This window comes from Paramisgurnus dabryanus, chromosome 4 (genome assembly GCF_030506205.2).
Source record: "Paramisgurnus dabryanus chromosome 4, PD_genome_1.1, whole genome shotgun sequence".
In the NCBI taxonomy this organism is placed as follows: domain Eukaryota; kingdom Metazoa; phylum Chordata; class Actinopteri; order Cypriniformes; family Cobitidae; genus Paramisgurnus; species Paramisgurnus dabryanus.
Genome location: NC_133340.1, coordinates 33,789,254 through 33,931,214, shown reverse-complemented (window position 1 = coordinate 33,931,214; position 141,961 = coordinate 33,789,254). Strand labels below are relative to the sequence as shown.

Here is a 141,961-nt window from a genome sequence, read left to right as displayed (position 1 = left end):
CCATATGCTACTGAGTCCATTAACGTTCAACAGCTTCCTGGTCAACCATTTTCATCACTTTCTCCCCAAAGCCCTAATCGAATAAATGCTGCACATGACTCCCAACTGCGACCAGTAGCATCGCCATACTATCATGAGATGGCATCCCCACTTCTGTCGGATGCCTTACAAAATCCTCAGCTTCAAGAAGCTTCTTATGCATCACCACTGCACAGACCAGGCTCATCTTATGCTCCTGAAGTGGCACAGTTTGGTGAGATCCCTGAACAACCATCTTTCTCTGCTCCACATTTGAATGAAATAGAAGCATATGAACAACTTCCAGGTCAGCCAGTTTCACCTTTGCTGTCCAATGCTATTCACAATCCCCAACTTCGTGATGCAACATACAAATCATCCCTTCAGAGACCATATTCATCATACTCTCAGTTGGTGGCAGGCTATGATTATATTGAAGAGCCAGTTCCTGGTCCAATGCTTTCCAATGCTCTTCAAAATTCGGATGTCCGCAATGCTTCTTACCGGACACATTTACGTCGTAGGAGATCCAGTGTTCCTCCTGGCTATGGTCCAAGGAGATCTCCAGTTCTTTCAACAGCTTTGCAGAACCAAAACATTCGTAATGCATCATATCGGTCCCCTGTCCAGAGAATGGTCTCCCCTTATTCTCCTATTTCGGGCTACGGACAGGACCCTAGAACATCTCCTCTTCTGTCTCATGCCTTGGACAACCCTCAACTTCAAAGTGCTACTTACCAGATGCCTGATGGTACATTGGTTTATGGAAATCAGGGACTAAATACAAACTCTTCCCCAATGCTCGCTGATGCTATGGGAAATTCACAGCTACGGAATGCTTCATATAGGCTTTCTTCTGGGTCTATAATAGGCATGGACCCACGACAACAGCGGCCTTTGTCACCAAACCTCTCAAATGCTTTACAGAACCAAAACCTAAGAGATGCCTCTTATAGACTTCCAGATGGAACAATAATATACCCAGACTCTCATCTACAGCAACCTTTATCTCCAAACCTATCCAATGCCTTGCAGAATCCAAATCTGAGGAATGCAACTTACAGACTTCCAGATGGAACAATAATGTACAGAGACTCTCGTGCACAACAACCTGCATCTCCAGACTTGTCCAATGCCTTGCGGAATCCAAATCTGAGAAATGCAACTTATAGACTGCCAGATGGAACTATTATAACTGCAGGACATCGCCAAACTTCACCAAACCTATCACGTGCACTTCAGAATCAAAGCATTAGAAAGGCATCATATAGACTACCAGATGGCACAATAATACTGGCTGATCAACAACCAACATCACCAAATCTGGGCAGGGCCCTCCAAAACCCAAACCTTCGAAATGCAAATTACAGACTGCCAGATGGCACATTAATAACACCAGACTATGGGCAGTCCAAATCTACTTCACCAAACTTAGCAGATGCACTTCAGAACCAACAAATGAGAGGTGCCCGTTACCGTTTGCCTGATGGGTCAATTTTGAATGCACCAGGTTACAATGAAGTTAGGTCCCCTAATTTGTCAAGAGCTCTGCAGAATCAGGATATTCGCAATGCTACCTACAGGTTACCTGATGGTTCCATAATTAGTGCTGATGCAAGTTATAAACCCACAAACCCAACTTTGCTCTCTGCTCTAAAAAATGAGGGTATGAGAAATGTCTCATATAGACTTCCAGATGGATCAGTAATTTCAGAAGCTCTATACAAACCAAGTAGTCCAAGCATTTTAAATGCCTTGCAGAATGAAAATCTTCGCAATGCTACTTACCAGCTACCAGATGGATCAGTAATAGCACAAGCTCTATACAAACCAAGCAGTCCAAACATTGCAAATGCCTTGCAGAATGAACATCTTCGCCATGCTACTTACCGGCTACCAGATGGATCTATTATATCTGCATATCCTCAAAGAAGTCCAAACCTCTCACAAGCACTTCTAAATCAAAACCTTCGCAGTGCTAGATACCGATTACCTGATGGGTCAGTCCTTACTCAGGGATTTCATGTCCCCACTTCACCATATTTACAGGATGCTTTAAATAATCCTCATCTGAGGAATGCCTCTTACCAGCTACCTACATCCATCTCCACATATCTGACATCATCTGGACAGGTGGTTATTGGACCAGATGGCCGATATGCTGTCGTTCCACCACAGCGAAAAGTGCCAGTTGGGCCAGAAGACCACTGGGCTCAGAATTCCAGAGAGGGGCAAACGGCAGAGGATTTGTGGGCTTCAGAAAAGGTCTTGCCTCATGATACAGTACAGAACCTCATCAAATGGTCTATGTACCGGGATGAAAAAATGATGGAATTTCTTGCCCCGCCACCCACTGGTTATAAACCAGGGGAGTCTGAGCTGCAGTGGCTACCAGATCGTGAAGGGGAGCCAAAAGGCCGGTGGTATGACAAGGTAAATCACTTTAGACAATCTATTTAATGCTGTGTTAACTATTTGATACTGCAAGTGTTGATGTCAAAGAAATGTTTCACTCAAATGTAATGTTAAAGAAACAGTATGTAGGATTGTGGCCAAAACTGGTATTGCAATCAAAAAACTTGTGGCTAAAACTGGGCTGCAACTTCACTTTTTAAATGACTATATCCTGGCCGGACCGCTGTTGTCAGTGATAAAAGGATTTGAAATGAAAATGATTTCTTAATGTCTAGTGACATATCGGGGCCATTTTATGATTAATTGATATAATTTTTTTACATACTGTTCCTTTAAGTGGTAGTAACAGAAGTTACAATTTCAGTATATATGATATACTGTCATAAACCTTAACTGCATTTAAAGGGATAGTTTGGCCAAAAATTATATTAAACCCATGATTTACTCACCCTCAAGCCATCCTAGAAGGCTATGTCCATAATTTTTAGATAAACACATTTTAAGTTATTTTAGAAAATGTTGTAGATTTTTCAGTTTACAAAATGCAAGGATGGTGGATTTGAAGGATTGTGAAGGATAGATGCACATTTTTTGGACTTGAAGGAGGTGGACCTCGTATCTTTATATTTTAACAACTTAAAGTTCAAGGACATTTTCTAAAATAACTGAAAATGTGTTCTTTTGAAAAATTATGGACAAATGCATCTCAAACGTCTTGAAAGTGAGTAAATCATGGGTTTAATATCATTTTTGGCCGAGCTATACATTTAAAATTGGTGTTAGACTAAATAATTCATCATCATTGTCCTTGTGTTTCATTTTTGCGTAATACCTTGTATTTCTTAGTTGTCAGGATTTATTGATAAGCAGTAGGTTGTATTTCCCAGGGCTAAAAATGGAGTTGACATTGATGCAGTAGTCAGATACAACACCATCTGTTAGGTTTTCATTTATAACAAAAGGCCCAGCCAAGCTAACCTATCTTCATCAGGTTTTAGCTGTAGTCTGCAACTACTTCGGATGTCCGGTGAGATTTACAAGGCCGATTATAACTATTCTCAGGTTACATTGCAGACCAGTGATATACAGAGATGTATAAAGTACTAGCGACCCAGACTTGAGTAAAAGTACAAGTGCTCTATCAAAAAAGTGACTTGAGTAGAAGTTGAAGTGCTCTTTAAGCACAGCACTTAAGTGGAAGTACTAAAGTATTAAACATGCTTTGTACTTAAGTATTGCAAGTAGTTTATATTAAAATATACTACTCAAGTACTGAAAGTAAAAGTACAAGTATTGTGTAATGTAGTTATTAAAGAAAACAGTCAAAAGTTTGAATATAATATTGTTTATATTATTTCAAATGTTTAAGCTAAAGGACACTTACAATTCCAATTGGCTGTAGTAGCAGGAGTACAAGGACATGAATGTTCAGATAATTCAGATTAATTTAACTGATATGGCGATAGAGAATTCAGAATTAATTAAATATTAGTCGATAAAATGGTAATAGGTAAAGGTACAAGGTGTTTCATTGAATTTAGGTTTCCTTCTTTCGCGCACACTCGCCCTTTCTTGCGCATTCTCTCTCTCTCTGTCTTTCTCGCGCACTTTGGTTCTCTCTTCGCTTCACATTTGTCAACAACCCTGGCTCATATTTGTGAGTGAGAGGTTGGGAGGGGTCGCCCTTTACTATCTCCAATTGGTTCAGACCACCATGTGACCATGATTCGTAACATTTGAGAGTAACGAGTAACTATGCAGCACATAAAAAATGTATTGGAGTAAAAGTATTAAACTCAAAGAAAAAATGTACTGAAGTAAAAGTGGAAGTAGGAGAAAAAAATAATACTTCAGTAGAGTACAGATACTGTCTTTTAGTACTTAAGTACAGTAGTGAAGTAGTTCTACTTCGTTACTATACATCTCTGGTGATATATGCTTGACCAATTTTACCAGAGAACATATCCCAGTAATCAAAAACAGAGACTGTTAACCATAGAAAAGCCAAATTCAACAGGTGTTTGCTTTCATTTTTTTTTACGTTTTAAACGTATACATATCATCTATTCTTGGGCTATGGTTAGACGTCTATTAGATTTTCACTGATAGCTCAAATTTTGCCTTGTTTTAGCCAAAATTGCTTGCTGGGCATTCTTCAGTGTACTCTAATTGATAAATCTTTCAAATTCTTTGCACAACTTTTCTCAGTTTGCATAAACATTCTTCATGAACTCAAATGCCATTTTTCAAACAGATGTATTCTATACGGAGCTTGCCAACGGTAAGATACAGGGAGAAAAGGGAAGGCGATGGAGCTGAGGACATGACACAAATGGAGTGAGTTCACACATAGTAATGTATAAGTATGTATACGTTGATAATTAGTTTCTATATTATAACTCATCCTCCATCTCTATCAGAGAGCTGACTGAAACAGCAGTATTGATAAACCTGAAGATTCGCTTTGACCAAGGCCTTGTCTATGTGAGTCATACCCCATGAAGCCTTTGTATTTCTAAGACAGTTGCCAAAGACATCATAATCACGATTATTTTCTCATCTAAACAGACATACATCGGCAGTATTCTGGTATCAGTGAATCCATATCAGCTGTTTAACATCTATGGCACAGACATGGTTCTTCAGTATGAAGGTCATGGGTTAGGAGACAACCCACCGTGAGTTTGAAAACATCTTATACTTATCTTAAACTTACCATTGGATTTTGCAGCAGGGTGTAAATTTGGTTGATGATTTTGATTAGTTTTTATTGTTTTAAAAATTTGTATATGATCAGTGTTACCTCCAAAAAATGGTTGGGGTTGCTGTGTTTGTTTTCAGTCATCTATTTGCCATAGCAAACATAGCGCACACGACAATGATGGACGTCAAGCGAAACCAGTGCATCATTATCAGGTAAGATTAAAGTAATGGGTTTGTCATTTGTTGGTGCCAGGTGTCCTTGTTTCAGAACTGATAGTCTGAGGGATATATTATTGTGCATCTGTGTTTAATTACTAAAGTGTTTGTATTGCAGTGGGGAAAGTGGTTCTGGTAAGACGGAGGCAACCAAACTGGTTTTAAGGTACCTCACGGCTATTCACCATAACAGGAATGTTACACAGCAGGTATGCATATAAAATAATAAAAGGCCATGACACACACACACACACACATTTATTAATGGTCATGTTGATTTCAACCCTCCTGTTAGGTCAAATTGACCCCAAATAGTTTAATATATGCCAAATAACTTCAAATTTAAAATAACATAACTTTTTTATTTTTTTATATACATAAATTGTTTATTTAAAAGATTGTTTATAGTTAAAGCAACACTAGGTAGTTATCTTGTAAAAATGACTTACAGCTCCCCCATGTGGTTGAAAAACGCAACAGTGCCTGGTATCAGACACTCTTCTGCAGGCAGGGGGAGGGGCGGGGCTGTGTGCTCTACCCTCCACCGCCACTTTCAGAGTGTGCTTGTAGCAGCTAGGAGGTTGCTCAGGTTGCAGCAACAGTACAATTTGTCCAGTTAAAAGTTGTTCTATCACTGAAATAATTTTAGAGACATTATTTAAAGGTAAAAAAAACTACATAGTGTTGCTTTAATATATCGTTTATATTAACCCATTAAAATGCCTAAAAAATGCCTTACAAATGCCTAAAAAATGACACAAATTGTGCCTTCTGTGTTAATTGTATCTTAAAACGGTTTACATCATACAAATCACAAGTATTTCAGCTTTCCAAAGATATGTGACATGTTAAGCTTTTTGTTTTTGAGTTGTTATATTTAAGTTTTCTGTCAAAAATGCAGTGTCCCTACCACGGTACACTGGAATTTTAAGGTTACTGCTTTATAGAAATAAAAACGTATCTTTTGTGCCACATAAATTCAGTTTATATTTATTTAGTAAAATAATAAAAGTAGTAATGAAAATAATATATAACATACATTTTATTTGAGAACATATTAATAGTAAAAAACTCATTAGATCAGTTTTATGGGCACGTACTGTATGTACATTTATATACTTGGCAGACACTTTCATTCAAAGTGACTAAAAGTAACTTCAAGTCAATAAAAGTATCAAAGAAAAGTCAAAAAGTATGTTTATGGGGTTAAAAATACAATTAGAGTATTTTTTAGAGATGTCAAAGTAGGTTTGGGGTCAATTTGATCCTAAACATAATAGGAGGCTTAATTCTTCCTACTGTAGGTGATGGCTATGCTTAGGGTTAGGACTATTTTTAAAACATGTACTGTGTAGAAAATGTGATGTTACTACACTAATGTTTATCAATTAATCTGTATTTGTTTTTCTTTTATGGCTTCATCCATACAGATTGAGGTAAATGTGCATAATTTTATGTTTTTAAACTTAACAATGTTAACTCTTTCGCCGCCAACATTTTTCATGATTTCCACAAAAGTTTAATGCCTTCCAGAAAATGCTCATTTTTAAATATATAAACATATATGAAATAAAAGAACAGACCCTCTGCTTTCAAACAAAAAAATCAGTTTCATCCTACCTTCATGTGTTCTGTTTTTATCACCTTTCAAATATGTGTAGGTTTCATCAAAAACACAAAATTTTGAGCAAAAAGCAGAGTTAATTCCATTTTTGTGAAGGACTTTTGATAGAGATCAGATGCAGAGCGATTTTTAAAACATACACGGACATACAGCTGTTTGCCCTAGGGCAATACTTCCGGGTTTTATAAGTTGCGGTAGAGCGGATTGACGAGATAACTTGTCAATGGCAGGGAAAAAGGTTAACCTATGAAATGTGACTAAATAAATGTGGGTGTACATTTTTCCTCAATAGATTCTGGAGGCAACTCCTCTGTTGGAATCATTTGGGAACGCTAAGACGGTCCGAAATGACAACTCTAGCCGCTTTGGAAAGTTTGTGGAGATCTTTATGGAGGAGTAAGTATGAATTATTATTTTAAAAGTAGAAATCAGATATCTCTCCTGTTAAATTACATCACAGGCTACATTAATAACGTATCTGCATAAAGTCTCCCAAGCCTAAATTTGTTGCTTTAGAGGCAGCACAGTAAGGGAATTAGATCCTGACCCTATGTGAAAGTAGGGCAGTAAAGGTTGTTACTTAACCTTAAGGTCAAAGAGAGAAAGACAGATGAGAAGACAGATAGGGCCAGGGAAAGTTCATGCACATGACTAATCTGTGTGTGTTGTTTGTTGCGTGTCAGAGGGGTAATCAGTGGTGCCATAACCTCACAGTATCTACTGGAGAAGTCCAGGATCGTTTTTCAGGTCTGTATTTTCTCGTGCTCTTAAGTTATGAAAGTCTAATGAGGATGTGATGTTTGGGACTTTGTATGTGTGTGCAGGCCAAAGATGAGAGAAACTACCACATCTTTTATGAGATGTTGGCTGGACTTCCTGCGCACATGAAGCGAGCGTTCTACTTACAGGAAGCTGAAACCTACTTCTACCTGAACCAGGTAAAAACATACAGTAAAGGACATAGTGGCAAATAAGAAATAGTTATAAAGAAAAACATTGATAAACGTATATACAACTAAAATATCTCTTTCGCCGCCAGCGTTTAAAAAAATTGACAGCCAGCGGCAATTTTTTTTATGATTTTCACAAAAGTTTAATGCTTTCCAGAAAATGTTCTTCTTTAAATATTTAAGCATTCAATATACCAAATTAAAGAACAGACCCTCTGCTTTCAAACAAAAACACTTTCATCCTACCTTCATTAGTTCTCTTGTAATCAGCTCTCAAATATGGGAAGGTTTCTTCAAAAACACCAAATTATGAGCAAAAAGCTAAGATAATTCAATTTTTGTGAAGGACTTTTGATAGAGATCCCATTCAGAGCGATCTTTAAAACATACACGGACATGCATTTGCTTGCCCTAGGGCGATTCTTCCTAGTTTTAAAAGTTGTGGACCGCCTGCGGATTGCCACCTGGTGGATAATAGCGGTATAGCGGAAAGCCGGAAATACTCGTCATTCGCAGGGAAGCGTTGTCTCATGATTGACGAGATAACTCGTCAATGGTGGCGAAAGAGTTAACAAATTACCAAAACGGATAACTCTATTTTTACATTTTTTTGATTGGGCATTCCAATTAACTTTTTCCCCACCATTGAAAAAACATTTGCATAAAAAAGTGTTTCTGATGAGGTTTTATGTAAATCTGCAATACCGCGATTATGATGTCGCACTTAACACAATTTATAAAAAAGCTGAAGCAACTTTTTTTACTAACTCTGTGTGTGTTTTGATAATTATTCTGATCTCTAACAGAATTCCTTCACAAAAATGCTATTATTAAAGCTTTTTTCTTTTATTATTTTTAAAGAAAAATACCCATATTTAAGAGTTTATAAGCAGAGAAAAATATTTTTTCCCTGTTTTGTTTGTTTGTTTATGGTTTGTTTGAACGCAGATGGTCTGTTCTTTCATTTGATATATTTGTATGTTTATGTATTTTTAAAAGAAACATTTTGTGGAATGCATTTTGTGAAAATTACAAAAAATGCTGGCAGGCAACTTTTCAAAAAAAAGGCTGGTGGCAAACGATTTAATATCAATCAAACTGCAGTTGGTTTGTTTTGTTTTAAGTCTTCATAACTAACAAAAATACAGCTAAGTGACACAATAAAACAATAAAAACATGATAATATAATAATAAACATGTTTGGACAAAAATTTAAAAAAGTTATCTCGTTTTGGAATATCTCTTCAAATATCCATAATGTTCCTGTAGCTCAATTGGTAGAACATTGCATTATAAGCCAAAGGTCCTGTGTTCGATTTCCTAAATTGTCAAAATGTAAATTCGAAATGTATAATGATACATTATGTGGTGTGCACACTTTAAGGCAGTGGTGCCCGCACGAAGTCTGTAAGTTGCCCGCAAAAGAACATTCAATTAATAGCCTTAATTTGAATATTTAGTTATTTATTACATATTTTTATATTAGCTTGGCTTTTTTATGTATGTTAAAATTTTAAACAATAAAATAAAATCAAGTAAAACAAAAAAATTATTATATCGAAAAGTAGACTACATGTATATCAAAAAAGTAGCCCTCCAGATCGTTTTTTCCATTGTGGTAGCCCTTGCTCACAAAAAGGTTGGAGACCCCTGTTTTAAAGAATGCCTATGAAATATCTAGAGCATTATTTCTTCTGTACTTTGTCATTGTAATGTAAAAAAAATTTTTAGGGTGGTAACTGTACGATCTTCGGAAAGGATGATGGAGATGACTTTAGAAGATTACAGAGTGCCATGGACATTCTCAACTTCAGTGCTGAAGACCAGAGCAGCATCTTCAGAGTGCTGTCGTCCGTTCTGCACCTGGGAAATGTGTTTTTCCATAGAGTCGAGGTATTATGCACAAACTCACTCGAGTAAGAAGTGAAGAATACTATGGTATATATAGACAATTGATCTGTAAGTGGAGTAAGTACATTTAACATTATTAAAGAGGAGATGATGATCGAAAAGGACACCAGCTACTTTTTGTACTTGATGGTCGCAAATAAAAATGCATGCTTTTCTTACACTGCATTCTAGCTCATCCTGTGTGTCACTAAGCACCTTTTATTGATAAAATATTCAAATAAATCACAAATACTGTAAATGCACAACATTCAAATGTTTGGTGTTCTTTCTCAGTCAGAAGTTCAGGAGATGGCTGGTGTAGTCAGCACTCAGGAGATTCGTGTGGTGGCTGATCTGCTGCTGATTTCTCCCGAGGGTCTACAGAAAGCCATCACCTTCAAAGTGACGGTAGGTAAACACACATGCACACAATCAAAAACACACTTGAGATCTGGACAACAGCATGTGGTACTTTTGGTGTTTTATACATTTAAGAGAGTGGACAGGTAATGAAGGAGGAACCGAATTCATACCTTTGCTCAGGTGCAATGTAAATACAAAAAATTGACTCCAACATTATGTATTGCACAATTGGCTCAGAAAAAGCATTAAAGATAAAGAGACATTGTAATGACGTGTAATAAGGTTAACAGTTAATGAGTTCCAGTAACCTTATTTAATTATTATGAGTTCAGCGCTAATGGAAACCACCGTAATTCAATCATGGCCTGCTTAGGCCTTGAGTCATCTTAACACCTAATAGCTTACTCACTGCCAGGATACTTTAACATTACATCACACACAAAAGATCAAAGGTTAACAAGGTCAACAAATTTGGTGGTTTTTTAACCTCTCTTGCATTACATACGAAATGTCCTTTTTTCTTCCACAATACACATTTTGCCTGGCGGTGTCTGTCCGCTGTGTGCTCAAATCTCAAATTGCATAGTTTAACATTAAATAACATCATATTTGTCCCAAATCATTAACAATTAACATTGGCTGCTAGCGTATAATGTGTTTTGAAGTAGACGCTATCTGACTAAGCTTGCGCTATTTAATGTGCATTTCCGGTGTACGATACCTCAGAGTTGTCCTAGACACGACGCGGTGCTGAGCTGCGCGTCTGGTGTGCAATCCCCCTTTACACGTTTTGTCCAAGAATGTAATCTTTATAGATGAACAAGGGTGTAAGTGTCATTAACTTTGGTTAAAAACAGAGCTTATTTTTTGCGACAAGTCTATAGGGAAAATGAAAGGGCTTAGCAGTGCCCCGCTAACTTCCAGGGTTGGCCTACAAAAATATGTCATCACTGTGGCAATGACAATTTGCCGGTAACTGTGAAGACATAACAATTCAAATGTAAGGGTCCAAAAATGGGCTTAATTTTCATTATGCAAAATCTTTAAAAAAAAACTTTTTTAAATTTCTTATTAGATTCTATAGATTTTTGGGTGAAAGGTGACTTGGACAGGCTATTGGGGATTGATTCACCCAGACACTTTTACCCGTTTGAACATCCTGTAAATATTCGAATGTATACATGTTTGTGTCATGTTCAGCATCTTGCTTATTTAATAAGTAAAGCTCTGTTATCCAGAGGCTACAGGTTTGTGTTTACACCGGCGCTTGCGTGGATCGGCTGTCTCATGTAACGCTGTATCAGGTGCATGCGTTGTCTGTGGCTGTGCTCGCCATGTAGCATGTGTGTGTGTGTGTGTCTGTAAGAAATCGATGTTTATCCAAGTCACCATTTGGGTGACGATGACTTGTGATCATCTATCCAAATATTTATGTTACATATAATATACCGTAATGTGCAAAGTCTTGTGCCACCATGCCACCATTAGATTTGTTGTTTTTACAATGTTATAGTGACCATATATGTGACCCTGCACCACAAAAGGGTCATAAGGGTCATTTTTTAAAAATGGATATTTATACATCGTCTGAAGGTTGTATAAATAAGCTTTTCAGTAATAAATGGTTTGTTAGGATAGGACAATATTTGAAAATCTGTAATCTGAGGGTGCAATCTAGTAAATTACAGTAAAGTCCAAATGAAGTCTTTAGCAAAACATATTACTAATGATAAATACAATTTTTATTTATTTATGTTAGGAAATTCACAAAATATCTTTATGAAACATGAACTTTACTTAATATCCTAATGATTTTTGGTATAAACAAAAAATCGAATATTTTGACCCATACAATGTATTGTTGGCTATTGCTTTAAATATACCCGTGCTACTTTGTGGTCCAATGTCACATGTTCTCATTTTTTAATTCTAATCTAATGATTTTAGGTCTTCAGCTTTTACTGTATGTGGAATTTTATCTTTACACAGAATTTGGATGTGTCTGAGTAGCATTTTTTTTATCACAGGAGGCAATGAGAGAGAAGATATACACACCCCTCACAGTGGAAGGTGCTGTGGATGCCAGGTATACATTACTCAAAATAACAGTGATCTTACAGTAAACTAATAAAGTCTCCTCTTTTGAACAGATCATTTACAGATTAATATGTAAATATGTCTTTCTCCATTTATAGAGACGCAGTTGCCAAGATCCTTTATTCCTTGCTCTTTCACTGGCTGACAGAGCGTATCAATGGACGGGTTTACCCAAGAAACGAAGCACTGTCCATATCTTTGCTGGATATATACGGGTTTGAGGTATACACTACACCCTTGTCCAGACTTACAAATACAGGAGCTAGTTTTACATACAACACATTTGTTACCTGTAAAGGTAACCAAACACAAATTCTGTGTTTTCCAGAATTTGACTTTCAACAGCTTCGAGCAACTCTGCATCAACTATGCCAATGAAACGCTCCAGTTCTTTTTTACCAAAGTCATTTTCAAACAGGAACAGGTTAGAATTATAACACATTGATAGTGTTAATTCTTTGGAAAAATGTATCAAGAGAAGATAAATTTCCATCTGCTCCCTTCCATCCGAAATACACAAACTCTGATTCTCTGTATACCCATAGGAGGAGTACATTCGAGAGCAAATTAGCTGGAGAGAATTGACCTTCACTGACAACCAGGCATGCATAGACCTTATTGCTGCAAAGCCTCATGGGATCCTTCGCATCCTTGATGACCAGAGTGGCTTTCCACAGGTTACACAATTTTGGTGTTTCATGAAAACCTTTTTCTTATACAGTAGACCTGGTATTTTAACAACAAATGCTTATATGTGACCCGTGCTTGCAAAATGAGTCGGAATGCACACAGACTAATTTTAAGCTACTGTCAAAAGAAAGTATAAATACAGATTTTGGTCAAAATTGAAGTTTTCATAAAAATAAGTATATTAAGCCCTCTTCTAGTGATCTCAATAACCTAAATAGTCTTTAATCATCTAAAATGATCTTTGTGTCACGGTGGGTTAACACCGAAAAAGGAAAAACTTAAAGATGAACCCAAACGCAAGAGATGTGTAAAACTAAACTATGTATTTAATGAAACAGAACATAAACACCCACGTGGGGGTAAAACAGAGGATAAATACAATACTGTGATGAACACAAACTTGAACAGGAACAACGGGAACAGATAAGTACACACAGGAAACATGCACACTGACTTCGACAACGCACGCGCACACGACGAGAACGAGAGGGCATTATAAAGACACCACATCAATGGGGAACAGGTGAACATAATTAATTACGTAAGACATGAGTACATAAGGGAGCAGGGTAAAAGTGACGAGACACTGGGAACACGTGACACAGATACATAATGTGAAAAACACGTGTTCCCACACAGACCACAGAACATAGACCTGAACCTATACTAAGGTCTTGCAAGATCACGACAGCGACAAGACACTGGGAACATGTGGAAGCCACACACACAATGTGAATCCACATGTCCCCACACAGAACAAAATACTGTCATGGTCCTGTCAGATGCACTCAGACCTAAATCTAACACAGATGTCTGACAAGACCATGACACTTTGTTAGTATGTTTTATGAGAGGTGTACCTAAATGCTTAAGCTAATACAAAGATGCGTGTCCATTTACATGCGCGTCAGACGTTTTGGTTTGGGTTTAAAAACATGCAGGAATTAGAAAATAAAGTGCAGGACTTGCTTGATGTTTAAAGAGTTAAGAGGGACAAGACTCGAAAACAATCCTCCTCGCGCCGTCTGACAGATCAGCGTGCACACAGATAAATAAATGTTTTGACAAGAATTCACGCCGATCTAATCTGTTATGTCTTTCTGTAAATTAATGTTTGGTTAACTGTTGAGGGAAAAATCTGATGTGTAACATTATGTTAGATCCTTGTATCACAGTAGATCTTAAAGGGCCCATGTCACAGGACTTTTTTAAGATGTCAAATTAATCTTTGGTGTCCCCAGAGCACATATGTGAAGTTTTAGCTCAAAATACCATATAAATAATTTATTATAGCATGTTAAAATTGACACTTTGTTGGTGTGTGCAAAAATGTGCCGTTTTGGGTGTGTCCTTTAAAATGCACATGAGCAGATGAAGTGCAAACATTGATCACAACGATGGTTGTTTGTTGAAATTGAAACTCAATTGTTCTGTGAATTATTTTCTCTCTGCAATAAATTGCAGTGCTGTGGTTGGATTAAGGGGTTGTATTATTATAATAAGAGCTCCTTATGACATCATAAGGAGAGCCAAATTTCAACGACCTATTTTTTCATGTGCTTGTAGAGAATGGTTTACCAAAACTAAGTTACTGGGTTGATCTTTTTCAAATTTTCTAGGATGATAGCAGCACTAGGGACCCAATCATAGCACTTAAACATGGAAAAAGTCAGATTTTCATGTCATGGCCCCTTTAAAGCTGTCTGACTTAATGTCAATCAAACAATAAAAGAATGAAAAAAATTGTCCTATAGATATTGTTTTTGACTGTGTGTGTGCTAAATCTATTAGTTTTAGGAGTGATTTTAAGGCATGGATGCGGTGATTGTGTTTTGAACCTTTAAAAATCTTTAACTCGATTTTTTTCAAAATTGACATTGCTGACTTCAACTTCAAACAGGTGTAGCTCTCTCCTTTTTTGTAAGATTCCAACAAATCACACATCGTTTTAAAGTTTTTAACTCATTTTTAAAAAATTGCCCTTTCCGACTTAGTTTGCCAGCAGAGGTCATATATATATGTATATATATATATATATATATATATTTACATTTGACATGCTTTTATGAATATTTTTTTGTTGGCAGGCCACTGACCACACCTTCCTTCAGAAGTGCCACTATCACCATGGAGAAAACCCCCTCTATTCAAGGCCAAAAATGCCACTTCCAGAATTCACTGTGAATCACTATGCTGGTCGTGTCACTTACCAGGTACTGGGAATTACATAACGTGCAGGCAATATGTGACCCTGAACAACAAAACCAGTCATGAGTTGCATGGGTATATTTGCAGGAGTAGCCAGCAATACACTGTTTAGGTGAAAATGATACATTTTTAATGCCAAAAATCATTAGGATATTAAGTAAAGATCATATTCCCTGAAGATATTTTGTAAAGTTCTCACTTTAAATATATCAAAACCGTATTTATCATTATTAATATGTGTTGCTAAGGACTTCATAGTTGTATCTCAGCCAAATATTGTCCTAACAAACCATACATCGATGGGAAGCTCAAGCTTATATTATTCATATGGTTTTGTGATCCAGGGTCAAATTTGTTTATTTTTGTATAATGCAAAATGTCAAAAAGTAGTTCTGCACTAATCCATGTATTAAATAAACTAAACCATTTGAGCAGTATCGGCTCGTGACTGCTCATCCAATGGGCGCTAATTCAAAATAAGAATAAATTCATGTGTGTTGCTTGCATTTTAAAAATATGTGTTTGTAGCGTCATGTGAACCATGTGCATCACGTGTTTTGTCAAAATAAGTGACTGCTGCACATGCGTCAAAACCGTTTATGATAAAAGAGACGCTGACGTTCACAAAATACACGCAAGACACTCCCTTAACACTAAATTCTGATTACGCATGAGATTATGTGAGTATCTGCCAAACGCAAGCGTCTCTTTTATCATAAACCCTTTAGATGCATCTCCAGCAGGCACTTATTAGGACAAGACACGTGATACACACAGGATCTCTCGATGCGCAGAACACATATTTTGAAAAAAGGAACCACACACATGACGAGCTATATACATGTTATGACGAACTTCGCATCGAGCGCCCTCGAAAAAAGAAGTCACCGGCCGCCACTGCGTTTGAGTAGTAAAAATCTTACAAGCTAGCTAGAAGACAAGAAAGTGAGACACTAACGGTGGGGTGTTCTTGTTGCAGGTGCAGAAATTCCTGGATAAGAATTACGATCAAGTCCGACAGGAAGTACTAGATCTGTTTATGCAGAGCCAGAACCGAGTGAGTCTATCTCTATCCCTGCATGCATCTGTATGTGTGTTTGTGTGCATGTGTGTTTATACTAAAAAACATGTTTATGGTAAGAACTGTAAATCTACATTCAATAGTACTGCATGCTCTTGTTGTCTTAGATAGAAATATGAATAAACATAGAAAATAGGTCACTTTTACCTCTTAGATAAAGATGCCAGTAATTTTTATGTAATCTCTGACTGAGTTATAGAAGAGATCTTTACATAATCTCAGATTGTGCTCAGGATTGCCAAAATTGCAGCCGGTTGTTATCCCAGAATTTAGCCCCGACAGTGTGATCAGGACCTGACAAGAAGCGGAGGATCTAGTATCACAGTGGTTTCCAACCAGGGGGCCGGGGCCCACAGGGGGGCCTCAGCAGATTTCCAAGGGGGCCTCAAGATAATTTAAACTTATTAAAAATTGGACAAAACAAGTATTAAAAGTAGCTAAAACAAGCAAAAACAAGATGTTTCTTTTTTTGGCCATTTTATTAGTGAATATACATCTGTCTATTCATTCCAAATTCTATTTAATTTTACGTGCAAAAAATTGAATATATATATATTCAATAAATATTGGTGTGGGCAACTATGGGCCCTTAAAGTGAAAAAGGTTGGGAACCATTGTTGTATCACACTGAAGGCTCTTATTTTGTGATACCAACTGGCTGCCTTTACATTATGCCCCTTATTACATGGCTATTTACCTCATAAGTAAGGTAAGAAACATTCAATATTGATGTGAAATATTTTATTTGCTCATTTTTAATGAATACAGACCTTCCATGAGGTAAACCTGTTTACTTTTGGTTTTAAGATAAGACAAGACGTTTAAATGTCATGAACACGCTATTTGGTTTAATCATTTTTAAATATAATTTTATGATGTTATTAAAAGACATATTTATGTTACATTTTTGTGTAATATTAAACTGTACCTGGGTCAATGACGTGACGTTAATTATTTTGTGTCCATATGGTTTATTTAAATGTAAAAGGGTTAAAATTTCAAAATAAAATTGCAGATTACTTGCATACATTCTTTTTGTTGAGGATCAAGTCTAAAATTTCTGGTTTTATTTCATTTTGACAGAATATTTAGGGGATAATTGCAAAAATTTTCAAAAAATGTCAATTGGTCTAACTTGTATTTTTTAAATGAAAATGAAAATATAAAAATATTTATAATTATATATTTATATATGTGGAATATAATATAATCATCTAGTTTAGTGTTTTTTTACATACATTTTACATCATTTGTCAAAGATTATTTAGAAAACAGAGTCCGGACAAATATTACAAAAACGCATAAAATTTACATTTAGAAATACTAATAAATTTTATATATATATATATATATATATATATATATATATATATATATATATATATATATATATATATATATATATATATATATATATATATATATATTTATATATTTATTATTATTATTATTATTATTTATTTTTTTTTATTTATTTTTTTTGATGATTACGCTTACATGCCATCAAGGTGAATAAAATATTTAATATTTCTCATTCTTTGGCGCAATTGGCAGTTACATCATTTTACATTTTTAGGTCCATTCAGTCTTAACTTTCATAAAAATGGTGCAAATGTAATTTCTTTTGCATAAAATCAACATAAATACATTATGTGCATTGAAATATACCCGATGCATGCTTTTAAAACAAGTGTTTTTAAAGATTTTTGAATGTCTCATGTTGCCAAACCTTTTTTGTCACTGACCCACCTGTCAAAATTATTTGCAGCATTTGGGTTACCGTGTGTTATAAGTTTTTTAGCTGTTGTTATCTTTAAATAACAAACCTGCAAATGTTGCAACTGGCCAATCAGAATCAAGCATTCCAACGAGCCGTGTAATAAGTCGCAATAAAATTGTCCTTTAGATTTGCATTATATGGATTATGACTGTAAACGTATTAATTGTGAATGTATTTTCTAGATGGTGTCTAATCTCTTCATAAAGCATGCTGAGATGCTGAACAAACAGAAAGGGGCAATGAACAGGAGCAGCACAATAACTCGAAGATATCAGCCATCAACTGTGTCTGCCAAGTTTCAACAATCGCTACAAGAGCTCTTGGACAAGATGGAGAGGTTTTACGCAGGCACACACGCACTTTCTGTCCTCTGCAGCTAAACTTTCTTTGAACCTTTCTGCGATTTTAGATTACCATTAAGACGCTGATTTAAATACAGTTTTCTGTTCATCTCTTTTCATTCAGGTGCAACCCATTTTTTGTGCGATGCATGAAGCCAAATAATAACAAGGTACAGTCATACATCAGTTCTTAGGTTTACATGCATTCCAGTCAAATTTCAGTATATAAAGTACATTGATAGGTATCCATGTTCAGGAACCCGGTATATTCGATCCCGAATTGGTTGCTACCCAGCTCAGATATTCAGGAATCCTGGACACAATCCGCATCAGGAAGGAGGGCTATCCAATCAGAATGCCTTTTCATAAATTCTTAAAGAGGTAATCTGTTCAACAGCTGGTGCTTATTACATATGGGTAAAGTGCATTTGGATACAGTGAGATGTGTATAGGGCAGTCTAGTATGTGACCCTATCTGTGGAGCCAGGATGAAGTCTTATGATCTAATGATGATTTAATGTGCATCAAAGTTTCGTTTTATTGATTTCAATCTTTGATATGACTTTACTCGTCAATTTTCAAGAGACAGTCCACTTTTTTTGAAAATATGCTCATTTTCCGTCTCCCCTAGAGTTAAACATTTGATTTTTACCGTTTTGGAATCAATTAGCCGATCTCTGGGTCTGGCGTTACCACTTTTAGCATAGCTTAGCATAATCCATTGAATCTGATTAGACCATTAGCATCGCGCTAAAAAATAACCAAATTCTGGCGTGATAATCAAGGACTTTTTTTCCGTAACATGGCTGCAGGAGTCGCAATCATATTACGCAGTGCCCGAAAATAGTCCCATGCCAGTGAAAGTTACTTAAGCCGCCTTTCCACTGCACAGGACATACGGAAATGACAGTCGGAGTTCTCCCCCTAGTGGCAGTCGTAATGAAGTTTCGGTTTAATCGTTTATGGGAGAGAAGCTCATTTCAGCGCAAGAGGCTTCATTCTAATATGTTTACCATGGTGGAATAAATAAATGAACGCAAATGAATGAAACAATAAACAGCTATGCATATATGACAAAGATTGACAATATTTTTTGGAGAGAACATATAAAGACACGATTAAAATAATAACGTACACGAATTAAATTAATATTGTATTACTTATCAGTAATCAAAAGTGTTTTTTTAAGAATTCAAGTGCTACTAATAAAGTTAAACCAAAAGGATTAATCATTTTCACCTCACACACAGTTTGTGATTGGAATACAATGAAAAACATAACTTCCGGTCGGCATATCAAATGCGGTTTAGTCGCACAAGTTCAAATTTTTTAACGGATCCAACGCTCAAAACGGATCCGATATTTCCGCAGATGGTCGGCACCTCACGCAACCCCTTTGCGACTCTCCATAGGAAATGAATGACTTCCGGCTTATCGGCCGTCCTTTGTCGTGTGCAGTGGAAAGGCGGCTTAAGGGGATTATTTCGGCTGCTGCGTAATATCATTGCACCTCCTGCAACCATGTTACAGCAGCAAAGTCCTCGATTATTACGCCAGATTGAGAGTATAGTTGCTAGCCATATCAGCCTAGAATATCGCTAATTTTTATTTTCCATCAGTCTTAGTACACGATGTAACTACAGAAGAGTCAAGTTTTAAATAGGAAAAATATCGAAACTCTTTGGTTATTTTTTAGGCGCAATGCTAATGGTCTAATCAGATTCAATGGATTATGCTACTGTAAGCTATGCTAAAAGTGGTACCGCCAGACCCAGAGATCAGCTGAATGGATTCCAAAACAATAAAAATCAAATGTTTAACTCTAGGGGAGCTGGAAAATGATTAAAGATATAAAGGTTATATTTTCACACAATGTTCTTTACATTATGTAAGATGATTTTATGCAGTAAAATCATAAAGTACATCATATATACAGGGTTACAGATATTTAGATATGAATTGGATGGTAGAATGAATTTGAAGCATTGAAGCACTGAGAAATCTGTGGTTCGCAGGTACAAAGCCCTACTGGGATTGAAGAATCCACCGCCTCCAGATGGGGATAACTGTGTGTTTATGCTAATGAAGCTGTGCCCAGTCAACAAAGGGGATTATCAGGTGGGCGTGTCAAAAGTAAGTATAGTTATAAACTTCCCATTGTAATATAAGGAATATGGTAAAACATTTGACTGTTTCATTCAGTGTCTTTCTTTAAATGTTGTTTTTACTCTCCAAGCTTTTCCTAAAGGAGAATGTGTATCAGTTATTGGAGAGTAAACATGATCGGATGATGCATGTGGCTGCGCTCACCCTTCAGCGCTTCGTACGGATGATTTTTACACGCAGAAAATTTCTCAAGTTTCGTCAGGACATGACATACCTGCAGGCCCGCTGCAAGGGCTACCTGATCAGGTGAGCAGTTAATATTTACATGCATCTTTTTTACAAAGCGACGTACAATGCATTTATAATATATACAGTACTGTTCAAAAGTCTTAAAGCCACCATGCCAGATTTAGATTTGTTGTTTTTGCAATGTTATAGCGATCATATATAATTGTTTCTCAGTCTCTTTATTAGAATACAACCAGAAAATACAGGAAATGTGTATACTGTATTAAAACTGTATAAAAATGTAAGCTGATGTGTCAAGTTTTTAGGGTAAACTCCCCTTCCACTTGAGCAATAGCAGGAAACTGCAGGATCTCTTAAACCTAAATAAAATTCCTAATTTCTAATTTTAAAGAAAGTCTTTTTACCTCATTCTGGTCAAAAACGCTCAAGTGTTTAGTGCCAAGAGAGGTCACACTAAACACTGACGATGCCTAAAGAAGACATTTAGTCCTGAAAATTATTTTTTTTACATATTTCCTGTATTTTCTGTTTGTATCTTAATAAAATAGATTGAAAAATAAATGGATGGACATTAAAACTTCTAAAACCACAAGTCTGGTGGTGGTGGCCTAAGACTTTTGCACAGTACTGTGTATATACATATGGATGGTGGGGATTTGGTTGAGCTGGTTAACGAAACATAGCTGATAAAGACTTGTCTTAGGTTGCTATGACCTGGTTTTCCAGCAGGAAAAATGTTTCTTACATGTTTCAAAAACTCTGTGGTGCCAAAAAAAAAACTGTATATCATTGAAACTGCAAGATCTTTATTGCTTTACAGACGGCGAGTTTTGCAAATGCGTCTTACCATGATCAAGTTACGCTCCCCGGTCCGAGTCATTGTCAATCGCAAAAGATACATCAGGGTAAGTTACCTAATTTGTGAGTCCAAGGATTAAATTTACATCTTATTTCCATAAAGACCATCACAATCTACCACGAGCAGTGCAAATTGGCGCAAAATGTTTTAGGATCACCTTGCTAACATTGATAACTTTTTATCAGTAGTGTATAAAGACTAAGGTACATAATGAACTATTGTGTTTATTACCTTAGAATGTGCCGGTTTTTTTTAATCTACATACATCATAGAGCATGGGTCACCAAACTAAGGCCCGCGGGCCGAATCAGGCCCGTCACCCCCCTTTGACCGGCCCCCTAGCCCCTCTACCCCCCACTATTTGAACCGGCCCTATGAGGCAATTTTATGTTTGTAATTGTTCTTTGGAAAGTAATCATATGTTCGCATCTGGTATTTGTTGATTTTTTAAAGTTAAAAAATGATATTTAGTTATAAAATTAAATAGATTTGCCACATTTTCGTCACCCGACATACTTGTGATCAAGCAGTAACAGACAACGCACGTGCAGATAACTGTCACAGAACTGGCAGTGTTCAGGACAGCAAAATGGCTAGCATTAAACAAAAAGTTGATAAGATAGAGTTTTAAAAGAACAGTGGACGAACGATAATTTTTTTGTTCAGTGTAAGGACCGTGCAGTTTGTATTATATGTAAAGAAAGTGTTGCAGTTTTCAAAGAATATAATCTGTGTCGTCATCACGAAACCCGCCACAAAGAGTATGCTAGCTAGCGAGGGCAAGCAAGAGGATTCAAAGGATGAAAGGCATACTGGCTGCACAAAATAATGTATTCCTTTGCCAAACTCAGGTAAACCAGGCTGCTGTCCGAGCTAGCTATAAGGTAGCTCACCTACTAGCTACCCATGGAAAGCCGTTTACTGATGGGGACTTTGGCTGTGCCAGGCTAGTAGTCTCGACTACACAATGAGGTGGTCATTTTGGTCTGGGTTATGCAATTCTATGTTATATAGCTGACCCGGCCCCCCATCACAGTCAGGAACGATAATGTGGCCCCAAGAGAAAAAAGTTTGGTGACCCCTGCCATAGAGGATGTATCTACAGTAGCCTTAAACGCATAAACTGTCATACAGAGTGTGTTTTTGCACTACATTGTCTCAGCTTCTTGTTGCGTTTTGAAATTGAGGTTGGTTGCAATTTCACAATCTCACCACTAGACATCGCAAAAAAACACATTACACCTTTAAATATTTTCCTCCCATAAATGTTGCATCTGAAAGGAAAACTCTTACAAATGCATATGCAATTAGGTCAGTCGCAAAAATAACAAAATGTTTCATTCATCAGCGTCTTTAGTAAAAGATGGTTTGTGCTGGCTCCAGATTGTTAAAGGACAAGTTCGGTATTTTACACTTAAAGCCCTGTTTTCAGATTGTTTATGATGAAATAGAACGGTTTTGACTGAAATTTGGACATATGCGGCTGCCCCGAGAATTTTTGGGTGTTAGTGTTTCACCTCCCACCTTTACAATGGGTTTAATGGTGCACTGGAACAATCCTTCCTAAAATGCATTAAACTTTCGTTTACAAAGACGTGAAACTCACCGAGTGGTCAGGGGTGTTCCCTGATATGCTCACACAAAAATCGCTGCAAAAGATGCTTTCCAACAGCTGTTTTAGCATTCGTTGTTAACTTGTGGACCTATTTTTCCAAACGCCTCACACCCGTATATTCTTCCGCTGTGAGCTTGAATAATAAACACTCCAGCCCAGGTGGTGGCGCTAATCCGCCATTGCCAATCGCAAGAATAGAAACAAAGTTCCCGGCGCGGAGTAATACCGTACCTCACAGCACATCTAATACATGTCAATGGAGTTGGCAAAAACTACGATAAAACCTGTTGGAATGCGTATTTTGCAGCGATTTTTGTGTGAGCATATCACCCCTGACCACTCGGTGAGTTTCACGTCTTTGTAAACGAAAATTTAATGCATTTTAGGAAGGATTGTTCCAGTGCACCATTAAACCCATTGTAAAGGTGGGAGGTGAAACACAAACACCCAAAAATTCTCGGAGCAGCCACATATGTCCAAATTTCAGTCAAAACCGTTCTATTTCACCATAAACAATCTGAAAACAGGGCTTTAAGTGTAAAATAATGAACTTGTCCTTTAACGCAACGTTACTAAAGAATAAGATAAAATTAATGATGATTTATCAATACAATATTCTGTTCAGATGTAGTTTGTTTTTTGTAAATTTGGCGTTTATTGCTTTACATTGACTGGTGGTTTTATTACAGGATCACCTCCTCATGGCAAGGATAGCAGAGGAGGAGAGGAGAAGAATTGAACTGGTAAGAGACGCTCCCCTGATGTCATTATTAGATAATAACGTGCTATATTCATTATCGTCACAGCTACAGACAGAAACGCTCTTGGCTTCTCAGCGAAATGAATTTATCACACTAATAGTGATTGAAGTTATCTGAAAGTTTCTCTTTGCAGGGTTCATGTGGTCTTGTATTAAACTTTCCAACTGATAAAACCCTGAACACTTTCAGATTTCAGTTACCCAGCTATAACATTTTCCATCATTCTTGATAAGACTTTTTATCGTGCGTTTCCTCTCTCTGTAGGAGCGAATAAGCAGGGAGGTGGTAAATGTATCACAGCTGGTGATTCCTGCAGAGTTGGGAGGATTGCTACAAGCCACAGCAGGTTATTCACAATGCACTAGTGTGTGGAAAAACGCTCTTTCTTAATATAAATGGCGTTTGCTTAAGCGAGCGTCACTATTATAATAAACAGCACTGTTTGTGCTAGAGTATTATACCTCCAAATGTGTGATTCATTGTGAAAACTAAAAATCTAAGCCTAAATTGAAGAAGAGACCACAATACTGTTATGTCTGCAAACTTGCATTTTGGACTCATTGAAGTCTTAGTATCTTCACAGATATATGCATGTATATTATTTCTGCACATCTGTCTTATTCTGTCATCATTTTAAAGGGGACAGAGAATGAAAAACTATTTTTACCTTGTCTTTGTTGAATAATGGTAGTCTACCCACATTCACAAACATACAAAAAGTGCTAAACATGCTAAACATCTCAGTCTCATAGAAATTCCTCTTTTAGAAATGTCAGCCAGAAAACGGCCCAATCTGAAAAACTGATGCTTATGACATCACAGGCATCTAACTGCCCCTCCACTTTAAAATAATTGGCTACATTTTTTGAGTGGCAGCAAAGTCAGCCAATCAGTAATGAGATTGCAAGTTAAGCCAGTAGGGGGAGCCAAATAGGTGCAAAACCACTTGTTTAAAATCCCCCACCCTAATAGAGCGATCTCAGAGAGGTTTTTAGGAAGCTTCTAAGGCATTACAGACCCAAACAAAAAAATTGTCTACATGTCACATCACAGAACAATGATAAATACTCCGTTCAAACATTCTATGTCACCTTTAAAACTCATTTGCAGAGCCGATGAAGTAGTGGATAGTGGTCCGATATATGGTGCAGACACACGTCTTGCGACCCGAGTTCAAATCTCGGTTCGACAGCTTTTTGCCGATCCCGTACTCCTCTCTCCAGCCTGTACTTTCCTGTCTCTCCTGAATGTTTAAACTACATATTAAAGATATTGAATGTGTGCCTTTATTTTTGCTTATAGCTGGTCGGGAGCGTCATTCAGATTGCTTGGCTCTTGTTCAGGCTCCTAGAATACAGTCAGACCATCAGCTCACTCTTCCATTGGACATCAACAACCACCTGATGACCAAATATATACGTACAAATTTTAGGGTAGGTGTTCTGCTTACTTATTGTACATGTGCTGTATGCCCAAAACATAATTGCATTATAAGGAATAATGGGTGATATGTGCGCAGGAGCTGCAGTTCGGGATGGTAACGGCACCAATGGAGAATTCGCTGACACGTCTAGAAGATGATCTGAATTTTGATGCTCTTGATGTGTTTATACTGGTAAATCACACAATTAACGCCATAAACTCAGTCAACTCTCTTTCATGTTGATGGTCATTTTAGCTTATTGTGGTCAAACGTTATTTTGGAAACATGGTTAACCAACCAGGCACCGGCTGGTAAAACAGACCAGCTGGCATCATAAGCTGTTTTTGTATGCATGACATATGTATGTTTGTTTCAAAGATCTTGCGTTTCATGGGAGATCCAAACCTGAACGGTGCTCAAGAAAACCTCTTCGGAAATTACATCATTCAGAGAGGCCTTGCAACTCCACCAATCAGAGACGAGATCCTAGCACAGATAGCCAATCAGGTGTGGCGGAATGAAAACATCAGAAACGCAGAGAGAGGCTGGTTGTTGATGGCCGCCTGCTTGAGTTCCTTTGCGCCGTCTGAGAAGATGGAGAAATATCTACTAAAGTGAGAATGCATGAACGCAAATGTACAGTCACATCTTTTCCGAAATAGCTTCATATAAGTACATTATCACTGTGCAATATTTAAAATATCAAAATACAATATTTCAAAGCAGTTCATTGATTGTATCCATTTCAGATTTGTGTCAGATTATGCTCTGAATGGCTTTAAGGCACTTTGCCAACACAAGCTCCTTCAGGCCATGCAGAAGTCTAAACTGGTGCCTGATGCATCACGTACATACCCTCCATCCCTGCTGGAATGGACTACCAACCGCAAGAAAGCGCACATGGTGCTTCAAGTCTACTGTTTTGATGGTAAGACACAGCTAAGCTACCTGTAACCAATGCAATACTTTTATAAGCATAAATGTGACTCTCGACCACAAAACCAGTTATAAGTCGCACGGTTGTATTTGTACTGTATCAATAGCAGGGTGACTTTATCAAAACTTTATTTATCATTATTAATATGTGTTGCTAAGGACTTTGGACAACTTAAAAGGCAATTTTTGTTCAATATAATTTTTGCAACCTAATCGTGGGTTCACACCAGCCGCGTTTGCGGCATCAAATTCGCGTCTACCACTTCTAGTTTGCCACTTGAACATTTTGAGTTTACTCGCTTTATTTGCATGTGAAAACTTGTCATCGTGTCATTCACGTGGAAATTCACGACATTGAAGGGACTTCTGCTACTCCCACTGCTTCCTGTGATCACGTCACTACTAGAGCAAGCTCCTGATTGGTTAACTTTTGGTTTCCACCAAAGTTAAAATTTTTCAACTCGTGCGTTTGCCCATTATCACATTAAACTCAGTCAATTCTCTTTCCTGTTGATGGTTATTCTAGCTTATTGTGGTCAAGCTGTTTTTTGGAAACATGGTTTTGGGTGCCTGGTTGGTTGCTGGTCCAACGTGGTTTAATTAAAGGGGACATTCGCGCGTGAAAACCGCATGTGAAATTCTAGTTATCGAAACATTCACGTGGAAATTCGCGTCATGAAAGAGGTTTCGGTGACTCTGCTTGGTTCCTGTAATCATGTCACTACTAGAGCAAGCTCCTAATTGGTTAATGCGGGGCGTTTTTCCGCCAAAGTTCGAATTTTTTAGCTCGCGTGTTTGCCGCGTCAACGCTCAATTCGTGCCATTCACGCGAACTAGACGAGCGCCACGAGGCGTCAACCCGTCTTCACATTGACTTAACATTGAAATTACTGGCGCTTGACGCCTCTACCGCGGCTGGTGTGAACGCAGCATAAGATTCAAGATTTTCAAAGAGTTGTATTTCACCCAAATATTGTTCTATCCTAACCAACCAAAGGAATGATAAAAAAATTGTTAAATAATGTAAAAAATATAGTAAAAAGGACATTCTTAACATTTAAATTGTGCAATGATGAGAAAATTTGCTAAATAATTAGGAAAATGAAAAATAAAATAAAAGTTTTTAATTTTATTTGACTTCTGCCAAGAAATTTCCTTTCGGTGCATCCCTACTTTCAACACAACTTACAGTTTCTGTCAATTAATACAAGTTAGTGTATGCAGTTGGTTCAGAATGGAAATCAGGACCGGTGTCATCTATCTCTTCTTTCATTTATTTAATCTCTTCCTCTGTCATTCTCTGTACCGTTCGTTCAACCTCTCCTCTTTCATCTAATCTCACTCACTGTCTCCGTCCCTCAGTTTTTTCACTCTCATCCAGTTACACTGTCTCTCTGTCTTCACTGTTTGAGTTGGAGCAGATTAGTCGATATGTGATAGTGTGTGTGTGCACGTTTGTGTGTGTGTGTGCTGGTACAGATGAGACAGTTCTCCTTCATCATCTCTTTTATAATTGCATAACCATCATGTTGTGTGTTGATCATGAAATGTTAAATAAAAACGTGAAGTATTAAAGTAATCAAGAAATTTTGGGGTGTATAGGAATTTGCATTTTTTCTTAAACTTTTCCTAGGTGTGTCCCTTCTGTGTCCTGTTCATTCTTGGACAAGTGGTGAGAACATTGCTGGAGACGTTTTACAACACAGGTGATGGGTCTCGCAACATTGAACTTTCAAAGATTAGCTTAAATCAATAACTGGATCAATAAGTGTGATTGTAATTCGGCAGGGGTGTGTCCTCGGAGAGCCAATGGGGTTGGTCGGTTCTGATGAAGGAGCCGGCGCAATGGGTGGAGTTAGAAGGTCACGATTATGTTCTGGATCTGGTGTGTGACCTTGAGCTGCTAGCAGACTTTCCCAAACAGAAAACCTACTTCATCATCTCTATTGAAGACCCCAACAAGGCTCGACCTAATGCAAGCATGTATGCATCCCCAAATACCTCTTTTCTACAAAGGGCATGTTTTTGAAAATGTTTTTATTTGTTTTACAGTTACATTTATTCATTTGGTAAGTGACTTACAAATAAAAAAGCATTTACCATTTTGTCTAAGGAGCCAAGAATAAGGGAAGATTTAACGGGAAAGTTTACTCAAAATGAAAATGTTGTCATTATTTATTCATTCTTATGTTGGTCTAAACTTGTATGAGTTTCTTTATTCTGTTGACACAAAGGATGATAATTTGGTTGACGGTTCCTATTGACTTTCATTTTAAGAAAAAAAATACTATAGAAGTCAATGTGTATTGTTTTCATTTTTTTGGGTGAAGTATCCCTTTAAAGCATGGAACTTCAACAGGGGGTCCGGGGACCCTTGGGGGTATAATCGGGGGTCCTCCAAATATTGTTTGAATGAAAAAAATTATGGAAATATAAAAGAATATAAATTCACGCAAAATAATGTTTTTCAGTTTTAAAAATTATTATTTTAGTCTCTTTGTAACACAACCATAATAACCAAGTATGTATGATATAATAATAAATATATGAAATAATAATAAAGACAGCCCTAGCCTAAAATCGGTTGAAAGCCACTGCTTTAAAGGAATATTTTCTTGCATGAAGTGAAAGAAATGATGTTTGTTTAATACATGTGTACATTTGTCTTTGTATATGCAGAAGTTTGTTTGGCAGTGGTTTCGATGAGGATGAGCCACTCTCATATGCAAATCGAACGAGTGCCGTTACGACCAACAGTCTACCGATTTCTGAAAACAATTACGTTCAAGGTAGGTTTCACGCATTTTCTCTGACATGTAGACCTTAGCCAAATATAAGTGTAGTGAAGCTTATTGGTGCATCGCAGAAAAAGTCACAAAAATGCGATATTTCCCCGCTTGTCAATGTATTACGAAAATGCCGCTCCATCTGAAATCAGCTGATGGCGATTTATTACTGGCTTTACTGATGAGATGCATGAGAATTGCATGTGATTTATCGTGCAGCCCTTTTTCATTGCTATTAGAAAATAAGAAACATGTTTATTTAAGATCCATGCTATATTTACTACACTCTAAAAAACAAACGGTGCTATATAGCACCAAAACAGTTGCTTTGGATCGTAACGATAGAAGAACCATTTTTAGTGCCATATAGCACCGGTGAAGAACCAGTGAAGCACCAGTGAAGCACCAGTGAAGCACCTGTGTAGAACCATATAGTGCTATGTAGAACCATATGTGGTGCTATATGGCCCCTATATGGTTCTACACTGGTGCTTCACTGGTGCTTCACTGGTGCTTCACTGGTTCTTCACCGGTGCTATATGGCACTAAAATGGTTCTTCTATCGTTACGATCCAAAGCAATTGTTTTGGTGCTATATAGCACCGTTTGTTTTTTTAGAGTGTAGTATCAATCAATACAATTGTTTAAGACTACTACTGTTTTAAGCACTAAGAAAGTTAGTGTATATGCCTAACTTTCTCTCTATCCTCTTTATTAGACTCAGATCTGTCCTTTGATCCATCTCACAAGGGAATGGACCGGTATTTGGACAGCCTCTTTGACCCAGTTCTGTCTGATGGAGCTGGGGTAAGGTGACATCTGCTTAACTCTATTAGGGCACACTCACATTATCCAAACCAAACCATTTCCCACACGATTGTCACCCCTCCCTACTCCCCCAGGTGCACGCACTCACACTGTACTTTTTATCGATCCGAGTCCGGGCGCGCTTTCGTCATTAAGATGCGATTGTTTTGAAAAAAGCAGGAAGTAAAGCTCTCTCTTAAAGGGATAGTTCGGCCAAAAATGATTGAAAACTTTATTAACTAAAATAACTACCTTCCGGTAGCGCCCCCATCTTAGTCGCGTCCGCATTCAGGATGAGAGCTTACGCAGCCTACGGAGGCTACTCTGCTGCTGCTCTGTGCCCCTGCCCTCCGAATTTGTTTTCATAAGTCACTAAAAAAAGTGCGTACACTACGCTAATACTCTCTCCTGATTACAGAGGAGTCTAAGATGGTGGCGCTACCGGAAGGTAGTTATTTTCGTTAATAAAGTTTTAAATATGGATATTTCTACAACAACACCGCGCGTATTATCATCCTTTGTTTATCATCCTGGAGCCGTTTGGATTTATTTTGTGAAGGATGGATGCACTTTTTTTGAACTTGAAGGTCATGGACCCCGTAACATTACATTAAATCAACTGAAAGATCTAAAACATTTTCTAAAATATCCAAAAAATGTGTTTGTCTGAAAAACGATGGACATATGCAACTCGGACAGCTTGGGGGTGAGTAAATCATGGGTTTAATATCATTTTTGGCCGAACTATCCCTTTAACACTGCAACTCACTGTAATGATAAGTCTGTGTTCTTTATTCGGAGTCGTTTGGTGCGCGATTACAGACAGCCCTCTCACATGTCATCACATTGCTTAGTTGATCTGTCACGTGTGCAGCTCGGACATTCACGTAACCCCGCTGCTCGCATTAAAAGGTTTTTACAGAGGCAGATGAAGGTGAGTGGTCGCGCAACTGACGTATTCACCTTTTGAATCGCGCTCAGGCGCGATTGCGCTCACACCACAGCCTTCGCGCCTGAGCTCAAGTGATCTGCGCTTCGGCCTACCTCTGCAACTTTGCTGCGGCGCGATTAGCAACCACACTAGTCAAACAAACCAGGCTTTGGGGGTCAAACACGCCCAAACGCGGTTTGGATAGTGTGAGTGCGCCCTTACACAGACACACAAATTGCTGTGAATTGACCCTGTGTGTGTGTGTGCGTGCGTGCGTGCGTGCGTGCGTGCGTGTGCATTTGTATGTCTGTGAGAGAGAGATTTTTACAAGATTCATGGCAGTTGTTTCCTCTGGAGTTTACATCCCAACCACAGGACAGCATTCTTCTTATCTCTGAACTTAACCAGTGACATGAAGTAGTACTAAGATAGGGGCAATTTTTTGCTATGGTTTGCATATAGTGCTGTGTTTTCAATATCTGGGTTTCCATCACACTGATTTTATGCTCAACTATTACATAAGAAACGGCTGATGGAAACACAAAATTTCTAATAAAAATACGCAAAAAAGTTTTTATGCTCGCTTAAGTTGGTTTTTGACTTGCGAACAAAGTAAATGCAAATAATAGGAGATCGAAACTCTTTTGCCGAATAAATTCTGACGTAGCGAACAATAAGGGGTTGTTTACACCAAAACTTTTAAACGCATCTGAAAACGCCTGGACAACGCGGAATGCCAGCTGTTTTTGAGCTGAGTGCCAGCTTTCTTCAGCTAAGCGCTTTGGTAGCTCTGATACGTCAGCTGTGAGACGGTAGGTTGCTGTGCTACTTGTCCCGCCCCTCCTCCACTGTGATTGGACGGCCGCGTAAGAACTGACATTGACGAGCGGAGCTTTTCATCCAAAGTTGAACATTTTTCAACTCTCGGTGCTCAGCGCTGAGCGCGGAAAAACCGCCGGGCGCCAGTTTTCAGCGCGGAAAAAACCGCTAGCTGTTGGCTTATTTGAAAAACTCAGAGCTTCCATTGGAAACAATTGAAAACATGCGCCGGCCGCGGGCGTAAAAGCTTTGGTGTGTCCAGCCCCTAAACCTATGTGACTGTTGGTCTGTATCAGCTGATGCTGTCTTTCCCATATATGGCAATTCCCTTTTGTTTTTCTTTCTTTTTTTGTGCAAATTTTGAAAAGATTCACTTAACGTTCCGAAGAAAACCCAATAAGTGACAGCTTTCCTAAATTCTATCCTATTATATTCCTGAAAGAGGAAATATCCCAATATATCGCCTTGTGTTACAGTAGCGCAATGTATGATGTATGATACATATCATATTGTGAGATTCTGGTCAATACTCAGCCCTACTCCTAACCAGCACAAACTATTAGTTAATCACCCTTATGAACAAGAAACCAGAGAGATTGTACTGGTTGACCAGCTTCACTATCACAGTATTGCCAAAAAGAGGTGAATTCGTCTGTACCACCATGGACACAATGCAAAGGTCATGGGTTTGATCCCAGGGCACATACTGATCAATTGTATAGACTGAATGCACTGTAAGTTGCTTTGGATTAAAGCATCTGCTAAATGAATAAATGTGGTTGCTAAAATGTTGCTGTAATAGTTTTACAGACATTTGAGAGTTTGCGGTCTTAATAAATGCATTATTCTTTCTCTTTTCTTCTCTATGTATGTATGTATGTATGTAGGACTTGGATGCATCAGTTCTGTCAGGCCGGATGAAAGGTGGAGGAGGTGTAGGTGGTGATGGAGCTCAATACCCTGACAGGGTCCCTTTCTCAGCCGCTCTACAGCCTGGAGGTAAAGACACATGTGTCCCATCTAAATAGGGACATTCCTAAATTTTTTATTGTTTTAATATGCAGCAAGCTATACATGGAAGGCCAAATGACGAACTGACATTTAGTTACGTGCCGTATGAAGCTCAGTGATGCCAGGACAAATTTTTCCCTCAAAATATGGTACACTCAACAAAAACAAATCCCTCCAAAAACCCATAGATGTTGATGTAAGGCAACAGTGCAAAACTCACATAAGCCAGCATGAAATGTTTATGATAGTCTATGCATTATTATCATCTCATTAAAATATTTATTTGGGTATACTCATGCACATGTGTGTAATGTCTGTTTGCGTGTGTTTTGTGTAGCAGTGAGAGTTCTTCCACCCATACCAGGCACTCCAGTCATGCCTGTGACACCAGCGCCACCCCCTGTGCAAGGTATTTACAAACACAATATACTACAGAGCTACTATAATAATTTATTTATCATTAATTTATCTCTCTTTTTCAGTCCCACAGCAAACGGTCTTGGCCCATCAGCAACAAACTATCATCAACCAGCAAGCTGTTATAATGGTACGCAAGTACACAGAGTTTATTATACCAATAAGCTGCTGTGGTAAAATCACTGTAATGCACCTCAGCTTTGTATCATAAATACTTAACATAACATAATAATGTAGTTTTGTCTTGACACATTGTCTTTGGGGTCACCTTTGAATCTCTCTCTCCATTATCAGGCTCAACAGATGACCATGCAGGCAATGGCAATGGCGACCAGCCCGGTCTCCAGTCCTCCATTCTCTCCTCTCACCAGCCCCCCAACCAGTCCTCCACCCACCCCCTACGGCACCCTGCCACCCAGCCCCTACCCCGCCATCCCACCCAGCCCCTACGCAAACATCCCCCCAAGTCCGTATGCCCCGCTTCCGCTGTCCACATATACGAGTCCTCCGATGAGCCCACACCCGGTTGTCGCCTCCACCTCGATCTACACCACCCCCGGGGGGTCACAGGGACAGCGTGAACCCCTGAAGAAGATCAGTGCTCAAACGCCCCAGCCTCAAAGCAACAAAACTACACAGGTATCACTTATTTAGTTTCTTTACTAAATAAGTCTTAAAGACGTCTGTCATTTTGTACTTTGGGAACATGGTTACATTTTTTTTTTCAGGGAAAATCATCAAATGGGTCTTTTGGAAAGAAACAAGCCCCTGCTCCACCAATAAAACTAGACAGCAGGCCTGTCAAGAAACATGGTGTGTCACATATCTGTATCATTATGTGTAATTCGTTAACTTCCTATCTACCCCTAATTCCTTTCTGCTCTCTTTCACCCAGCTCCTGTTGCGGTCACAGGTCCCATGCGTTCTACCCCGGCTCCTGGGACTGAGGTGGTCAAATACTCTGTCTCTAACTCCGAGCACATCGTTCCCAGTCACAACATCAAAGATATTATCAGGCAATACCAAACACCAGACCCAGAACCCATGCCACAGAAATACAGGTACTGTATGTGTGTGTGGTCTTTATGGTTTATGGTTCGTTTCATCGAACCATAGGTGATTTTATGATTGATTGATGACAGGAGAGAAGGTAAAGGATTTGCGAAGAAGCTGAATCCACATGATGAGGCCATGCAGATCTTAAAATCACAAATGGACAATCCTCCTCCTCCACAGGTGAGCTCTGTTTACCTGTCAGCCTGTGTCTTTCCCCTCTTATTGCTGCACTAACCAATTAAATGGTAGGAAAGCTTGGATGCAAATGTTGCCAAAATAATGTTTCCAATAGGAATCAAAAAATTGGTGACCGCTGGCCTCTTTACATATATTGACACATAAACATATCTTAAGTGTGTTTTCTTATTTGTGACACTGAGTACACTAGAAAGTATATTTATTAAAATCTTTTATTTGCATTTATTGATAAAAGTGGCACAGAGAAACATAGGATTTGGTGACCGTGTGGACAGCGAGGAGTAATTTTCACATCCTTGTGTTTCATGCGATTTGTTATCATGTTACCTGCTTATCCAGTTTTTATGGTTTGAATGTGTATCACAAGTTTATTTAACTGTGTGTAGAGAAAGGCTCCCACTCCAGCTGCTGTGCCCAGAGACGGAGGTCTCAAACCAACCAGAAGTAGCAAGAAGAAAGCCCCAGAGCCGCCACCGAGCTTACCACCACCCGGTAATTGACAAAAGTACTATGGTGTTATCATTTTTGGAGATATGGCATCATGCTTTTTGACACTTCTATGATGTACTTACAAAATAGTCAGACAGCATCAAGCTATTTTGTTTAGATGGACAATAAGGTAGGTTTATTACTACAAGTGACCCGGGACTATAAAACACCAAAATTTACATTAACACATGCGCATGATGTTACTGTTATCACAGATTTTACGTAATTTAGGCTGGCCACACACTTGAAGATTTTAAGCCCGATTTTCACCCTCGACGATGAAACACAGTGGGGGTTTTTTTGTCCTCGGGGTGTCATTGTGATTATTTTGCTGATCCTGATCACGTTTGAGCCTGCCCGGTTTTAAATCATCATATCTAATTAGAGCTGCAAATATTGGTTTTTTTTTCAATCGATTAATCTATCAATTTTTTTATTAGTCGAATAGTCCAATGATTTTTTTCTATATATAATTCACCAACAAATAATAAATGTAACATCTGCCATTAATGCCAACATTTTATTTAAGAATTTTCTCAATTAAATATATACACAAAAAAATTTCAACATAAAAAATAAAGTGGCACTGCCAAGGAAAATATAACACATCACATAAAAACGTCCAACATAAAGAGTGCAAAAGGGCCATTATTCACCTTGAACAATAAAACAGGCATATATTAATAATTGAAATTAAAAAAGTAAAATAAAAATAAATACAACTGAATAAGTAGACTTTTCTAAAGTTCCGAGTAAAAAAAAAAAGTTTAGCTAGAATGATTTTTTAATATATTTAATAAACAGTGTTTAATCTGCTGTTACTTGCCAGGAACATGCTGTGCATGCCAGGAAAACCTAACAAGACGAGCTTCTGTAATATCTGCGCATATATTCACAGTTAGTTGGGAAGTCTGCATTGCCAGCTTGCTTTCTGTGCACACCAGCACATGCCTTACAGCTCTTAGTGTGACATTAATAAGAAGTTATGAAATATTAAGTTACTATGAAACTTTATTTACCTTTTCAACATACTGCCCAAACACGACATGATGTCACGTCAGTCAGGCGCCTTGCAGCTCATATTAAACGTAGATGTAAACGCAGCTGACAGTCTGACAACAAAAATGTTTTTTCCAGTATAAGTTTGTGCACATTTATTATTAAATATTAGCTTACAACCTAAAGGGTTTCTGTAGGTATTAAATAGTGTTAATTCACCTTGACATCTGCTCAAATTTGGGTATTGACTTCAAAATCCAATGTTGGCCTGATGACAAAATCCAACATTGTCCTGACGCCAAAATCAGACACTGATCCGACATCAGGATCCAACGTTGATCCGATGTCAAGATTGATCCGACGTCAGGATACAGCAATCTGACAACATAAATGTTTTTCCAGTATAAGTCTGTGGACATTTATTATGAAATATTAGCTTACAACCTAAAGGGTTTCTGCAGGTCTTAAATAGTCTTAAATTTTAACATGTTTGATATTTACCACTCTTTTTTGCGCTTCCTCCGACATGACAGCTGCAAGAGCATGCAAGCTTCATCCAGATGTTGTGTACTTTTATAGTAGAAACAAGACACCCACAAACATGACATGAAAGAGACAGACATCAGCTGTACCATAACTTTTGTTTCTCTCACAAACACAAACTTTCACATCAGTGTCCAGAGATCTTCCAGTGGAGTCTGAGAGCATTCAAACACAGCTGCACAGGAGCAGCAGTGGGGAGCATTACACCTACACTAATGTTCCCTGGAGAATCTACCTCAGGAAGGAGGTGAGTAGCTTATATAGTGTTTACTACTTACTTTTTTAAGTAGATATTAGTGCATGATCAGTATTAACACACACTTCTGTAGGTCTTCTATCCCAAGGACAGCTGGAATCATCCTCTGGTGTTGGACCTCATATTTAAACAGGTAAGACACAGAACCTTACCTTCACCTTTCCCTCTTTTACCCAAGAATGACAGTGTGAATGACAGCTTCTGTTAAAATGGATTATGTTGAAATACAATAAAATTAAACAAAATATTCAATCGATGTAAACACACACATTTTTAAATATGAAGGTACTCATATTTTTATGAGCCACGTGGATTTTGCATGCAAGCTTAAAATCAATGAAGCATCTATTCATCTGCTACTTTATCAGCAAAATAGTCTAATTTCTTCACTTCTCTGAGATTATTGCCATTTTAATTTTGTTCTTCGTTCCGGATGAAATGAATTATTCATTAATTATACTACAAACCCAGACGAAACAGCACTGGCGTTATCATCTGTGCACGGCCGCAGGCTCATTGCTGCTTGCTGCGTTTTATTATCAGATCAAATTTAAAACGTCAACCAGAAGCGCTCACAAAACTTGCAAAACCCACCACCACAATGTTCAATTTATCCTAACTTTGACGGTTGAAAATATATTTTTAATGTATATATGTAGTTTTCTAGATTCACCACTAGAGGCAGCGCAGAAAAGCAGGCACTCTGAGGTCAAATGCCAAAATGCATTTCTTTAATAATTTAATCTAGAAATTCTTTATAGTGCAATGTCCTCATTAGGTACACTACATTTTATTGAATTTAAATGTCTATAGAAAAAAGGAAGAAATATTTAGACGTGTATTTTTGTTTATTTTTTATTTATTCTTTTGTTTTGTTTTGAATTTTATGCTTATTTTTTTCTTCCTATTCTTTTATTATTATTTTTAATTTTTTTTATTTTTGTCTATGATTTATTATTCTGTCTAAAGATCTGTGAGTTATGTCCTGTTGAAGCATTCTTATTATATGACTGATGTATGTTCTGAATCATTTGGTTCAATTTTTTTTTATCTTAATAGCTTTTACAATTGTATGCTTACAGTGCAATTAATGAAATGTGAAAATAAACATACGCAGTTATGTTTTAAAATGGTACAATTAAGCAGCATTAAACAGACAGTGTAAATAAATATAAATGCCATTTTAAAAGTTGCTCTTGCAAATATGCCAAATAATAAAATTTACTTTAAACATAATTTAACATAATTGATGTCTGTTAATCTCAAAATACAAAAAAATACATTTCATTTTGTTTTTATTTTAATTTATAGGTTTCATATTTTTTAATTTAACTTGACATTTTACAAGAAAATTTCACTTTCTCTGTAAATGTATCGTTTTTTAATGCCATTATCATTTCCATTAATTTAGTTTTCACTAAATGTATTTCTCACCTTTGTGTTGGTCAGATTGTTATTGACACATTTACAGAAGCCTGTGTTCGCATTAACAAAGATGAGCGACAGAAGATGAAATCCTTGTTTGGTGAGGAAAAACTTAACTTTACATCTAAATTTGTAAATGAAAATGATTTTACAAAAAAATTTAATCTGTTCATTAATCTGTAAATAATCAGTAATGTTAATGTCAATTGTTTTGTGTTTTTATAGCGCAATACAACATCGAGCCGAACACAAATGTTCAGGATGAAAGTGTGAAGAAGACCATAATATCAGCTGCTAGGGAATCATGGGAGATTTATTTTTCTCGCCTTTTCCCCGCCTCAGTGAGTTCCTTGCTCTTAGTCTTACAGACTGTATGAATTGCCAGTCATTGTGGTGATAAATCTGAGGTGTGTATTGCAGGGCAGTGTTGGTACAGGAGTGCAGGTGTTGGCCGTGTCTCACTCTGGTATTAAGCTTTTAAAGACGGTGAAGAGCAGCACCGTAGCTCCAGATTACTTCAGAGTCCTCCGGCCGTACAGGTGCATCATCCATTCATCATTCAACCATCTGTCAGACGCTGGTTCACCTTTGTGGCCACTGTATATCTACTAAAAAAATTGATTTTTCCTTCCCATAGCTACACAGACATCCTGTTTGTGACCATCCCGTCTCCGAACATGCTGGAATTTAATCTGATGAATGAACAGTTGATTCTCTTCTCTGCCAAAGCCCCTCAGATCAAACACTTGATTGATCTGTTCATCTCTCATCTTAAGAAGGTACAAAAACAGCTTTATTTTCCGGTCAACCACATTGTCACATAAGAACTTGAGGGTGAAGATTTTTCTTCTCTCTCCGACTTTATCCGCAGGATTCGGAGTATGTGGTAGCAGAAAGGAACTTCATCACAGATGACCGAGGTCTGCTTAGCTTCCATAAAGGAGATATTATTCGTCTGCAAGCTATGGATGGATTAGAAGAAGGTGAGACACACACACACACACAGATGTTCATGCACATGGGCAGTGGTGGGACAAATGGGACACCCTGTAAACCGTGAGACAACTGTTTAAAAATTTTTAGGTGTGTGGACTTGTGACCATAAGTAGCACCGATATATTTGTAGCAATAGCCACAGTTAGAGATCCACTGATATAAAATATTTCCACCGATGGCTGATTATTCAGACTGATTTGCTGATATCAATGTCAATACTGATAGTTTGGTGGTTAACTGATTTACTCTTTCCCAGCATTGATGAGTTATCTCGTCAATTAGGAGAAAACATTTTCCTGCCAATGACAAGTTTTTATGGCAAACCACATTTTGGCTATTATCCACTAGGTGGCACCCTTACCCAACTAAAGCATTTACAGATTCAAAAACAATTAAAACTGTGTATGTTTTATCACTCTGAATCTGATCTCTAACAAAAGTACTTTACAAAAATACAATAATCTCAGCTTTTCGTTCAAAATATAGTATATTTGAAGAAACCTACCCATGTTTGAGAGGTTTCTTTTAAGCAAGGGGTCTGTTCTTTAATTTGATATATTGTATGTTTATATATTTAAAGAAGAAACTTTTTTGGAAGGCATTAAACTTGTGAAAATCATATAAAATGCTGTCGCTGGCTGGCAACTTTTTAAAGATGCTGGTGGGGAAAGAGTTAACTTGCATTAACTAAATTCTGAAGATTAAATTTTCTGAATGTTATTCATTCATATAACCATTAATATTTAACATTAAACTATTTTCTATACACAGAGCTCAAATTTATTGCATTTTCCTGTCCTCTTTTGATTGACAGTTTATATCAGCCATGACTATGGCCGATGGTGTGTGAAAAATTGCTTTTATCGGCCGATAGCGATAAATACATTGTATGGATAAAAAAATTATGAAATAAATAATTAGGATATTAAGTAAAGATCATGTTCCATAAATATATTTTGTAAATTCCCTACCATAAATATATCAAAAATGTATTTTACATTAGTAATATGTGTTGCTAAGGACTATATTTGGACAACTTGAAAAAAGGGATTTTCTCAATATTTAGATTTTTTTTGCACCCTTAGATTCCAGATTTTCAAATAGTTGTATTGTGGCCAAATATTGTCCTAACAAACTATTCATGAATGCAAAGCTAATTTATTACATTTATTTAAGAAAAAAGACCATTATGACAGGTTTTGTGGTCAAGGGTCAAAAATGTCGGAAAGTCAAAGATAAAGTATATACTATTTTATTAGATTATAATTTTCTCTATTTTGTGTTTTTTTTTCTTCTTTCATGTAAAGCTGATTCGTGCGGACTTACAGCACTGGACATTTTATTTGACATATTCAGTTCAGCTCATGAATCTCTCTGCTATTGAGCTGATGATTTAATCAGGGTGTTAAATAAGAAATCATACATAGACAGTGCAGTGGGTCTCCACTGATTCATATTCAGGCTCATCTGTAATATTACTGCCATCTAGTGGAATTTTTAGGAATAAGTTTCAATTATAATACGTGACCCTGTCTGTGAACTCCAGGTTAATGTATTATAATCTAATTAAGTGGGATTAGGAGCAGCAAAGTTTGATTTCAATCTTTGACATGACCTTAATCACAGAATGTTCTTTACATTATATGAGGGATATATACGATAAACTGCTTGTTTTTTATCGTATTAATGGTTTGTGTGTTTGTTGGTGTTTCAGGTCAGAGTTACGGATGCGTGGTGAGGAAGAAAGTCGTGTACTTCGAGGAGCTAAAGCGAGACACATCAGATTTTGGTCAGACTGCATCATTATTTTAATACTATCTTAGTAAACTAAACCGCTATAAGGAGCACTATTCAACAGTTCATCTTTTCAGGTTGGAGGTTTGGGGCGGTGCAGGGCCGGAGTGGAGCCTTTCCAAAGGACTGCGTGTTTCCAGTAGCTGCTCCTGATTTCCTGAGCCTGCCAGCAGAGAGGAGAGATGAGCCGAGAGACAAACAGGGCCGGGTGGCGGCATCAGGAGCCGTCGCTCTCGCTGTTGGATCCGCCGCTGCTGCACATGAACTAGACCCATCACTGGAGGTTTACAATACATATACGTTACTTTACATCAACAGACATTTATGCTTATAGTGGTGGAAGGAACTATACAATGAACAATATTATTGATATGTAATGTTTCTGGGTAGTTTAATATGTAAGTGTTTTTATGACATGCAGAATCTTTAAAGTCGCCATGAAATCAAATTTTACAATTCTTATTTTTATATGTAATATTGTAGTGTTTATTATAAAAAATGTATCCGTGTATCCTCCTCGAAATGACCTCTCTTTACTTCCTGTCACGAGGGTGGGGCAATTGGAGACTTGTTTTTGCCAATATTGAAAATGTTGTGGACAAAAGGGAGACCTTAAAGTCAAAAAAGTTGAGATGAACTGATGTACACTATAAAAATGCATTAAAATCAATGTCTGTTTTGTGTATCATAGTTGGATTCTGGTGGATTTGGGGATTTTGATAGCTCTGAAGTTGAGGGAAACATTCTTCTGGACAGCCAGTACAACATGGTGGAGTTTGCCAAGAAATATTTCAGAACATCGAACGGAAGCAAGAGGTACTGAAAATTAGTGTTACAGTTTGTTTATGAATCACATTAGCGCAGAACTAAATCCAGATGTTTTTGTGCGAATAGCGACTCATTTAGAGATAAATCTACTAAAAGCAAAGGAACCAAAGACCCCGCAGAGATGGTGAAATTCAGCAAGGTGAGCATTTTCTTACTATATTATTCATATATGTGAACACCCCGGCTAAAGTTGCGTAATTTAATAATGACATTTTGGATATCAAAGTAGTCATTACCATAAACGTGTGATAATTGCTGGAATTGACAGATTAAAACCTAAAGGCCGAAATATGGTAAATGTTTTACACGTATGCAGGGGTCAGCATATTGTGCGCGTGACTCAATTTTTTGTCGTTGGTGTGTACTGAACGTGCACCGGCGCACATTGTATGCGTAGGTCACACATGCGCCTACAGGAGAATATAGTGCATGCTTCGAATGTCTGTGTACTTGTTTGAGTCAATTAAAATATGCTGTGTGTTCGACTGTGTGCATATGTTGTAAAAAAACAGACTATACTCTGGGCTTAAGCCTTCAATATACAGTACAACACTTAACCCTTAAACAGTCAAGAGTGGAAAACGATGAGCAAAAAATCATTTCATGACATTTTTTGCATCATCTGGACTTATGTAAAAGATATTCATTGTAATTTTTAAAATATTTTATATATTCAGGATTTTATGAGTTGTATCTCCCAGGATACATTGCCCTATTAAGGTATAAAAAAAAGGATAGTTATCAAAATTTATTTTTTATTTGCAGCAAATATTATGTGATTCTGACTTCCTCTCTTGCTCTAAAACATGCCATCAGATTTCTTCAACCTTTTACAGGCTAGGGACCCCTTAATGAATTGAGAGGAGGAACAGGGACCCCCAGTACATGTATCAAATTAGGACTGTATTTATTATTATTTATTATACATACTTTGTTATTATGGTGATGTTACAAAGAGACTAAAATAATAATTTTTGGCATACTACATTAATTCTGGGTACGTTATGCTTTTAATTTAAAGTTTTTTTATTTGTTATTAGCATATTAATTTATTTTGTTTGAATTGCAAGCGGGGACATGCACATGCACTTTATTTGGAGGACCCCCTATAATACCACCACGGACCCCCAAGGGTCCCCGGACCCCCAGTTGAAGACCCATGCCATACATATTTTTTCATCCATTTTAAACAGTGTAAACAACAGGTTTACTAGTAACATTGCATGTAAATAACCCAACTAAATGTAAGTAGGCCTAACTAAGAATGAGCAGTTTTTGAATGTCTTCATTGGCTTCATTGGTGCTCTTTCTCCTCCACCTGCAAAAAAAAATATTTTTTAGATAATAATAATTTGGTAAATTATTTAACAATTGATTAATTTTGCATACTACCTGAAACATACAAACAAGAAACTGAAGATAGCGTATCCCGGGGGTGCACGTTGCCTGTTTAAGGGTTAAACTTCACAAATACACAAAAACACGCACATGCTTACATGTGATTTCTCTCTCCTCAGAACCCTATTACAGAATCTCTCATAGACTTCACAGACCCCAACATGAACCGGGTTGCATCTGACATTTTCCTTGGTGAGATGAAACACTTTCATTTTATATACAGTACGATGGCTTTTATATAAGTTAACACTGATGTTTGTCTTTCTGGGTTTGGTTGGGGTTTAGCCATAATGAAGTTCATGGGAGATCATCCACTCAGGGGCCAATCAGAGCAGTTTGTGGTTTGCACCATACTGAAGGTAAAACACTGAAAAATACATCAGTTACAAAGCAAACACATAGTCCTGTTTCAGTAATGACAATATGCTCAATTATCTGGAAGTAGTTTTGCTTTTGCTTTGGCTTTACTTTTGCTTTCAGATTTAGATATCTTAATTTTTTTTCACTTTTACTTTGTTTTAATTCACTTTGGCTTTACTTTCAGTTTTTATTTGCTTTATCCTCACTAACCTTTACTTGTAGCTTTACTTTCACTTTCTTTTTTGGGTAGGTCATTGCTTGGGTTTTTTTACATCTTACAATAAGGTTGTCTTTGTTAACAATTAGTTAATTTGTTAGCTAACATGAACATGAACAATACTTCTACCCCATTTTTTTAATCTTAGTTCATGTTCATTTTGCCATTTGTTAATGCATTTATAAAATCAAGCATTGTAACTGTTAACATTAATTAATGCACCATGAACTAACATGAATAACTGTATTGATATTAACTAATATTAACATGTATAATTTTGCAATATGCATGAATCCTTTACTAATGTTTAAGCCTATTGCAATGTGTTACTGCAATTGTTTATGGACTAAAATACATGACATTGGTGTCTATTCTAGTTAACTGGGGAATTTGGACTGATGAAGGATGAGGCGTACTGTCAGGTCCTTAAACAAATTACAGCTAATACCAGCACTAAACCGTAAGTACACCAAAAGTAGACAGTAGTGATATATATACTTTACTCAAGTACATTTAGTTTGACAAACTTTTACTTTGCTAAATTGTGTATATATATATATATATATATATATGTAGATATATATATATCCAGGCACGTGCACACATAGACATCAAAGGGGGCTTGAGCACCTGCCCTTGTTTTTCCTGGAGAGAAAGTGCCCTTTTTTTCTGGGGTGCTTAAAAAAAAAAAAAGATCTTTATTCATATAACAACTGATGTCTGTCTGTGTCTTGTGTTTTTTACTTGTTGCTTATTTTAATTTAACATGAATTCATTCAGGAATAATTTAAATGAGATTTAAACTCTTATATAGAAAAATAGCGCTATTTGTGGCACACAAACGGTTAACAGATGAGTCCCTCTCCAAAATTCACATCGCTAATATGATTGGCTTTACCTTTCCTTAGTCCCGCCTCTCTAACTTACTGCGCTTTATGATTGGTTTGTCTACACTCGTGCTGCATCATTCGCGCTTCAAGCGCCAAAGCTCAGCCTGAACGAGACGCGATCATGTGCATGATTATGCAGGCAGGCTATCGGTAAGTGTTTGAGGATGAAAGCATTCTTATATTAACAGTTTTATGCACAAAATATGGGACACGTTGTTACACATAATGTTTCAGGGACATTGTTTTCCATGGCAATCCCATATTAAGCTGAAGAGTTGCAAACTTGTAACAGTGTAGTGTATGTAGTTTAAACAGACTGCTCAGAAAATAATAAAGCACAAACAATCAAATAATTGCTAACTGCAGTAGAAATCTGATGGTTCAGTATTTTACTTGCCCAGTCTGAATTTCACTGACATCACAAAAAAGTAAAATATAAAATACAAATAAAATAGGCCTAATCTATATTTGTTGTTTCTGACATGTGTAACCCTAATAAATATGAAACCTAAGATTAAAGGTGCCATAGGATGTGTTGTCATTATGTTAAATTGTTCTTTGACAATTACATAGAAGGTATGTGGCTTTATTAAGTGCAAAAATTATCCAGAAACGTTTTTACATGTCTATTTACAACCCTAGAATTTGTCATTTTAATTAAATGGTCTATTTTTGCCCTATTTGAAAGGGTCAAGAATAATAATGTTGAGCTCTGCTCTGAGGCTCATGTCAGAAGCTCAAATTAGTAAACAGACCTTGTATTTTGAGCCCTTATCAGACAAAAATACATTTTGAGTAACAACTAACATCAATACATAGTAAAATTTTCAGATGATACCATTATTCTTAGTTTGCTTACCACTGAAAGTAAAATGAACACTCACCAAGATGCTGTGGACAAGTTTGTCAAGTGGTGTGATTTACACCACCTACAGATTAACACAGGCAAAACTGTGAAAATGCTGGTTGACCCCAAATCAGGTGGAGATCAGAGACCAGTGGCCATTCATGGACATGATATCAGGCAGGTGACATCTTTTAAATACCTAGGAGTGTTTATTGACAATGACTTGAGTTGGCGTACACATGTTACATATATTTGTGCTAGAATCCATCAGCGCCTACATTTTCTGCGCAGACTTAGGTTGTTCGGAGTCAGTGAAAATATTATGTTAATTTTCTATAGAGCAACTATTGAATCCATTCTTCGGTATGGTATCACAAGCTGGTTTGGAAATCTGACAGTTAAATCAAAAACTCAGATTTTTAATTTGGTCAAGACAGCAGGCAAGATCATGGGTACCCCTGCACCTCTAAATCCGGGTGAACTTTTTGATCAGACAATAATCAGGCAGGCTAAGATCATTATATCAGATAACTCTCATGTACTTTCTTCAGAGTTTGAACTTTTAAACTCAGGAAAGAGGTATAGGGTCCCCCTGTGTAAATATAACAGGTTTAAGTGCTCACTGGTTCCTCTTTCAATTAATCTTATAAATAAGCAGCAATGTAGGTGAGACTAGTCATAATTTCCTATTATTTTAATCATTTTGATATCTGTGATTAAATGCTATTTAGGATCATGGTAATATTACTTGGATACTTGTGATTGAATGTTACTATGATCATGACACGATATTATTTTTGTACTAATTGTTTTTTAAGGTACAGTGGATTGCAAATTTGCACAGCTACTTGTGTAGCCCTAATGTTTTATGTACTTGTTTGTATTTTTTTTATCTGTTTTCATCTTTTTATCTGTGCTGTGTCTTTGTCTTAATTTGTCCTGTAGCAATTCCCTTATATCCCTCATTTAATGTGTTGTCCCTTTACTAACACACCTTGTGTGTTATTTTTCATTTTGCCGCTCACCACGGTCCTACGATGTTAAATCAGAAATGTCTTGTTTGCAAGTGTTCATTTATCACAAAATAGAGTAACACAAGTTACCAACTCATTTTAATTTCAGTCATTGTAACTGCGTTACTTGATTTAAAAAAAATACTTCGTTACAGGTTTATTACCGCTAAAAGTAGTGGAATTACAGTAACGGAATTACTTTGTAACCTGTTACTCCCATCACTGTTTTTAACACAATTTGTGTTGTCCCTTTCATTTATTTTCACATGAAATAACGCCTTAAATGGCATGACACACACAATGTGTTAAAAATTAACACATCATTTTTTGCAGTGTGGTCTGGTGTTTATGGTTCATTGTTTGTTTGTATGTGTGTTGTGTTCCAGAGAAAGCTGTCAGAAAGGCTGGCGTTTGCTTTACATACTGACAGCATTTTACCGCTGTTCTGAAGTACTGAAACCGTTCTTACTCAAATTCCTACGAGACGTCTGCAGAAGTCCAGAAGTGCTTTTTCATGGTAAATAAATATACTTTTATATTTACAACATACTGTATGTAAGTGCCTGAAAAGGTCATTTTATGCAATTTCATGTTTTCCTTTGTGGAGTGTTAAAGCAACACTATGTAGTTTTTTTACCTTTAAATAATGTCTCTAAAATTTTTTCAGTGATAGAACAACTTTTAACTGGACAAATTGTACTGTTGCTGCAACCTGAGCAGCCTCCTAGCTGCTACAAGCACACTCTGAAAGTGGCGGTGGAGGGTAGAGCACACAGCCCCGCCCCTCCCCCTGCCTGCAGAAGAGTGTCTGATACCAGGCACTGTTGCGCTTTTCAACCACATGGGGGAGCTGTAATTCATTTTTACATGGAAACTACATAGTGTTGCTTTAAAAGCTGCGTATATAGAAGATCCGTAAAGTGGCAAAGATTTAGGTCTCAAACCCAAAGAGATATTTTTAAAGTAATGGTTCCTCCACACCTTCCTAAAACGTCTCATCTAAACACATATATCACTGTGTGGGAAGATTTGCATAACACCGCCCAAATGTTAACGCAAAGAAATAAAGGGCATTACTTTAATTCTCACTGTACTAATGTTAAAACGTATATACTGTACACTTTAAACATTAAAATAATATATACAATAAACACTGTTTAATGTGTGATGTTTAATAGGAATTGCCAAAGCCTGTGAGCAGAACTTGAGAAAGACCTTTCAGTTTGGTGGCAGGAGTGTTTACCCCAGTAACATGGAGCTCAAAGCCATAATGGTCAATAAATGCATACATAAACACAAAATTATCACATATTGACACACAAAATTTTTTTTTATTAAAATAATATAAATGTATGTGTATTTCCAGGCTGGCCGTAGCTCAAAGCGACAGCTCTTTCTGTTTCCTGGAGGAATTGAAAGACACCTAAAGATCAAAACCTGCACTGTATGCCTCTCATTTAGTGCATATAGTCTGATATTTATTTGATTATAACAGTAGCAGATGAATGCATTTCTGTTTTGGGTGGACAGGTAGCGCTGGATGTAATTGAAGAGTTGTGTTACGAGATGGCGTTACAGAGAATCGAAGCCATGGACGAAAACACCATTTTCATAGTCACCAACAGAGGCACGGATCAATCTCATTACTATTCTGTGACTCTGTTCAGAATGTACTACTTGTGCATACTGCATACTACTAGTGTGCATACTTTAAAAAAATTGACATTACATTTATGCATTTTGTTTTCATCCAAAGCCATTTGCAGTGCCTTACAAGACATACATTTTATCTGTGTTTTCCCTTGGAATCGAACCCATAACCTTTGCACTGCTAAAGAAAATACTATGTAAAGCCACGTTAAATATTTCAAAGTATTTTATATATTATTGTCACATGACCTGATACACATCATATAAAATATTTAATATAAAAAAGTCTTGGCTGTCCAAGTAACAAATTGATGTTGCTCTCACCTCATCCTATATTAAGTATACTTACTGCATGCCACAAAAATAGTATGAAGTATGGCAGATCATCAGATCAAAATTCTATTTTCTGGATTTATCACAGTATGATTGTATTTAATAACACCGCAGACTTAGTTTTACTAATAAAGTTTTGATAACATCTTGCAGGTCAGAATGTGCGGCCGCTGAATAAGAGGGAGTACATTCTGGACATTGCGACGGAGGCGGAGCAAATAGACAGCAACTACAGCTTCTGGTTCAGACGAGTGATCTGGGCACATCCTCTCAAGTTTGACAACGAGCTCTGCGTCACCATGCACTATAACCAGGTATGACATTTCTGTCTTAAAGGGACAGTTCACCCAAAAATGAAAATTCTGTCATCATTTACTCGCTCTTATGTTGTTACAAACCTGTATACATTTCTTTGTTCTGATGACCACAAAGAAAGATATTTTGGGGAATGTTTGAAACCAAACCGATCATGAGCCCATTCACTTCCATGGTAGGAAACCAAATGAGATTGCAAGTTAAGCCAGTAGGGGGAGCCAAATCGGTGCAAAACCACTTGTTTAAAATCCCCCACCCTAATAGAGCTATCTGAGAGAGGTTTTTAGGAAGCTTCTAAGGCATTACAGACCCAAACAACAAAAATTTTTGTCTACATGTCACATCACAGAACAAGGATAAATACTCTGTTCAATCATTCTATGTCACCTTTTATTAATCCAATTTATTTAAAAAAAACTAAAGAAAAAATTATTTGTTAATTTTACACTCCATGTATGTTTTGATAATCGTTGCTGAAATGGCTTTAAGAATAAATAAACAAATAAATGTATCTGCAACTTTAATAACTTAGTCATGAATTTGGTATTTGTGTGGTTTCAGGTTCTGCCAGACTACCTGAAGGGTCTGTTGAATGTCGTTCCTCAGGGAAAGATCAGCGACCAGCAGTTTCACCAGTATGCCAAACTCGCTGCTCTTCAGCACAGAGCCAAAGACAGTCTCTACACACCTACTATGTATGTTTATATTTAATACAATAAACATTTACAATACATTTGATTTTTTCACTTTATAATTAAGATTTGGAAACCACATCTAAAGAAATGTACTGTGGTGTCTATCAAGTCCTGCAGGATTCCTTTGACATTCACTTAAGTCTTTTGCTCCTCTTTATCATCTCAGAAAAATGTTTATTAAAGCAATACTCCAGCCACATATCAAAATTACCCCATGATTTACTCCCCTTTAAGCAATCTGAGATACATATGTCCATCATTTTTCAGACGAACACATTTGGAGTTGTTTCATGTCCTTGCTTTTCCAAGCTTATAACTGTAGAAAACGGGGATCAGACTTCGAAGCCCAAAAAAGTGCATTCATCCTTGACAGAAGTAATCCACATGGACTAAGGGGTTAAAGGAATATTCAATTTTCTTAAAAGAAAAATCCAGATAATTTACTCACCACCATGTCATCCAAAATGTTGATGTCTTTCTTTGTTCAGTCGAGAAGAAATTATGTTTTTTGAGGAAAACATTCCAGGATTTTTCTCATTTTAATGGACTTTAATAGAGCCCAACATTTAATACTTAACTCAACACTTAACAGATTTTTTTCAACGGAGTTTCAAAGGACTCTAAACAAATCCCAAACGAGGCATAAGGGTCTTATCTAGCAAAACGATTGTCATTTTTGACAGTAAAAATAACAAATATACACTTTTAAAGCACAACTTCTCGTCTAAATCCGGTCCAGCGCGACCTAACGTAAATGCGTAGTGACGTAGGGAGGTCACGTGTTACATATATAAAACGCACATTTGCGGACCATTGTAAACAATAAACTGACACAAAGACATTAATTAGTTTCAGTTGACATACAACAACGTAGGAACGGTCCTCGTTCTCAACACTTGTAAACACTGGGGCGGAGTTTCGCGTTCGTCCTCTGTGACCTCTTGACGTCATGACGTATTGGGGTCACGTTGGCGCATCACGACCGGATTTAAAGTTGTGGTTTAAAAGTGTATATTTGTTATTTTTATTGTAAAAAATGACAATCGTTTTACTAGATAAGACCCTTATGCCTCGTTTGGGATCATTTAGAGTCCTTTGAAACTGCAATTTTAAACTGCATTAAACTGTTAAGTATTGGGGCCCATTAAAGTCCATTAAAATGAGAAAAATCCTGGATTTTTTCCCTCAAAAAAACATAATTTCTTCTCGACTGAACAAAGAAAGACATCAACATTTTGGACGACAATGTGGTGAGTAAATTATCTGGATTTTTTTAAAGAAAATTGATTAATCGTTTAACCCCTTGAAGCCATATGGATTACCTATGTGAAGGATGGATACACTTTTGGGGTTTAAAGTCCAAAGTTGTTCCCTGATCCCTGTTTTCTACCATTATAAAGCTTGGAAGATTGAGGACATTTACTAAAATAGCTCCAAATGTTCTCGTCTGAAAGATGATGGAGATATGTATCTCAGATTGCCTGAGGGTGAGTAAATCGTGTGGTAATTTTGTTATTTGGCTGGAGTATCATTTTAAATCAAAAGCTCAGTTTTTAATTTGATCTCAAACATTTTTCATTTCGTTCGACCCAATCCTATAATAATTGCTTTTCGAACTATTGATTCTCTCTCTTGTTGTTTCTCTCCCAGTCATGAGATTACAGAGTACATCTCTGTTGAGATTTTCGGCAGACAGAATCCCCAGCAGTGGATGCAACTGGTTGCCCAGCATGTACAGGCAGTCCAAAGCCTGAACCCTCACCAGGCCAGATCTCAGTTTCTGGGTTTGTTATTTTAATCAGTATTCATTGTATTTATACTATAATAAAAATTAAACCTTCTTAAATGGTGTTTCTTAATGTGTTTGTTTTGTGTGTGTGTTTTTCAGGATTGGTGTGTGCGTTTCCCATGTTTGGATCGTCTTTCTTTTACATTCAGAGCAGCAGCAATAACGCCATCTCTGCACCATGCGTCCTTGCTGTTAATCAGAATGGATTGCACTTCTTGCACAAAGACACCCATGTAACATTCACACAGATGTTTCTGTACACACTATAAAGTTTGTTCATTGAGATTCATCTCCTAACTTTTTCAAAACTGACGTTCTGTTTGCAGGAAGTACAGGTGAAGTTTCAGTTAAAACTGATTCAGTCGGCTTACACGCAGCGGCCCAGCGCTGGATCCAGTTACCCTTATGTAGACATCCTGATAGGAGACTTAACCAACCACAGAGTCACACAGTTACAGCTGGAACAGGTAATACACAGTCAACACATGACACGTTTATATGTAAATAAAGAATAAATGAATGATTTACTCTGTAATGTTGATTGTAGGGTCTGGAGCTTTGTCGGGTTATCGCCATGCACATTGAGAATATGCTGTCGGTTCGTGAGAAGAGGCTCACGCTGCCACCTAGTGAAATTACAATGCTGTAACAAACACACATGCAAATACACACAGTCTGTTTACATTTTACATAATTTCTTATTATAAGGACATTTTTCATTGTCTCATCTGAACTTAACTCCTTAAGGCAATGTTTGCACTAATTGTATGTATTTGTTATTATGCATTGATGATATTTGGATAAATTAATAGCATTATTTTTGTATTAACTGCATTATATTTATACAGTTGGATTGTGAATTGAATTAATTTTGCAGAAATCCTCCATGACGGGTGTTAAATAAATAGTTTTTGAAATGTTTTGATAAATACACAAAAGTTATTGTTATTCAGAGTAACATAAAATCAATGTAAAACCGTGCATACCTAAGGGATGTTAAAATGAATTTGTATTATTATTTTTTTACATTTTTTTCTTAATAAATATATTGATGAAACCACGTTGAAATTGTTTGTTACTCTCAATGTACTTTGTAGATATAGGCAACAAAAACCTCTGGCTTCATTATTTGTTAATAAATGTTTTATTTGGCTTGCATATAAAAAATTGCATATAAAGGAACCCTGCTCGGTATTTGGACTAGAAACATTAACTGATCAAACATAAGGGTTGATGGCTTACAAATTTTAGATTTTTATATTTAGTTTTTTTATTTTAAGATTATTTTTGGCATTTGATGAATCATTTTATCCTTAAGCACCACGCATGTTCAGTTAGAAAACATTTATTTAGCATTGTAAATGTTCACAAAAAAAAAACCATCACATAAAACAACATCATAGCATGCATCGTAATGCTAATAACAATATAATTTGTGCACATTGTAGGACAATATGCACACTATATACACACTGTCTGTCTATATATCTATTTATATTATATTATATTATATTATATTATATTATTTATTGTAGAAAGAAGTTAATTTGCATGCTGTTCTAGTCCTCTGCAATTGAAAATTATTTAAAGATAATTTAAAATTTATGTAATAAAATATATTTATTTATATTATATTATATTATTTATTGTAGAAATAAGTTGATTTGCATGCTGTTCTAGTCATCTGCAATTAAAAATTATTTAAAGATAATTTAATAAATATTTATTTAATAAAATATAATTATTTATATTACATTACATCACATTACATTATATTATATTATTGTAGAAATAAGTTGATTTGCACCCTGTTCTAGTCCCCTCCAATTGAAAATTATTTAAAGATGATTTAATATTTATGTAATAAAATATAATTATTTATATTATATTATTTATTGTAGAAATAAGTTGATTTGCATGCTGTTCTAGTCATCTGCAATTAAATATTATTTAAAGATAATTTAATAATTATTTATGTAATAAAATATAATTATTTATATTACATTATATTATATTATATTATATTATTGTAGAAATAAGTTGATTTGCACCCTGTTTTAGTGCCCTGCAATTGCAAATTATTTAAAGATAATTTAATAAATATTTATGTAATGAAATATAATTATGTATATTACATTATTTAATTTTGGCTGGTTTTATAAAATTGAAAAAGTGCTTTTTATAGCCTTGAGCTTTTGTTAAGAGTCTGTCAGCATCCATTGGCTGTCACTCGACCGGAGCCTCGTGCCAACGCGCAGACGCATGCGCAGTTCATTTAACAGTTTTGGTTACACGAGTTTGTGTTCTCTACGCGGCTCTGTTTTGGCACCACCATCATAATTAGCGTTTTTTTTTGATACATTGACACAGACCGATCAGCGTACCGGATACAACGACCTACAGGTTTGCGAATAAAATCAAGCTCTTGTAATCCTATGTCCATCGGAAGTTAATGGTGGCGTAGCTCAGCTCTGCTACGTGCTAATGTTATGGGACTGTACTACTGCAGGATTTAGTGATTGACAGACCGTTTAAAGCGCTACGTTATAAAATAAGTAAGGTTGGATGTGAAATGGCTCGATTTTTGGTCCTTATTGATTAATTTGCCTTTTATTAATTAAAAGGAAACGAGGAAGCGAGCTGCACTGCTCCGGCCCGAAGGATCGCGAGCTGCGCAGCGTGTCTCTGGTCACGTCACGCACGTCTTCAGTGACCGACACTTAATATATCATGGGGACCTGAAGATATTTTCGCTTAATAATAACACTGTTAACCTAACCCAAATTTGTCGATTTGGTCTTGAAAATGTCTGGATTTACGGATCTCCGGGAAAAGCTGAAGTCGATGACACCTCACAGGGACAATTCCAAAAAAGTTTTCTCGCACAGCAACGGCGAGAAGCGCAAATACCGCTGGTCGGACGACGACGAGAGCGATTACGAGGAACGTCGGGACGCGGAGGCACGCAAAGTTAAGAGCAGCATAAAGCAGGCGAGTATCTTCACGTCGGAGGAATGCGCGCTCATCGAGGCTAAGATCGACGAAGTGGTTGCCAAGGCAGACAAGGGGCTCTACCGGGAGCACACAGTGGACCGGGCGCCCCTGCGGAACAAATACTTCTTCGGCGAGGGCTACACGTACGGCTCCCAGTTGGAGAAGCGCGGCCCCGGGCAGGAGCGCTTGTACTCCAAAGGCGAGGTGGACGAGATCCCGGACTGGGTGCACGAGATGGTGATCGATAAGTTGATCGCGAACGGCGTGATACCGGAGGGCTTTGTCAACAGCGCGGTGATCAACGACTACCAGCCCGGGGGTTGCATCGTGTCCCACGTGGATCCCATTCATATCTTTGAACGGCCGATCGTTTCCGTGTCGTTCTTCAGCGATAGCGCGCTCTGCTTCGGATGCAAGTTCCACTTCAAGCCCATCCGCGTGTCCGAGCCCGTGCTACACCTACCTGTGCGGCGCGGGAGCGTCACTGTCCTCAGGTGTGTAACCAGTAACAGTGCCTGTACTATAATATAAAATATACAGTGAATTATGGTAGTAGAAATGTTAAAAACACGCTTCACTATTCACATGTCCATAGGGATTATTATGCCAATGATTAAAAATGTTGACATCGTAGTTTAAGTTGTACCTTGTTTAATATGGTAACTTGATTTATACCATGCTAAGGTAATATTACATTTATATAGTACTTAAATCATGGTATTATGGTATAATGACAAGGTCCTAAAAGTGCTTTATAATCATTTAATATGCTGTTAACAGCTTTTTAGAATTTCATAATGCCACTACTATGCCATAAACATACTATAGTAGTAAAACATTAAACCATTAAACATAGTACTTTAAAACTATAAAAAAAAAACATGGTATGTTGTGTAATAAACCTGTAGTAATGATTGTAACCTAATTTTCAGTGGCTATGCGGCTGATGAAATCACACACTGCATCCGCCCGCAGGACATTAAAGAAAGAAGAGCTGTGATCATACTGAGAAAGTGAGTAATTCCTCTTCTGAATAAACTTTTCTCAAAGACACGCCCCCTTTTATGTCTGACATCAGCCAAAGCACTTCCACTGCACGTGAAATAATCATTTCTGAGAAAATAGCATGCTGATTTTAGACAGAAAGTCGGCAATATGCATTTGAACAAGTGATTTGGGACATGTCGTCTTTTGTGAGGCCGTTTTTTTATTGTGGCATGGCTGTAAGCTGGGATCATGTTACAAAAAACAGCATGTGATGATGTGTCCAGTTGACAGAAATGGTGAACAGGGGGATGATTGGTCAGGTCGCCTGTCAATCAAACTCCTATCAAAAAACAACTTATTGACACTTTGATGGGTGTAAAAGTGTAGGGTGTATGCTGTTGTTATATGGGTTGTTAAAGGTTTTTTTTTCATCTCTTACTGTAGAACGAGACCGGATGCCCCACGCGTAGACTCAAATTCACAGAGCACACCCTTAGAGAGACGGCACATCCTCAAAGCCAGACGCTCACATCGCAAGGCCGACCCGGACGCTGCGCACAGGTACCTTAAACATCTTTCAAACCTTACGGATTACACGTGCATTTTGCAAAAGCATTAATGGTCTTCCTTTTCTCAGGCCTCGTGTACTAGAGATGGACAAAGAACTGCAGAGGCGTTCGCTGCCCTCACGTCAGAGACGTCACAGCGACGGTAGTTCAGAGAACTCCTTGAGAAGAGTCGAGGAGAGAGAGCCGAGCTCACGTTACTCACATGACCACGCCCCTGCACGACGAGTCAAGATGAGACGTCACTGACACGTTCATTGCCCGAACTCGGGCGACTTTAATCGCGCTTAAGGGGAGATTTTTCCCCTTTGTGAGAGACATTGTGCGGAGACCATATGATGTTATGCTTTACTTATTATTAAGAGGCTTGATCTATCTATTTAGACATATCAAAACATGTTACTTTAAGATTGAGTGTATTTTGTTGTGTGTAAATGTTTGGAATAAAGAAACATTTAAACCAATTACCAATAAAATCCCATTTAAGTTTATATGCAAAATCAAATAATTGGTTACAGTAGGTCGTATGGATAACAGTGTTAAACAATAATATGTTTTTTTTGTCTTACAGGTAGATTTTTGAGAGAATGTTTGCGTTAAATAAGTATGAGGGAAAATGTAAGCTTTGAGAAACACACAAGTTCAATACTTTAGTAGTTGTGTGGTTCTTTACATCAGCCATTTTCAATCGCTAATGTTGACAAATCTTAAATGGCACGCAGTTGAAAGCAAAAAATTAAATAAAATGTTTAGTTAAATCACATTGCGTAATGTGTATGTTAAATTGCATACAGTGGCTCGCTGCATGTGTGCGGAGTGTATGGTGGATGTTTCACTAAAATCTTAAAAAGATTTTGAAATGCATGATAAGCACAGTGTTTTTAACTAAATGGCACAGTTATGCAACTCTTTCAGCTGAAGGATCTTTTTCTTTATGTTAACAGCAACTTTACGCCATGGTTTTTTAGGATAACTAGTTGCAATTTTTATTTGATATTAGCCTGTAATTGCCCTTTGCCATTACGTGAAGGGTAAATAACTGGTGTTCTTATTGATATCCATGCTGATCCGTCCCTTTATTTCGAAAGTAAGGAGTTGTTTTTTTTCTCGCAAACATGGCAGCTGTCATTCAGAACTTGTAAAAGGCCACCATGATGACATTTTATTTATTTTTATTTTTTATGTAGTAGCCTATACGGTTTGTTTTTGAGGTGGATGGAAATGAAAAAAATTTTTTCGAGTCAAATAAAAATAAAATAAAATTTGAGTTTCGAGGTGGTAAAAGGTTAACAGGTAAATTAAAACTTCATGTCATTGTACTTTGTATTGCATAGATTGAGAGTAGACTTTGTTGAAAAGAAGATTGAATAAAATATTGAAAGATTTATGTTCCGTGTTTTCGATCAGGGTTAAGAAAGTTTATTGTTGTGGTGTTTTGTAACAACCTTTAAATGCCAAATCTCAATTCTCCGCAAAACTGACTGTTAATGTTTATTTCACTTGAGTGAACTTTTGAGAAATGTACTTTTTCCAGTTGTTTTGTAAATACTATAAAAATCATTAAATGATCACCCTATAGTTCATTTAAGGAACATCAGTGAGTTTGCATTCTTGGTCTCATTTTCATAGAGTATGCATACACTTTGCATAGTTTTTTTTAAACCAATACATGGAAACAGCCATAGGCTGTTCTGCTGCTTGAACAGACTTTTATTTTGCCTTTGACTGCTGTGCCATGCACTTACAAAACTGCATAGCCGATGCATTAAATGGCATTAAAACACAGCAGATGCTAAATAATAATAAATAATAAAAACAATAATAATTACTTTAATATTAGCATACATAAATGATAATGTCCAACAAATAATTTTTGATTACTTAAATGCGTATCTCAGTGTAAATTTGTCTCGTGGCATTATAGGAGTGTGACTGCCCACTAGATGACATGAGAGAGCTTTGAACACGATTTTTCTGAGAAATTATATCAGTCTTTTCCATTTTGTTGCCTTATGTAAATTTGTTATATATGTAATCCATCCAGATGTTTAAAGGAACCAAGGCCTGATTGGTTGTTTTGCGTCATCTGCCAGATAACATCTAAATGTATGAACAAATGAAAAGTAAACAATAAGAATATATATTAAATAATCACTGCATAACTAAAAAGTACCAATGCATTTTGAAATAAAAAACTGTATTCAAATGTGTTCATAATATAAATTAGTATTTTCATTTTTATTTTTTATTGTTTAAGCTAAATTTTTTATTCATTTATTTATTTGTTTGAATAAATGTAATTTTATCGAACAATATAAGTACATTCTTGATAGCTTTTTCTTGCACATATGGGAAAACGATCAGTGGTCGGAAATCAGTGACGTCAGATTATTCTATCAAATCATTGGTCCAGACATACGTCAATCAGAGGTTCTACTGACGTAGTACGTACGTCTTGTAGGTGAGAGGACAGAGGTGCGTAGAAGTACTCAAACTAAAGCTAAACAGTAATGACTCTGAATAATACAAACTTGTAAAGGTAAGTAAGTTGTTTAACCCTCACTAAACTGTGTTTAGTCATCTGTTGACTTTTTATTATAAATTAAGCCTGTTAGCTTGCTAACGTTACATTCGATTGCAAGTGAAGTTAGCAAACGCAAACACAGCCAACCACCATTGTTTGATTGATTGTTATATCGCTGCCAGTAAACTATTTAAAACTACAAAACTTGTAGTTGCAAAATAAACCTCATTGTGTAGTTGGGCAGCTTGTGATTGATTTAATATAAATTTGTGCTAACGGCAGGCATTGCTATTGGACGGGATACGTGTTAACCAGCTCGTCCACACAGTTGACCTGAACTAGTTGAACTGATGTCACAGTGCTGCATATCATATCTGTCGCTTATCAAAAAAATATCTCACCTGAGTTTTAAAGCTCTTTTGTACCATATGCAAATCGTTGTGTACTATCTGAGATGGCCTTTTACACAAAAACAAGAATGTAAGTTAGGCTTTGTAGTATTTATTTTATTGCTGATCAAGGAAAAATGCAAGCTTTCATTACAAATCAAGTGTGGGAGAAGTCTATAAACAAATATGCGCAAAACTGGTTCAGACTTTGTTTCAGTGTAATGTTTAGGTCACAGCTGGAAGCTCAGATCACAGAATTCTGTTTGAATAAGTGAAGAGTCACTGAGACACATGGGTCTAAATTTAGACATGGCACTGTTATAGCTGCAGCTGTGTCCAAGTGTAGATTCAATGATGTCTGTCAAGTGCATGAAGATCCACGGCTATTTCTGATCTGGCCTTTCACGTGGCAGAGCAGACATAAGCTGTGCGAAATGTCCTCAGTTACATTTAATACGACAACCAGCTTGTGAGGATGTTGCACATCTATGCATTTGACAGTCACTTTTACAAAGCGTGACCTATAGTATACATTTTATCAGTAGGTGTTTTTCCTGGGTTTTGACATTTTGCACTGCTGCTAACTCGATGCTTAACCAACTGAGCTACAGGAACACATTTTTATTGTTCTGTATTAGATCAAATCATGACACATTCTTAAAATCTAACTTTATACATGTGTTTCTCTGAAAGTTATGTGATATTAAATATCTTTTTTGAAAATATAAGGGCTGTTGATTGCTTTATTCTGATTGGTTGAGAAATATATGCGTTATTTTTAGGGGTGCACCGATATAGACGGTTTCATCGGACGCACGTGATACACGTCTGGATCCAAACCTTACTTTCGGTTTCATTTTTTAATGGTCTGACTATTTGCTAAACTGATCTCTTGTACAAATGCCTTGTCGAAAATAACAAATGTTTTGGTTTCCTAGGTAATCTATGTGTTGTTTTTTGCTTGTTATATAAATAAACTACGTTTAAAGAACTTTGTTGTTATTTATTCTTAGCGGAGTTTACCGGAAGTTACGTGCGGACCGCGACAGCCACTTGTATATGTTGTTACTGCTGAAACGGTCTATATGCCGATATACACTAATTATACGTGGCCAATAACTATTCTGAATCAAACAGACGATATTATTCACCGCTATTTCGTGTACTACGGCTTTTGATCAGTACGTCCTTATCGATCTGAACTACATATTCTTTATTATCATGAAAATACCTAAAAAGGTTTGAAGAACAGCAATATAAATATGTCTATTTCTAGGGATGCACCGATACTGGTATCGGGTATCGGCCTCGATACGACATTTTCTAAAGTACTCATACTCGTTAAAAGTCCCCCGATACCAGGGATCGATACCACGGTCTGAGAAATGTCTCTGTTTGAGCGACGTGTAAGGGGTTAATGCCTCTCGTGTTGTCCAAAGAGGCAGAGTTTACAACAAACTGGAAAACTAGTCCCTTGTTTTTTTTTGTTAAATTATATGACTTAAGCTGTTACCTGTAAATTTAAATCATGTTTTTTATTAAGTACTCGGTATCGGTATCGGCAAGTACTGAAATGCAAGTACTCGTACTCCAAAAAAGTGGTATCGGTGCATCCCTAGCTATGTCCTGGAGCTGCGTGTCATAACTGCGTCTTTATGGTTCTTCGTCTGCAGCGCATATTGAGTTTCTGCATGAGAGCGCCCTCTGGCTTTTGGATGTAGTGGCATTTCACCGTAATTCATTGAGAAGCATAGCAAACATCATCGGCCGATATATCCGTGCACCCCTACTTATTGTTTGATAAACGCACACTTAACCTGTATGTAAAAATGTGGAAGGAATAATTGAGGATGGGCCGATTCGAAAATAAGGCACACCCAGTGTAATGCGCGTGGATTCCTTCTCGTACGCACGTGGACTCAATGCACGCGTCTTGGACTTTTGCTTGGACCTGAACTTGTAATACGCACGGCTCTGACATTTCCTTGCACTAGAGAGGTTGTTTTGCACGTAGAGGGAGTTTGTTCCCACTCCCTGACACACAGAAAGTTTTAGAGCGCCTGGACTTAATGATGCGGATGGATTAATGGCATCAGTTTTAAGAAGGTTGAGGTCATAAGTGTTGCTCTTGCTTTAGTTTTGTCCACCAATCAAGTGACTTGTCATAAAGAAGTAAAAAATGAACAAATACATGAGTATACTAATATATTTTATGACAAGGTTTGCTCCCTGTTTGTGAAAATATACAGATATACAGCATGCAAACATTTTGGGAAATGGACATGTGCGATATTGTGGGATATCTTGCTGCGCTACTGCCGGTTAAAATTCATAGTGCCATTAAAGATGGGGTGCATGATCTCTGAAAGCCAGTGTTGATATTTGAAATCACCTAAACAAATACGCCCCTACCCCAATAGAATCTGGACCTTCTTTTGATAGACCCACCCCACACAAACACAACCCAGGCAACGGTTTTGGTTAGTAGACACGCCCCTTACTGCTGATTGGCTACAAGTGTGTTTTGGTACTCAGCCTGAATCCCTTTTACAAAGTGTTTTTCAAAAACAATGCACCCCGCCTTTAAGCAAATATGCACACAAAAATTTCCACTTTTCAGAAATAATTGCCTGTGAAAAAGTAAAAAGATGACAATACAAACATCTTTGTGTATATAATTGCACATGTGTTTGTTGTTGTTGTTTTTGTCTGTTATGACCTTTTGAATGTACTTTGTATTCAGAGAGAGGGTTGGGAATCATTCAAGTAGACCAAAGGTTGTGTTAACTTAGTTAGGTAAACAAACTTCAGTCTTCGACTCTTTGAGTACGTAAATAAAATAAATGTGTTTGTCTTTTAACATTTTCAGACACTCACAGAAGAAGTGATGTATTACTCCAGTAAAAGACGAGGTGAAGATGGAATCGCTGCTATTATTGACTTCCTATTGTCCAATGCCCGACTGGTGCTTGGGGTGGGCGGAGCTGCGGTGCTCGGTATTGCTACATTGGCTGTAAAACGGGTGATTCATTCAAATTCATTCATTATTTTACGATGTGATTGCTCACTGTGTGCTCTGAATTTTAAACGATTTGAATCCCATCAATTTTGTTTACACAAACCTTATAGAGGATATTATGCAATAGCAGCTTTTGAGCAAGCTGTTTGTTATTGTCACTCATGTTTCCATTCTCGTCCCTGATGTTATAGCTGATAGAACGAGCGGGCAGACCTCCTGATGAAAAGCCTGACAAGAAGATGACGGACAGCTGGGAGGAGTTAAGCCTGGTTAGCTCCTCCCCCAAACAGCTCCGCAAAGGTATTGAAGGAGTGGTCATGAAACAGATTGCAGCTGCAACAAAGAAAGGTACGAGCTTGATGCCACCATCGCTCAATATTCCAAAAACAGGCTGCGTGTTTTGTTTTTGTAGCCGAAACGTGATCCTGACATTTGTGAGATTCACCCTGTGAGTTTGTTGATTTATGGTTTTGTGTATATGTGTGTTTAGCCGATCTGTCCCAACCAATCCCCCTTCCCCCTCCTGAGCCCCAGCGACCGAAGCGCACCGATCTCTGCGCGATGACGTTCGCAGAGCGCCTGCAGCAGTATTACAGATCCCGAGTGTGTCTGTCAGCTGAGGAAGTTTGTGTAGCCCAGCAGCGAGCGTTAGACATAGCCACTGAGATCCAGGCCTTCGTGCACTCCAAACATCCAGACATGCCATTGGGAGACATGACGTTAGCGGGGTCGCTGCTCGACGACCTGCAGGTGGTAAAAGCCGACCACGCCTGCCTGATCGTGCCTCTACAGGTACCAAAAAATGTTTGTGTTTGTATTCATCTGATTGTATCTCTACACTGTTCATTCCTTTCTGTGGTATCTGCAAAGGGAGATTCTCACTGGTTGATGTCAACATCTGAATCGACAGTTGTTGGACAACTAGTTGACCTGTTAGTTTCCATTTTAAATCAAATTAAATATTATAAAATACGTAACATTATTTAACCAACATACCAAAAAGAAAGTGTCAGCAGTCTGTATGCTATCTGCATAAACCCTAAACTTTGACTATGCGTAATTTTAAGTATTAAAGGATCAGTCCACTTTCCTAAAGAAATCCAGGTAATTTACTCACCACCATGTGATCCAAAATGTTGATGTCTTTCTTTGTTCAGTCGAGAAGAAATTATGTTTTTTTGAGGAAAACATTCCAGGATTTTCTCATTTTAATGGACTTAAATGGACCCCAACAGTTTAAATGATCTCAAACGAGGCATAAGGGTCTTATCTAGTGAAACAATTGTCATTTTTGGCAAGAAAAATTAAAAAATGCACTTTTAAACCACAACTTCTCGTCTTCCTCCGGCTGTGTGGCGAGCCAGCACGACCTCACGTAATACATCATCACGTCAAGAGGTCACACATGACATATGCGAAACTACGCCCCAGTGTTTACAAGTGTGGAGAAAGAGGACCGTTCCGATGTTGTTGTATGTCAAATGATACTAATTAATGTCTTTGTGTCAGTTTATTGTTTAAAATGGTCCGAAAATGTGCGTTTCATATATGTAACACGTGACCTTTCGACGCCATTATGCAATTACGTGAGGTCGCGCTGGTGGTCACAGGACCGGAGGAAGACGAGAAGTTGTGGTTTAAAAGTGCATATTTTTTATTTTTCTTGCCAAAAATGACAATCGTCTCGCTAGATAAGACCCTTATGCCTCGTTTGGGATCGTTTAGAGTCCTTTGAAACTGCCATTTTAAACTGCATTAAAACTGTTAATTGTTGGGGTCCATTAAAATAAGAAAAATCCTGGAATGTTTTCCTCAAAAAACAAAATTTCTTCTCGACTGAACAAAGAAAGACAGCAACATTTTGGATGACATGGTGGTGAGTAAATTATCTGGATTTATTTTTTAAGAAAATTGACTAATCCTTTAAAATCATTAATTTGCGATATTTTCACAAATTACAAATGTGTTGTGTATGTGTGTTTTCACAGTTGGAGTCCAGTCTGTGGACACCTCTTGCTGGAGAGGACACGTTTGTGGGCCACCCTCAGTACTGCATGGTGCGCCGCGAAAACCTCGAATACTTCCCGCGGGGGCGGAGCTACTGGGATAGATACCTGTTGGGGGGATACTTGTCATCACGGCTTGTTTCTGAACAACTTGGAAAGGCAGTAATGGAGTCTATGAACTGGCCGTCGCTAAGCGGCACTCTCGATTGTGATGTGCGACCGGTGCTCGGGTCTCCTGAGCTCAAACTGGAGATTCAGGGGTTAATTCCAAATAGTTACGATAACGGAGAAAACTTTTATATTACTATTTTGCCAACTGTCCGGCATGGTAAGATGACGCTTACGGCCCAACGAGAGATCACCGGGGCTTTCGACTACGTCTGGTACCAGAGCCTATACACCAGGGAAACGACTAAACTGGCCACGCTCGACAAAGAGGACTCCAGGTCAGAGGTCAGAAGGAAGTGCCTGAAAACGTTAAAGGCGGTGTGTCGCAACTGCCCCGCGTTACGCAAGCTTAACGGAAGCCATCTTAGCAATGTCATCCTGCACATGAGCGATAAGGACGCCGATTGGTCGGAATCTGCCTTTGCCGACAGGTTCATGCAGGCGATCGCTGAGCTGATCGGTTACCTGGAGACTGGAATCTTGCCTAGTTATTTCAAACCGAATGTGAATCTGCTTCAGGGTTTTACGGAGGATGACATCGATGAAATGGGCTTTATGCTTTACTGCGCTGTAACTGAACCTGAGATACTACTGATTTGAAAATGAAACTTACAGATGCACAATGTAATACATTTTATTAATCTCAATGGCACACTTTTAAAGGTTTAAGTCTCCAACAACACGTTTGTGATTAGTTTACATCTCGTCATCACACACATGTTTTTTTTCTGTGGAACAAACAAAGATATTGTGCAGAATATCCCAAGAAAAGTGGATTGATTGTTAAATTAATGGGTCGAAAAATAAAAATCTGAATATATTTAATGGTTCATGTGCTATATTTTAAAGGGATACTCCAGCCAAATATCCAAATTTTTTTTGCGGGTAATGGATGCAATTTTATAAGAATAATTAGCTTCTAGTTATGACGCCATCTCACGAGAGCCACTGCGCAATGTACCTATGGCAACCAACGCTCACTACGCTAAACCTCTCTCGTCGAGTCCAACATGGCGTCGTTACCAGAAGCTAGTTATTATAGTTTATAAAGTTTGAATTAAAAAGACAAAACTGCATTGATTACCCACAGAAGACCTTTATTAACCCATTGAAGCTGTGTAGATCACCACTTTGAAGGATGGATGCGCTTTTTTGGGGTTTGAAGTCAGTTGTTGTTCCTTGATCCATGTTTTCTGCCATTATAAAGCTTGGAAGAGCAAGGACATTTACTATAAAAACTCCATATGTGTTAGTCTGAAAGATAATGGACATGTGTATCTCTGATTGCTTTAGGGTGAGTAAATCATGAGGTAATTTAGATTTTGGCTGGAGTATCGCTTTAAAGGGACATTCCACTTTTTTTGAAAATAGGCTCATTTTCCAGCCCCCCTAGAGTTAAACATTTGATTTTTACCGTTTTGGAATCCATTCAGCCGATCTCCGGGTCTGGCGCTAGCACTTTTAGCATAGCTTAGCACAATCCATTGAATCTGATTAGACCAAAAAATAACCAGAGAGTTTCGATAGTTTTCCTATTTAAAACTTGACTCTTCTGTAGTAACATCGTGTAGTAAAACCAACCTAAAATGAAAATTTGCGATTTTTGGGCCGATATGGCTAGGAACTATACTCTCATTCTGGCGTAATAATCAAGGACTTTGCTGCTGTATCATTGCGCCTCCTGCAACCATGTTATTACGTAGTGTCCGAAAACAGTCCCCTGCTATTAAAAAGTTACTAAGGGGACTATTTTTCGGGCACTGCGTAATATCATTGCGCCTGCTGCAGCCATGTTGCGGCAGCAAAGTCCATGATTATTAAGCCAGAATGAGAGTATAGTTGCATAAAATTTTCTGTCGGTTTTAGTACACAATGTTACTACAGAAGAGTCAAGTTTTAAATGAGAAAATATCGAAACTCTTTCGTTATTTTTTTATGCTAATGGTCTAATCAGATTTGATGGATTATGCTAAGATATGCTAAAAGTGCTAGCACCAGACCCGAAGATCAGCTGAATGGATTCCAAAAAGGTAAAATTCAAATGTTTAACTCTAGGGCAGCTGGAAAATGAGCCTGTTTTCAAAAAAGTGGAGTCATCTTTTGTTACAGTGCAAAAATAAGGCTTTAAGATATTCTGGGTTGCCATTTTGTTTTATGCGACACACAAAATTCAATATGATTTGATATTGTTTACATCAAACCAATCAGGTAAAGTTTGACTACATGTAAGACTGAGCTATGGTATAGTTTTCTCAAATAAATAAATGACTTTAAATTTCAGGTTGTTGTGCACACAAAGCTTAAGAATTGCACAAACCGCTTCAATTACACTTTAACATTTTTGTGTTCCACTAGAAACCGATTTGAGTGAACCATTCTTTTAAACAGACGTGTAAGAGAATACCTTTGTGTTATTGCCATTAGGTATTTTTGAAACCGATTGTTATTTTGAAGTGATGACACTATATAAGAGCATTTGCGATGAGTGATGTGAGCAACAATTGCTTTAACTGCAACACTTATCTAGATACCTTTTAAAAGTTGCTTGGATTTAAATATAAAAGAGAAGAAACTTTGAAGAGTACAAATAATACATGTGGTACGCTCTCAAATAAAGGGTACCAAAGATGTACATATTAGTACCTCTTAAAAAATACATATTGATACCTCAAAGATAACATCTCTATACTTAAATGCTACAAATTAGGACTTTTAAAGGGTACAGCCCCAGTTTTGTACCTTTATTTCTGCCAGTGTAAGCATCATCTTTAAACACAAGATTTTTGTTCAGTTATTTAGCTTTTTCAGTGATGGTTTTATTCATGGATAACGTAAAGCTTTGTTGACTTTTGATTTCTCAAAGACAAAAAAACAATACTTTGACTGCCTTATTTAATGCTTTTTGGTCTTGTATACTTTTCCATTTAGGAAGTGGGTAAAACTACTGAAAATGGTGTTTTGCATAATGTTTATGTATGTGTAGGTGCACTTGGTTTAAACTTTACTATAAGGTGCAGAGTTTGGACATGCTTCTACCAATAATTGTAGTGAATCTATAGATTCTGTTGTTGTCAGTCAATTCCTTGCACTTTACAAATATCAACAACATTGTTTACTGCTTGCTCATTTTAGCTTAATGAGCAGAAATGGGGTAAATAACAAAATATCTCTCAACTAAATAAAAGCAATAATTACAAGTTCATATATGCACACCCTGACCAGCTTATGATAACCGACAAATTTGGTTAAAAGGCAGTAAAATGGTATTTATTGATGGATTTGTTAAACTATGTATGCATTCAATTATTTGTAATAGGGTTGTGTATTTTAATAAAGAGATATTGTTGACAAGGTGTTACTTGCTTATGTAGTATCTGATCAGGCTCGTAAACACAATAGACTTTGAGACCCAATAATCAAAAACTGACAAATTGTCCCCCGCCAATATTTAATATTCTTAATATGCACACATATAGCACTGCTGAATGTTTTGGTCCAATGATGTTCAAGGTGGTGTTATTTTTAACTCAAGTATAGGGTCAAAAAGGGACAGACCCAAACCGTTAGGTTGTATTTTAACCTAGGCTGGTTTGTTTTAATCCATTGTTGGGTCAAATGGAAAAATTTTGAGGCGGTTTCCCAGACAGGGTTTAGATTAATTCAGGACTAGGCCTGTGTTATATTAGGACATTTAAGCAGTTTAATAAAAAAAACTACCGATGTGCATCTTGAGACAAAGCAATGGCACTGGTTATTTTAAATGGTTATTTTTACCAAGTGGCTGGGTTGAAAATAAACCAGCATATTATTAAAGTGTAGTATTTTTAAAAGATTAAAATGAGTTTGGTTAATGTGTCCAGATGAAGAGCTATTGAGATAATAAATGTTTATTACAGTTACTGTATTTACATTCTGCTATGAGTTATATATTAATATAATTAAAGATTATTTAAGGTCAAGAAGAGTTTTATTGGGATGTGTTGTCATTTAGTTACTTCATCCTACCTTTGTACCCCTGTTTGTGAAATCCAGGTTGAAGTCTCATAATCTAATGATCATATTACGAGCATCAAAGTTTGATTTCAATGATCTTAGGCAATATTAATGTCAACATTATATTTTCACTGAATATTCTTTACATTATAATTTTTTATAGAAACAGTAAATGTCTGTATGTGTCTATATGTCAAATACCGCGGTAATGTTTAATTACTGTAAATGTAATGAATGCGGGTTAAGGCGGAAACATTGCGCTGGTTATAATCACACCCCCTAAGCAGTGGTGTCACATGGCCAACTATGGCAAAGGCTGCTTAGTTTACTTCTCTGTGACAAGCGCTTTAATGTTTGTTTACTTCTTCTAAATAACGAACTGAATTAACGCGTCGCTGACCCGCCGCATTACCGCGAACACCCGGCTACTTCATTGATAAGTATGTACTGTATATTGATCTCAATGGATTAACTTACTTGTTTTTAAACGACATTGACTTTTTCTTGCAATGACATGATCTGTCATGTTTTATGCGTATCTTTTTAAAATAATTGCGAATTGGATCATATTCTGTTTTTGTGGTTATATTTACACGTGAAGTGTCCAAATTAGTGCGCACTGGCTGAGTCACTGGACATAAAGTACGTACTAAAACTTGACCGGTAAACACTGGATAACAGACTTGACATGAGTAACATACTTATTAAAGTGAACGTGCCTGCTTCAGGGGTGTAAAGTATTTACGTTATAGTTTTATTTTATACAAATGTATAGTTTGTTTTTTCAAGTATTGAATACTGTAATTTACTCTTTTACATTTAAAGCAAATATAAGCTTTATTTGATTTTAGATAATTGTCAAATCTAGTAAATATGTATTTTCGTCTTACTAAAATAATCTCAGGTAAAAATTTGTATACTTGAATACAAGCAAGTACATTTTTTTTTTTTTGATAAATAAAAGTGTAAAATGTACACACTATAAATATACTTATTAAACGAATAGTACTTCTTTAGTACTTAGTGTACTTCTATAAGTGTCTTTATTACTTAAAGAAGTACACTAAACAACATTAATACTTTTTATAGTAATATATTTTCAGTGTATTGAAATAAATAGTGTCTCAAATGAGCACTACTAAGTACACTTAAGATTAAACGGTTTCTATACAAAATTAGTGCCTGAAAATAGTATACTATTATTTATTACTTTTCCACCTGGCTTTACATGTTAGACCTGTCAAATCTAGTACAAAAATGTATTTTCGTCTTAATAAAAAAATCTTACTCTTTACCATTGCTGAAGGTAAAAAAAATTAATTGAAAGTGACTTAAGTTTAGTAAAAATAGCTAAATACGATGACACTACATCTAAAGTTTAATAATTTAACATTTGGTGTGTCCTAAAGCATTTGTCAGGACAGGTAGCTGTCCAGATATGTGCATTATAGTTAATGTTAAAAAGGTTTCAGTTTTATTTATAGTAAAATGTTTACATTTTTAATACGTGCGTTTTCATTTCAAGAATGTATTTAGCTTGGCAGTTTAACATTTGAGTTCATTTTGATACAAAACTTGTAGTTGATTGTAATTTTTATGTACTCTTTACACCCCTGGCTGGTTTCAGATCAATACATTATTTACCACCATGATTGGTTCTCCAGATTTGGTAGCCTTTACTAAAGAGCCGGATTTCAGGGAAGTAAGCAGAGACCCATTAGCACTTCCTGAGGAACTGTCTGTTCCCACTTATGCTGTTGACACCACACCATGGTCTAAGATATCCACTGCAAAATTCAAAAAAGACTTTATCCTGTTATCCGAGTTTTCTGAGCAAGTCGGCCCCCAGCCTTTGCTTACAGTTCCTCATGAAACCAAAGCTTGTGGGACGTTTGACCTTAACCACTTCTCGCTCCGAATCATGTCGGTGGACTATCAGACCTCCCTTACCGGCTCAGGGAATATGTCCACTAAACTGAACTTTGTGGAGGACTCCAAAGTAGTTTTAGGGGATTCCAAGGAAGGAGTGTTTGCATACGTCCAGCACTTTACCCTGTATGACCTGGAGGCTCGAGGGTTCGTGCGACCTTTCTGCCTCGCCTACGTGTCGTCCGGTGAGAATAAAATCATACAGCAATTTCAGCGGCTTTCTGCCGAGTTCTCCAAAGTTTCAGAATGTCTGAAAACTGGGAATAGGAAGAACTTTGCGAAGGAACTTGAAGGCAAACTAAGAGATTTAGAGTATACAAGAGCTGTTTTATTTCAAGAGAAGGAGAGAGAGAATGTAAATAACTCATCTGTTAAATACACCAATGAAAGGGAATGGACATTAAAAGGTGTACCTATAGAGAGAGATACAGAGGATGAGAAACTTAATGAAAATTTACTGTTACACAAAAGTGAAGTGAAATTAGAAGAGGAAGATGGATGTGGACACTTAAAAGAGAAAGTAGGGACACAAAATTGTACATTAAAGTATGAAAGTGAGAACGCCTCAAATAACAGGTCTGTTATGCCCAACAATATTAAAGTGGAAGAGATAACGGGCGACAATGAGATGGAGGACAAGCAGAAGAAAGATTACTCCTCAATGCTACTAACTAAAACAACTGAGTTGGTCAATGTGGAGAAATGTATTCAGGAACATAAAAGCCTTCTGAAACAAGTCATCTTCTACCCCACAAGGAAGCTCAGAAACTCTGAGTTCTCACCTTATGAACCAGATGACCTTCCTCAGTCTCTGGAGCCTGTCCTTGATGATACTAGACTGCATGGTCAGCTTACCAGGCCAGTACCAGAATGCAGTGTCTTTCACATGAACACACCCCTACATTCTCCAAAGCTGATTAACACCACTGTATGTAGGCAATTTGACGGGCGCTTGAAAACTCTTGAGGAGTTGTGTGATGAGTACTTCCACCAACAGGCGCTACTGCAATTGCACTCCATTGAACGAACTTTCAGAGGAGATGGAAGCCACATCTACGCAAACCAACTTTGCCAAAACCTACTCCCCAAGCTCAAATCCACAAACTTTTTGTTTGAGGACACTTACTTGGAAGAGACTGACAATGCTTCATCAATCCGTCAAGCATCTTTTCTTCCAACACCCACAATACTTAGTGAACCGGTGAGTCTTGAGTCATATGCTTCCTGTGTTGAAATGGTCCCAATCAAACTGGAGCTGGGAGTTGTAACTTTATCAAGTACCTTAAATAGTCCTTTAAATGATAACTTAACTCTGTCACCTGAAGGCTCCACAGCACAGACTGAAATTGAAGATAAGGGAGGCACCAGCGTTTTGGCACCAGATTGTGATAATTCCCAAGATGCAGAATATGTTGCGGGTGTAATGAAGACCAGCATTAGTAGTGGAGACAGTATTGAAGTCTTAGGAACAGAAAAGTCCTTCAGATCACAAGGTTCAAATATACCCAGCAATACACCACTGCCGAAACCTCTACCTATCTGTACCACAGCAGCAATGGAGGGTCTAAGGCAGGGCAGGGTACCCACAAGGCGGACGATCAGTGGAGACAGCATTGAGATACTTAGTACAACAGACTCAATGCTACCAGAAGACCTGCATGCTTTATACTCATGTGTTATTGATGAGGAAAGTCCAGAGCAAGACACAGAGGAGACAGACATGTCTCAAAACCAAAAGGACAAGCAAGTCGAGTGCGCTTCCATTGTTGGAAATACAATTCCTGGAACTTTTGTTAATGAGCCACATGGTTGTCCTCTTGTTACTCTAACCCCACCAGACCCGGCCATGATGTTTCCTGATGAGCGTCACGCATCATGTACCCCTCTTTCCTTGTTAGAGGAGCCTTGTCGGACATTACGGGATGATTTATCAGACTGCTTTAGTTTTCGCAGCACCATTGCCTCAGATTGCACCTTCTCCACTTGCACTCAGGGAGATAAAAAAGACGGTGGGACAAGACAGAGATGCAGCAAAGTAGGACGGGCAGGATTAAAGTTCCTGCGACAATTTCCGTTTGCAGTACACGCAGTCTTTAGCCTTTTGAGCGGACGAACGCTGGTGGTGCTCGGCAATGAGGAAGCTACAGTAAGACGAATTGTTACGGGATTGTCTGTCTACACCCCACATGCAGGACGATACAGGGAGAGTGTTCAACCTTGGGTTTCAACACCACTGCAGCTTACCGACCTGCTTAACTGGAAACTTGTCGGATATAACAGGTAACCATTTACCAATGTGTAACACTTCCCTATGCAGATTAATATGCTCTAATGTACCTCGCAAAATCTTGACAAACTGATTATATTTGGGTAGGATGCAACTTAAAGAGCAGGGTTAAGTATCACTTGCATACAGAATTGCCATTTATTTCTTTGTCAAGTGGCAAAAATGCAGATGATGTTCAAAAAGGGGGAATTTACTTAGGACATACTCATAAAACGTAGGTCTGGTCACTAGGTCTGTTTCCTTTACCCTTCAAATTATGCAAATTAAAAGTGCACCCAATGGAAACACAGCAATTTTGCATAATCTCAAATATATCGTAAAGTTTTTACATTTGGGTGAGGTGGTTGTTCAGGCCATTCGAAAAAAAGGAATATATCGCAAAACTCCAATGGGAACAAAAGGCTTGTTCGACTTCATGCAGCTACGCTAGAACTGACGGGCGGATGACGTCAAAGTACCACGAGTTCAATTCGAGAAACCACATGGAGGAGTCTAATTTCGACTCGCTCTCGTTGTACTTTAACGTCATCCGCCTGCAAGTTCTAACAGAACCACATGAAGTAGAACAAGCCTAATATTTCCACATTTACAGACCACCTGACGTGCGCAAGTGTATTACATGATCATTCTTTAGACATGGCGCAGTATATTTGATTGGAGGACAAACAGAATAGGTGCGAACCAACAATCGCATGACATCAAAATACTGCGAGCAATTTAGGAGTTGACTCAAATGAAGTCAAATACACCTGTCGCCATGCTTTAGCAGCATAACATTGGTTAATGGAACGTTTTTTCGTAAGTTTTTTGACATTTATAAAATAACACAACAGTTTTGCGTAAATCTAATGGAAACAGCTACTGTTAAAATTGCAGAAATTAAAAACACAAATTTTCATTTAAAAATAATAATTATTCATTTTTCATCAGCAAGGTTATTCAAATATATAATATTCTTACAATAATGTGTTAATTTCCTTTCTAGGATGTGCTGTGTCACTCCAGGTTTGCCTCACAGTCTGGGCCGTTATAGCCGATACATAAGCGTTCTAGATGTGGATCAGAAGACACTACGATGTCCAACATATAGTGGTACTCTTATCAATCAGCTAGTGGATCCAAGAAGCCACATCATACGAGGGATCACCTATTTCTTGTTTGTTCACAGTGTGTTAGGCAACCTGGTTGCCAAAGCGTTTCTCTCAACGTTCTCGCATGATATTCACACTTCCAGTATGCCTGGTAAGAATACACAGACAGCGTGCGGTCATGACGAACTTCACAGAGATGACAAAAAAATCCTCAACTATTTATCGGAGCTTATCAAACTGGATTTTATAGAAGCTCCACCCAATGTCCTACGATTTAGCTACAACACAAACTCAGTATTCAAACTCTAAAAAAAAACACTCAAGTCTGGTTTGATTTCTTGCAAACACATTTTGTTTGGCACATTTTTGACAGTAAAGTCTGTGCATTTTTTTGCATGCAAAATATTTACTAAAACATATAATACTCATGCCAGTTTATGTTGTGAGCCATTTGGTATCCATACCAAACCAATACTGAATATCTATGTATTAATAAAAACTGTGTTGTTTGTGATGTTTTCATTCTTGATATGTTTAATTATTGATCTTAAGTGATTTGTATGTTGTCCTGCTGAATGTAATTATTCGTATTTAAAACACTCCACACATTTAACACAGCAATCAAAGTGCAGGTAACATAAGAAAAAAGAAAACAACCTTAAACATTTTTTAAACAACCACTACTAAGGCTTGTGACCTTTGACAACATCTCTGAAAGAACGTAATGCATTTTTTTTCTTGAATATGTCAAACATTATAATAAAGTCTTTAATTTTTACAGTATTGGAAATTCTAAGACTGAAAACCCTACACAATTATATTAGGAATATTAACCTTGAGAAAAAAGGTCACCTGTAGAAAACGATGGACAAAACATCGATTTGGGCCAAATATAATCCCTAGAAAAACACAACAGTAAACATTTATACGGACTTATATGGTAAGGATGTGGGCACATGGCTGATGTGTTGAATTTGTTGCAGAATCTGATGTTTTTCATTATTAAGACTAGCTAGCTGAAAGACAAAAACAACAAAGCATGATTACAGACTTGAAACAGATACAAAAAAAAAAACAGTAAAACCTTAGAAACATGTATTAAAGGGACACTTCACTTTTTTTTGAAAATATGCTCATTTTCCAGCTCCCCTAGAGTTAAACATTTGATTTTTATCGTTTTGGAATCCATTCAGTCGGTCTCCATGTATGGCGGTACCACTTTTAGCATAGCTTAGCATAATCCATTGAATCTGATTAGACCATTAGCATCACGCTAAAAAAAAATAACCATGGAGTTTGGATATTTTTCTTATTTAAAACTTGACTCTTCTATAGTTACATGGTGTACTAAGACTGACATAAAATTCAAAGTTGCAATTTTCTAGGCAGATATGGTTAGGAACAATACTCTCATTCTGGCGTAATAATCAAGGACTTTGCGAAAATAGTCCACTTACTAACTTTCAATGGCAAGGGACTATTTTCGGGCAGTGCGTAAAATCATTGCGCCTCCTGCAGCCATGTTACGGCAGCAAAGTCCTTGATTATTACCCCAGTTTGAGAGTATAGTTCCTAGCATTTTCTGCGGGTCTTAGTACACGATGTAACTACAGAAGAGTCAAGTTTTAAATAGGAAAAATATCGAAACTCTTTGGTTATTTTTTAGCGCGATGCTAATGGTCTAATCAGATTCAATGGATTGTGCTAAGCTATGCTAAAAGTGGTAGTGCCAGACCCGGAGATCAGCTGAATGGATTCCAAAATTGTAAAAATCAAATGTTTAACTCTAGGGAAGCTGGAAATAAGTAAATTTTCAAAAAAGTAAAGTGTCCCTTTAGGTGTCATGGGATCCATTATGAATGAATGTGACGCAATCACAAATCTTTTCACTATTATTAATGAATTGGTGTGAGGTAAACTTAAAATTGAGATTACATCAAGACATAAATAAATTGAAGATATTCTTACACTACATTCAAGATGCACTCTCAAGCCTGTCTGCCAGGGGTAGCGCCCTCTAAAATTACAGACAAATAAAACAATTCAATTTTATGGTACGTTTGTTCAGTGGATTCAAGAGGTCATCATGTTCTCAGGTTTATCAGTATTATCTAAATTACATACATATTCAATACTCAATCACAAATCATCTTATGATGGGTATAAATATCTACAAAATGATGTAATGAGGAGAGCGTGAGTGATGTATCATGAATACACACCAAAGATAAACTGTGGTTACTTACTCATTCCAAATTGCAAGTAATTTCTGGATGCCATACGTGCTGCCGGTTAGGACCACGTTGTTGTCCAGGAAATAGAGGCAGAGGAAGTAGGAAATCAGTGAATGCTCCGAATCACCCCATTTACTATGGTGAAAAATAAATGTAGAATCAAATTTAGCTCATTTGGTAACGCATTTGGGCTCGATTCCCAGGAAAAACACAGCGATGGGTGCGTCTCAATCAGCTCTCTAGGTTGTGTATGATCATGTATACGTTTTGTGCACTGGTAAGGACCCTGGCTCACTACAGATGGAGAAATGGGTTTTTTTCATCTTAACGGGTAAGACATCAGAAACGTGATTCAGGTAGTTTAATCAAACGTTGCAGATGTACTACTTGTTCAGAGACTACATTTTTTCGGATATTTGACTTCTGTTGATGTATAATGACAAATGTGTTCTGATGCGGTGATGGACAGACACCCAAATTCATCCACGCAGAGTAGTGGCACGAAGCACAACACACGTACGGAAAATTAATCCAGGAATAACTGCAATTTTAGGTCTAAAACAGAGATGGCGATAGAGAGGCTAAAGTTAAAATGATAAGCTTTAAAGGGACATTCCGCTTTTTTAAAACTATGCTCATTTTCCAGCTCCCCTAGAGTTAAACATTTGATTCTTACTGTTTTGAAATCCATTCAGCTGATCTCTGGGTCTGGCGCTAGCACTTTTAGCATAGCTTAGCACAATCCATTGAATCTGATTAGACCATTAGCATCGCGCTAAAAATAGAGTTTTTAAAACTTATTTTAAGTTAAACTTATATTTGTCCTATTTAAAACTTGATTCTTCTGTAGTGACATCGTGTATTAAGACCGACGGAAATTAAAAGTTGTGATTTTCTAGGCAGATATGGGTAAATACTATACTCTCATTTTGAGAGTCAAGTTTTAAATAGAAGAGTTAAGTTTTAAATATGAACAATATCAAAACTCTATTTTTTAGCACGATGCTAATGGTCTAATCAGATTCAATGGATTATGCTAAGCTATGCTAAAAGTGCTAGCGCCAGACCCGGTGAACAGAATGGATTCCAAAACGGTAAGAATTAGGGATGCACCGATAGGATTTTTTGGGCCGATACCGATACCGTTTTAAACAGACAACTTCTGGCCAATACCGATGCCGATATTAAACACTTGTATACAATACTATACAGTTGGTCTATTAGCTAGTTTATTTCTGCATCAAATTATTTTTACTGAACATGGATTTGATCTTATTAACATTCAACTGACCAACATAATAAGAGAGACACAAATTAAGCTAAAACAAATATAATAAGACAACATGACAACGTTCAAAGGTGGTTTTTGCTATCATTTTATTAACAACATTAACTCATTTTTTACATATAATGGATTTCTTTATGCAGTTAATTAATAAACAATCGGTATCGGCCTTTCTCGTGCTATTGCCGATATGCCGATGGTTTCAAATTCATCAAAAATCGGCCGATAAATATCGGCGGACGATACATCGGTGCATCACTAGTAAAAATCTAATGTTTAACTCTAGGGGAGCTGGAAATGAGCAATTTTCACAAAAAAAGTGGAATGTTTTGTCTACTTTCCCGGTTGCTAAAAAAACTCTTAAGCCTCTTAAAAGTCATCGTCCATACTCCTAACAATTTTGACCTTAAAGGAATAGTTTACCCTTTTGCCATATTAAACTATGTTATTACCTCAACCTAGACGAATTAATACACACCTATCTTTTTTTCAATGCGTGCACTGTACAGCGCGTTGTGAATGTGTTAGCATTTAGCCTAGCATCCATTCATTTCTATGGTACCAAAAAAGTTTTATTTTGTGGCACCATACTTACTGGTATAACTCCTCATGTAACAGTCTTTAAATAGGGAAAACACGGAAGTGTTTGGTGGCTTCCCTGTTTGGTACCATAGGAATGAATGGGTCTAGGCTAAATGCTAACACATTCACGATGCGCTGCACAGTGCACGCATTGAAAAAAGATAGATATGTATTAATTCGTCTAAGTTGAGGTAATAACATAGTTTAATATGGCAAAAGGATAGACTATTCCTTTAAGACCTCTTTTAAGGGTTAAAATGCTTTCCGAATAGATTTTAGTTGTACAGCTTAAAAAAAGTCACATGGTTTTTCTCCCTGGTTTTGTGTTGCTTTGGGGGAAATTTTGAGGAATTAATGTTTCAGTGTACTGAAAGGATTTTGCAAATACAACGACTCCCAGAACAATGTCCTGACTACAGCTGATTGAGAAACACGCGGTGTAATGTATAGCTTAAATGCACAGCAAGTCATTTTGTATAAAAGCATCAACCAAATGCGCAAATGTTAGCTGGGCATGTTTGTGTAAAAAGTCTGATAAATGATTTGTTCGCTAAAAATGTCTTTCATCAACACTAACTGTATAGTTATAGGACCATATAACATATCGGGTGACCTCTATAACTGAAAAATTCTCCTCATTTGACATGTGCGCAGTGTGTGAGGAAATACCTTTGGCATTGCTTTTGACACAGTTCATCCAAAACACTGCACAGGACAAAGTGCAGCACATCAGGTCTCACCAGAAGGCCACAGAACAACCAGCGAAGAGCCCAGCGGTTGAACTGAATGTAAAATAAAAAGGTTTTAATTACTAATATCTGTATTTCTAAATATCTGGTCTACCGATATGAACACATTTTATACTAATACTTCACTTAAAGTACAGCCTTAACTTTGTGTAAAATTTTAGGTAGAGAGGTAAAGAGAAAATAATCACCCTGAACGTAAAGATGACAGCCAGGATAGGGGTGAGCTTTGAATGAAATATTCGGAGTACCAAAGCCTGAGTGGCCAGCAGCAGCCTTGCCTGGTCAGGATATCCCTAAAAAAAAACAGTGTTCCCACACTTTAGTTAACTTCAAATTCAAAGACCTTTCAAGGACTTTCCAGGTCCAATACCCTCAATTTCAAGGACTAAATGTGGGGACATAATTCAAGTGAGAGCAAGGTTACATCATGTTACCTTTTAAGAAACATTGTTACAGTTCCCTTTCGAGGGAACTCGCGCTGCGTCACTGCGGTGTAGAGTTCTCAACGGGTCGGGCCGGCCCGACAAACCCGACGGGACGGGTTCGGGTAAAAAATATAAGCAAATGAGTCGGGTCGGACCTCGGCTTAATCTTTTACGCTTTGTGAAAAAATTATTAATCATTACTGCTATTCACGGTAAAGAAAGTCTGGTCTGGCTGCTGCGTGCATCACAGAGAGGGGCGGGGGATAGCAATAAGCTCCGGCGCGGATCAGCAACGGATTCAGACCGGAGCTGCCGGCTTCAGAGCGGATCCGCCCCGGAGCTTATTGCTATTAGTGTTGGGCGATATGCCCCATTTTGAGATCGTCCTATCGTCAGCCTGTGAGATCGGCGATACACGATAGTATCGGGGGGGGGCGGGGCAGTAGTTTACTCATTTATTTATTTGTTCATTTATGACAAGACTTGATTGGTGGAAAAAAGATCAAGAGCAACACCGTCATGAATGCATCTTTCTTAAAACTAATGGCATTAATCTGAGCGCGTCATTAAAGCCAGACACTCTTTGCGTACCAGAGAGCGAGAACAGGACACGCGCTGGTTTTAACCCTCTGCGCGCTAACAACCTCTCTAGTGCAAGGAAATGTCAGAGATAGGGCTGCTCAATTATGGGAAAAATCATAATCCTGATTTTTTAACACGATTACTTAATGACTGTAAAAACATGCACCTGCGCAGACCCACGCAGCGCACATAAAAATAATTAAATGCATTTGTTTAGTGCTGTTGCAGAAGGTTACACGTGTCAAGCAGTGGTGCTCTCAGAGGTGCCTTTTTAAACACACTGGTCCAGCGGAACACAATCATATTTTAAACACGAGGGATGTATTGCTAAAACTCCTTGAAAAGCATATCATAAACAGGATTACTATCTGACTTCAAGTTCAGACAGAGCGCAGCCCTCTGCACGTAACTTACGAGAGAGTGGCGCCAATATGCAGCGGGTTATATTTTAAACAAAAGGAATAGTTTGCCCCAGCTCTCATGAAACGCATTAAACCGCACAAATACATAAGGATTACTACTTTAGTTTATGTTTAGACTTCGGACAGATGCGAGAGCGCGTGCATGTGAGACAGAGGGAAGCGTAGCTGCTCATCCACGCGCTGGATTTAGGTGCTAGAACGAGTCCGAGACGCGCGCATTAAGTGCATCTGCGTGCAAGAAGGAACTCTCTCTCTACAAGCTCTTACCGTAAAGTGAAGCACAAACCCTCATGCGAGGAAAAGCATGCAAAACTATGATGATGATAATAATAACAACCATTCGCCAACTATCGTCATGACTATCGCCATGAAAGCCTGCCATTGGCGATATGTCGGACGATCGTCGATACACGATACTATCGTCTATCGGCACAACACTAATTGCTATCACTGCGTGCACGCCTGTTGTCTGGAGAAGAAGAGACGGAGAAAAGTAAACACAGGTGAATTCACCGTTGCTGGCTACTACAGGAGGAAAAGCCGCTGGTTGGGTACATGTTTCAGTTCTTTTTATTTATTATTGTGTCATTTTTATTTAAGGCATATTTATATAGCCTATATTTAAAGTTTATTGTTTCAGTTGTTTGTATTGTTAAAAGGCGTGAACATTAAAGCTTGATTTGAATTCCCGTCTGCTATTCATGATAATAGCCTACGTGTATGAGAAAAAAAAGGCAGGGGGGGTCGGGCCGCGATTCGGGTTCAGACAGATAATTCACGTTAATGTGTCGGGTTACATCGGGTCCCGGCTTTAAAAGCCACGGGCCGGGTCGGGTTGTAATTTTCAGGCCCGTTGAGAACTCTACTGGCGTGACACTTTGGGGACGCCTCCAAAATATTGATGTAAAATATTTTATTTGCTAATTTTTAACAAATGCAGACCTTCTGCAAGGTACTTTCGGTTTAAAAAGCCATGAACATGCTATTTGGTTGAATCATTTGAAATATAATGTCATATATGTTATTAAAATAAATATTTATATTTAACTTTCACCGCCATTGACGAGATATCTCGTCAATTAAGAGAAAACGCTTCCCCGCCAATGTTGAGATTTTCCGTCTTTACGCAATACCGCTATTATCCACCTTCCGCAACTTTTAAATCCCGGAAGTATTGCCCTATGGCAAGCTGCTGCATGTCCGTGTCAGTTTTAAAGATCGCTCTGAATGGGATCTCTATGAAAAGTCTGTCATAAAAATGGAATTATCTCTGCTTTTTGCTCAAAATGTGGTGTTTTTGCAGAAACCTACCCATATTCAAAAGCTGATTACAAAAGAACCACTGAAGGTAGGATGAAACGTTTTTTTTTTTTTTTTTTTTTTGAAAGCAGAGGGTTTGTTCTTTCATTTGGTATATTGTATGTTTATATATTTAAAGAAGAACATTTTCTGGAAGGCATTAAACTTTGGTGAAAATCATGAAAAACGCTGGCGCTGGCTGGCAACTTTTTTTAAAAACGCTGGCGGTGAAAGAGTTAACTTTTGTGTGATATTAAACTGTCCCTTTAAAAGTGATTTGCAGCATCTGGGTTACAGTGTGTTATTAGTTTTGAGTGGTTGTTATCTGTGAATATCAACTTTTTTTAAAAACGCTGGCGGTGAAAGAGTTAATCTGCCAATATTTGGCATTTAGAGATCCTTAACGTCAGCCAATGTTCTTTCTGTGAATGGGCCTTTAGACAAAAAACAAACCCAGTTAAACTCACATTCTCAAATGCTTTGGGAATCTGTAATCGGGAAGTGGACGACAGCTCGTCCAGAATTGCACTGGAAAGGCTTCTTGTTGCCTAAAGAGAAACACATAAGCAGGTCCGCATTATAATGTTGCTTGAGCCTCTGCATACAGACACAACACAACACAAAGCCCTTCACACAAACACACTTACCATTTGAAAGGTCATATCGGGCTCCGCATAGAAAGCAGCGACGACGAGTCCGTCCGGAGCGATGTGACTGGAACTGATTACACTGAGTAAATACATCCAGCTCTCCGACTACAACAAACAGACACAGCCCTCATAACACACAAAACACGAGAAAAGTTGTGGCTCTCGTTTTCTAATCATTGTGTATTACTAGTTGTGTATTTAGTTACGTAAAGAAGAATTTATTTGAAAACCATTAGTTTTACCTACATCTGCAAAAACAGCAGTGTTACAGTCCAAAACTCTCAAAGCAAACTTCAGTACATCCATCAACTTCAGCAAAGTTGATCCTTTGGTGAAAGCAGAAAACATTCATATAGAATAATCATGACCTTAGTTCAGCAGCACCTGAATGTTCCACAAAACAACAACTACATGACGTGATCTTAGTAATTGGAAAATTTGGATCTGTAGGTAATGTTTGAATCAATGCACTTTTTTGGGGGCTTGAAAGTCATGGACCCTGTTTTCTACCGCTATTAACTCTTTCCCCGCCATTGACGAGATATCTCGTCAATTAAGAGAAAACGCTTCCCCGCCAATGATGTCTTTCCGCAATACCGCTATTATCCACCAGGTGGCTCCCTTCCGCAACTTTTTAAAACCGGAAGTATTGCCCTATGGCAAGCTGCTGCATGTCCGTGTCTGTTTTAAAGATCGCTCTGAATGGGATCTCTATGAAAAGTCCGTCACAAAAATGGAATTATTTTTGCTTTTTGCTCAAAATATGGTGTTTTTGCAGAAACCTACCCATATTTAAAAGCTGATTGCAAAAGAACCACTAAAGGTAGGATGAAACGGTTTTTGTTTGAAAGCAGAGGGTCTGTTCTTTCATTTGGTATATTGTATGTTTATTTATTTAAAGAAGAACATTTTCTGGAAGGCATTAAACTTTGGTGAAAATCATGAAAAACGCTGGCTGGCAACTTGTTTTAAAAACGCTGGCGGTGAAAGAGTTAAAGGATTAGTCCATTTTCTTAAAAAAAAATCCAGATAATTTACTGACCACTATGTAATCAAAAAATTTTGATGTCTATCTTTGTTCAGTCGAGAAGAAATTATGTTTTTTTTTTTTTTTTTGAGGAAAACATTCCAGGATTTTTCTCATTTTAATGGACTTTAATGGACCCCAACACTTAACAGTTTTAATGCAGTTTAAAATTGCAGTTTCAAAGGACTCTTAACGACCCCAAACGAGGCATAAGGGTCTTACTCAGCGAAACGATTGTCATTATGCACTTTTAAACCACAACTTCTCGTCCATCTCCGGTCCTGTGACACGCTAACGTGACCTCACGTAATTGCGTAATGCTGTGGAAAGGTCACGTGTTACATATATAAAACGCACATTTGCGGACCATTTTAAATAATAAACTGACACAAAGACATTAATAAGTATCATTCGACATACAACAACATCGGAACGGTCCTCTTTCTCCACACTTGTAAACACTGGGGCGTAGTTTTGCTTACATCATCCGTGACCTCTTGACGTGATGACGTATTATGTGAGGTCGGCTGGCGCGTCACATGATCGGAGATAGACGAGAAGTTGTGGTTTAAAAGTGCATATTTTTTATTTTCTTGTCAAAAATGACAATAGTTTCGCTAGATAAGACCCTTATGCCTTGTTTAGAGGGATCGTTTAGAGTCCTTTGAGACTGCAATTTTAAACTTCATTAAAACTGTTAAGTGTTGGGGTCCATTTAAGTCCATTAAAATGAGAAAAATCCTGGAATGTTTTCCTCAAAAAACTATTTCTTCTCGACTGAACAAAGAAAGACAACATTTTGGATGACATGGTGGTGAGTAAATTATCTGGATTTTTTTAAAGAAAATTGACTAATCCTTTAAGCTTGAGCAAGAACATTTTCTAAAATAACTTTAATTGTGTTAGGCTGAAAGATGATGAACATGTATCTCGGATGGCTTATGGGTGAGTAAATCATGGGGTAATTTTTATTTTTTGCTCAACTATCCCTTTAAAGCTTACCTATATTTGCTTTCTGTTGTTTTTGCTTATGTGAAATTTGAAAGTTGATTTAGGTAAAAGCATCTGCTACTTAGAGCGCGATACGTACAGTTTTTATATGTAAATAAAAATGCTTTTTATTTCATACCTTCAATGGGTGTCCACTCAGTTGCCAATAAATGATCTGGCACGATCATATTGACGGTTCCTGAATCAGCTTGTTGATTTTTTATAACAGGGGCGTGGCCTGACGTGAGAACTCTGAGGAAACCTCTGAATTGTGCAGGTGTGAGTCTGGAGGCGGGGCAAGCGGTACCGGGCATTGGCGATAGCATGGCATTCACTGCACCAATGTATTCTCCAACCTACAGAATACACACAAACAACACAAAAGAAACCTCATGAAATTATTTGTTTCAATGATGATTCGATAATAGCCTATAGGTCCATTTTATGAAGATATTTCTTTATTATTAACAGTATGCATGATATAATAAACAATAATATTCAAAATTACAAAAGATAAAAAAATTATTGTACCTTGCATAGATAGAGGGGAATCAAGTCTCTCAATTTCTCTAGCCTAAATACAAGGCATCAACACAAGATTGACACACTATTAATAAAAATAACAGTATTCTGCATTAATAACATCACAGCTGGTTCATGTCATGTCAGTGTCACTCACGTAGGGCTACTGAAGCATTTAACAAGCTTGAGATACCGAGCCAGCTCACGATACCTAACACATACAACAGAAGAGGTATATAACATTAAAATCCTCAATAACACATTTTTAACATTTAAGTAGAAAGTCTCAAAGTAACAAGACCGAAATTTTTTTATTATATATAGGCCAACAGAGAACCTGAGTTTTATGTTGATGTTTCCTCAATTTGGGCCATCTTTGTTTCTACCACCGCAAGCAGAAATGTGTATGCAAGAAATGCAACACAGATTTTTTCTTACCTGACAGAAGGAGTAGGGGTGCACGGGGCAAAAACTCACGCAGGGTTAGTTGTAAAACAAACTGTTTACATTGTTGCACAAGGTTGAGCGTTTTGATTTTCCGGTATTTTTTTCACGCTGCCAAAAGACGATCTCCTGCAAACTATTGTATAATGTATAATGTTTTTCCGAGAGTTATTGATGAACGAGTGTTTTGGTGGCATGTAAGTACCTTTTTTCAATATATATTTTTTTCGGTTTCTAAGTGGGGTGTGTAAGATACCAAATCCAATGTCATGTCATATTAATCAGTGTCTTGTTGACTAAAACATAGCATCGTTTTGAAATATGTCTGCAGCTCTTAGCAACTTTTTTGGTGGGCTTGAAAATAATTTGACCCAGCGCTGTGTTACAACTAACCCCTCAGCACTTACGATATGAAAATAGCTAACGTTAGCATAATTCTTGCCGTTGTTTTAAATAGGCTACACACGAAATAAATGTACCTGTCTTATCAAAAATCGTGTCTCAAATTTATTTTTGTTCATATCTTTAATATTGATTGAATAAGGTCACGTCAAAGATTGAAATCATAATGAAATGAATGGCTAAAATCAGAATTTGATGCTCATTACCTCAGTATTTGATTTTGAAACTTTACTATGGTTATTACAGACTGGGTCACATATAAAAAAAATTTTTGTCATAAATGTGCTGCTTTTTCTGACATATTTAGACATTTGTATCCATTTATAATTGAACTATTTTTAGAAAAGGGCTGGATGAATGAATACAGTGTGGATATCTGTCTATTATAGACAGATATATAAACAATATCCCCTTCAAGTATATAGAAAAAATAGTGTTGAAATATTTGCCTGCAAACTTAATTTTTAGCAAGTGTTACAACTAACCCCCTGCCTGTTACAATGAACCCCACCTATGGGGTAAGTTGTAACGTTTACACTTCTGTCACGTTTGGTGTAATTGTTCAAGAACGGTAAGTACTAGAAACAAACTTCAAATTATCATTTGTTGCAGAGATGTGTGTGTTGCTTGTGTAAAAATATAATTAAATCAAACTCAAATATGTTCTGAATGATTGAGCCAAAACCAAAAAGCGTTAGGTTGTGCCCCGCTCTCCCCTACTAGCAGACCCTTTACATTGCTTCTGGTCCTCATAGTTAAATTTTTGGATAAATGTGCGTCAGGCTACGCACAGCCTATGATGTAGGTCCTAAGTAGTTGTATAAATCACTCTTATGGCAGTTGCTGTCTAACCAATTTTTGTATATTTCTACTTGCTGTATGTAAAAAAAAGCATCCAGGTTTGGAATGAGACACGGTCAACTTACCCAAACTTGTATTTTTTGATGAAATATTACTTTGAAAAATAAGCATTAAGCTCAAAATGCATAAAACTTTGTAAATAACGGACATTCGAACTCATTGGGCCTACAGTATATGACAATGTAACGTAAATTGTATGGTATTATTAATTAACATCAAAATATCAAACTACATTCAAAAAGAAATTACTTTTTGTTTTGTTGAAGTTTACAGACTCTAGCTTGGATCACCCCCACAGGTTCAGACAAGATTTCAACCCTTCGACCTTTGACGTGTCTCTCTCCAGTGACGTTCTGACCTTTCATCACGGCAGTGAGCAACGGATCGTCCCATGGTAGCACGTTCAGACTGCGGTCAATGAAAAGACAATTTAAGTCATTATAACATTATATTTGACCAGTCAGTAGATTTTAACAACTGTATAAAAACACACTTTGCTGACTAAACTGAATACATCTGTAACAGGAAGTGACCTATGCATGACTTCCTACAGTGTTGTGTTTTTTCAGTGGGACAATAATACATTCAATACTTTCCACAGCTCTTTCAATACTCCAAGCCTTGTATCACTTTACATTATTTTATATTTACTCTTTTTAGCTATACTGATTGAGGTTTATACTGACTTTACATTGAAGTTTAGAAATGTTTTATAACTTTCTGTGAAGCAGCTGCATAGTAAATTGTAAACATCTAAAACTAAATATTATAATCTAAATAACAAATAACTATGAGAGTTATGTTTTTAGTAAAAAATTCAAAACAAATGGCTAAAGGACACAGAAACGAGCACAAATGGACAGCTGTAATTGAGCCTTTTGGTGATTATGCAATTGTGCAGCCATACAATATTGTGTTGTTACACTTAAATGGTTGCTTAAGTGACTACAAATATTATGCAAATAATATACCAATGCATTTTAAAAATCCATGTTCGAAAAAACTTATTGTGTTATACTTGTGTTATTATGTTGTGGCACTTGTAACTTAGGTTGACTGTAAACCAGCTGGTACTTTTTTGGAAACTCATGCCCCACTTCCTTTTCTAGTCTTACTAAGCATTTTAAAGCCACAAAATAGCATCACATGTAAAAGAAACTATAACCCATGATCCCATGTTTCCTGTTTTTCCAAACTGCAGGTTATTTTGTTGAATTTAAATCAAAATTAGCTCAAAGTCCTGTTATAGGGATATCAAAAGCAAAGGTACTTCAGGACAAAGTCAATAGTTAAAAATAAAATGAACCATGTCTAGTTCTCTGCACATACTTGCAGTAAATACAAAGTTCCTGTAAACAGAAAGTTGCGATTGACTTTCATACTGTAACATAGTCGGAGGGGGGCGTCAAACTGATGTCATCAAAGAAGGATCGCCACAAGAGGGCAGAAGTAGATTTTCAGATTTTGATTAAAGTTTTATGAGGGCACATACATTTTTAAAGAATAATGACCCATATGGAAAAATTGTTAATAATGAAAACTGGAATATTCACGGGGACTTGTGATAGGTCCATGAGCGTGCATCTGTTGTTACCTTCTTGGCAATGTGGAGTTGGAGGGCAGAGGAAGCCTCTGGTAAAATAACTGGAGCTGCTTTTTAAAAGAATAGGAAAATTCACAGTCGACTAAAATCTTCCACACCTTTGTCATAACTCTGAAAGATAATCCCACAGACACATAATTTATCAGAAAGCGAAATACGAATGAGACGCTTCAATATGCACAAAATACAGTTCTTTAATATTACTGTACCTCCATAGCAGCATCGACACCGTGTCAGACACGGCTAAAGCAGCGTGTGTGTTTCTGCAATGCAGACGTGATATGTCAAGATCATATACAAGAAAGAAGTTAACCACAAAAGTGTAAACATGCATGTTTTACCCAGGAGCAGTGTGACTGATGAAAAGCTTGGCTGCCCCTAACAGCATGACAATACAAGCTTTGGGATTCTGTTTCGCTGCCTCTTGCAAAAACATCTGGATGTGTTGACTCACAGAAGTATAACTACAAAGAATAAAATACTATTTTAGCACAGCATGAACTTGGACACATCATCGATTAACAAGTATAACTGAAATACTTAAACACAACCAACAAGTGCATGCACAAAACATTAAGAGCCAAGTGCACTTAAAGGACAAGTTCGGTATTTTAGACTTAAAGCCCTGTTTTCAGATTGTTTATGGTGAAATAGAATGGTTTTGACTGAAATTTCGACATTTTCGGCTGCCCTGAGAATTTTCGCGTGTTTGTGTTTCAGCTCAGACCTCTATAATGGCTTTATAGGTGCACTGGAACAATCCTTCCTAAAATGCATTAAACTTTCGTTTACAAAGACGTGAAACTCACCGAGTGGTCAGGGGTGTTCACTGATATGCTCACACAAAAATCGCTGCAAAAGACGCATTCCAACAGCTGTTTTAGCATTCGTTGTTAACTTGTGGACCTATTTTCCCAAACGCCTCACACCCGTACATTCTTCCGCTTAGAGCTTGAATAATAAACACTCCAGCCCAGGTGGTGGCGCTAATCCGCCTTTGCCAATTGCAAGAATAGAAACAAAGTTCCCGGCGCGGAGTAATACCGTACCTCACAGGACGTCTAATACAGTCAATGGAGTTGGTAAAAACTACGATAAAACCTGTTGGAATGCGTCTTTTGCAGCGATTTTTGTGTGAGCATACCAGTAAACAACCCTGACCACTCGGTGAGTTTCACGTCTTTGTAAACGAAAGTTTAATGCATTTTAGGAAGGATTGTTCCAGTGCACCTATAGACCCATTGTAGAGGTCTGAGCTGAAACACAAACACGCGAAAATTCTCAGGGCAGCCGAAAATGTCGAAATTTCAGTCAAAACCATTCTATTTGACCATAAACAATCTGAAAACAGGGCTTTAAGTCTAAAATACCGAACTTGTCCTTTAAACTTTCAGACACAATGATGAAGCTACATAACAGTCCCTCCAGAAATATTTGATAATGTGATTGCATGATTCAATGCATAATCAGCCAAAGTCTGCATAATTTTATGCAAAAAATAAGCAGGCTTGGATGATTTCATAATCCCCGCATTTTTGTTTAAAAAAAATCACATACATCTTAACAGAAAGTTGAAAAATTATGTATTTACTTCACACATGCGCAGCCATATCATCCCTGTTGTTATGGGTAGGGCTGGGACGGATGTAATTACCACCGCGGTGTAGTGCGCCCCGCGGTGGTGTGCACCTCACAAATTATTCAAAATATAAAGTACAATCTCGCCCAGTGAGATGTCTTCAGGTTCGTGTTAACTCAAACAGCCAGCAGACGCGGAGTTAATGTGCTATTTGCAAGGGTAGGCAACTGATATCAGTGATGACCCGCTGGCTTGGGGGCGGAACAATGAGGAAAGATATTGGCCGTTTCAATCCAAAGACTGTAGTTTCATGAGTGGAAGTGCTACAATAAACACAGATATTGCCAACGAAATTGCCAAGCACATACGCACAGTTGCTTTACGTGATCGCGCCGCTTTCCTCCTCTTCAAAGCGCGTGGGCGCTTCAGAGCGTCTTTCGTTGCCAAGTAACCTAAGCATTGCTTGACGCTGTGGCGAGCACCCACCGGCAGAGAAAGAATTTGGCGTCTATAATACGCACGTTTGTTAAGAACTGTATATCTGATCATCGTTTACATTTTCATATTTCAAAATACATGTATGCATTATGTATAAGACCTATAAGCATCAATGTGCACGTGCGCATACATGCATGCCCCCCCCAAACACACACAATCTATAACCACCGCACCACCGCGTTGAATTTGTCCATTACCACCACAGTGGTAAAAAACGGCCACCGTCACAGCCCTAGTTATGGGAATGTTAGGAAGTGACATAATTATGCGACGTGAACATCAATGAAAAGCTGCAAAAGCTGCAAACAGTTTTTGCAAGTTCACTCAGTTTTTGCAAGATCACTCGATTTCATCGCATAAAATTGTATAAATATCCGCAAGATCAATGATTTTTGCATGCAACAATCACAAAAAACCTGCATTTTTCTGGAAGGACTGACATAAGATTAGGGGTGGGGGTAAAATTTGATTCTTAGATGTATTGCAGCACAAATGCGACGTAATGATGTCACACATATGCTAAATAGTAGTGCTGTGTTCAAAATATCGATACGACGATACATCGTCATGGACGCCTGACGATGCGCGCATAGATACAGCACCTTCCGTATCGATTCGGAAGCACTTTTGAAAGTAACGTGACGAATCGCTGTTGATCCGTGATCCATTTGGAAAGGACGCACGTGTCCTGTGGAGTACGTAGAGTTAAAGGTAGCGGAGTATACTTTCACTTTGCGTGTCTGTCTCGCTGGCGCACGTGTCTGCATAGCGAGCCACATACTCCCGCTCTCTCTCTCTCTCTCTCTCGCGCGCGCGCGCTTGTGTGTATTTAAAATCAATGAGTTCAGTATGAAAGCGCAGAACTTAGCCTATACTACTGCAAAGGGCTTTATTAGCCACTCTCTTATACAACAGAACTAACGCATTTGAGAAGAAACACGACAAAGATTTGCATGTGAAAAGTGTACGTCTAGAGAAGAGATACAGAGCTACTTCAAACTATAGCTGTCACATTAATAATCTGATTTCTACTAAATAGTATTAACTCTGACTGCATGTTTATAGATATATTCATTGATATGGAATAATTAAGTGAGAGACAAATATAATGCCTAGAGTAAAAAAAACATAAGTACTAACTCTGGGATTTTAAGCATTTCTATGTTATCCCAAAAGCTAACAAATGAATGGCAAAAACACAACTGTTACAACACTGCTTATTCAATGTACAATAAACAGATAATAATAATAATAATAATAATAATAATAATAATAATGTTACTAAATTCTGAACAAAAAATGTAATTCAAAATAGTCTTGTATCATGATGCGCATCGTATCGGGACCCTTGTATCGGGATACGTATCGTATCGGGAAATTGTTGGCGATACACAGCCCTACTAAATAGTATGTTGAGAATCGGTTCTGGATTGAATCGGAATCCTAAGCTGCGTTTACACCAGCCGCGGGTGATTTACATTTTAAGTCAATGCAAAGACGCGATTACACGCGGATTATTATCCTGCGGCGCGGTATACGCGAAACGAGCGTTGCCGCGGGAAACGCGTGAGTTGAAAAATCGGAACTACAGCGAATTGCTGCACCGCGTTAACCAATCAGGACCTTGCTGTAGTAGTGACGTGATTACAGGAAGCGAGCGGAGTGGCTAAGTCTCCGCGTCGCAGAAGCCCCTCCCATGACGCGAATTTCCGCGTGAATTTCTCGCGCGAGGGTGAACTCAAATGTTCAAGGGTCAAACTACGCACGAAGTGCGTTTTTGCTATGGCTATTGCTATTGCTGTGGCTGGTGTAAATACAACATAAGAATCCATTCTGAATCGAATCATGAGGGTCCAAACGATACCCACCCCATATATGATATTTACAAGTTTCCCGGAAGACAAAATAGCAAACAATTATAAAACATAAAAACATTTGACTGAGAAAATCATTGATCATTTAAGTAACAATGCACAGCACCAAAATTGCAAGCGCATGTAAACTTTTGAATTAGATTATTTATGTAAATTCAGCTAGTATTGTGAGCAATACACCAACATACAGTATTTAAGAGTAATTGCTTATTTGGGTCAGTACTAAACAAGAAACCAAAATGCAGTTCTTTTTCAATTTAATATTATTGTGCATATGATTGTGATGATGAAATTTGTGTCATGCACACCCTTTTTTTGTATATGAAATAATACTTTCAAAAATAATATAAAATACAAATAAAATGTTAGTACATTACGTATTTTAAAAAATATAAAGAAAGATAAAAGGAGCTTACTCGTACTGTAAAAACTTTAAGTGATGTGTCTGACAGCCCTTGCATCCTGTGACGGACGAAGTCCCCTTATTGGTTCGGTGACAAGTGCACCGACAGCTCAGCTGTCGTTTTGGATCATCACACCCCATCAGAAATGTTGCATACTTGAGCGACAAACTACCAGCAAAGTTCTTCAGAGATGTCTCTATGACACACACACACACACACACACACACACACACAATGAGAATTTAGTTCTGGCACAGGTGATCTTACATATATGACAGTCAGAGAAAATAAATCCTTGAGTGTAAGCGAGCGCAAGAGAACACACCGGCGTTTCGTAGGTCCGAATCCATATCCAGTGGGTCAAAAGTGAAGTTGATCTCGTGCAGATATCCCATGAGGCTTTTATCCCGGAGCGTCTTCCAATACACGCTGTGCTTATGTGCATTACAGTGGCAAATTCCAGGGAGGATCCAGAATTGACACTTTCGAACAAAAACAAAAAAGTGGGGTTAGCATTCAATCGGATGGCACAGAGATGGGGCTGGAAGTGAAGAAGAAGAAGAAGAAGAAGAAAAGTATAAAGCCTGGATCATATTATGTTTTTACGTGTACGTGAGAGTATGCACATAGTCGAACACACAGTCTTGCCAAGCAGATATATTTGACTAGTAGGTGTACACAGACGTTAAACTAGGGCTGCACAATAAATCGTATGTGATTTTCATGCGCATCTCGTCAGTAAAGCCGGTTACTTGATACTGTAAAGCGCAATCACTTGCTTTCAGATGAAGTGCCATTTACTACACAGAGCCATAGTTCACTAAAAAGCTAAGCAATATCCAATTCATAATCGGGTATAAATTGCCTGCGATAATGAATGGGATACTGTCTAGATTACTGATGAGATGCGCATGATAAAAACACATGCGATTTATCGTGCAGCCCTATGTACAACGCATTTGCATTCCGACAAAAAGCAATGCACCTCCTGGGCTACATACTACTTACTGCTGTATGCACATTCATACAAAAATTTGGCAGAAGTGTTGTACATTGTGCAATTAATCGTTTTTGCATTTTCAATTTAAATAAAACATATACAAAAACAAGATAATTGCGGTAAAATAATTATTGTGCACTTAAAATATATTGCGTGCCGCGGCACCATTATCTATGGTCCTGTTGTACAGTGAGAGAGGTTCAAAGACAACAGTTTTCTCGGTTTTGCGAGCAAAGATTGTCTACGATAGTTTTTTGACAGTGCCAACAATTCAGCATGAACAAAACGCACAGTGTGTTTGATGCTACGACCTGTGAACAGGTATTTGTTTACCAGTAGCGCATGCTGATGATGACGTTGCGCTAACGTGGGTCGCAGTTGTCACAGACCACGATTCCATACGTTTTTTCATCATGGTAGTACAGTCTACATGCTTGTCGTACCCAAGTTTAAACACATGTATGTAATACAGCTGTTATTAGTGTAAACTCACCATAGAGGCCGGTTGATCACAGATATAGCAAAAACACTGCTCACAGTGCTTTGCATTTTCTTGTAGAGGTCCGAAGACATCCTGTTCGGCACGGCTAGAACAAAAACACAAAAATACTTACAAAAACATACAGATCCAGGTCCTCCACATAAAGCCATCACATTGGTACTAACTTGAATGGCAGGGTGCAGTCATATCTTGCATGTGGGAGCACAGTTCCTGTCTGGGCATAAGTTATTGCCAAATCCTCATCTACTTGCTCAATATGCTTTGAAATTTCTGAGATTAGAACAAAAACAAAAGAGAAACTGAATCACATTGCTGTTGTTCGTGATCACATTTATTACCACTTATTTATTGCGTTATTCTAAATAAAACTATTTGTCTGTCCAGCACAGCACGTGTTAACACACCCTATCCTAAAGTGCTTTGGTCATAACACCAAACCAACTGGTATTTGCTACTGCATAGTGGTACACCATGGTATTTACATTCATTGCCTCCAAAGTATTTGCCAGCTGTTGTTTGTGCGTCTATTGTGCAAAACAACACGACATTTCCATGGTACACTGGTAAAACATGGTAATATCATGACAGTGTAACTGTTAGTTTCGTACCTGTTTGTTTTTCTTCATTTTCAACGAACAACACCGAGGAGTCGTTGAGCGTCATGGATTCTTCGTCATCGTCATCGCTTAAAATAATGATCGGTATGTTTTCTCCCATCCTACAAAACATGATAGACGATGAGAGTCGACCTACTTTTGAAAAATCGTGTCTTATTTGTGCAAAAACATTAAACGAGTCATGTATTTGTTTGAAACTTACGTGATTTTTACCATAACACCTCCATCACATTGCATAGTGAATGCGCGCTCGCGACCTCGTGTTCGAATTGGCGCTTCGTCTGATCACGTGACTCTGACAAAGCGGAAATGTTGGTGATTTTTTTTACCAAAGGAAAACGCAAACACTTAATAACTAACGACGTCAAGTTAGGGAATACAGAAGGAAAAATTACAATAAAATAAAAAAAATAAAATTATGCAGTTCGTTATGAAGCTTTTTGTTTTGTTATCGAGCATATCATTTTTTATATATATAATCAATAGAAAATACTAAACAGTCAGTTTTAAATTTAAAGTGTTTTTGTAAACGATTTTATTATATATAAAAAAGTAAAAAAGCATCTATCTAGCGGCTAACTGTTTCTAACTGTCGGCCCACTAGGGGGCGTAAGTGATTTAAAAACAAAACAAGCTTTATAAAAGGGGGGGGTAGAAAAGCTTTAGAGTATGAATAGATACAGAATAAGTGTGAGATTTTTTCCCCTCATGGCATAAAGAACAAAGTACATTTTACTTCAATGTTTATTACAAGGATAGTAATGCTTAATATTTTTCATCAAAAAATTATTAAATAAAAGTTTTTTTTTTTCTTTGAACAATAGTAGCCTACTGCTAACTATTTCTCATAAGCTTTAACAATTTAATTGTTACTACTGAGAAAATGTCTACAAAACATATTAAGCATGCAGAGAACATGCAACCCTTGTAAAGACGTTTCTACAATATTAAAACTTTTTCAATATATTTACAAAAAGAGAACTTATTAGATGGCACGGTGTTTGTTATATTAATGTAAATCTGTTTTGATGCATTTACTTGATATTTCTCAATAAAATCATAAGAATATAAATATGCACAGTTGCTTACTAAGTATGTCCTTATAAAACCAAGCAGGGAATAAAATAAATCTAAGAGTTGATAATATTGATTATTAAAAATTATATGATCAGCTTTCATTACTCAACAGCTTGCTTGAGTTTGAAAGCTTCATAGTAAAAAGTGCAGCGTGCAAGTTTAAATCAACTAAACCTCCTATTTGACGTTTTTGACTAGTTGGCATAACTTAAAAACAGGTTGAAATTATTTATGAAATTATTTCTTATGTTGATATAAAATCACCAGATTGTAAATCACTAGAAAGCTAAAATGTGTATTTCTTAATCTTTTTTAAAATCAAAGAACCAAACTTAACTCTTTAGTTTTTAGCCATGTTTAAATGAATTTAGACAGCAGATGTTTGCCCATAACCTTACAAAATCTTTATTATAATAAAAAACAAAGTATCTGAGCATACAGTACTACAAAGAGCAAATTTCCAAACTATTTATTACCTCAAGTGTTGCATTCAGTTTTCAGCTAAATATGTCTCAAAGCTGAGAAAACACACACTGGTTATAAACAGCACTAATCCATTGGAGTAGTAATGGTAGTTAAAATGTGGTTTTGCTCTGTTATCAGGCCGATACTGCGTTGAATATTATTCCTGCTGCTATGCTCCACCTTCCTTTCATCATATCCATTTGAGATGTTTTGATCAGTTATCAATCAATATTTATCCATCCAATAATTAAAATGAATTCTTTGTATATGAGATCAAATTTATTTCAATATATAATGTTTCTCCATATCCATATATCCTAAGTAGCAAAACAAAACATACCTGTGGTCCTTGTGTGTCCAGTTTAAAAATAAAGCACTTTGTATGTTTATCACAATTTAATGCTGCCTGAGCTTCTGGCTGTGAGAAAGTACATCTTATCACCCAGCCTTGAGAAAGCTGTGTGTTACTGTTGTATTTCATGTGTGGGTAGGTCGGCCTGAACCGCTGTTATCTCAGACTCCTGGTCTTCATTCAGTATTTTCCAGTCTACAGCAATTAACCATAAATCCCCTACATAAGAATGTGGCCTTGTAAAAGTTTGGGATTGTGGGAGTCACTTCAAGCTGCAATAACAGAGCTTTGATGTTACGTCACAAGTTGCTGACTTGGTTTATTTCTTTAGATACATTTCCAATCGACATCAAAGTAAATACATGAAGGGAACATTTAGAGAAAGATTACGTAAGACACCTCAGATGACATAACATATGAACACTTATAAACAACCATTTGCTGGTACAATCAATGTCACATTTGCATTTATTCAGAAAGTTGATTAGGTGACTTTCTCTTGCTCCGTGTGTGCTTTCTGGGATTGATATTTGTCCCAGGGATGTGGTGTTTGCTGGCCAGGCATAAACTCAAGCCATTCTTTGTAAAACCCCCGGAAACCATCAATCCTTTCCATGTACACGTTGCGTGACTTCAGCTGGAGAGAGAAAGATATGAAACACACGTAACGCATGAACGATTTTAAATGAATATACTTCATTTAATCAGAGGTTTTCAATTAAGCATCAAACCCTTTTATAGGTCATATTCTTATAGACTACACAGACAAAAAGAAAAGTGTTTATCAATGATTTTATTGCTATTTTACACGTTAAAGGAATAGTCTACTCATTTTCAATATTAAAATATGTTATTACCTTAACTAAGAACTCTTGAATCATCCCTCTGTCATCTGTGTGTGTGCACGTAAGCGCTGGAGCGCACTGCGACGCTACGATAGCATTTAGCTTACCCCATTCATTCAATGGTACCATTTAGAGATAAAGTTAGAAGTGACCAAACACATCAACGTTTTTCCTATTTAAGACGAGTAGTTATACGAGCAAGTTTGGTGGTACAAAATAAAACATAGCGCTTTTCTAAGCGGATTTAAAAGAGGAACTATATTGTATGGCGTAATAGCACTTTTGGGAGTACTTCGACTCGCCTGAAAAGTCCGCTCCCCTTCTCACTCTCATAATGGGAGAGGGAGGGTGTTACTGCGCCGAGTCGAAGTACTTCCAAAAGTGCTATTACGCCATAAAATATAGTTACTCTTTTAAATCCGCTTAGAAAAGCGCTATGTTTTATTTTGTACCACCAAACTTGCTCGTATAACTACTCGTCTTAAATAGGAAAAACGTTGATGTGTTTGGTCACTTCTAACTTTATCTCTAAATGGTACCATTGAATGAATGGGGCTAAGCTAAATGCTATCGTAGCATCGCAGCGCGCTCCAGCGCTTACGTGCACACACACAGATGACAGAGGGATGATTCAACAGTTCTTAGTTAAGGTAATAACATATTTTAATATTGAAAATGAGTAGACTATTCCTTTAATGAAAAACTCCTGCATTCAACAGTCATGGCTGTAATGAGCAACACTGTAAAGACAGTGAATAAAAAGAAACATTTAATCCAATGTAAGCAGATCTAAAAGAAAAGTGAACAACTGAACATATTTTGCAAAAAAATATTGCATGCAAAATCCACTTGGCTCAAAAATCTGACTCGGTTTCAGTGGGCATGATGCCTCTGAATGCCATGCATTTTTTTGATCCATATAAATGCACCAAGCACTCTTAACAAAACCATAGTAAAATCCTAAAAAAAGACAAATTTCTACGAACCTTGTTGTATGAGGAAGGATACTGAGCTGCAAATTCCAGCTGTCTGATGATGACATCATTGGGTGGTACCTGCAGTTTGTGCATACAAAGCAACAGCTTGTGCAGATAAGCGTAGTCCAAACGCTTCACTGCTTGGCCGATCAGAGCACTGAATACATAAGCGTTCGGTGCAAGGCCACGCGTCTACAAAACAAAACCATAAAAAGAGTTTAATAACATTAAGCAGCACTTTTAAAGGTCCACTGTTTCGATTTTTAGCAACATCTACTGTGAGATTGTGAATTGCAACCAAAGGCTAAGTGCACAGCTCGCCCATCCTTTATGAAACACATAGGCTACAATCGCGCCACAGGACAAACACATCATTATCTGATACATCGTAGTGACAAAACGAGCTTTATAAAATATATTTTTTGGTCAATTTGTCTTTTGGTCAACACCGTGGGGCTTTAGGGCTACTAAATACATGGTGGCGGGAAATGGCGACTTCCATGTAAGGAGACCCACGGTGTATGTAAATAAAAATGGCTCATTCTAATGCTGCGTTCACACCAGCCGTGGTAGAGGCGTCAAGCACGAGTGATTTCAATGTAAAGACCCATTGAAGGACGTCTGGAGGTCTCGCGGCATTTATACTTTGAAACGTTATGCATAGGCAAAGATTTAGGTTGATTATATATATCTTTAATATTGTGCAGTCCTACTAGTAAGTTAAAGGAACAGTATGTAGGATTGTTGCCAAAACTGGTATTGCAATAGCAAAACTTGTGGCTAAAAACGGTACTGCAATCACACAACTGGTGGCCAATACACAACATGACAACATAAACATCAGTTGAGGGCTGCAACTCCACTTTTTAAATGACAATATCCTGGCCGGACTGCTGTTGTCAGTGATATAAGTATTTGAAATGAAAATTATTTTTTAATGTCTAGTGACATATCAGGGCCATTTTATGATGAATTGATATAAATTTCTTACATACTGTTCCTTTAACATATTATGATGGAGACTATGATGCTCTGAATGCCCTATCAAACACCCCAGGATTGAGGTGGTGACTTTTACTCAGTTTTCTAATAAACTCAAAAAGAAAACATATTCGAAATAAGAAACAAATGAAAAAAAAAATTCAGACCTCCATATTAGACAACAGCTGCAGTCCATCTTTTTCAGTCTGGCAAGCCAGTGCAATGCTACAAAATGTCTGCGCAGTAACCTTCAGCCCTCTATTCACCATAAGGGCTTTAACAGCCTAAAGAGAGAGAAAATATTTATATGTTATTATTGCAGAACCAACTGTTTTTCTTTTAATTATCCCTTCTTAAAACTTACATACATGCAATATTTGGCAGCCTTACTTAGTATGAATACTAAGTAATTCTTCTTACCTTAGCTCCATCCAAGTCTTTACTTTTGGCCACCCTTCTTATCAACATGTTAAAAAATGTCACGTCCAACCTGACGCCATTCTGTTTTGCCACATTTATGAGACTCTGCACCGATTGGCTGCCAGCTTCCATGACATCAGCCAACAGGGTGATGGTTTTGATGTTGGGCACCAGTCCATCATTGGCCATCTTCTCCAAAAAACCATCAAGGTTTCCAATAAGCGCAAACCTATCGGAAGCATTATTCACAGGCCCTAAGGCGACTACATTTGAGTGGCAAGTGCTAGGGTCCAGAAGGTTTGGGAGGCGGGGACTTTGTGGTGATAATTGTGATTGGCATGTCAGAGAATCACTTTGTGATGTAGGCAACTTCTGAATTTCTTCTTGAGATGAGTGTACCCTACACTGATCGTGTTCATTAGGAGGGTTCAGATCAGTCTTTTTGGCCTGTCTGATGCGAGCATCACGAGCATGGGTGTCTACAAAAAGCTCATTCTCAAATGCATCAATATTTAAGACCTCTGGACGTGATGTCTCTTCCTTTGCTTTTGTCCTACGGGTTTTCCTTCCACTTGTGAGTGCTGGGTTCACCTCTCCTGTACCCCTTAGGAGTAAATCAGAAGCCAATTCAGGATTTCCTATCCCACAATCCCGCGCGGCTCGAAGTAGAATGTTGTAATTGTGCGCATCTGGTTTTATTCCAATCCTAAGCATCTGTTGCCACACCTACAGAAGAGACTTGGGTTCATCATTTACAATGCATTATGGGAATAAACAATCATTCTTTGATTAGTTGATCAGACTTTGATTAGTTAGATGGGTCTTTATTAAATGTATATATAGCTTTAGTGCTTAAATCAATTTCTATATAAAGAAAATAAAGCAAACCTGTATATACCTGTAAAGCCAATCTGAAACCCTGCTGCTTGTCCATCACACAGCATATCAGCAGATACTGAAACGTTTCTTGTGTTATGGGTTGTCCACCTTGAAGCATCTCCTACACCGATGCATGTACACAATGATATCCATATTAGATGATAAATAATTCATCAGCACTAGGTGTATTGACACAAATCATTACCCGCATAATCTGAAAGCAAGACTTTAGATCTCCATTGAAGGCGATTGTTTTGAGCAAAGCATGCTGGGTAATGGCACTAAGCGGGACGTTTCTTTTGAGAAGCTCCTGCTTGAGTTTCATTGCTTCTTCCAGCCCGGTTTGTTTCCATGGTGACTCTGCACAAGCATTGAACAGCGCTGTATATGTAGCGTCTGACGGCTCGATACCTCGTTTTTTCATCTGAGATAACACATTAACAACAAACAACAGTGTAAATATGATCTCTAACATCAATGGGTACTGTGTAATTAGGAAAAACCCTTAAAAAGTTCATTTTAAGGACGCATAGCCATCTTACATTATTGTAAAGTTGGAAGGCTTTCTTTAGGTAGCCGACACGTCCACATCCACCGATAAGCACGGTGTAATTGTATTCTTCCGGTTGTAAGCGCTCTCCTTTTAGCATATCACCCTCAAACAGAGCTAACGCCTCAGCCAGCTAGACCGGACAAAAATGATTAAAGAATGATAAACGTTCTAAGAAAGATTTTAACCAAATATGTTTCATGCTCACCTATGACAGTATGAACAAAACAATAGAAACCATCACAGAAATTCTAGTGGATTTAATGGTTATAATTGGAATTGTACTGATTTTTGAAAGAAAATGTAATATGGTATCTGTTGTCTCTACTGGTAATGTATTGGGATGTTTTCTGACAGATGGGAACTAATTAAAATCTAAAAATTGGGCTTTGTATTGAGCTTTGCCAGGCTGGAAGGACCAGCTTAAACCAGCTTAGCCAAGCTGGCAGAGCTTTCAGTCTGGTTTAAGATGGTGGGTTAGCTAGTCTCCAAGCCTAACAGCTAAAAGGGTCCAAAACCCTCTAAACCAGCCTGCTACACCAGCTTTACCAGATAAAACCAGACTGGGAGAACAGCTAAAACCAGCCAACCAGCTTAGGCTGGTTTTAGCTGGTCTTTTAAGTAGTAGGTATTTTAAGCATTAACTATAGCAAATGTGTAAACTTTAGTAAACTGTAGTAAGCCCTTTGGAAACACTAAAGTATCTAGGCATGTTAGCTTACTATCCCTACTGAACAATCCAGCTAAGACCAGCATGAGCTGGTGAGCTGGTTTTAGCTAGTCTCCCAGCTTGGGTTTAGCTGGTGTAGCAGCTGGTCTAGCTTTGTTTCGGTCACTTTTTAAGCTGGTCTAGCTGTGCTTTGGTCACTTTTTAAGCTGGACTTTGCTGGTCAGGCTGGAAGACCAGTTGACCCACCAGCTTGATCAGCTTTGCCAGGCTGGGAGGACCAGCTACTGCCACCTTAAACCAGCTTAAACCAGCTACCAGCTTATGCTGGTTTCTGTTGGATTTTTCAGTAGGGATAATAAATAAATAAATTATAGTAAAAATAATATAGTTATACAAAAATGTACAAAAAAAATACAGTATATTATAGTTTTTTAAATGTGGAAGGGATGTTAAGTTTTCTTACATGCAACTTACTTTATCCACTTTAATGAGCTTTTTGCACTGTAGGAAATACCAATACGCTGTATTCCTCCGACCTGTTTTAGACTTGAATTTTTCCACTACAGCTTCCTCCTCATCCTCAACTCTGTACTTTAAATCCTGCTGTTCTGGGCTCATTTTGCTGAAGGTTCGTCTGGAAGAGTATTTACGAGAAATGTTACCAAAATCGTCCCTGACATCTCCCTCCAGGACACGATCAGAGGTATCCGTTGTGGTAGTTTTGCTGTCGGGTTTTAAAGGCACTGATTCAGAGAAATATCTCAAGGGTCCTTCATGCACTCGTTTAGTAGGACAGGCAGCAGCTGCTGACTTTGAGGAGACTGCGGCGCACTTTACATAGCTAACACTGGCATTTCGTGTCAGAAAAACTTTCAGGAGCGTAGGACACAACATTTTGGCCATCTCCAAATATTTATATTTAATAAAATATATAATACTGATACAGAAAACCTTTTCACATGCTGCGCGCTATGGGAGTCGCCATGATGTCAATAACGGAAGTGCAGCTAGACATGATAAATTGATAATATGATAATCGATTATCTGTTTTTATGTAATAATTAGGTATATTATATGTAGTAATATTTAACTGTAAGTAGATACGTATGGTTATTAACACTATTCAATCTAAATAAATGATATAGTCAGTAAAATAAACAATTATAATGAACAGGATCGATTAGTAGGACTTGTTCTTTCCGAAGCTGATGCCGTTCTCAATCCGAAGGCTGCAGCCTCCGAAGGTTGCATATGTAGGCTGCATACGTCATTAAGACTGTCTTATTTCAGAATATTAACAATTATAAAGTTGACAATTATTCTTAGTTAATCGTAAATTGTTGTGAAATGCTAATGACTTGCGAATGTAATGTTCAGTTAACTTAAATAAACCAGGCTTGATGACGTGTGCAGCCTCCATATGCGACCTCCGAAGGCTGCAGACTTATTAGGATTGAGAAACGGCCATGTATCCTCCATTATAAAATCATTTAACCTCTGATATGATACGCCATCTTGTGGGCAATAGTAGAACTTACATTTATGTATTTGTCAGACTTTTTTGTTTCCAACTTTCAATTCTAGATAACTCTGGGTCTGGCCTTGTGTCTTATGTAAGTACATTAAATGTTTTCTGCATTGCGAAAAGCTCATCAGAGAGGAAAAAGTAAGTTGCCTGTAAGAAAACTTTACATCCTTCCCACATATAAAAACTATAATTAAAATTTTAACAATGAAATCAATGTATGGGAGCAACAGGGCTACATTTGCGTTTATTTGTTCTTGCATTGCAGGAATCCTAACCATGCAGTCCCCTAGACCGCTGAGTGCACCTCCCACATAAGCTGCAGAGATGATGAGGATTAAGGGTTTCGTTTCTTCAGCATCCAGATCTTACATTGTTTCCATGGAAACCCTCCTTATAAGCCTTACATGTGTGCCTAGGCTACACAAACTGCTTCTTTTGTGCGTTACAAAACAGCAGAATACACTGTATTGGTAACAAATGCACACACATATTTCATATATTTACTTTAATTCTTTCAATTATATTTAGATATTTTACATTTAGGCTATATCACCTACTGTACTTTCCTTTCTTACCTTTTTCATAATCTTCAGAACCTTTTTCCACAATAAAGAACCTATTTTGCAGCAGAAAGATCCTTTGGATGTTAATGGTTCTTAATGGAACCATACATTCAAAATGGGCGTGTACTATGGCAAAGTGTGGCACCTTTATTCAGCCCTTTGCGGCATTTATTTATGAGCTGCAGGTTGCTGTCTAGTGCAATTTTGTTTCAAATGCTTTTAATAAAAGCCTGTTTGCAAACTGTGCATTACCCTGCAATATCATCAGGATAAATGATAAACAACCTGTGCTACCTGTTAAGATTTTTGATGTGCAAACAAGATTTTTGATGTGCAACATGTTGGGGACTTGTTGAGGACATTGACATATGGGACTTATAGATAAACCGTAATCAGAAATGTATTGGGATTCTCTCCAGACCATCATGTGCAATAAATAAACAGTGAGGAACAGGTGGAACTATTAACAGATTTTAAATAGATTTCCTTTTATAATTTTAGACTTAAGATTCAATGCTTTCATACATATTCTTGTCAAGAATTCCTGTAGTGCACTGGGTAGAGGTTTTGGGTTCGAACCCAGAAATTGCACATACTGCTAACATTTGAATACACTGTGACGTGCTTTGGATGAAACTGCTTGCCAAATGCAGAATTAGTGTCTTTCAACATCAGATTTTCATGCTTTAAGACTCGGCACTTAGAGCGCGATGTGACTCGTGCATTGCTCATAAGAGTGGGTGGGGAGTCAGACAAGAGCGTGACAACGAGCATCTTTAAATAACAACACATACAATCACACAGACCCGGACCTTTATCGGTATGAATGACATTGACATATCATCAGGTAAGACCTTTACGCATTAACACCACCGCATAACACTGATGGACAATAGAGAGCGCGGCAACCTTGAGAAATGATGCTGGATGATCATATCTTATGCAACAGAGATCATCAATGTGCATTGCTTTTTTGGCAACATGCATACCTAAGGTGTTGTCAAAAAGCGCTATAGGCAATTCAATGCGTAATTCAAAAACAGCTATTTGATACAGTGTTTCAATATAACACCCTCGTTTAAAGTAGACTGCCTGTAATTGTTGCGTTCTCGGTAATGCTAAAAATGGCTCACGGGTAACATCATTCATTTAGGGTTTATTTTAATAGTCGACTTGGCAAATCGTAATATGTTTTAAAACCACGCGCGTCGCAGCTGTACAAATTCAACTGGTAGAAAAAAAATGAAGGATGATAACGGGGCATGTTGTCACACTGATTGGGGACACTGTTTAACATAAAGATTCTTTCTCTTTCTGTATGGTTTCAATAAGAACCTTTACATACAAACAACCTTGAAATAGGCTATGATAATTTTTAAAGACCTTTGACTGATGAGTTCTTTTTCAGATCCAAAAATGGCTCATTCATGGCACCACTCAAAACATCCTTTAATTTTGTGTAAGTTAATAAAAGTGTACGTTGATGTTATGCAAAAATGGCTGTAAAATATTCTTCGATATCAAACATATAAATGTTGCAAAATTATTGGCATAAAAAGATGCAACAAAAGTTTCTTTACAGCGATGCCATAGAAGAACCATTTTTGTTTCAGTCAAACAATCATTTTCACTCTTACTTTTTACAGTATAGTCTTACCTTTCTCCTCTACAAAGACAATTTTGTGAAACAGAAAGGTTCTTCAGATGTTAAAGGTCCACTGTGTAGATTTTTAGCAGCATCTAGTGGTAAGACTGTAAATTGCAACCAATGGCTTACTCCACAGCTCCCCCCTTTTTTTTGAAACACATAAAGAAGCTACGGTAGCCCCCACAGGACAAACACGTCAATGTATGAGACAATTTTGTGTAAACAAAACGCGAAATGGCACAATGCACCTTTAAAGGCTCTTTCAAAAAATGCTGCAAAATGCTGTGGTTCCATAAAGAGTGTATGAATTCAAATGAGTAAAATATATTTGAAGTATATAAGTGCTGATATTTTACCAGGTATGCACTCCGAAGACTGGAGCACAAATCAACCGGGTCAACAGAGGCCTGTGATCACTAATCTCAGCTTTAATCAGCTATCAGAGGAGAACCGAAGACAGAGAAAGGAACTTCGAAGTCCTAATGGTGAGTTAATATGCAAATTGTTTGAAATCTTTTAAAATGGTATTGTCTATTATTTACAGTATCAGGCAGATTTACTGGGACTGATGCACTACTAAGTCCTGAATGTAAAAGGCAATTCAATAGAATATTTTTGAATAACAAGATATGAATATCATTTATTTGTAAATTGAATTGCATGCAGGAGGATTGCATTTGGGACTCATTAACAATGTGCTGTATATGCATTGGGTCTTGATACATATTTGGTTATGTTGCATGAATTTGTGAATGCATAATAACATTTTGTGAATAAATTTAATTTATACTCACAACTATAATTTTGAATGCATTCGTGAATTTGTACTTAGAAATGTCATAATAAGATAAAATGTTGTATCTCAAGCTGCCCTGCTAATGTGACTCACTTGTATCCTTAAATCCAGGCTCAAAGGAATTCATTCCTGATGATCGTAACCATGGCATCTACTTTGCCATGCTATTGGCTGGTGTCGGCTTTCTACTGCCGTACAACAGCTTCATCACAGATGTGGACTATCTGCGCCGCAAATTTAGAAGTAAAATGTCATGCAACCAAGTGAACATCGTAGGACAAAACTGTCAATGTGTTTATGTAGTTGTAAGCAAATAAGCCACCAGTTTGTCATATAGACTGTACACATTGGGCGGTCTCTACATTTCTCTTCCACTCACAGGGGTCTATATTGTGTTCCATATCAGTTTGACGTATATACTGGTGGGTTTGAGTTCTGTTATTGTGAACAACATGCTGGTGGAGAAACTGAGTTTACACACGCGGATTTGTGTTGGTGAGAATAAGCAAATCAAAATGTTTTCATATAAATATTCAGTTTTATACATGTGCTGTTTGACATCTTGGTTCTTATGCACATGTAGGATATCTCTTTGCTTTGGGACCTTTGGTGTTTGTGAGCATATTTGATGTTTGGTTGGAGCTGTTTGACACTGAGCAGTCATATGTTCTCACTTTGGTCTCAGTTGCCATTGTTGCATTTGGATGCACAGGTACCAAAGACACATACATGATGCATACATACAAATATATTCTGGCTCACATCGAGTTAATGTAAATTTTGCCTTTATTGTCGTTTTGACTTTTGTAGTGCAACAGTCCAGCTTCTACGGATACACAGGCATGCTACCCAAGAGGTACACACAGGGCGTGATGACTGGAGAGAGTAAGCTAAACCTTCAACCAATACAACACATTGATGATTTTAACTTAAAATAAATTATATTACATTATCTAAAATGTATATTTGTACTAGATTTAATTTAAAAGCTTGTCAGAGCTGATGGTGTAGTGGGCAGTGCTCCGACATATCCCATACGGCACAAAATATATACAAAGTATTTCTTCTGATGTGACATGAATATTCCCTTGGATTGAAATGTATGAAGGGCTAAATATATTTTGTTAATGCTTACAAATTTATTTATTTGTTACATTTATTTCAAAATATACAGAAAATTAAGTGTAAGTATTACAGTCAGAAACCAGTCTGGGCTTATTTGGTCTTAAAGAGACAGTAACCTCAATTAATCTACTTAAATCTGTGTCATTAATGTTAATCAAACAACCCAAGAAAACAAGAAAATCACTTCTGTAGCTCTAAAAAATAATAATTATATTTAATTTATACAATAAAGACAGTGTTATGATTCATTTAATTCGATTTCTGTACTTAATGCTAATTTCAGACCTTACTTAATGTGCAACTTTGTTATTTTTTATAAAGTTTGTAATTATTCGATTTTTCCCTTTTCTGCTAATTCGAAAAATAATCAGATCCGTGCCTCAAAAACTGTAATGTGATCCGAACTGTGAGTTTTGTGATCCATCACACACGGTCATAGGCCTTAATGCAATGGTACTAATAATTGGCATAAATTATTTCGGTTTTCGGCCTTGGTTTCCTCTTTTTGGTTTCGGACAAGAATTTTCATTTCGGTGCATCCCTAGAAATTTGCTAAAATATATTTTGGAAAATGTTAATGAAAATATCTTTTTCACTGATATATTTTTGGACCAGTTATGTATATCTTTAAATATATTTTAAAAAGAAATAAAATTTAAAGCATTAAAAAATATATTTAGCCCTTCATATATTTCATTTCAAGAAAATATATTCATGTCACATTGGAATAAAAACTTTAAAATATATAGAAAAATGTAATATATTTTCAACTTCAAAAATATACTTTATAAAATTAACTTATTTAGCATATATTTAAAATATATTTTGGCAAAGAATAAATTTTTTGCCATATGGGATGTAAAATTACAAATGTATTTGCTTGCCCTTGAAATATATTTTGAAATATATGTTGATAAATGAAGGTAAAAATAATTTTAACAACTTTTAATTTAAAAATTGTACAAGTGAATGCTGAAATTAACAAGAACTAAGATTAATAAATGCTTAAAAATATTTGTACATTTGTACATGTTAGCTTATGCAACTATGTTAAGACTCAAGATTTAATATTGTTGATTTTAGGCATCGCAGGAGTTATTGTCTCGCTGAGTCGGATTTTTACGAAGCTTCTGGTGGAAGACGAGAAGAACATCATCATCTTATTCCTCTTTTCCGTCTCAATAGAGACTCTCTGTTTTCTGTTGCACGTGGTGGTGCGGCGAACCAGATTTGTGCGTTATCACACGGACAGAGCTCAACATAGCCACACCAGCTTCACAGGACAGATTCATGATTCTCCTGCTCGAAATCACGTTGACAATCAGATACATTATGACAGCAGTGCAGAGGAAGAGGTGAAAATGGATTCACACCTATAGAAATTCAAACTTGCACTTAACTTTTTTCTTTTAGTCGGTTTTAGTTTTTTGGTTATAGGCCGTTTTTAAGGTGCCTGTGAGTCTGCGCCTAATTGTTCAATGTAAAGATTTTATCTGTAATAGATTAATTGCACATAACATAGTAAGATTTCTATCAATATGACATTTTTGGGATAAGGAAATGTCTAACACTAAGTCAGGTATGTAAAATGATGTTATCCCCCAAAATACCTATTCATTTTGGCAAAAAGTTTTATACATCTTTTTGGGATCATGAAACCCTTCTAATGCATTTGGATGTATTCAATGAAAATATCTATTTGTACTCGTGCTGTTTAGGACGATATGCTCTAAAATGAATTTGACTCAAATTAGGATGGAACGGTGGTGTCAAGCGCAGTTGATGATGCTGATGGAGTTCATCTTGACAACAGTTTCCATGGTGATGGAACATACGTCAAATTTGATGTACCTAAACCGGACACCAGAACGACATGGATTAGTCTCAAGGGTGAGCTATACTTTAAAGGTACATTATGTAACTTTGAGAAGGATGTCTTGACAGAAATGCAATATAAAAACCTTATAAGATGAACTGTATTGTTTTTATTACCTTAGAATGAGCTGTTTTTCTCTGCATACACTGTGGGTCCCCTTACATGGAAGCCGCTATTTCAAGTGGCCATGATTCTACAGTAGCCCTTAATGGACAAACTGCTCTATAAAGCGTATTTTGTCACTACGTTGTCTCAGACGATGACATGCAATTCACAATCTCACCGACATCTTCAGTGCCAAGATGGGATGTTATTTTTTGTGTTTTTTTGTCTTTCTCACAGAGCTGCTGGGTCGTAGGTGTGCTGTTGCCAGACGGATTTGGGCTCATATGCTATCAATAACAATGACATATTTCATCACTCTGTTCCTCTTCCCTGGTCTGGAGTCAGGGTTACACAACGGTATCCTGGGAGAATGGTTGCCGATTCTCACCATGGCTCTGTTTAATATGGCTGACTTTGTGGGCAAGGTGAAATGGAAAGGATTTGTGTGAATTATATCATAAAAATCTTTCATCCATATTGGAGGAAATAAAAGACAAAGTTTGCCTATTAGTGCTAAATATATATATATATATTAAATATTCATTATTAATCAATTGAAAAAACTACAAATGTTTTTTTCTCTAACTATCTTTTCAGATCTTGGCCGCTTGCCCGTGTGAGTGGAGTGGGGTTCAGCTGTTGGTTGGTTCATGTTTGCGGATTCTCCTCTTGCCGCTGTGTATAATGTATGTGTCACCCAATCAGCCTCCCTTACTGACGCACCCAGCTTGGCCTTGTAGTTTCTCTTTATTGCTGGGTGTCAGTAACGGATACCTTGGATCTGTGGCAATGATACAGGCAGCTGGACACGTGCCACTTCAACTGCGAGAAGTAGCAGGTGAGTATGGCAGACAAACGCATTACAGTAAAAGCAACGTAAAGGTAAATAAATATAACATAGCTCTGTTAAATTCAATGAAGTATTAATTTTCTTAAATCCCTCATGCTGGCCAAACATTTATGTGTTTCTTACAGGGAACACCATGACTGTATCCTACATGGCTGGACTGATGCTCGGGTCTGTAGTGTCCTATTCAACGCACATCCTAAAGACACACACCTGTCTCGTTGTGACAATAGATGATACGCTTACATAACAGAGATACATGCCTGGCCACTGAATGCCATCTTACAGATTCTCTAGTAATGTTAGGAGTGACATTATCCCTGCTGAAAAGAGCAGACCTGAATTTCCCATCTAGGATCAGTTTATACGGATTGGTGCTGTTCACCAGGTTTATGCATTTTATTGGAATTCAGATCAACAATGTATCCTGACGTCAGACCAGCCCACATGGAAAAAACATATATAAACATATATGTTTCAATATAGGTTTTGATATAAGTTTTACATATATGTGACATATATAAAATTGGCCGTTTTCCTATATTATATGTACATATAACCTTCCGATCATTAGATAACTCGCTTTACCATCTGCGCTACTGTCGCTGTTAAATAACACTGAACAGTAGCTGTTAAATTAAACCATTTTGTTATACATGTCCTAGACAGATCTTGTAAATGTTTTAAATGTGCAGACATCATAACTTTATTTAATAATTCACATAATTTATGGCCTGTATATGCACATATATGCACCTCAATTTTGCATATATGCAGCATATATATTATCATATATGGGCATATATGCTGTATATGTGCAGCATATATGTGCATAGTAGCTGCATAAAGGTTTCATATATGTGCATATATATTATTATATATGTGCATATATGCTGTATATGTGCTGCATATATGTGCATATTAGCTGCATATATGTTTCATATATGCACATATATCCACATATAGGTTCTTTCCATGTGGGAGTGTTGGATCCTGACATCGGATCAATGTCTGATTTTGACATCAGGCCAACATTGGATTTGGACGTCAATACCCAGTTTTGAGCAGATGTCAAGGTGAATTAAGACTATTTAAATAGTCTAAATAGTCTGCACTGAGAACAGAGACACACTGTTTATTACATAATTATACAACAGTTCTTTCTGGTTGTCGAATCTGATTGGCTAAGAGCTATGCGATATTCTACTGATAACGGCACAGTAACCGCTTCACCTTTGTATTATTCCGCCACCTAGTGAATGGAGGTCCTTTAAACAGGCTCATCTCTGAATGGAAAAATTCGTTCATTAGTTCACTAGCTCGTAAATCACTCTGTGAATCCCAATCGGAAGCGACTATTCCGTCAAAGATCAGCGCTCTTGGATGTTATGTTAAACTTAATGGGAGTAATGTCTTGTCACGTCGTGTGGACGATTAACACTTTGAAAAAGGAATGTTAACAATAATTTTTTCTGGAGCGATCTCTCTCCTCTGAACGCGAAAACATCGTGGAACTGCCGGTAAGCACCGCAGCTTTTAAATGTGGACATTGATCATTTATTTTATCGTGACGTGACTATTAAAACATGTTATGAGATATCGCCACTGATATATTCATAAGCAGCATGCAAAAAATATAGTTTTATATAGTACTGACAAGAACAAAGTCTTATAACAAGCGAGTGCTCGTATCGCGTTAAGATTAAATGGGAAAGCAATAGTAACATTATATAAGTATAGTTTTATTAACTTTTACCTCGCGCCAAAACAATAACAACATAAAAGACACTAAATATGAATAAGAAACCAAGTAATAGTTTGATCATGACACCAAATACTGCTGATTTGATCTCATTTTTGACCATCAAACACAGACAGGGCCAACATCAGAGCCAGGGAATCCCTGTCAGAGATGTAGAGAGGGCGGTGGTCAGCGGGGCAAGTGAACACTGATGTCCGCTCATGCTCTGGTTCTCTCAAGCAAACGTTCAAACAGGCGCTATATTTACTAATCGACTGCAGATTTAAATATAATACATATATTCTCGACTGAACTACTCTTAAAACTACACTTTGTGACCAAGAAACGTTCATATAAAGAAACGGCTACTCCGTCCATCGAGTTATTATGAGATTCAAAGCAGCCGAAAGTGTTACCTGTCATTCTGGCCGCCCTCAAATCCGTGGCGGAAGAAAGTAGTTCCCAAACAAAGAGGCTTTTAAAATAACTCTGTTGTTGTTTTCTAGTTTTCTTTTTTCAAACGTGTGTCGTCGAACTGTTGTATAAAAGCAATATCGCTCTCGGAGTCGTGTGATACAGCTCTATATCACACTCCTACTCGAGCGATATTGCTTAATTAAAATACAGCGAGTTAAAACTATACACTGTAAATTATATTATAGTATTATACCTGTAATGTTGTGATCTGATCAGTAATTGTTATAGATAACTTTGCTAATGTTGATGGCTGGATTAGGACGCATGATTTTTTTCTCTAATGTGCTGAGACAATAAAAACAATAATATACGCATGTTATTATTGTTGCCAGTATATAATTTTATATTTTTATCATGAACCCAGAATTGCACATAATGCTAACATGTATATCTTGAATACACTCTTGAATATACTGGGGGTCGAGCGTACTGCGCAGACTCAAACTGATCTTAATGACGTAGATGTCAAGTGAGCAACCTGTCTGACAATTGTAAGTCTTCTAATAGCCGCGCCAAAAGAAATCTATATCACCCACCGAATCTTGCAGAGACGGCGAGAGTGAGCAGTAGCAAATTTTGGTAAGTATTCTGATTAATAATCTCCCTTGACTTTATGCCTCCACGTCCACCCGATTGCCTCATAGACAGTAAAAGATTGCCTATGAGCTTCTCCTCCTGTCCATACGGTAATTTCTCTACTGTGCGACAGAAAGTCGCAGGTTATGAAGCAATCGTTAGCCTATTTTTACAAAAACTGCTTCTACTGGGCCATAATGTAAGAGACAAGGTAATGGAGCCTTTTATACATTTTCGTGTTTCTTTAAAAATAATACATGGAAAAATGTAGTCTTTAAACGCCTCAGATGTAAAGTTTAGCGCTGTCAAAGTGACCCCAAACTGAATGGGAGTCAATGGAATGCTAACAGCAGGTGGAGGTTCGCTAAGCAATGGCGGTGTCATGAGCAATTCGGTCCCCCCGAGCAATTTGACAATGGCGCCCGGGGAAGCTTTAATAAAATATGAAACCCTGCCCCCCTGGTTTCAAGCGCCAAGACCTGTGCTTCTTCTCCCAAGTTGCATCGACACATTACTGCCACGAGTGCCACCAATTGTTTTGGGGTGGAATTGCAGCTGTAATCATTGTGACTAATTTCTCCGGTTGCTCTTCTCGTCGATTATTGATGGAACGGGGGCCAATCAGGGGCCATTCAGATTTAAGCAGGGGCCAGGGCCCCTGTGGCCCCACCTCTAGAACCGCCCCTGTGTCTAGTGCAATTTTGTTTCTAATGCTTTCAATAAAAGCCTGTTTGCAAACTGTGCATTACCCTGCAATATCATCAGGATAAATTATAAAAAATCCTTTGTTAAAGATTTTGACCAAAGGGGGACTTGTTGAGGACATTGAAATATGGGACTTAGGGGAGAGTGGGGTAAAGTGAGACATCGGGTAAAGTGAGACACCCCCTGTATCTAGGCAACTGAACACATTTGTGGTCCTATGACCATTATGTTTTTAAGCCCCTCAAATTTCCCCTTGGCCATGAAGGACAGGACCTCATGCTGCTGTGGTTGACATGTTTTTTTCACAAAAATATATTTTTTGCTTGTAAAAGTAAATTTTCTTGCTGTCAACTTAATCAACTGTTGTGCCAAAGCAAATTGATTCAGGTAGAAAAACTTATATCACACATGTTTATGAACTACCAACATATAAAACCTTGTGTTGATGCTAGCTGAAGATTAGCCTGAATTTCCAAGAGAGAGAGTTTTTTTCCAAAATGTGGTGGTGGGGTAAAGTGAGACAAATGATGTGGGGTAAAGTGAGACATGAGGCACAAGTTCAGTTTAGTCTAAAACATATTTTAATGTAATATTACATTACATATGTTTTATTTTTAATGTTATAAACATTGCAGAAAAACCATTATGCCTAGTCAATACACCAGGAAGACAGCCTGGGGAAAAACACCCCTTGAGGAGATGGAGAGTGCAGCTGCTTAGGTCAAGGAAGGAAATAATTCTCTAATGCTACGTACACACCAAACGCGAGGCATCATGGTACTGTGGGTTCACACCAGACACAAGTTCAACAATTTGCGCAAGTAGATTACATACAAAGTCAATGCAAAGACGCAATCAGACACGTCCTCGCATGTGGCGATGCGAATGACGTGATATGGGTGGCGCGTTTTCCACGAAAACACGCGCTATTCGCCGCAAACATGTCTTCGCCCAATTTGAAAATATTCAACTTGAGCGAAAAATTCCATTACACAATGTTAAATCCTGTGAGTAATCTAGATCAAGTAACGCACTGCCCCACATTTGGTGTGTACGTAGCATTATTCACTCTAGATTACTCACGGGATTTAACATTGTGTCATGCAAATTTTTCGTTCGAGATAAATATTTTCAACTTGGGCGAAGACATGTTTGAGGTGAATAGTGCGTGTTTTCGCGGCAAATGCTCCGCTCATATGGCATCATTCGCATCGCCCCAGGCGAGGATGCGTCTGATCGTGTCTTTGCATTAACTTTGAATGTAATCTACTTGCACAAATCGTTGAACTCACGTCTGGTGTGAACCCACAGTAAGAGCAGCTGCAAGGGATAGAAATATTGATAGATGGTTCTGATTGTCTTTTGCGCTGACCCGCAGACACTAGCTGGCTCTAAGGGTCCTTTGTTCTGACCCCCAGACTGCGTTTTAATCTAACTGGTTCTATATCTCATTTGAATGTTAATTAAAAAAATTTGAATTGTCGGAGCCAATGGTCTACAGTGGGCAGCGCTCCGACATGTGGTGCTTTCACACTTTCTGGGAGTTCGATTCCCGGCTCGTGGTCATTTGCCGATCCAATACCCTTCTCTCCTCCCTGTACTTTCCTGTCCTCTCCAAAACTCACTGTTAAATAAAGGCAAAAACTGGCCAAAAAATATAACTTTTGAATTATGTTATGTTGTATTTGATTTTGGTTCAGAGTTACTGTACTTTCAAGTGTTTAGAAAAATAATGTTCTTAATTGACCAATCCCCTTGATTCTCTTACTAGTCCAACATTAGTTCTGGAATGTGTGGTTGTCAAGCTAGCCGTCAGGATTTTATCTGTTACAATATGTGCTGTTATGGTAGTTTCAGAGTGTAAAAAGTAAGTGGATCAGTTTACCCCGAGCTGGTTCACTTTACCCCCTTGATTTTTCTGGTCTGTCTCAGTTTACCCCTAAGCTGGGGTAAAGTGAGACACAAGACCACTTTTTTTAAAACAATCATATTTTCACTGCTCTTCGTCCTGAATACATTCTGGTAATTTCCATAGCTAGGAAACATCCTGAATTAATGGGAAATGTGTAAATTTGACTGATATATCATTTTAGCTCGCTTAGAGGGGAGCAAATGTAAAAAATGTCTCACTTTACCACACTCTCCCCTATAGATAAACCGTATATGTATTGGGATTCTCTCCAGACCATCATGTGCAATAAATAAACAGTGAAGAACAGGTGGAAATATTAACAGATTTTTAATAAATTTCCTTTTATAATTTTAGACTTAAGATTCAATGCATACATATTCTTGTCAATAATTCCTGTAGTGCACTGGGTAGAGGTTTTGGGTTCGATCCCAGAAATTGCACATATGCTATAACATGTATAGCTTGAACACACTGTGACGTGCTTTGGATGAAAGTGTTTGCCAAATGCAAAATTAGTGCCTTTCAACATCAGATTGTCATGCTATACGACTCGTTACCACGTGCCTTGTGACAACATGCCCCGGCGGCACCTACCTGTATTGTAAGAGCGCGATGTGACTCGTGCATTGCTCATGAGAGCGGGTGGGGAGTCAGAAAGAGCGTGACAACGAGCATCTTTATAACAACACATAAAATCACACAGACCCGGACCTTTATCGGTATGAATGACATTGACACATCATCAGGTAAGACCTTTACGCATTAACACCACCGCATAACACTGTTGTACAATGGAGAGCGCGGCAACCTTGAGAAATGATGCTGGATGATCATATCTTATGCAACAGAGATCATCAATGTGCATTGCTTTTTTAGCAACATGCATACCTAAAGGTGTTGTCAAAAAGCGCTAAAGGCAATTCAATGCGTAATTCAAAAACAGCTATTTGATACAGTGTTTAAATTTAACACCCTCGTTTAAATTAGACTGCCTGTAATTGTTGCGTTCTCGGTAATGCTAAAAATGGCTCACGGGTAATATCATTCATTTAGGGTTTATTTTAATAGTCGACTTGGCAAATTATAATATGTTTTAAAAACACGCGCGTCGCAGCTGTACAAATTCAACTGGTAGAAAAAAAATTAAGGATGATAACGGGTCATGTTGTCACACTGATTGGGGACACTGTTTAACATAAAGATTCTTTCTCTTTCTGTATGGTTTCAATAAGAACCTTTACATACAAACAACCTTGAAATATGATAATTTTTAAAGACCTTTGACTGATGAGTTCTTTGGAGATCCAAAAATGGCTCATTCATGGCACCACCCAAAACATCCTTTAATTTTGTGTAAGTTAATAAAAGTGTACGTTGATGTTATGCAAAAATGGCTGTAAAATATTCTTCGATATCAAACATATAAATGTTGCAAAATTATTGGCATAAAAAGATGCAACAAAAGTTTCTTTACAGCGATGCCATAGAAGAACCATTTTTGGTTCAGTCAAACAATCATTTTCTCTCTTACTTTTTACAGTATAGTCTTACCTTTCTCTTCTACAAAGACAATTTTGTGAAACAGAAAGGTTCTTCGGATGTTAAAGGTCCACTGTGTAGATTTTTAGCAGCATCTAGTGGTAAGACTGTAAATTGCAACTCCACAGCTCCCCCCTTTTTTTTGAAACACATAAAGAAGCTACGGTAGCCGCCACAGGACAAACACGTCAATGTATGAGACAATTTTGTGTAAACAAAACGCGAAATGGCACAATGCACCTTTAAAGGCTCTTTCAAAAAATGCTACAAAATGCTGTAGTTCCATAAAGAGTGTATGAATTCAAATGAGTAAAATATATTTGAAGTATATAAGTGCTGATATTTTACCAGGTATGCACTCCGAAGACTGGAGCACAAATCAACCGGGTCAACAGAGGGCTGTGATCACTAATCTCAGCTTTAATCAGCTATCAGAGGAGAACCGAAGACAGAGAAAGGAACTTCGAAGTCCTAATGGTGAGTTATGCAAATTGTTTGAAAACTTTCAAAATGGTATTGTCTATTATTTACAGTATCAGGCAGATTTACTGGGACTGATGCACTACTAAGTCCTGAATGTAAAAGGCAATTCAATAGAATATTTTTGAATAACAAGATATGAATATCATTTATTTGTAAATTGAATTGCATTAACAATTTACTGTATATGCATTGGGTCTTGATACATATTTGGTTATGTTGCATGAATTTGTGAATGCATAATAACATTTTGTGAATAAAATTAATTTATACTCACACCTATAATTTTGAATGCATTTGTGAATTTGTACTTAGAAATGTCATTAAAAACAGTAATAAGATAAAATGTTGTATCTCAAGCTGCCCTGCTAATGTGACCCACTTGTATCCTTAAATCCAGGCTCAAAGGAATTCATTCCTGATGATCGTAACCATGGCATCTACTTTGCCATGCTATTGGCTGGTGTCGGCTTTCAACTGCCGTACAACAGCTTCATCACAGATGTGGACTATCTGCGCCGCAAATTTACAAGTAAAATGTCATGCAACCAAGTGAACATCGTAGGACAAAAATGTCATTGTGTTTATGTAGTTGTAACAAATAAGCCACCAGTTTGTCATATAGACTATTTAGATGTACACATTGGACAGTCTCTACATTTCTCTTCCACTCATAGGGGTCCATATTGTGTTCCATATCAGTTTGACGTATATACTGGTGGGTTTGAGTTCTGTCATTGTGAACAACATGCTGGTGGAGAAACTGAGTTTGCACACGCGGATCTGTGTTGGTGAGAATTAGCAAATCAAAATGTTATCATATAAATATTCAGTTTTATACATACTGTATGCTGCATGTGCTGTTTGACATCTTGGTTCTTATGCACATGTAGGATATCTCTTTGCTTTGGGACCTTTGGTGTTTGTGAGCATATTTGATGTTTGGTTGGAGCTGTTTGACTCTGAGCAGTCATTTGTTCTCACTTTGGTCTCAGTTGCCTTTGTTGCATTTGGATGCACAGGTACCAAAGAAAGACACATACATGCATAAAAATATATTCTGGCTCACATCGAGTTAATGTAAATTTTGCCTTTATTGTCCTTTTGACTTTTGTAGTGCAACAGTCCAGCTTCTATGGATACACAGGGATGCTACCCAAGAGGTACACACAGGGCGTGATGACTGGAGAGAGTGAGCCTAACCTTCAACCAATACAACACATTGATGATTTTAATTTAAAATAAATAATATTACCATTACCTAAAATGTAAATTTGTACTAGATTTAATTTAAAAGCTTGGAGATGTCAGAGTTGATGGTGTAGTGGGCAGTGCTCCGACATATCCCATATGGCACAGAATATATACAAAGTATTTCTTCTAATGTGACATGAATATATTCCCTTGGATTGAAATGTATGAAGGGCTAAATATATTTTGTTAATGCTTACAAATTTATTTATTTGTTAAATTTATTTCAAAACATACAGAAAATTAAGTGTAAGTATAGATTACAGTCAGAAACCAGTCTGGGCTTATTTGGTCTTAAAGAGACAGTAACCTCAATTAATCTACTTAAATCTGTTTCATTAATGTTAATCAAACAACCCAAGAAAACAAGAAAATCACTTCTGTAGCTCTAAAAAATAATAATTATATTTAATTTATACAATAAAGACAGTGTTATGATTCATTTAATTCGATTTCTGTACTTAATGCTAATTTCAGACCTTACTTAATGTGCAACTTTGTTATTTTTTTATAAAGTTTGTAATTATTAGATTTTTCCCTTTTCTGCTAATTCGAAAAATAATCAGATCCGTGCCTCAAAAACTGTAATGTGATCCGAACTGTGAGTTTTGTGATCCATCACGCACGGTCATAATGCAATGGTACTAATAATTGGCATAAATTATTTCGGTTTTCGGCCTTGGTTTCCTCTTTTTGGTTTCGGACAAGAATTTTCATTTCGGTGCATCCCTAGAAATTTGCTAAAATATATTTTGGAAAATGTTTATGAAACTATATTTTTCACTGATATATTTTTGGGCCATTTTTGTATATTTTGAAATATAATTTAAAAAGAAATAAAATTTAAAGCATTAAAAAATATATTTAGCCCTTCATATATTTCATTTCAAGAAAATATATTCATGTCACATTGGAAAAAAACTTTAAAATATATAGAAAAATTTGATATATTTTCAACTTCAAAAATATACTTTATAAAATTAACTTGTATTTAGAATATATTTAAAATATATTTTGGAATTTGCCATTTGGGATGTAAAATTACAAATGTATTTGCTTGCCCTTGAAATATATTTTGAAATATATGTTGATAAATTAAGGTAAAAATAATTTTAACAACTTTTAATTTAAAAATTGTACAAGTAAATGCTGAAATTAACAAGAACTAAATGCTTAAAAATATTTGTACATTTGTACATGTTAGCTTATGCAACTATGTTAAGACTCAAGATTTAATATTGTTGATTTTAGGCATCGCAGGAGTTATTGTCTCGCTGAGTCGGATTTTTACGAAGCTTCTGGTGGCAGACGAGAAGAACATCATCATCTTATTCCTCTTTTCCGTCTCAATAGAGACTCTCTGTTTTCTGTTGCACGTGGTGGTGCGGCGAACCAGATTTGTGCGTTATCACACGGACAGAGCTCAACATAGCCACACCAGCTTCACGGGAGAGATTCATGATTCTCCTGCTCGAAATCACGTTGACAATCAGAGACATTATGACAGCAGTGCAGAGGAAGAGGTGAAAATGGATTCACACCTATAGAAATTTAAACTTGCACTTAACTGTTTTCTTTTAGTCGGTTTTAGTTTTTTGGTTATAGGCCGTTTTTAAGGTGCCTGTGAGTCTGCGCCTAATTGTTCAATGTAAAGATTTTATCTGTAATAGATTAATTGCACATAACAGTAAGCTGTCTATCAATATGACATTTTTGGGTTAAGGAAATGTCTAACACTAAGTCAGGTATGTAAAATGATGTTATCCCCCAAAATACCTATTCATTTTGGCAAAAAGTTTTATACATCTTTTTGGGATCATGAAACCCTTCTAATGCATTTGGATGTATTCAATGAAAATATCTATTTGTACTCGTGCTGTTTAGGACGATATGCTCTAAAATGAATTTGACTCAAATTAGGATGGAACGGTGGTGTCAAGCGCAGTTGATGATGCTGATGGAGTTCATCTTGACAACAGTTTCCATGGTGATGGAACATACGTCAAATTTGATGTACCTAAACCGGACACCAGAACGACATGGATTAGTCTCAAGGGTGAGCTATACTTTAAAGGTACATTATGTAACTTTGAAAAGGATGTCTTGACAGAAATGCAATTTAAAAACCTTATAAGACGAACTGTATTGTTTTTATTACCTTAGAATAAGCTGTTTTCCTCTACATAGACTGTGGGTCCTCTTACATGGAAGCCGCTATTTCAAGTGGCCATGATTCTACAGTAGCCCTTAATGGACAAACTGCTCTATAAAGCGTATTTTGTCACTACGTTGTCTCAGACGATGACATGCAATTCACAATCTCACCGACATCTTCAGTGCCAAGATGGGATGTTATTTTTTGTGTTTTTTTGTCTTTCTCACAGAGCTGCTGGGTCGTAGGTGTGCTGTTGCCAGACGGATTTGGGCTCATATGCTATCAATAACAATGACATATTTCATCACTCTGTGCCTCTTCCCTGGTCTGGAGTCAGAGTTACACAACGGTATCCTGGGAGAATGGTTGCCAATTCTCACCATGGCTCTGTTTAATATGGCTGACTTTGTGGGCAAGGTGAAATGAAAATGATTTGTGTGAATTATATCATAAAAATCTTTCATCCATATTGGAGGAAATAAAAGACAAAGTTTGCCTATTAGTGCTAAATATATATATATATATTAAATATTCATTATTAATCAATTGAAAAAACTGCAAATGTTTTTTTCTCTAACTATCTTTTCAGATCTTGGCCGCTTGTCCGTGTGAGTGGAGTGGGGTTCAGCTGTTGGTTGGTTCATGTTTGCGGATTCTCCTCTTGCCGCTGTGTATAATGTGTGTGTCACCCTATCAGCCTCCCTTACTGACGCACCCAGCTTGGCCTTGTAGTTTCTCTTTATTGCTGGGTGTCAGTAACGGATACCTTGGATCTGTGGCAATGATACAGGCAGCTGGACACGTGCCACTTCAACTGCGAGAAGTAGCAGGTGAGTATGGCAGACAAACGCATTACAGTAAAAGCAACGTAAAGGTAAATAAATATAACATAGCTCTGTTAAATTCAATGAAGTATTAATTTTCTTAAATCCCTCATGCTGGCCAAACATTTATGTGTTTCTTACAGGGAACACCATGACTGTATCCTACATGGCTGGACTGATGCTCGGGTCTGTAGTGTCCTATTCAACGCACATCCTAAAGACACACACCTGTCTCGTTGTGAGAATAGATGATACGCTTACATAACAGAGATACATGCCTGGCCACTGAATGCCATCTTAAAGATTCTCTAGTAATGTTAGGAGAGACACTATCCCTGCTGAAAAGAGCAGACCTGAATTTCCCATCTAGGATCAGTTTGTACGGATTGGTGCTGTTCACCAGGTTTATGCATTTTATTGGAATTCAGATCAACAATGTATCCTGACGTCAGACCAGCTGTTGGATCCTGACATCGGATCAATGTCTGATTTTGACATCAGGCCAACATTGGATTTGGACGTCAATACCCAATTTTGAGCAGATGTCAAGGTGAATTAAGACTATTTAAATAGTCTAAATAGTCTGACGCTGAGAACAGAGACACACTGTTTATTACATAATTATACAACAGTTCTTTCTGGTTCTCGAATCTGATTGGCTAAGAGCTATGCGATATTCTACTGATAACGGAACAGTAACCGCTTCACCTTTGTATTATTCCGCCACCTAGTGAATGGAGGTCCTTTAAACAGGCTCATCTCTGAATGGAAAAATTAGTTCATTAGTTCACTAGTTCGTAAATCACTCTGTGAATCCCAATCGGAAGCGACTATTCCGTCAAAGATCAGCGCTCTTGGATGTTACGTTAAACTTAATGGGAGTAATGTCTTGTCACGTCGTGTGGACGATTAACACTTTGAAAAAGGAATGTTAACAATAATTTTTTCTGGAGCGATCTCTCTCCTCTGAACGTGAAAACACCGTGGAACTGCAGGTTAGCACCGCAGCTTTTAAATGTGGACATTGATCATTTATTTTATCGTGACGTGACTATTAAAACATGTTATGAGATATCGCCACTGATATATTCATAAGCAGCATGCAAAAAATATAGTTTTATATAGTACTGACAAGAACAAAGTCTTATAACAAGCGAGTGCTCGTATCACGTTAAGATTGAATGGGAAAGCAATAGTAACATTATATAAGTATAGTTTTATTAACTTTTACCTCGCGCCAAAACAATAACAACATAAAAGACACTAAATATGAATAAGAAACCAAGTAATAGTTTGATCATGACACCAAATACTGCTGATTTGATCTCATTTTTGACCATCAAACACAGACAGGGCCAACATCAGAGCCAGGGAATCCCTGTCAGAGAGATGTAGCCCAGAGAGGGCAGTGGTCAGCGGGGCAAGTGAACAATGACGTCCGCTCATGCTCTGGTTCTCATACGTACTGAATCTTACTAAGCAAATGTTCAAACAGGCGCTATCTTTACTAATCGACTGCAGATTTAAATATAATACATATATATTCTCGACTGAACTACTCTTAAAACTACACTTTGTGACCAAGAAACGTTCATATAAAGAAACGGCTACTCCGTCCATCGAATTATTATGAGATTCAAAGCAGCCGAAAGTGTTACCTGTCATTCTGGCCGCCCTCAAATCCGTGGCGGAAGAAAGTAGTTCCCAAACAAAGAGGCTTTTAAAATAACTCTGTTGTTGTTTTCTAGTTTTCTTTTTTCAAACGTGTGTCGTCGAACTGTTGTATAAAAGCAATATCGCTCTCGGAGTCGTGTGATACAGCTCACACTCCTACTCGAGCGATATTGCTTAATTAAAATACAGCGAGTTAAAACTATACACTGTAAATGATATTATAGTATTATACCTGTAATGTTGTGATCTGATCAGTAATTGTTATAGATAACTTTGCTAATGTTGATGGCTGGATTAGGACGCATGATTTTTTTCTCTAATATGCTGAAGACAATAAAAACAATAATATACGCATGTTATTATTGTTGCCAGTATATAATTTTATATTTTTATCATGAACCCAGAATTGCACATAATGCTAACATGTATATCTTGAATACACTCTTGAATACACTGGGGGTCGAGCGTACTGCGCAGACTCAAACTGATCTTAATGACGTAGATGTCAAGTGAGCAACCTGTCTGACAATTGTAAGTCTTCTAATAGCCGCGCCACAAGACATCTATATCACCCACCGAATCTTGCAGAGACGGCGAGAGTGAGCAGTAGCAAATTTTGGTAAGTATTCTGATTAATAATCTCCCTTGACTTTATGCCTCCACGTCCACCCGATTGCCTCATAGACAGTAAAAGATTGCCTATGAGCTTCTCCTCCTGTCCATACGGTAATTTCTTTGCTGTGCGACAGAGAGTCGCAGGTTATGACGCAATCGTTAGCCTATTTTTACAAAAACTGCTTCTACTGGGCCATAACGTAAGATACAAGGTAATGGAGCCTTTTATACATTTTCGTGTTTCTTTACAAATAATGAATGGACAAATTGAGTCTTTAAACCCCTCAGATGTAAAGTTAAGCGCTGTCAAAGTGACCCCAAAATGAATGGGAGTCAATGGAATGCTAACAGCAGGTGGGGGTTCGCTAAGCAATGGCGGTGTCATGAGCAATTCAGTCCCCCCTAGCAATTTGACAGTGGCGCCCGGGGAAGCTTCAATAAAATATGAAACCCTGCCCCCCTGGTTTCAAGCGCCAAGACCTCTGCTTCTTCTCCCAAGTTGCATCGACACATTACTGCCACGAGTGCCACCAACTGTTTTGGGGTGGAATTGCAGCTGTAATCATTGTGACTAATTTCTCCGGTTGCTTTTCTCGTCGATGATTGATGGAACGGGGGCCATTCAAATTTAAGCAGGGGGCCAGGGCCCCTGTGGCCCCGCCTCTAGAACTGCCCCTGTGTCTAGTGCAATTTTGTTTCTAATGCTTTCAATAAAAGCCTGTTTGCAAACTGTGCATTACCCTGCAATATCATCAGGATAAATTATAAACAACGTGTGTTTTTGATGTGCAACATAAAATCCTTTGTTGAAGATTTTGACCAAAGGGGGACTTGTTGAGGACATTGACATGGGACTTATAGATAAACCGTAATCAGAAATGAATTGGGATTCTCTCCAGACCATCATGTGCAATAAATAAACAGTGAGGAACAGGTGGAACTATTAACAGATTTTAAATAGATTTCCTTTTATAATTTTAGACTTAAGATTCAATGCTTTCATACATATTATTGTCAAGAATTCCTGTAGTGCACTGGGTAGAGGTTTTGGGTTCGATCCCAGAAATTGCACATACTGCTATAACATGTATAGCTTGAACACACTGTGACGTGCTTTGGATGAAAGTGTTTGCCAAATGCAAAATTAGTGTCTTTCAACATCAGATTTTTATGCTATACGACTCGTTACCACGTGCCTTGTGACAACATGCCCCGGCGGCACCTACCTGTATTGTAAGAGCGCGATGTGACTCGTGCATTGCTCATGAGAGCTGGTGGGGAGTCAGAAAGAGCGTGACAACGAGCATCTTTAAATAACAACACATAAAATCACACAGACCCGGACCTGTATCGGTGTGAATTACATTGACACATCATCAGGTAAGACCTTTACGCATTAACACCACCGCATAACACTTATGGACAATGGAGAGCGCGGCAACCTTGAGAAATGATGCTGGATGATCATATCTTATGCAACAGAGATTATCAATGTGCATTGCTTTTTTGGCAACATGCATACCTAAAGGTGTTGTCAAAAAGCGCTATAGGCAATTCAATGCGTAATTCAAAAACAGCTATTTGATACAGTGTTTCAATTTAACACCCTCGTTTAATTTAGACTGCCTGTAATTGTTGCGTTCTCGGTAATGCTAAAAATGGCTCACGGGTAACATCATTCATTTAGGGTTAATTTTAATAGTCGACTTGGCAAAAATGAAGGATGATAACGGGGCATGTTGTCACACTGATTGGGGACACTGTTTAACATAAAGGTTCTTTCTCTTTCTGTATGGTTTCAATAAGAACCTTTACATACAAACAACCTTTCTGTAGGTTATACCAGACAATAAAAAGGTGAGAAAGAAATATGATCCTTATAAAGACCTTTGACTGATGATGAGTTCTTTGGAGATCAAAAAATGGCTCATTCATGGCACCACCCCAAAAATCCTTTAACACTTTAATTTTGTGTAAGTTAATAAATGTGTACATTTTGATGTTTTGCAAAAAATGATAAAAGCAATGTCAGTGTACTTAATGGGCACTATTGAAAACTGGTGAGCAAAAATGGCTTTAAAATATTCTTGGATATCAAACATAAGTTGCAAAATTATTGGCATAAAAAGATGCAACAAAAGTTTCTTTACAGCAATGCCATAGAAGAACCATTTTTTGGTTCAGTCAAACAATCATTTTCTCTCTTACTTTTTACAGTATAGTCTTACCTTTCTCAATTTTGTGAAACAGAAAGGTTCTTCGGATGTTAAAGGTCCACTGTGTAGATTTTAAGCAGCATCTAGTGGTAAGACTGTAAATTGCAACCAATGGCTCACTCCACAGCTCCCCCCTTTCTTTTGAAACACATAAAGAAGCTACGGTAGCCGCCACAGGACAAACACGTCAATGTATGAGACAATGTTGTAAACAAAACGCGAAATGGCACAATGCACCTTTAAAGGCTATTTCAAAAAATGCTACAAAATGCTGTGGTTCCATAAAGAGTGTATGAATTCAAATTAGCAAAAAATATTTGAAGTATATAAGTGCTGATATTTTACCAGGGATGCACACCGAAGACTGGAGCACAAATCAACCGGGTCAACAGAGGCCTGTGATCACTAATCTCAGCTTTAATCAGCTATCAGAGGAGAACCGAAAGAAACTTCAAAGTGCTAATGGTGAGTTAATATGCAAATTGTTTGAAAACTTTCAAAATTGCATTGTCTATTATTTACAGTATCAGGCAGATTTACTGGGACTGATGCACTACCAAATCCTAAATGTAAAAGGCCATTCAAGAGAATATTTTTGAATAGTAACAAGATATGAATATCATTTATTTGTAAATTGAATTGCACGCAGGAGGATTGCATTTAGGACTCATTAACAATGTACTGTATATGCATTGGGTCTTTATAAATATTTGGTTATGTTGCATAAATTTAAATAATTTATAGTGACACGCAGTTGTACTTCGAAATTTCATTAAAATTAATAGGTATAAGATAAAAACAGCTGTTGTATCTCAAGCTGCCCTGCTATTGTGACTCAGAAACTCATTTATATTCCATCTCTCCTCAAATCCAGGCTCAACGGAATTCATTCCTGATGATCGTAACCATGGCATCTACTTTGCCATGCTATTGGCTGGTGTCGGCTTTCTACTGCCGTACAACAGCTTCATCACAGATGTGGACTATCTCCACCGCAAATTTACAGGTAAAGGGTCATGCAACCAAGTGAACATCGAAGGACAAAACTGTCAATGTGTTTAAGGTGCAGTGTGTAGATTTTTAGCGGCATCTATTGGTCGGGTTGTGTATTGCACCCCGCCCTTTCGATGCACAAAGGGAAGCTATGTCATTGTCTGAGACAGTTTGTCCGTTTAGGGCTACTGTAAAAACATAATGACACGAAATGGCGGACCCATGGTGAATAAAAACGACTCATTCTAATGTAATAAAAACAATACAGGTCATTTTAAAATGTCTTTATACACCACTGAAAACATAGTTATCTATATTATATTGCATTGCTGTCAAAAGATCCTTATCAAATTTATACATGGCACCTTTAAGGAGTTGTATGCAAATAAGCCACCAGTTTGTCAGACTATTTAGATGTACACATTGGGCGGTCTCTACCCTTCTCTTCCACTCACAGGGACCTCCATTGTGTTCGATATGAGTTTGACGTATATACTGGTGGCTTTAAGTTCTGTCATTGTGAACAACATGCTGGTGGAGAAACTGAGTTTACACACACGGATCTGTGGTGGTGAGAATAAGCAAATCAAAATGTTATCATATAAATATTCAGTTTTATACATGTGCTGTTTGACATCTTGGTTCTTTTGCACATGTAGGATATCTCTTTGCTTTGGGACCTTTGGTGTTTGTGAGCATATTTGATGTTTGGTTGGAGCTGTTTGACTCTGAGCAGTCATATGTTCTCACTTTGGTCTCAGTTGCCATTGTTGCATTTGGATGCACAGGTACCAAAGAAAGACACATACATGCATACAAATATATTCTGGCTCACATCGAGTTAATGTAAATTTTGCCTTTATTGTCGTTTTGACTTTTGTAGTGCAACAGTCCAGCTTCTACGGATACACAGGGATGCTACCCAAGAGGTACACACAGGGCGTGATGACTGGAGAGAGTGAGCTTAACCTTCAACCAATACAACACATTGATGATTTTAACTTAAAATAAATTATATTACATTATCTAAAATGTATATTTGTACTAGATTTAATTTAAAAGCTTGTCAGAGCTGATGGTGTAGTGGGCCGTGCTCTGACATATCCCATACAGCAAAAAAAATGAAAAATACAAATATAAAAATATATAGTTTTTCTTCCAATGTGACATGAATATATTTCCTTGGATTTTAATATATTTGAAGGCTAAATAAATTTTTCAAAGCTTTAAAATGTTTCATATTTCAAAATATACGGAAAATTAAGTGTAGGTATAGATTACAGTCTGTGCTTATTTGGTCTTAAAGAGACAGTAACCTCAATTAATCTACTTAAATCTGTGTCATTAATGTTAATCAAACAACCCAAGACAACTAGAAAATCACTTCTGTAGCTCTAAAAAATAATAATTATATTTAATTTATACAATAAAGACAGTGTTATGATTCATTTCATTCAATTTCTGTACTTAATGCTAATTTCAGACCTTACTTAATGTGCAACTTTGTTCTTTTTATAAATGTTTGTAATTTCTGTTATTAGATTTTTCCCACCCCATTTTTGCTAATCCGAAAAATAATCTGATCCGTACCTCAAAAACTGTAATGTGAGATTTGTGACCGTGAGTTTTGTGAGCCATCACACCCAGTAAAGTTAGTACATGGTCAAAGCCATAAATGCAATGGTAATAATTGCCATAATTTCTTTCGGTTTTTGGCATTGGTTTCCTCTTTTTTGGTTATGGAAAATGTTTACAAAAATATATTTTTCACTGATATATTTTTTGGCCATTTTTGTATATTTTGAAATATATTTTAAAAATAAATAAATTTTAAAGCTTTAAAAAATATTTTTAGCCCTTCATATATTTAAATCCAAAAAATATATTCATGTCACATTGGAAGAAAAACTTGAAAATATATAGAAAAATAAATATATTTTCAACTTCAAAAATATACTTTATAAAATTAACTTGTATTTAGAATATATTTAAAATATATTTTGGCAAAGAATAAGTTTTTGCCATATGGGATGTAAAATTAAAAATGTATTTGCTTTCCCTTAAAATTCATTTTGAAATATATGTTGATAAATGAAGGTTTAATAATGTAAGATTGTTCTTAACAACTAATATTGTTTATTTATTATTAAATATGGTTTTTAGGCATCGCAGGAGTTATTGTCTCGCTGAGTCGGATTTTTACGAAGCTTCTGGTGGAAGACGAGAAGAACAACACCATCATCTTCTTCCTCTTCTCCGTCTCAATAGAGACTCTCTGTTTTCTGTTGCACGTGGTGGTGCGGCGAACCAGATTTGTGCGTTATCACACAGACAGAGCTCAACATAGCCACACCAGCTTCACGGGACAGATTCATGATTCTCCTGCTCGAAATCACGTTGACTATCAGATACATTATGACAGCAGTGCAGAGGAAGAGGTGAAAATGCATTCACACCTATAGTTACTTTAGTCGGTTAGGTGCAGTTTTTAAGGTGCCTGTGAGTCTGGGCCTAATTGTTCAATGTAAAGATTTTATCTGTAATAGATTAATTGCACATAACATAGAAAGCTGTCTATCAATATGACATTTTTGGGTTATATAAGCAAATGTCTTTTAGTCAGGTATGTAAAATGATGTTATCCCCTAAAATACCTAATAATTTTGCTAAAAAGTATAATACATCCTTTGGGATCATGAAACCCTTCTAATGCATTGTAAAATTAGGATGTAACCGATGGAAATATCTATTTGTACTCGTGCTGTTTAGGACGATATGCTCTAAAATTAATTTGCTTAAAATTAGGATGGAATGGTGGTGTCAAGTGCAGTTGATGATGCTGATGGAGTTCATCTTGGCAACAGTTTCCATGGTGAAAGAACATACGTCAGATTTGATGTACCTAAACTGGACACCAGAAGGACATGGATGAATGTCAAGGGTGAGCTATACTTTAAAGGTGCATTGTATAACTTTTAAAAAGGATGTCTTGACAGAAATGCAATATAAAAACCTTATAAGATGAACTGTATTGTTTTTATTACCTTAGAATAAGCTGTTTTCCTCTACATAGACTGTGGGTCCCCTTACATGGAAAGCCTCTATTTCACGTGGCCATGATTCTACAGTAGCCCTAAATGGACAAACTGCTCTATAAAGCGTATTTTGTCACTACGTTGTCTCAGACAATGACATGCAATTCACAATCTCACCGCTAGATGACACTTAGAATCTAGACAGTGGACGTTTATCAACCTTTTGGATTTTTTTGTATTACTAGGAGGTGGTTTCCCGGACAGGGATTAGCTTAAACCAGGACTAGGCCTTAGTTTAATTAGGAAATATAACTAGTTTTAACATACACTGTCAGAAATAAAGGTACAAAACTGTACCTTTTCTGTCACTGGGGCTGTACCCTAAGTTTTCGTTTGATACCTTTACAGGGATACAAAACAGAATTCAATTTCGGGTAGATTACCTTACCTTAAGGACCTACATTATTAGAAAAAAGTCCAAATATGTACCCTAGGTGTCAGTGGGGCAGCACCCTTTAAAAAGGTATTTGTATGGAGCATTAGGTACAGATATGTAAACATTTAGTACCAATATGTACCTTTGAGATACTAATATGTATTTTTGAGGTACTTATAAGCTCTCTTTGGTACCAGAATGTATTTCTGAGGTACTAAAATGAAATCCTTAGGTGCAAATCTGTACTTTTTGAAAGGGTACAGCCCCAGTGACAGAAAAGGTACAGTTTTGTACCTTTATTTCTGAGAGTGTACATGCCTTGCTAAAACATTACTTGTGTGCATTTTGAGGCAGATCAAAGGGCACTGATGTATTTTAAGATATGTCAATGCAAGTTGTTTTCCGTTTGACAGCTCTTACATTTATTTTAGTCTAGGATTAGTCTAACCCATGTCCGGGAAACCGCCTCTATAAGGTTTAGTTTAAATCAATTTTTGTTATGCTGAGACATCTTCAGTGCCAAGATGGGATGTTATTTTTTGTGTTTTTTTTTGTCTTTCTCACAGAGCTGCTGGGTCGTAGGTGTGCTGTTGCCAGACGGATTTGGCCTTATATGCTTTCAATAACAATGACATATTTCATCACTCTGTGCCTCTTTCCTGGTCTGGAGTCAGAGTTACACAACGATATCCTGGGAGAATGGTTGCCGATTCTCACCATGGCTCTGTTTAACATGGCTGACTTTGTGGGCAAGGTGAAATGAAAATGATTTGTGCTGTAATGTTGAATAATATATATATATATATATATATATATATATATATATATATATATATATATATATATATATATATATATATATATATATATATATATATATATATGGGAGAAGCTTCTTATCCAAAGCAACTTTCAGTGCATTTAAGGCATACACTGTCAAAAATAAAGTTACAAATCTGTACCTTTTCTGTCACTGAGGTTGTACCGTAGGTTTCTGTTTGGTTCTTTGACAGGAATACAAAACAGAATACAATTTTGGATAGATTACTGTATCTTAAGGACCTACATTGTTAGAAAAAGTCAAAATATGTACCCTAGCTGTCAGTGGGGCAGCGCCCTTTAAAAAGGTAATTGTGTGGACCATTAGGGTACAGATATGTAAACATTTAGTACCAATATGTACATTTGAGATACTTTTGGAGGTACTAATAAGCTCTCTTTGGTCCCAGTATGTACCTCTGAGGTACTAAAATGAAATCCCTAGGTGCAAAGCTGTACTTTTTCAAAGGGTACAGCCCATAGACTGTAAAAAAGATGGACGACGCGACGTCGCCTCCCACCATTGTAATGAATTGAAGCCAAACAACAGTTGCCGCCATGTTACGTAAAAACGTCATTTTGGAGCCAAGGCATGCGCAGAAGGAATCGTCCGTGGAGCCATAGGCGGAGCCGCGGTATCAAACTTCCGCCCAAACGCCCGCGCGACCAATTCAACCACGCCAATCATAACGTCACGCCCCGTTTCTATTGCATCAAATTACATGCTAAAATGAAACTTACCACAATAATGAAGACTTGAACATATACCAGCGTGATAAAAACTACTTGAAAGGACCAAAACCATCTATCGGAAACTTTTATTGGAAGCAGAGTCCCATTCGTTTGAATGGAGAGGGCGGGGTTTATGACTTGTACTGCAGCCAGCCACCAGGGGGCGATCAAAGAGCCAGAGGCTTGACTTTTCAAGGCTTATGAGGCACACCCGGTACAGCCCCGGTGACAGTTTTGTACCTATTTCTGACAGTGCTTTCAGATCTTAATTTAAGATTTTTTAGATCACATTCTGGAATCTGATGTGCAGAATGACATCATAAAAATCATTCATCCATATTGGAGGAAATGAAAGAGTAAAGTTTGGAATGCCTCTAAATGTCAATGTTATTGTTTATCCTTATCTTTAAAGCTGATTACGGCTATTCATGCTAAAAGTAAAAAAATGAAATATTTTTTTAAATGAAATATTCATTAGTAATCAATTGAAAAAACTGCAAATGTTTTTTTTCTCTCACTCTCTTTTCAGATCTTAGCCGCCTGTCCGTATGAGTGGAGTGGCGTTCAGCTCTTGGTTTGTTCGTGTTTGCGGGTTCTCCTCTTGCCTCTGTTTATGATGTGTGTGTCACCCATTCAGCATCCCTTACTGACGCACCCAGCCTGGCCGTGTAGTCTCTCTTTACTGCTGGGTGTCAGTAACGGATACCTTGGATCTGTGCCAATGATACAGGCAGCTGGACACGTGCCACTTCAACTGCGAGAAGTAGCAGGTGAGTATGGCAGACAAAATCTAAAGGAAAATAAGTGACTTTTTTACATGGCTCATTGGAATGCTTGATTCTCATTGGCCTTTCGTGACATTTGCAGGTTTGTTATTCCCAGATAATAATCGCTCAAAAATCCCGGTAACCAGGATGCTGCAAATTTGGACACGTACAGTTCGACTTTATATTTACAAATTATTGAACCAAATAGTGTGTTCGTGACATTTGAACGTCTTATCTTAGAAATAAACTGGTTTTTCTCACGAAAGGTGTGCATTCGTTCCAAATGAGCAAATAAAATGTTTCAAATCAATATTTAATGTTCCTTATCTTACTTAGGAGGTAAACATGTGCATGGGGGGGGGGGCATGCACACAATTGAACATTTGAGCTGTACTGTTCTGAAACAGTGTTGTAAATTTATTTACAAGTTTTTGCAACTTTACAGATCTTTTATGTGCACAGACATCTTTTAACACTCTAAAAACATGAAATCGGGTCATATGACTCCTTTAAGTATTTGTTTTGTCTCTATAAAACTTATTAGAAAGTCAAGTCTTTCATGTTGGCCAAACATTTATGTGTTTCTTACAGGGAACACCATGACTGTATCCTACATGGCTGGACTGATGCTCGGGTCTGTAGTGTCCTATTCAACGTACAGCCTGACCTTAAAGGCACACACCGTTCACACGCTGAAAATAAATGATACGCTTACACTACAGAGATACATGCCTGGCCACTGAATGCCATCTTACAGATTCTCTAGTAATGTTATGAGAGACATTATCCCTGCTGAAAAGAGCAGACCTGAATTTCCCATCTAGGATCAGTTTGTACCGATTGATGCTGTTCACCAGGTTTATAATATTTACCAAAAATGGACATTGGTTGACTGAATGTCTTACTGGTAAAGGCTGGTGTGGGACCATGGTCCAAAACACTGGTGACCATTGATCAGGGGCGGATCTACAGGGGGGCAAGGGGAGGCAGGTGCCCCCCACTCTAGAGCCGACCTGCTATTCAATAACAGCCTCATGCAAAGTATTCTGGGAACCAGAAATCATCATCAAGCTTTTTCTGTTTTTTGCTTCAGATTTGGTTTCCCAGAATGCTTTGCTTGATGCTGTTATTTTAGTTTTTCTCTGTAAAGACAAAGACTTTGTTTAATGTTCATTTAACTTTGAACAAAATGCTACCAGTAAATAACATCAATTTAAATCTACAGTAAGTTGCTGGCAACCAGCTGCCAGTAACACTGTAATTTCTATGAATTTTTTTTAAAGTGTATTCTAATACAGGTGAAAAAATAACTGTGACATTCTGTACTTTTTATATTCATCTTACCAATTTGTCTCCACAGCAAACCGAGAAATCTGCCTTTACTGCACTGATGCAGTTTTGTTTAGTTTGAACACTGGGCTTATTCCATCCTGTTGTGAATTAAAAACGCTTGTAGTGTGTAAGGGCACGATTAAACCATAACTACCGTAGTTTAAAAGTGTTTTTGTTTTGTTAAAGCCATTCACATATAGAGATTCCCATGTACCCTCTCCCCCTGCCACCCTGCCAAGACCTCTTGCCACCCCTTTGCCTCCCCCCATGTTAAATTTTCTAGATCCATCACTGGCAGTGATGCTGACCTTTTTAACAGGGATATTGTAACAAATAGAGCCTATCTAGACGTTTACTGGAATATATATATATATATATATATATATATATATATATATATATATATATATATATATATATATATATATATATATATATATATATCTGAGACTAAAACCATCAAACTGCCATTTAAAATGATGTATGATTATCCATGTCATGTATAAGTATCTTATTTTGGCCAAAAATAAGACCAGAATGGGTCATATCAAATTTAACAAATACTTTTTTTGTAAAATGAATGATGTTTGGAGTTTGATTCATGCCAGCCAATCAGATTGGAGCTGGTGCTCACATTAAGGGGTCATGTCAGTTCCTGATTTTTTTACACTGGCTGTCACAGATAAGTTCAATAAAACATATAAAGACAAAGATCTTGTATTCTGATTTCAAAATATTTACAGTAATGCATCTCCCTGTGAAGTCTCTATAGCATGGGCATGCCATTTTGGGGTTCATTAAAGGTGCATTGCGTAACTTTTAGACTTCTCTTGACAGAAATGCAATATAATATACACTATAACTATATAACATATAATTAACTGTATTGTTTTTATTATCGTAGAATAAGTTGTTTTTATCTACATACACCACAGATCTTCTTATGAAAGTCACCGAAATGTTTCTACAGTAGCCCTAAATGGACAAACTGTTATATAGAGCATGTTTTGTCACAGCATTGTCTCAGACGATGACATGTTTGTCCTATGATGGTTACCGTAGCTTATGTGTTTTTCGAAAAGGTGGTGTGAGCTGTGGACTGATCTGTTGTTGGTTGTATTTCACAACCTTAATGTTAGATGACGCTAACAATCTACACAGTGGACCTTTAAGTTTAAGTTTTGATTGCAATACCAGTTTTGGCCACAATCCTACATACTGTTCCTTTAAGTAAGTCGAGTCCAAACAAAATTATACACACACAGTCTTTTCGATGTTGTTTTTAAATTGCTCATATTTATTGTTTATTTCAAAACAATAATTTTTAGCTAGCAAACAATCAATCAATCATCAATCAATTAATCTAATAGCACATTAAAAATAAGCAAATCCCTTACCTTCCATATATTAAAGCACAACACAATATAGCAATTTGTACATTTATGAGGTTGCTATTTTCCATGAATTTGTACGAAACTGTATGTATTTTTCAGCATGATCTGCTTTCGCCCCGTTGGGTGGTGGAGTCACATTCTTGCCATTTATCTAATAATCATACACGTTTGTATACACATCACACAAATTCATATAAAATGCCACTTTGTAAAACAGTATATGTTTACCATTGGGTTACAAATGAAATATATGTCTCTCTTTTTAGTTCTCAGTTTTTTGCCATATAGGACATAGAATTTCGCCTACCACTTAATTATACAGATGCTTGTAAAATACATGCATAACTAACACCAGTTTTTGTTACTCTATATTGTGATTGTTATATTCCTAAAAGTGCGTGTAAAGTTCAATGCATCCTTTAACTCAATGAAAAACACGTGATGTGTAAGAATGTATATGCAAACAATTTGCTTTCTTAACTAAAAACATAAGAATTAGAGGCTATTGCAGAATTAAATCACCCCTGTCCACAAAGTGATAATAAAGAAAACCTAAACCCCATTGAACACCTATAGAATACTGTCAGGAATGGTGGTGGATGAACCCAAGTGCAGACAGCTCTCAACTCAAAAGACTTTTATTAATAAACAAAAACTCCTTCGAGGGGGTAAACAAGACAAGACAAGACAAGACAAGACAAGACAAGACAAGACAAGACAAGACAAGACAAGACAAGACAAGACAAGACAAGACAAGACTCCTGACGGTGTCACACAAATACATACAATGATACCACAAAGACAAGAGACACAATGGCATTTAAATAGGGAAACTAATTAGGGAACAATAACAAACAGGTGAGGAAACTAATCATACATAATTAGGAAACAGGAGGGTAAGGTTAAGACTAAAGACAGGAGCGCACGTGCCACACATAACACATAGGTCACGTGACTCTCCAGACAAACACAGAACACTTATGGCGCTTTTCCATTGCATAGTACCCCACGGTTTAGTTTAGTTTGGGTCGGGTCAGTTTACTTTTGGGAGCTTTTCCATTGGGTGCAGTACGTAGTACCCGATACTTTTTTTCGTACCACCTCGGTTGGGGTTCCAAGCGACCCGAGCTGATACCAAACGTGACGCGAAAACACTGTAGATCACTGATTGGTCTGAGAGAATTGTCACGTCATCGCTATAATGTAAATATTAGCTTTAGCTTACTGCTAGCTTGCGCTGTCTCAAGCAAACATGTTGTTATCTGTGTTCTGCTATAAGTTTCCAAACACCCTTTTAGCGATGAAAAACATCCGCAGGTTGAGAATCCGGGACACCATAACAGTTTTTTCCAGACTTGCAGTTTGTGGCGGCACATTCGCGACGTGCACGTCCGCATTATATATGCTTAAATGCAACTTGAATGAGGCTCAGCGGAGCGCCGTCGACTGACGCCACGGGTCGGGTGTTTGAACAGAAACTGTCATGTGAGACAGAGGTAGTTATAAACGCGATGTGCAAACATCTATTTGTGGTGGCCAATTTTAATTTTGTGGCAGACTGAGAAATAAATGAATGTATGGGAATGTACAACAACGCTCTCACGTGAATGATGTCACAGCAGTAGGCAGCGTAAATATAACGACACGCCTATAATCCCTCTCACTCCGAAGTGATACTAAACTCGATGGAAAAGCTAACCACGCCAAAGTGAGGTGAGCTGACCCGACCCAAACTAAACTAAACCGTGGGGTACTATGCAATGGAAAAGCGCCATTATATGAGGGTGTCAGGATCCTGGTACTAGAAACAAGACTAAACACATAATGACATTCAGGATCCTGACAAATACATTTTACAGTTTTTCTGAATTGCTAAAACACTAAACCCCAATCTCTGAACCAAATTCATAGTGGCCTAAACCCATTTGTCAAATCATGCACTCTTTTTGCAAAATTCTAAACACAAACTTCTCACTAAAACACACATTTCACACTGCAATGCACTTGTTTTATAAATGCTAAACACAGGCAGGCAAAAGCTGAACACAACTAAAACACCGTTATCATTGAGTAAACACAACAACTCAAAATTCTACACACTTTTATCTAATGGTATTTTTTACCAATTGTGTGAATTGGAAACAGTCTGAGAGGCAGATGAAGAGTATGAGGAAGAAAAGGACACCAGAGACAATGCAATTGGCAAAATTTGCAGTTTTGCTGACTTTTTACAAAATTCAAGTGCTGCTTACAGTAAAATAGATTTTTAACAGTATTTGTCAAGTGTGTTGTTATGTATAAACATGTATTTTTCTGTAAGCAGATCTCCTGAATGTTGTGTTTTCCATTTTTTAAGGTAGTGTCTAATAGATGCTTGTAGTGTTTTATATTATAGACTTATGTGTGTATGATTTGAAAGCTTAGTTTGATTTTGAGTACAAGTGAAATGGTTTTGAAGAACTTGTTTGATTTTGCTAGAAGAGTCAGGGGTTCTGTGAATTTTGTTTAAAATTGGGATTTGTGTTTAAGGTTTTGAGAAAATGAGTGATGGTTTCAAAAAATGTGTTTTAGCAATTCAGAAAAACTGTATTAAAGTTTCCTTTTATAGCACAACTGAGTGCTGCGTTTTCAAATTTGCACATATGTGCTTCCACACTTGGTGGATGTGACTATCCAATTCATTCATTGGTGTTGTAATTGGCAACCCAGGGCTTTGTAATGACAAGGAAGTAACCTCACAATCCTTATCTGTGTATAAGGTGTGAAAATGTGTGTGGAGTTTTACAAATCACTGTGTGTAATGTTTTGCAAAATGGGTGAAGCAAACATTGTGTGTAATGTTTTGCAAATCTGTGGAGGTGTTTTGCTCATTGGAGTAGAATTTTGCAAACTGTGTGGAAATGTACATTTTAGTGTGTAAACAATCGTAAAAAACTGTAACAGTTTTGAAAACAGTATAAGCATGTGCAAATTGGCCTGTATTTATAAAGAGTTTTGGCAGTTGTTGTGTCTGAGTGAGAAAAGAATTCATGAAATTTGAGGGATGTATAGTTATTGAATGCATTTTGTGCCAAAACAATGATAATTGATCCTCAGTTTATCCCACATAGACTTCTGTTGTGCTCCCTGTGTGAAGAGTTGAGCAAAAGTGACGTAAGTATTGAGAAATGTGTCCTAGCGTCTGTAAAAAACTGTAAATTGTGTGCGATATTTGACTGTCACAATAACACAGTGAAACTATCAGTTGCTTGTGTGTGGGTTATGTTTCAATGGTAATTCAAAGTAAATTTGTGTTTTGAAGTGCAAGATTTCTTTAAAGATGTGAACGCACAATGCAATGTTTTGAACATTAGACAGCCTGTGTTACAAGTAATAACCGTTTTGAGTTTTGTAACTAGATATGTGAAAAATCACATCAATGTTCTGATATAATATGTGTATTACATAATAAAAAAACAGTGGGTCAAAATTATACACTGTAAAATTATATTGTACTATAGTATTGTATTATTACACCTGTAATGTTTTGATCTGATCAGTTATTGTTATAGATAACTTAGCTTATGTTGATGTCTGGATGAAGACACTGGTGATTTCTTGTCTAATGGCTTACAGTTTTTTCCAATTGCTAACACACTAAAATGACATGAACAGCACAACTATTAAAACTGACACACAGAGAGCAACACCTCTTCTCAAGTCTCCAAAAGTCTAAACACATTTTCTGCTTTACACACATTTTGCAATTCGCAATGGCACTTTTTAAATGCACTGAACACGGTTCTCAGCACAAGACACAACAATCTGACATAAAGTCACATGTTTGCCTTTTCAAAACACTACCATTCAAAATGACACTACACGAGCTAAATGGCCAATATATGTGCCACCTCCCCAAACACCTGAATGGTTAATTGTTAACACTTCAGTCAGGATGTAAGCACTAGAAAAGACCACAGAGCCATTATAGATGTTCCTGGCTTTCGTGGTGGGAACATCACAATGTGTGCTGCCATCTCCAATATGGATGGTGTCCTCCACTGTCATGCCAACCTTGGACCATACAACACAACCCATATTCTCACATTTCTAGAAAGACTCCACAACATTCTCATACCATCAGAGTGTATGAATGATGTAGACCAAAGAAACCGGTATGTTGTAGTATGGCACAACGTGAGCTTTCATCGTGCCGCCCTAGTCCAAAACTGGTTTGCTGACTACCAAACATTGATCGTGCAATACCTCCCACCATACTCGCCATTTCTGAACCACATAGAAGAGTTGTGGAAGGTATATGAGTGATGGGATTGATGTTGGTGCAATTTAGGGATGGATAAGGCGCTCAAGGCGCTTCTTCCCTCGATGTCTGGCAAGGGAATATATTGCCTGTGATGTGGACGAGGCGTTGGTGAAAAATTTACAGCATGTGTGTGTATCTGCAAATATTTCTGTGCATGCGAACAATCTAATACATATTTTAGTATTATGGCAAAGCATACTAAAGAAAAGTGCACTTTTCATTATGCCCAACTGTGTGTAGTTGGTTAGACAAAAATCTGGTAATATGAATGAAGTGTGTTCCAATTTGTGTCAAAGTTAGATTTTGATAATGTTATATGTAGTTTAGGTTGGAGTGCTTCATTTTGCAGGATATATGTGGTATTTTGCTATTTGGGTGTGTGGTTTTGTAAATTGTAGATAAAACCAGACTAGATTGAAAAATTGTGTGTTAGCAATTGGAAAAAACTGTAAGTGCCCCAAAAATGGATGACAATAAAAACAATAATATACGCTTGATCATATATGTTTATTATTGTTGCCAGTTTACAATTTTATATTTAAAATTACTATTAACAAATTTAGCATAACAAATATTGTATTAAAAATTTCACTTGAATCACTTTGAATCACAGCATTTAGTTAACATAAATTAAAAAAAATATATCAGATGGGTTATTATAACATTTAGACAGATTGTATGAAATGGAGCCGCACAACTGTGACTGAATATGCACACACATGCACATACTGTATGTTGTGTTTCTAATTGCCCTTATTTAATGTATTGGTTTGAGTTTAATTAATTTGTCCAAGCCAACAAAATTATTTACTATGGTTTCACTGGAACATAGGTAGCATCTCTGCAATTATTATCAAAAAGATAAAAAGACCCAGTAACTGAATAACGCGTTTTCAAATCAGTCTCTAAATCTTTCACAGTCTTTTGGGCAATAGTACTGTTCTGAGAGTTTTCTCCAATGACACCCCCTGAGATCCGTTGGTTTGCTTGATTCTTGCAACAGTATGCAGACCAGAAATGACTAGGCACTCTTACTCTATTTGCAATGATATTAGTACCTGGAACGACTCCTGTAACAATGTGAGCAGTATCTCGTAAACATTGATTTGTCACAGTTGACGCCATATTTTTTTCTACCTCATGGTACCATTTTTTGTTGAACGATCCGAGTTGAGGGGCAGCATTAGTAAGAGTGAATGTGGCTCCAGCACATTCCTGTGAAGCTGCATGATAGACTGGAGCCAAGTGTCCTCTGTCATAGCCCGACTTCTCATAGTCTTTATCGGAAGCTTGGTTCAATAAAATACGCTTGTTCTGTCGTTCCATGTTGTTTCCTTGAAAGTTGTCAAGCTGCAACATTAAATCAAACACAAAGATGAGCTTGAGAACTGTTAGACAAAAAAAAAGAAACCGGCATGTCTATCTGTAAATTTAAATAAATTGTAAAAGTAAATTTTTACAATTTGAAGTATATAAATGTTGGTTTTTTACTTAAAAAGTAAGTTACATGAAATAAAAAAATCAAATAAAATTAAAATGAATTATTTTCACTCAAAGAAATAATGTCCCAAATTCATACCTAGCTCGAGCAGCATAGCTACAACTCCTGTACCTTATCTATCCAAGGCTTAAAAGGGTCTTAAGGTGTTAAAAACAAAGTAGGTGTAGTTTACCGTGCCCGTTTACCAGTCACAAGCAAAAGATATACATTTTGTACATTTGTGTTTCTAACAATGATACACAGAGATATATTTAACTTACCTGAGGCTCAATTAACCAGTTGTTCAGTCTTACGCACTGAACCCTCGCTGCCAAGTTATAAGCAGAATACACAGGGATCTTGTTGTCGGTATCATAAAGTGTGGCATAATATGTTATGTTACCTAGAGTCTGGCAGATCTCTTTGTACTGATTTCCACTTAGTATTTTTGGTGTTATTTTGTCCATGAAATACTGAGGACACTTATTTATAAAATCATCCACAACTTCAGCCGAACCACCAGAGAAAAGCAACAGCATCACCGGAAGAAGAAACATGATGAACGAATTTCTTGAAATTCTTGTACTTTAAATTTTCTGCAAGTACAATAAAAACAATGAATCATCTGTATACAAGATATCTAGGGTTAAAAAAAAACTACTGTTAAAAACACAATTATTAACCCTTTTGCGGTTTTCATCTGAAACAAGAAAAGGGAAACCTTACAAAACACAGTAAAGTTGTAAAATACCAAACAGGTAACAATCATATTACCAACCTGGTGAAGAAAGTCCTTTAGTGCCCTTACCACCTCACAATCTTCAAAGACTTTAAACTGCCCTTCAAAGTGCTGACGAACTTATACATCGAGAGCCCACTGACAACATCACAGGTTGGTTCAGGAAATTGCACAAAGCAGAAGGGACAAGCTGTACAGAGCGTGGAGCGGACAGCCACATGAAGCAATACTGGACCAAAGCAAAAAAAGTCGTCAACAACCTCAGCCAGTGATGTCTTCATGTTGCGGCAAAAAACAATTCCACTCCGTGATGGCAAAAACTGAAAGAATGAAGAGGAGCTTCTTCTTACATGCCATCAGTGTCCTGAATC

At 37.2% G+C, this 141,961-nt stretch overlaps 9 protein-coding genes across 23 annotated transcripts in view; 6 read left to right on the top strand and 3 right to left on the bottom strand.

Annotated features, from left to right (window-relative positions):
- The window catches only part of myo15ab (myosin XVAb), a 56,093-nt gene extending 3,921 nt beyond the window's left edge, over positions 1-52,172 (top strand). Inside the window, exons 1-68 of the mRNA XM_065254923.1 lie at positions 1-243; positions 331-1,624; positions 1,826-2,451; positions 4,688-4,770; positions 4,854-4,917; positions 5,002-5,111; positions 5,275-5,349; positions 5,471-5,561; positions 6,783-6,788; positions 7,269-7,372; positions 7,660-7,723; positions 7,801-7,914; positions 9,658-9,819; positions 10,111-10,224; positions 12,207-12,265; positions 12,375-12,498; positions 12,605-12,700; positions 12,822-12,953; positions 15,054-15,179; positions 16,154-16,231; positions 18,218-18,372; positions 18,501-18,546; positions 18,633-18,757; positions 20,392-20,509; positions 20,613-20,788; positions 21,552-21,636; positions 23,895-23,948; positions 24,231-24,312; positions 25,269-25,399; positions 25,486-25,581; positions 25,768-26,003; positions 26,139-26,317; positions 27,959-28,031; positions 28,114-28,308; positions 29,005-29,114; positions 29,830-29,918; positions 32,556-32,667; positions 33,017-33,088; positions 33,162-33,226; positions 33,391-33,735; positions 33,825-33,909; positions 33,992-34,157; positions 34,239-34,332; positions 34,737-34,842; positions 36,513-36,628; positions 36,711-36,770; positions 38,087-38,162; positions 38,288-38,403; positions 38,483-38,601; positions 38,700-38,841; positions 38,934-39,045; positions 40,773-40,847; positions 40,930-41,176; positions 41,564-41,668; positions 41,747-41,819; positions 43,198-43,270; positions 43,364-43,437; positions 44,033-44,115; positions 46,792-46,922; positions 47,584-47,678; positions 47,772-47,849; positions 47,936-48,032; positions 48,542-48,702; positions 49,265-49,398; positions 51,049-51,182; positions 51,287-51,420; positions 51,514-51,654; positions 51,735-52,172. The exon at positions 1-243 is cut by the window's left edge and continues 3,921 nt beyond it. Coding sequence (XP_065110995.1) covers positions 1-243; positions 331-1,624; positions 1,826-2,451; positions 4,688-4,770; positions 4,854-4,917; positions 5,002-5,111; positions 5,275-5,349; positions 5,471-5,561; positions 6,783-6,788; positions 7,269-7,372; positions 7,660-7,723; positions 7,801-7,914; positions 9,658-9,819; positions 10,111-10,224; positions 12,207-12,265; positions 12,375-12,498; positions 12,605-12,700; positions 12,822-12,953; positions 15,054-15,179; positions 16,154-16,231; positions 18,218-18,372; positions 18,501-18,546; positions 18,633-18,757; positions 20,392-20,509; positions 20,613-20,788; positions 21,552-21,636; positions 23,895-23,948; positions 24,231-24,312; positions 25,269-25,399; positions 25,486-25,581; positions 25,768-26,003; positions 26,139-26,317; positions 27,959-28,031; positions 28,114-28,308; positions 29,005-29,114; positions 29,830-29,918; positions 32,556-32,667; positions 33,017-33,088; positions 33,162-33,226; positions 33,391-33,735; positions 33,825-33,909; positions 33,992-34,157; positions 34,239-34,332; positions 34,737-34,842; positions 36,513-36,628; positions 36,711-36,770; positions 38,087-38,162; positions 38,288-38,403; positions 38,483-38,601; positions 38,700-38,841; positions 38,934-39,045; positions 40,773-40,847; positions 40,930-41,176; positions 41,564-41,668; positions 41,747-41,819; positions 43,198-43,270; positions 43,364-43,437; positions 44,033-44,115; positions 46,792-46,922; positions 47,584-47,678; positions 47,772-47,849; positions 47,936-48,032; positions 48,542-48,702; positions 49,265-49,398; positions 51,049-51,182; positions 51,287-51,420; positions 51,514-51,654; positions 51,735-51,836 — 9,438 coding nt within the window. The 3' untranslated portion in view covers positions 51,837-52,172. The remainder of the gene's footprint in view (positions 244-330; positions 1,625-1,825; positions 2,452-4,687; positions 4,771-4,853; positions 4,918-5,001; positions 5,112-5,274; positions 5,350-5,470; positions 5,562-6,782; positions 6,789-7,268; positions 7,373-7,659; positions 7,724-7,800; positions 7,915-9,657; positions 9,820-10,110; positions 10,225-12,206; positions 12,266-12,374; positions 12,499-12,604; positions 12,701-12,821; positions 12,954-15,053; positions 15,180-16,153; positions 16,232-18,217; positions 18,373-18,500; positions 18,547-18,632; positions 18,758-20,391; positions 20,510-20,612; positions 20,789-21,551; positions 21,637-23,894; positions 23,949-24,230; positions 24,313-25,268; positions 25,400-25,485; positions 25,582-25,767; positions 26,004-26,138; positions 26,318-27,958; positions 28,032-28,113; positions 28,309-29,004; positions 29,115-29,829; positions 29,919-32,555; positions 32,668-33,016; positions 33,089-33,161; positions 33,227-33,390; positions 33,736-33,824; positions 33,910-33,991; positions 34,158-34,238; positions 34,333-34,736; positions 34,843-36,512; positions 36,629-36,710; positions 36,771-38,086; positions 38,163-38,287; positions 38,404-38,482; positions 38,602-38,699; positions 38,842-38,933; positions 39,046-40,772; positions 40,848-40,929; positions 41,177-41,563; positions 41,669-41,746; positions 41,820-43,197; positions 43,271-43,363; positions 43,438-44,032; positions 44,116-46,791; positions 46,923-47,583; positions 47,679-47,771; positions 47,850-47,935; positions 48,033-48,541; positions 48,703-49,264; positions 49,399-51,048; positions 51,183-51,286; positions 51,421-51,513; positions 51,655-51,734) is intronic.
- Positions 52,173-53,439: 1,267 nt separating this feature from the next.
- alkbh5 (alkB homolog 5, RNA demethylase) lies at positions 53,440-57,331 on the top strand. Its single transcript, XM_065254293.2, has 4 exons — positions 53,440-54,675; positions 55,114-55,194; positions 55,613-55,729; positions 55,806-57,331. Exons 1-4 carry the CDS (start codon positions 53,993-53,995, stop codon positions 55,981-55,983), a joined length of 1,059 nt encoding a protein of 352 aa, XP_065110365.1. The 5' UTR covers positions 53,440-53,992; the 3' UTR covers positions 55,984-57,331.
- Positions 57,332-58,159: 828 nt separating this feature from the next.
- mief2 (mitochondrial elongation factor 2) lies at positions 58,160-64,709 on the top strand. Of its 2 annotated transcripts, none has more exons than XM_065254292.1 (5): positions 58,160-58,273; positions 61,517-61,660; positions 61,858-62,014; positions 62,157-62,458; positions 63,655-64,709. In XM_065254292.1, the coding sequence occupies exons 2-5, from the start codon at positions 61,535-61,537 to the stop codon at positions 64,438-64,440; spliced, it is 1,371 nt and encodes a 456-aa protein (XP_065110364.1). In that variant the 5' UTR covers positions 58,160-58,273; positions 61,517-61,534; the 3' UTR covers positions 64,441-64,709. The 2 variants fall into 2 exon arrangements, with proteins under 2 accessions (XP_065110364.1, XP_065110363.1); XM_065254291.1 differs by having other exon boundaries at positions 61,517-61,669.
- A 3,423-nt stretch (positions 64,710-68,132) lies between these two features.
- On the top strand, positions 68,133-73,660 carry smcr8b (Smith-Magenis syndrome chromosome region, candidate 8b). The gene is made up of 3 exons (XM_065254288.2): positions 68,133-68,273; positions 69,461-72,042; positions 73,035-73,660. Exons 2-3 carry the CDS (start codon positions 69,482-69,484, stop codon positions 73,447-73,449), a joined length of 2,976 nt encoding a protein of 991 aa, XP_065110360.1. The 5' UTR covers positions 68,133-68,273; positions 69,461-69,481; the 3' UTR covers positions 73,450-73,660.
- A 355-nt stretch (positions 73,661-74,015) lies between these two features.
- Positions 74,016-93,989, bottom strand: LOC135735763 (uncharacterized). Of its 3 annotated transcripts, none has more exons than XM_065254289.2 (21): positions 93,894-93,989; positions 93,683-93,792; positions 93,239-93,344; positions 93,066-93,159; positions 91,898-92,054; positions 91,585-91,768; positions 87,559-87,681; positions 87,427-87,480; positions 87,209-87,328; positions 85,864-86,022; positions 84,065-84,118; positions 83,917-83,959; positions 83,525-83,741; positions 81,615-81,694; positions 81,366-81,473; positions 81,186-81,266; positions 78,179-78,283; positions 77,911-78,023; positions 75,387-75,509; positions 75,109-75,157; positions 74,016-74,156 (listed from the first exon to the last, which is right to left on the bottom strand). In XM_065254289.2, the coding sequence occupies exons 1-21, from the start codon at positions 93,926-93,928 to the stop codon at positions 74,064-74,066; spliced, it is 2,208 nt and encodes a 735-aa protein (XP_065110361.1). In that variant the 5' UTR covers positions 93,929-93,989; the 3' UTR covers positions 74,016-74,063. The 3 variants fall into 3 exon arrangements, with proteins under 3 accessions (XP_065110361.1, XP_065110362.1, XP_073670490.1); XM_065254290.2 differs by having other exon boundaries at positions 91,591-91,768; XM_073814389.1 differs by lacking the exons at positions 93,683-93,792; positions 93,894-93,989 and having other exon boundaries at positions 91,898-92,113; positions 93,239-93,256.
- Positions 93,990-95,868: 1,879 nt separating this feature from the next.
- Positions 95,869-101,899, bottom strand: ptcd1 (pentatricopeptide repeat domain 1). Its single transcript, XM_065254287.2, has 8 exons — positions 101,382-101,899; positions 100,230-100,370; positions 99,893-100,111; positions 99,707-99,808; positions 98,809-99,534; positions 98,556-98,672; positions 97,417-97,599; positions 95,869-96,222 (listed from the first exon to the last, which is right to left on the bottom strand). Exons 1-8 carry the CDS (start codon positions 101,808-101,810, stop codon positions 96,070-96,072), a joined length of 2,070 nt encoding a protein of 689 aa, XP_065110359.1. The 5' UTR covers positions 101,811-101,899; the 3' UTR covers positions 95,869-96,069.
- A 1,466-nt stretch (positions 101,900-103,365) lies between these two features.
- Positions 103,366-134,103, top strand: LOC135735759 (equilibrative nucleoside transporter 4-like). 12 transcript variants are annotated; one of them, XM_065254283.1, is made up of 12 exons: positions 121,328-121,605; positions 123,277-123,348; positions 125,909-126,025; positions 126,435-126,566; positions 127,011-127,124; positions 127,213-127,341; positions 127,437-127,511; positions 128,717-128,991; positions 129,359-129,494; positions 130,591-130,778; positions 132,105-132,345; positions 132,934-134,103. In XM_065254283.1, the coding sequence occupies exons 3-12, from the start codon at positions 125,911-125,913 to the stop codon at positions 133,083-133,085; spliced, it is 1,557 nt and encodes a 518-aa protein (XP_065110355.1). In that variant the 5' UTR covers positions 121,328-121,605; positions 123,277-123,348; positions 125,909-125,910; the 3' UTR covers positions 133,086-134,103. The 12 variants fall into 12 exon arrangements, 11 of the variants coding, with proteins under 11 accessions (XP_065110347.1, XP_065110352.1, XP_073670489.1 ...); XM_065254275.1 differs by lacking the exons at positions 121,328-121,605; positions 123,277-123,348; positions 125,909-126,025; ... (1 more) ...; positions 127,011-127,124; positions 127,213-127,341 and adding exons at positions 103,366-103,562; positions 115,220-116,822; positions 117,226-117,357; positions 117,503-117,616; positions 117,719-117,847; XM_065254280.1 differs by lacking the exons at positions 121,328-121,605; positions 123,277-123,348; positions 125,909-126,025; ... (1 more) ...; positions 127,011-127,124; positions 127,213-127,341 and adding exons at positions 112,061-112,192; positions 116,697-116,822; positions 117,226-117,357; positions 117,503-117,616; positions 117,719-117,847.
- On the top strand, positions 103,556-111,924 carry LOC135735760 (equilibrative nucleoside transporter 4-like). The gene is made up of 11 exons (XM_065254285.1): positions 103,556-103,845; positions 105,006-105,131; positions 105,554-105,685; positions 105,824-105,937; positions 106,026-106,154; positions 106,253-106,327; positions 107,651-107,922; positions 108,322-108,457; positions 108,786-108,973; positions 109,146-109,386; positions 109,524-111,924. Exons 1-11 carry the CDS (start codon positions 103,821-103,823, stop codon positions 109,643-109,645), a joined length of 1,560 nt encoding a protein of 519 aa, XP_065110357.1. The 5' UTR covers positions 103,556-103,820; the 3' UTR covers positions 109,646-111,924.
- Positions 134,104-139,869: 5,766 nt separating the features above from the next.
- On the bottom strand, positions 139,870-141,750 carry LOC135735488 (endonuclease domain-containing 1 protein-like). The gene is made up of 3 exons (XM_065253910.2): positions 141,630-141,750; positions 141,133-141,447; positions 139,870-140,721 (listed from the first exon to the last, which is right to left on the bottom strand). Exons 2-3 carry the CDS (start codon positions 141,406-141,408, stop codon positions 140,182-140,184), a joined length of 816 nt encoding a protein of 271 aa, XP_065109982.1. The 5' UTR covers positions 141,409-141,447; positions 141,630-141,750; the 3' UTR covers positions 139,870-140,181.
- Positions 141,751-141,961: the final 211 nt, after the last annotated feature.

What these genes read in the sequence shown, in the direction of transcription:
- alkbh5 (XM_065254293.2), top strand. Translation starts at nt 53,993, where the DNA reads ATGTCTGGATTTACGGATCTCCGGGAAAAGCTGAAGTCGATGACACCT. An exon ending in GCTGTGATCATACTGAGAAA is followed by an intron (nt 55,195 to 55,612) that starts GTGAGTAATTCC and finishes CTCTTACTGTAG; the next exon opens with AACGAGACCGGATGCCCCAC. An exon ending in GACCCGGACGCTGCGCACAG is followed by an intron (nt 55,730 to 55,805) that starts GTACCTTAAACA and finishes TCCTTTTCTCAG; the next exon opens with GCCTCGTGTACTAGAGATGG.
- mief2 (XM_065254291.1), top strand. Translation starts at nt 61,535, where the DNA reads ATGTATTACTCCAGTAAAAGACGAGGTGAAGATGGAATCGCTGCTATT. An exon ending in CTACATTGGCTGTAAAACGG is followed by an intron (nt 61,670 to 61,857) that starts GTGATTCATTCA and finishes CTGATGTTATAG; the next exon opens with CTGATAGAACGAGCGGGCAG. An exon ending in GCCTGATCGTGCCTCTACAG is followed by an intron (nt 62,459 to 63,654) that starts GTACCAAAAAAT and finishes GTGTTTTCACAG; the next exon opens with TTGGAGTCCAGTCTGTGGAC.
- smcr8b (XM_065254288.2), top strand. Translation starts at nt 69,482, where the DNA reads ATGATTGGTTCTCCAGATTTGGTAGCCTTTACTAAAGAGCCGGATTTC. An exon ending in AAACTTGTCGGATATAACAG is followed by an intron (nt 72,043 to 73,034) that starts GTAACCATTTAC and finishes TTTCCTTTCTAG; the next exon opens with GATGTGCTGTGTCACTCCAG.
- LOC135735763 (XM_065254289.2), bottom strand. Translation starts at nt 93,928, where the DNA reads ATGCAATGTGATGGAGGTGTTATGGTAAAAATCAC. An exon ending in TGAGTGGACACCCATTGAAG is followed by an intron (nt 81,695 to 83,524) that starts GTATGAAATAAA and finishes CTTTCACCAAAG; the next exon opens with GATCAACTTTGCTGAAGTTG. An exon ending in GAGTGCATCTTGAATGTAGT is followed by an intron (nt 74,157 to 75,108) that starts GTAAGAATATCT and finishes TTTGTCTTTCAG; the next exon opens with CTAGCTAGTCTTAATAATGA.
- ptcd1 (XM_065254287.2), bottom strand. Translation starts at nt 101,810, where the DNA reads ATGGCCAAAATGTTGTGTCCTACGCTCCTGAAAGTTTTTCTGACACGA. An exon ending in CCTTCCAACTTTACAATAAT is followed by an intron (nt 100,112 to 100,229) that starts GTAAGATGGCTA and finishes GTGTTATCTCAG; the next exon opens with ATGAAAAAACGAGGTATCGA. An exon ending in ATCCTTCCTCATACAACAAG is followed by an intron (nt 96,223 to 97,416) that starts GTTCGTAGAAAT and finishes TTCTCTCTCCAG; the next exon opens with CTGAAGTCACGCAACGTGTA.
- LOC135735760 (XM_065254285.1), top strand. Translation starts at nt 103,821, where the DNA reads ATGAATGACATTGACATATCATCAG. An exon ending in TGACATTGACATATCATCAG is followed by an intron (nt 103,846 to 105,005) that starts GTAAGACCTTTA and finishes ATATTTTACCAG; the next exon opens with GTATGCACTCCGAAGACTGG. An exon ending in ACACACGCGGATTTGTGTTG is followed by an intron (nt 105,938 to 106,025) that starts GTGAGAATAAGC and finishes ATGCACATGTAG; the next exon opens with GATATCTCTTTGCTTTGGGA.
- LOC135735759 (XM_065254275.1), top strand. Translation starts at nt 116,651, where the DNA reads ATGAGTAAAATATATTTGAAGTATATAAGTGCTGATATTTTACCAGGT. An exon ending in TCTGCGCCGCAAATTTACAA is followed by an intron (nt 117,358 to 117,502) that starts GTAAAATGTCAT and finishes TTCCACTCATAG; the next exon opens with GGGTCCATATTGTGTTCCAT. An exon ending in TGGCTGACTTTGTGGGCAAG is followed by an intron (nt 130,779 to 132,104) that starts GTGAAATGAAAA and finishes CTCTCTTTTCAG; the next exon opens with ATCTTAGCCGCCTGTCCGTA.
- LOC135735488 (XM_065253910.2), bottom strand. Translation starts at nt 141,408, where the DNA reads ATGTTTCTTCTTCCGGTGATGCTGTTGCTTTTCTCTGGTGGTTCGGCT. An exon ending in ACTGGTTAATTGAGCCTCAG is followed by an intron (nt 140,722 to 141,132) that starts GTAAGTTAAATA and finishes TTAATGTTGCAG; the next exon opens with CTTGACAACTTTCAAGGAAA.